Source organism: Orbicella faveolata, unplaced genomic scaffold (assembly GCF_042242905.1).
Source record: "Orbicella faveolata isolate gen_17 unplaced genomic scaffold, um_ofav_v1 contig_46, whole genome shotgun sequence".
NCBI lineage: Eukaryota > Metazoa > Cnidaria > Anthozoa > Scleractinia > Merulinidae > Orbicella > Orbicella faveolata.
The window spans coordinates 31,658,902-31,765,616 of NW_028301576.1; the positions used below are offsets into that span (position 1 = coordinate 31,658,902).

Here is a 106,715-nt window from a genome sequence, read left to right on the forward strand (position 1 = left end):
GGCCTAGTAGTGGGGCATAGTACTGCTGAGAAGTAATGACTTGAGCCACTATGTCATAAGACATGCCACGACGAGTGCAGTGAAGTGTGACTTGGCCTCTGGTTGGGATGATGGATTTTGAATAATCCAGTAGTCGAACCACTGAGGGTTTAATTTGGATAGGTGGCAGCTGATTAAGGTCATTGACATGAATTGTATTGCACGAACAACCAGAGTCAACTTGAAATCTGAAGTGCTTTGATGGAGGTGATGATGATGTGGGACCGATGTTGAGGTCAACATAGATTCCTTTGGCTGCAGATTGCACCTGATAAACCTCATGAGTGACAATGTAGTTGGCTTGCGGGTCAGCTTCTGCATCTGCAGCTGACTCTGATACAACATGTATGGACGTGGCCCGGCACACTTGTTTCCAGTGACCCCGTTTTCCACAGCCATGGCAAGTGTCATTGGAGGCAGGACAGTCACGGCGGTTGGCATGTGGTGCATGCCCACACCACAGGCAGGTCGAAGCACTGGAAGGGCCAGGAGGTCGGTCCTTTCCACGTCGATTCGGATGGTGAGGAGTCTTGGATTTGTCCACTGCTGGGTAACCTTATGTGCTGCTTCCTCGAGGTGGTGTTTTGTTATGGCAGATTCAGTTTTCAGTCCAGCCTCAAAGTCATGCGCTTTGGAAATTACCTGAACGAAGGTCAGTGTTGATAAGTTTTCTCTGGCAATGATATCGCTTCGGAAGGGCTTAAAAGTATCATTGAGGCCAATAACAAAAATATCCCTTTCTAAACGATCATCTACTGCTGTGGGAAAATTACATTTCTGATATTCCAACCTGACCAGTGTGTGCCAATCTTGTATTGACGTACCAGGTTCTTGTTTCAGAATACGTAGAAAATTGTGAGTACTTTGAATGATAGGCCTTCTCCAAGGTAGTGCTGTGAAAGCTGCGCGAGCCATCTAGCTGGATGTTGTTTGTCATCATCAGGAATTTGAGCGTCGATTGTGGTTGTGAGCACGTCCCATTCGGCTGGAGGAAAGGCTCGGCGAAGAGCGGCCATAACTTTCGGCCTTTTTGTTGCGACCCAGTAGTCGTTGCTGTCGACTGCTTTGGTGGGGTCTACATAGTCCTCCATTATGCAAAAATCTCGAAAGTTAGCCAAGAAAAACTTGAACGCTCGGCGGCGATCGTCAGAGTTAGCGTCGAAGATTGGTCGATCTTTTCCCATGGCGGTGAGCGGAGCGAGAAAGAAAACGGTCACAGACTACAGAGGCAAGAGGCCTTCAGGCGATCATGGGTTCCGACACTTCTGACACCATGTAATAAGCTCCGAAGCCGGTTAAGTTTATCAAGCTTTAATCAAGGAGTGAATCCAAGATGGCTGACTCACATGGTTAACAACTAAGATATACAGGCATCATGGGAAATTAATCAGCCTCGCAAGGCATGATGGCTAACAAGTATAATCAAAGGAAACTATGAAGTCATGGATACATTGCCTGCATACATTTACTTGATCTATAATTAGTTTGTAGTTGACAATTTTTGAAATGACTTTTTGAAAGTGTTTTTGAAAGCTCAAGTAGGACATGTGCAGTGTGACTAGACTAATAGACAAATATCGAATTACAGGCTGTTTATACAGACTGCTTATAAATTTTAAAATGGAATATATTAATTAATTTCAATTGGCATTTGAAAATAATTCTTATTATATTATCTTGTACATGCAGTGTCTATTGAATTCTACAGTCTTTTGCACAAGGAAGCTATTATGAGGGTTCATCAAACTCACTAGTCCCAAATAGACACCCAGTCAGAGTTGTTGGTTATAATATGTGTAATATTAGTGAGTCAGCAGTGCATTTTAGGTCAACATAATTTGGTTGTGGTGCTTCCTCAGTCAACATTTGAGTGTTGCATTATGAAAAGGCTGTACAGCAATGTTTATGTCAAGAATGTGAGAATGCCAAGAATATTTTGCACATTCTACTTTAATAGGACATTGATATTACGAGAGATCCGCTGCAATTGCCTAGGCTGTAGTGGTCTCCCAGCCTAATAATAAAAATTTTATGTATATAAGTATTTTAATTAGTTAGGCAAAGTTGAATAAATAAAAGATATTGCAAACGTGAACAATATGATTTTAGCTAGCTGGTAAATGGGAATAGAGAGAAAAGTATTTCTGCATATATTACAAGAATAATTTCACACAGTTTTCAGAATCCCTCCCAGAAAGGGCTACTTGAAAAAGTTTGGCTGAAAACGATACTCTGCCATATAATCCCAGCTACATCTTGTACTTGTATGAATATCAAGGTTTCATCTCTTGTGGGGTTGCACCCCTGCATCTCCCCCCTAGATCCACCTCCGAAAAACATGCATGTGATGTTTGCTTAGCTCTGAGTGGTACTTAAAAAAAGAACTTCCTTATTTTATCCATTAAGTTGTGATGACCGTTTGATCATGGGTAGGTTATTATGATTATTTAGAAGTATTCACGGCAGTGGAGGTGGCTTAAGTGTGTACATATTTTATGCATAGTAGACCTATGTGTAGGAGTGTAAACTAAATGTCTGCCAAAAAGTTGTGTTGTGATGCTATTAAACTAGTATTATGAAAGGCAAAATCCCAGTTCATCAAGTATAATAGTACAAATCCCCAAAACACAGAGGCCTTGGTGTATTTGCAAAATATCGTGAAGAAATTCCCATCCATTTTCCCAAAAAAATGGATTCCTGTAAATGAGGGTGAAGTACCCACTTGCTCAAAACTGATATTTCGGTCTTTTCTATAACAATACAGTCACTACGAACTTCTTGCCCGCCATTTTGAAACACCGCTGTGTAAAATGCCCGCAGAAATATAAAAAAAGGCAAAATAACCTCTCTATACCCCACTTGGGTTTGTTTTGTCACTGCGTTGCTAGGTGTGACAGAGTTCCGGTAGATGCGTTACACACGGCGCCTGCGTAGTGGATTGTGTTCAACATGGCATCCAGTAGCAAGAAGAAGTAGAAGGTTTGCAAAGCAAAATTGAAGAAACTTGCATCTTTTAAGGGCAAAAAATCAGCAGGAAAGCAGGGTACAGGAGCTGGTTCAAGGAAAAGTTTCAGTCTGCTAGCAAAATGGTTGGAAGAACATACCGAAACAGATGGGAAGACACGACTAAAATTTGTCAGCCCAGGTAAGTCAGAATACAGCTCAGAGAAAGCAGTGACGCAAACCTTAGCTGCAAGAAATTTGGAGGCTTGTTTTAATGCTTCTTCAGCCTCGTGTGAACACTCTGAATCAGAGGGTTCGGAATTTTTTCCTGACATGGAGCTCAGTGATACTGAAAAAGCAGGCTGTTCCAAGAGTAGTAAAGCGGAAAGCGACAACGATTCATCAGCTGAGCCTCAAACTAAGAAGTGCAAGGTGGACATAGAGCGGCGGTTTTTTGTTAGTGAATCTACACAGTTGTTGGATTTCGTTGAGCAAGTCATCAGGACCAGCTGTTTCTCAATGCCTGATTGCAGAGGTAAGATTTCCATTCCTAATTTGCTTTCACTTTGACCAGAAAATTGAGATTAATTTTGTATTTTGGCTTTTGATGGTCAGTGCAACCATTTGAGAATTTGCTAATTTTACTTGTTTTGTATGCAATGTGTTTGTCTAATGAAAGACATCATTCATAAGACCTTTCAAGACAAAAAAGATAAATATTATTCCAACAATACAGATATACACTCTTGGGTTTGTACACTGGTGGAGGACCAAATTTCAAGTAAGTTCCCAATGCAATCCTAAGAGTCTGGTGTACTTATAGTTAAATTCTGACCCTGCTTGCCATTAGCATTCCAGTGGCCCAGTGGTAAGAGTGTCCAAAATAGTACTCAGAGGGTCATGAGTTTGATTCTCAACTGGAGATCAAGAAGATTTTCTGAATGAGCGACAGGTTTTGACTCTTAGCTATTCCTTTTTTTTTAAGTGTGTATTGTCACATCAACTTGATCAAGCACAAGCCCATTCTCAATTGTTATGTATATCTATTACAGTTCAGTTTCAACAGATCCATTGGCAATGGTAGTATTTTCTTTACTTTCATTTCCAGGTATTCTCGTGGTCTCCAAAGTGGAACCTACAGGCCTGGGAGGTAGCCTTAATGTTTGGTTTATGTGTAGTGGGTGTGAAAAAGGGTCACTGATGTTTCAAGGATCTGTCTTTGTGGAGGGGTCGAAACGAATGGTGGTTGGACTTGCTTTAGCAGTAGCTTTTTTCCTGTCTGGTCATGGGTTTGCTAACTTCAATAGAACATTGAGACAGTATTTGGGGATTTCATGCATATCCAAGAAGAGATACTACGATGTTATTAAACTGGCATACCCGCACATAAAGGATATTCTTGATGAAATGTGCGAAAAAGAAAAAAAAACCTGCAAGAATTATCACAAGATAAACTGGGTAGCTGGACATGAGCTGTTGTTACTTCTGATGGAGTGTGGCACACTTGTGGACATTTTAGTAAAAATGGTTCTTTTATTGTTAAGAATTATTTAACTGGTGGATTACTCTGGTATGGGCACAGGGGAAGGATGGTGTTGTCGAGGAGGGGTTGTATGAGGGCACAGCAAAGTCGATGGAGGGTGTGCTAGCAGAAGAATTTTAGTTATTAATTATTGTTGTGATGCGCTTTTGAATATTTTATAGAAAAGGCGCAATACAAATAATAAATGTTATTGTTAAAAATGTTATTGTTAAGAATGTTATGAGCAAGCAAAGAATGAGGGGTGCAAGGTTGAGGTTGTGTGGCAGGATGGGGATTCAAGTGCAGCCAAGGCCATCAGTCTGCATCATCCTGCTGGCAAGGTATATAAATGTGGAGGACATGTGGGGAGAGCTCTTAGCAATAACTTGAAAGAGGTTGCTAAGAAGAAGGAATTTTCAGAACATATGAAATCCAAGTACAGAGCAAAATGTCCTGAAATTGAGACTGCGAAGCGCAAATGCAAACAACACAGGGCTGGTTGTGGCTGCATTTCTGATTCATTTATCAAACGTACCCATATAAACCATTTGTGTTGCTTGCAACAGTGTATTAATCCTGATGATTATGCGCAGCGTGTCAGGGTCCTCTCGAAGTACCATGTGCGGGACATTTATAACTGGGATGAAAGTGGTTCTTGTAACTTTCATCCAGCAAGAACTTGCAGTTGCAAGAAATGAGAAGAAGATCAAATTAAACGCACTGGGAGCCATACAAGACAAGAACACCACTCAAGTGTGATTTTCATTGGCTTGCGTACAGAATAGAGTGCGAAAGAAGAGCAAATGAGGCTGACAGTGTCATTCATCCTGAAATGGGTCGAGGCCATTCAAAGCTCTGTGAGGCAAGCTTCACAGTTCTTCCCCAGTTCCGGTCAAAAAGTCAGAGTCTCTGCAGTTGTGATTGCATGCTCCAACTCTTGTAGATGTTTTGTTGTCCAGTTGGCCATCTTAAAATTTGTCTGTCTCTTATAATTTGTTTTGTTCACCACCTAAATGTACTGTACATCACCCAGGATTGTGTCATGGCTTATAACTGGAAGTAAAACATGTGACAAATCAGTATATACCTTTCATTTGTATGACTTATCCATTAGTAGCCAAACTCTATGGGAACCTAAATTGACAGTAGACTGTGGTCTAAAATGTATTTGTAGAACGTGTCTGTGTTTCTTTGGATAGACTACGTGGAAATCTAGGTACACAGAGTGAAAAATGTTAGAGAAATAAAATTTATTTCAGTTTGCTGGTCTGGGCTTTTAGGACTAGAGACATTTTTTGTTAACTTTTTTTTCTTGCTATTTTCATCCAAGGTTGCACTACATGGCATCAACTAATGCTGGCCTATGTCAAGGCAACATGACATGGTGCTTTAAAGTCAGAGGCAACATAGACCTTTACCAAAGGCTGAACCTTCAGGAGGCAAGGAAAAAGTGGGTCAAACAGCAAGCAGTTAGGCACAGTTATGGAGGAGATTCAGAGGATGAAGATGCTGATGGCCAGCTAGTTTCAGAAGTGAATGCAATTCTTGGAAATGAGGATGACCTGTTAGTTGTGAGTGGAAAAAAAGTGTCGTTGTGGATCAACCCAGCACCAGGGGACATCTCATGAAGATTGCCCTTTGAACAAGAAATCTAAAAAGTGACTGTTGCTTGTCTATGAGGTCAGGTTTAGTTTCAAAGAGATCATCTCATGAAAATACATTTCAGGTAATAGTAAGCTAATATTAGACCCCAGGTGGGGGGGGGGGGGGTAATTGGTTTAAGTTTGGCTCGGTATGTGCTGCTGGGTTGTCATTATAGTGTACTCTGTGGCCAATTATTGACCCATTTTAGTCAATCTCTTTGTATCTACTTTATACTGAATGAAGACAATTTACTTTTCACCTACAGTACAAACATTCCAGTATGTTTGTTCACCATAAATAATCATGCGACCCCATCCAGCGGCAGATACCCATTAGCCTCTTATAAATAATTACCCTCCCCACTGGAGCTATTGGATGAGGCTATTTATGATCTGAAGAATGCAGTTTAAGGATAGCCAAGATGGATATCAACCTCCCAGATCTGCATAATAATATTCTTCAAGGCAAAGAGAGCCAAATCCAATTTCCCCTTCCGTGGCAAATACAAGATAAGAGGCATATGTAGTCTAGCAGAAATTTTTGGAATAGCAGTTGGCATTGCTGTTTTTGCCACGAGTTTAGGTACTCATTTGGCTTATTCGTCTCGACAAAACCTTTGAATTTTTTTCACTATTTTCTCCAGCTCTAACAAAGCACTTGTGCAACTGCACCTTCTATCATCTTTTTCTCTGAACAAGTATACATCCTTCCAAGTTTGCTGGTTATGAAGAGTTAGCGAGGTGATTTCAGCCAATCATTAATGGTAAAATATTTATCTGTAAATAGTATAATTTGGGGTTTGGCCTTTTTAACATGCTGTAAACACTTGGATTAGCACTTAGTGTACTAATTTGATTTTCTGAGAAAAGACGATGAGCCAAGTTTTGGTCTCAATAAGACACAATCATCAAATTAACTTTGATAGTCATAGTTGCAGGTTGTTTTTGCACCTGATAATAATTTTAACCACTGTTATCAGATGTTATCAAAGAGATAATTTTTTGAGTGGGGAGGGGGCACACATGAAGGGTGTACGTATGTCAAATCTCACCATTTTAAGAATTTGAAAATTGATCATTTATAAATGACATTAGAGAGATGAAACTTTTATCAATTATGTCATCCCTTGACTACATTTACTCAATTTTTAGAGTTGAAGAGTGCTTGGCTATAATATTAATAAATTTGAACAATGAAATTTTCTGACTTATGCTCAGGGTCTGCATAAGAAAGTCTTTAGTTCCAATTGCTGAAGCAGACAGTACAGGTACGACTTCCACAAGCTAATGTAATCAATATGTTGTGCTTCACATTTATTATTTGTTGTTATGTTAATTTCCTTTGTTCTTGGGTATAGTAATGTTACTATGATTTATGAGGTTGGAACAAAAAAAAAATTAAACCAAGGGTAAAATCAAGCCCCAAAATTACAGTAGCATTGCGGCCATCACAATAATTGTTATTGTTATTTTCAAACACAACAAAAATGCTCCGATGGCAGAAAATGTGTATGCACTGGCCTTGATTTCAGGATGCTCCTCTGAAAGAAGCACAGGATAACAGCAACACATGCTGGCTTTATGATATAATATTTATTTAATTCTTACAGTCTAAAAGAATACAGATAATAAATTTAATTCTTCTTATTCTTTTTTCCTTTTTGACTGCTGGCCACTTTGCGTCCACCAGGTCTTGCAATGTGACATGATATACCTAAAAAACACACAGAAGTCATCAACAATCTAACATGTTTACAGCCACAGCCTTGTAACATACATTTTCTCAAATTTTCAACGTTTGAACAGTTAGATGAAAAATGTTTCTCTTGATTGAACAGCAGTCAAACCATTAAAACATAATTTGAATGAGTTCATAAGCATAAATGAACATTGAGGGATTGGTCTTGCCTTTTCCTAGTCATTGATACCATATAAAATCAGAAGCATTAACTTAGATGAGGACCAACTGGGTCCTCGAAGTTGCGGACATCCTCTTGAACAATGGCACGCACCACTTACACATTCTGGGAATACAAAGGTCGGTTGACCCCCAGTAAATTGACCTCGGCCTATTTTACATCCATGCTGAAGAACGAAATGACAAATTCATCTAAGACAACAACATCAACAGAAACGTTTTCATTATATAAACGAAAGATTTGCATTTGCTCGAGTGATACAACTACCTAAAATGCGGAGTACAATGGATGAGAATGTGATAATTTCCCAAGAGGTTATGTTATGCAACCACTACATAAAGATAGAGAAATGTTTGGGATCTTTTTTACCATCGAGAACTTACCATTAAATTATATACAAGTCACTTACCCACATAATTCCATATAGCCGAGAGTAGATGCGATGCCACATCCTTTCAGCTGTTTCTACAGGCTTTCTCGCTGCCGTGCGAAGGAGATTTGCGAGACCTTCAGGTGTTTTACCAAATCTAAACAAATAATCGGTAGAAAACAGTGAAGAGTCTTCTGAGAAATTTTACTTTCAACAAAACTCAAAAGAGAAAGAGAAAATACCTTCCCGGTTTGTTTGAATTCGGCAGAAAAATTGAGGAAAGCAGCCTCGCAGTTCACAGAACCGTCAACCATCTTTGTTCTGGAAATCTTTGGCCGGGAAGCATGCGGGAAAGGTAAACCAGTGAACACGAGAGTCAAATGTCTATTCCGCTGGCCCCCACAGTCACATTCCATAGAAACGGAAGTCAAAATTTCTCTTTGACCTTACAGTAAATCGAGCAACTTTAGAGCAGATTTTTTCTTGAATGTGATGGTCTGACAAAAAAAAAATGGATATGCATATTACATGACCTAAACTTACTGCTGATAGATTTTGAGCTTAAGAGAAAATGTTGAAAATTTGTCGGTGCAGATACCTTAACTGTTAATTTTTTTTGGCTCAGATCATTAATGACGACGACGGACCTTTTGCCACAGCTGGCCAATTGCTATGTGCATGTAGCTTTGCAAGGAAGCCAGTTTGACAAGGAAGGTAACTAATTTGTGCATGCTACATATATGTTGCTTTAATCTAGATTCTTTGTACTCTTTGATGCTACAATACTTGCGTGAAGGCTATCAAAGTTTGCTCTTAAGTCTGTTTCAAGTGATGTATCCTTTGATCTCTGTATTGTAGCCTGTGGAAAACAGGGACGTTTTAATAGCCCAAATGACATCCAGGCGCACATCATGCATCTGACGATATCACCAGCTAGAATAGTTGTCGGAAACATTTTGACAGGTGATCAGTGCTTTCTTGCTTGTACATGTGTCTGTGTCAAATTTTTATTTGAGATAAGAGGTAATGTCAAGAGTAGTTAATTTACACTTAATAATAGCTCTCATGCATGATGATATCAATACAGCAGAAATTACCACCATATTTAGCCTTGTTTAAAGAGTGCAGATTGTAAATTTCATCGGGGAGAAATTCCCAAAGCAGGAAAGGTGAAAAGAATATCCCTGTAAAAACATTACACAATGGTTCCTGAGGTTTGAGAAGAACCTAGGTTGTGAATTTTGAGCAGGTGAAGAAATCAAATAGAAGACCTAATGGAAGTTTTATATCAAAAATTTCCTTTTGATGGAGAGGAAGACAACTTTCCTGTACAGCTAAGTGGGGCAATTGAGGATGCTCATGAGGCTGCTCAGGCTATTAGAACAAACAGGTAAGACTAGAGCCCAGTGATATTAGTTAGGTTTGCTGCATTGGATACTATATTGGCCTAACAAATGCAGAAGTAATACCTCGGTCACTTTTTATTGGAAGGAAGGTAGAGTTACTGTAATTATATTTAAATGAATTGAAGAACTTCTGTGTTTTTAAGAATTTTGAAGTTTTCTGGATCTACACTGTACCTCCCCCACTCCAATCAAATAAATACTCCACTCTCTCAAATAATTGTTGATGGAGTAGGGAACATGATTTGTTCTCTTTGCGATGTATTCTTCTTTTAACCAAAACCAATCTTAAACAGCAAAAGTCAAAAGTGTAATTATTGCTTGTGGTACATTGGTGTACTCAACAGTAATCATTCATGATTGCATAGTGTATGGGAGTTTTTTGAAATTGATTTGTTCTAGATGACGCTTTTCCAATCTAATCTGCCAAATTCAAGAAGTCTTGCAATTTCTGTTACTACAATGTTTAAACTATAATAAATATTAATACAAACTGGTAAATTATTACAGGGAACTTTTACAGCAAGACAGGGAATTGCGGTGGCAACAAGAGGAGGACATATGTATCGGTAAGTTTCAAATGAAAAGGTCACTCATGCTTAATTTATAACCAACTACTAACATCAGTAGACATTTGAGGGAAATTGACAGCTAAAAGGGAGAGAGATGAAACATGTTTTAAAGTTCTCCCTACAGTTTCTAGGGGTGAGAAGACCAAAGAAAAGAAGTAGAAGAAGACCAAGAAACTCAAGAAAATGATGAGTCAGTTGTTGATGATGACGAGGTAAGTGTATTTCTTACACTCAAACCAGGTCAAGTGTACCCCTTAAGAATACATAAATGAATTCATTATTTGATTATTGAACCCACTAATCATTTCAAGAATGCAATAATGAGTTTATTATTTGAATATTGGACTTGCTAGTCATTTCAAGAATCGATTATATCAAACTGATTTTTGCACTGTGCCCCGTGGAGGCAAGACATATTTTAAACACAAGAGATGTTTTTTAAAACTTCAAGTGGCCAAACCCTTCATGGGTTGCTAAATTAGTTTGAAAACAGATGGGAAATCCCAAAGAACAAGATGAGCCCAACGCCATAAGCGGAGAAGTCACGCATCAATTTGTGTTTTGAAAGCTTCAGGTGTAACACCTTGAAAAGCAATGTGGCTGTTAGACTTAGTTCATGAAATTGGTACTCATTGACCAGTGAAGAGAGAAACCTGCTTGTGATGTTTTTATCTTCGTCTGTCTTGAGATTCCAAACAAGCTTGTCCATTTCTTTGACTCCAGCAGGTCATCAACCAGGTCACTGAATGCCTCAGCATCACCATGTACATGAGTGTTTAACAAATCATGGAATAGTTTTATTATTTCCGATCTAATGTCAGTTCTCATGCTTTGCCCTAGCATTGATATGGGCGAGCAGGTGGCAAAGGACCAGCTTCATTCATCTGAGCTGTAACCACTTTAGGTTTGGATAAAGATGGCATGGAAACTTTATCATTGCAGTGATTCAGGATTGGCATAGAGCTATCATCAATTTCATAGTGTTCTGCATTCACTCCTTGCAAGGCATCAGAAACTGTTTTCTGGTTTTGAACAACAGAAAAGGAATATGAACCTCTAGTATAAATGAGGCATCAAAATTGACAGCGTAACATGGCTTTAGCTGTATAGATTTACCACTATTGTGGACAACAAATATTTTCTTTTGCAAAACATGAAGGTTTTTGCAAAAATCACAATCAGGCACACACTGCACCAACATACCATACATGTACGTATCTGAGGTTTTATCTTACCTCTAGCTTATCACATTTAGTTTCCAACTGGATATGACTTCTGCAACACGTGCATATCTTTCTTTTTCAACCTTTGCATTGACCATCCTCATTAACTTTGCAGAACTTCAACTCAAGGTTTGAGGCGATCCTGAGTTTGGTGCCATCCAAATGTCCCCACGTGCTGTGATGTGGGCAACAACATGAAGCGTTTCGAGGCATTCTTCAAACTAAAATCGCAGATTTCATTTCAAAAATAACAGGAACACTGACCTATATAACTTTTATAAATGTAGATAAAAACAAAACTAGAGATTGACCGAACAATTCTGATAACGATGAACTAGGAACGTCAACAATATCTCGATCCAAAATGGTGGCCGAAGCAAAGAAACTTCTTTAATTCCATTAGAGCCAGCTCCCCATTTCCCATGGTAACGAAACTCGGCATATACCAATCTGATGGTGCTGGCATCGAATTTAGCACTAAAAATAGTCCAATAATACTTTCACAGCACTTTTTTGTCCCATTTTGACTTTTCAGCCAGTCAGAAGCAAAGATATTAATTTGATTAATAATTTAGTCGACAGCTTTGGATTTCAAATGCCTACCTCTTGCGTGAATCATTACTTAATCACTATTTTTGTAAGTATGGAGTGAATGTAATAAATCCAAACATCTAAACCTAACCCTAGTCTGTAGCCTAGATTTTTCTGCATTTTATCCCGGGGGGGGGGGGGGGGTTACTCCCTTATATGGGCTATATAGGTATGTGTGGCCCCAAAGGGTATGGTTTTTCAGCCGTTTTGGTCATAAATGGGGTATTGAATTTTGGCCATTTTGGTCATAAATAGGGCTATGTTTTAGAAGCTACAATTTCATCATTAGTGATAAGGCCATCAACAAACGCCCTTCACAAATTGTGTTTAGAGCAATTTAACATTGATCTGAACTAGGGAACTAATTATAAGACAGGTCTGAACAGGGTATTGATTTAAGAATCAGGTCACAAACACGGTTTCAAATTTTTGGTCCAGTCATCAATAGGGCTGGGAAAATTGCAGATTTTGGTCATAAATAGGGTAAGGGTCTTGGGAAGACGGCTGCACAACCCCACACAATTTTTCTTGGAGTATCCCCACAGGATTTTACCTCCCTGTCTGCATGCAAACTGTGGTCTGCAGTTTACATGCATTTTACACTGACCGAATCAAAACCCAGTGTAAAATAAGCTCACTTTAATACACTGTAAAACTGTAGTCAACCCTGGAAGATGGAAGCCTACCACTATCAACAATGAAAAATAGGTATGCAATGCATACATGGTTGGACATGCAATATTATCATTAATACGTTTTGTAGTGATCCTTTGTCATTTTATTTGAAACACGAATAATGCATATATAGATATAAAACCAACTACTTAAACGGATTTATTTAGAGACAGTGAGTCTTTAAAGAACAAGTAAAGACCGTTTACTGCAAGCTTGCTCAGATGAGAACTCATTATCAGATGATACAAATATGGAATGATTTCTACTACTCTGGTTATTATGTACTGTCTTGTGAAACCTTGTCTAGCCAAATTATACATGTTTACACTGACAAGTCTGTTATGCTGAAAATGTGACTTAGGCTAGGCCAGTAAGATGTAACCATTTGAGTGTCCTACAAGCAGAATAAAAGAGGGTATGCATTATAATCTTTATAAGTTATTAACAATTCTTTTCTATCAAATGAGCTTTGACATTCCCTGCCAAACTTTCACTGGAGTGCAAGGTGAAATTAATGTTAAATACAGACACTTTCTTTGGTAATTCACAAAGAGGCAAAAATGTTTGCCAAGAGCACTTTGACAGCAAGCAGTATAAAGAATCCACTTTGTGTAAGATCTGAGCCATAGTAGCAGCACTGAAAATCAGTCTATGGTGTTGATAAACAATGTGAATTAGATAGTTTGCTACACAGTCTTCCCTGTGAGTAAGGAGCAGAAATAGTTTAACTGATATAAAAGTCAGTCACAATTGGAGCTGGCTTTCCTTCAACACAGTCAACACTGCTGCCAAGTCAAAGTCCTAATGTAGCGATATAAGCTTTATAGAAATGATTCAAAAATATCTGTGTAAGCCAGAGATGATTCATTTTTGTTATTTCAAAATAGCGAACATTTCCATACTGCTAAAAAAAATCGATATGAAGTAAAACAAAAGCAGCATAGCACACCAGAATGTTTCCTTGAAGCGTCCTCAATACTCCCTGAGAGCTAAATAAATGCTATGTATGCCAACAAGTCTGTTCGTTTTGTGTTATGGGTTTCGTGCCCAAAATTCAGTACAGAATGATCAAGGTGCTAAGACCTAATTTGAAGTTTCTCTAGGAAATAAACAAGGTAATTCTTGATTAAGGTATTATTTAGCATGTGTTGTTGCGAGATGTGTCACAAAATCCCCAGTATTGTCTAAAGGTTTAGACTTTCTGCAATGCAGGCAAGGTATTACACAGGCAGTGAGGCCTGGGTTTAAATTTCACCTCTCTCTTTCTTTTCCTTGTTCAGTCAAAAATCGCCGTCTGGTCTCTAAAGCGCTTGCATCACCTGTGCCTGCATACAGCACATGGAATTTACAGAAGTTGTGATCATGAAAAGTTACCACAGATTCCATCATTTCTAGGGTGATGAAATCACATACAGATGAACACACCATTTGCGGTGGACCAACACTAAAAGATGTTAAGCATTTTACGAATGGGTTGGTCTGCAAGCCTTACAAGAAATCAATTTATGAGCAATCATTTTGAATGAATTTATCAAGAATCATGATAGAAAGGAGCTATCAACTGAGGCTATCAACTCTTCAACTTGATAAAAAAAAAATCTTCAGAGGTGTCATCATAATTTTAGACGTGATTGTGAACCAAGTAGAATCCCAGCACGAACTCAATAACATCTGACCAACAAGAGCAAAAAGGTTAGAGAATTTGTTTACAAATGTATCTGTTTGAGTACACCTAAGTAAAACCCTCTGAGAAACTTCGTAAAGTAAATAAAGTTAAAATCTCAAACTAAATATTCTCTCGTTTTTTTCTTGTAACAGAGTTGTGTCTTTACAAGAATGAAACCCATGTAGTGAATTATTGTACATTTAAGCTGAAAGAAACTAATGTATATGTTGAACCCAGCAAAACAATTCTTTGCCTGCTGTATCACACAATCCTGATGCAATAAAAAAAATTATTTGAAAACCATTCTGTGGATGAAGTCAAGAAATTGTGATGTTATTCGAGATTAATAAAGATGACACTTCGCTAATTTTTAAGTCTGTCCATTTTCCCAAACCTCAGATATTCGTTGAAATATTTCGCAGAAATTTACAGAGCCCAGTATGGAGCCGCCATGTTCAGGTGTACCTCTGTGGTACACCAACATTGTAAACATCTGGGAAAAATGGGGAACTCCAGGCTGTAACAGTTTTGATCACCATGGCAGTTTGATGACCTGTGTTCAGGAGTCATGTGCCTTTCAGTATAGTCACAAACTGTTTTCTTGATTTGTTTACTTTTTAAGTAGCTCTTTCAACCGGTTTGTCTGGGTGTTTAAAAGCTTTGAGATGTTGAGTTTTTCTCCAAACATAACACTGAATTGCTAAAAGTTGGGTAGCTGTTTTAAGAATTTGAGAGATAAGTTGGGACAGGGCCTTTTTTAAACCACTGAAATATTTCATAAAGATAACTTTTTGTGGTTAACCATTGACTATTTTCATCCTTGCTAGGTGTGCTCACAATGGGAGGATATTGCACTGATTATTTGAGATGGCCAGTTCTCTGCAGATGAGGAACATCTTGTCGATGTTTTGGATGTTAAAGTTTGTACATACTTGTAACTTTCACACTATTTACCAGTTATCTTTTTTGATGTTCATTATTTACTAAAGCATCCAACTCGATGCCAGCAATTTTTTTAAGTGATGTTATCTTTCTCCAATTTGTGGAGTTATATAACAACTTTGTCGTTTCATCACATTGTACAGTCAAAGAGTTGAAATGTATCCCTTGTAGAAACATTCATGTTTGGTCTTTTGTCTGTTTGTTTTTATATTATATTTTAGTGGATGATTAGGATAAAAACAAGGATTGCAAGTGCAAACTGTCTACTTATAATGTACCTTTTACTAATTTTCTCTCAGTGGAGAGAATGGGGTTTCCTCCTTCTGGAAGTGTTTAGCCCAAACCTTGGAACTGGTGATTATGGCCACATTACAATTGAGCATGTTTCAATGCTTTTCTGCTATCACTGGTCATTGAATAAACTTTCAAATCAAGGTTTTGAAGCTGCTAACAAGCTTCAATGGCAACTATACACAAACACTACTTCACATGATGCATTTGACAACACCTCATCATGTAAGTTCATAGTTGTTAGATATAAGTGCCAGCCCACCAAGCTGCAACCATTTTGGTCACCATGGCCATTAGGGAACAATTTTAGTGTTACTGTATCACAGCAAAGGTGGCCAATTTGAAAACCTCCTATTTAAGAGTTATGTGCCAGGCTACTGTTGTTTTATCTGGGTCTTGTTCACGGTCTTTCTGACATTTAAGTGAGTAGATATTTACATAAAATATTATTTACACTATAGTTTCCTTTTAATTTGCCTCTTTCACCCTGATTGTCCGAGTGGCAAGACAAGGCTAGGTTGCTCAGCTATAACAAGCTTCATTAAAATAAAAGGTTAAGCAAGTTGCCCAAAGGTAAAACTTGGTCACCTGAGGCACTCGAGCCCTGCTAGACCACAGCCCTGGAAAGACCTAGATGTCATGTGCATTTTCAAATTCTATTGCAATAAGTTGGGTAGCCACTTTAATATCATTTATTATTATATGGCTGTCTCACAAGGACTGGGAAATATCAAATTCACGAATTTGATCAGCTGAAATCGATATTGAAAGCAGTCTAGATTTTCCCATCTAGACCGGCATCTAGACTGGTAATATTTTGCAGTGAAAAAGTTGCAAACTAAAATGCAAAATCATTGACTATTTTCATCTGACAATATTTATGGAAGTGTCAAAAAGCCTGGTGAGAGAAACAAATAAAGAAAACGAGCAAATTTTGGCAGAATTAAATTCAGCTCATCGCCGTTGCAAGCAAAATGTAAGTTGGTAAGAACCAGTTACATTACTAGAATTAAATTTTTCTTGTTTGCCATATAATAAAGATCTTGTTAACCAAGCTTAGTCAGTCTGTATGGGAGAATCTTGACCTCAGTTGTGTGTACAGACCTCACTGTGTTTGGTCTGTATTCACGACCTCGGTCAAGATTCTCCCATACAGACCTGCTTGGCTAATAAGAGCTAATTATTTCAACAGTTGCAGTCCCTCGTGTAATATCACACAAAGCATTGAGCAAAGGATTGGCTTGGAACTCTGAATAGTATTCATACATATGATTTGGTTTGTGGTTATGTTTTGTTAGCCTGATTGGCTATTTTTCTCACAGTGCAATAATATTTCAGAGATATTTCTCATGTTTACAACATAACATCCTTCTTTTGCCTGATTGTCCTTTCATGACCTACAGATACTGAATTTGGTAATATGCATTAAATTTTAACCACATGCAATGTAAAATCTTATTTTAACTAATCCATTTCATTTTTTAGTGGATCAGATTCTTACACACCTATACACTAAAAGCTTCTTCAGATGAGACATGCATTCAGAGAAGCCATTAATTGCATTGAATCAGGTACAAGTCAAAATTAATTTATGTTGTTTTTAAATAATAAAATGGCTACTGTAGGTTAGATTTATGTAGTATAATACACTAGGTAAGATTAAGTATATTGTTCTACTGCAAATACTTAAAATACATATTAGTACCACTGCAAGGAAATGCTTAGTTTAAATTAAATGGTTCACGCCATAATGTACCCTTGTGAATTCACTCCTTTTGCACTGACCCTACCAGAAAAAATACTGGTTTACAGCAGCCTACTATCATACTGGATTAAGCAGAAGTATATTAGCTGTGACCAAAATTAAGTGTTGTGACTGTAAAGTTTCTTATTTCTTTTTGTCTTTTCATCCATCAGGAAAACCATTTTATTACAGAGGGTGTGGGTGGAAACCTTGGAGGCCAGACTGGTCTAAAGAAGATCAAGAATGGATCAAAGGGATGGATACAATGTTCACTAGGCTTTTTGGTCCTGATTTCTGTGAGTATGAATGTACAAAACCATCAAAAGTGTCCATACTATCTCCAGGCCAGATTAATCATGATGTGACAGACATCATAGAAGTAAATGATAACACAGCCAAAGCCAGTGCATCCACTGTCAGTAGTGAAGGCAGCTGTAGCCTGACTAATGACGAAGATGATGTCTCATGCAGTGTCAGTGGTGAAGGCAGCTGTTACCAGATTGTCAGAATGGGAGATTAAACAGCCTAACCTGCAATGAGGCAACAGCATACTACTTACCTTAAGCGTCTTTTATTGCACCAGGAGATGTCTCAGTTTCCAAAAATTTTACAAAACTGTTTAACCCTTTGCTGGCCAATGGCCGTCCATCAGCAAGCACTGTACAACATGCAATGAAATTGCAGCACACCTTCCCAAATAAGGTTGTTAAGCTTGGTCATCTGGGTTGCTACAACTTAGCTTCACTAAAAGTGTTTGAGAAAATGTGTGCATTGGAGTCAAGGCAAGTAATTTGTTGGCTTTCTCAAACACCTGAGGCACAGAACACTGCTGGGATCATAGATGCACTTATTAATTCAATGCTTCGTGATGTGATTTTACAACAGGGACAGAGTATTATGGATTTATCAGACTTTTGTACCCTTGCTTGTGAACGTGATGTGAACAGTTTTGCCATTGACACAACATGCCTCACCTTTCTAAAGGAAGAGAAACAAAGTAATGTTGTGTACCTCAACATGCCACAGCAGACAACAACAGGTGTAGGAGCAGGCAGCTGTGGTATTGAGGTGATTCTCTCTGTCAGAGATATCACTAGAAGTGGAAAATGCCTTCCTCCATTCCAGTGGGACATGGGCTTTCTTTAAAAGCATTTGATGTCTCAAATTTTAGAGTGGAGAAACAATGCTAAGTGAACTGGTTGAAAATGTACTTTTGGAAATGTACTTTTAGATTCTGAAGCGACTGATTTTTTCATGCTTAAAACATAAAATTGATGTTCTTTTAGTCAAGTCATGCAAATCCCTTTAGTAGGAATTATTCACGTTTAAATATTATTGTCAATATTCTTACATATTAAGAAATTGCTTGAGTATGAGTTCTATCCAGCCTGTAATATAAATTTGTTCATGTAATTTGCCACAGTTTCAATTATCCTTTAATAGTTTAGTTTCTGTTACGGTCATTATCTTGTATTAAATTGAAAATGAGAAGAATATTGCAAATGAAAATAACAATAATCACAAATATAATAATCATTTATATTCCGATACTAACCCTTTAAGAACTAAGAGGGATCAGCATCAAACTTCCTGTAATATCAATGCTGTGACCAAAACAATTTGGGACATGAATCTACTTAATGTTAAAAACTTCATCCCACTACTTCTATAAAAAATATATAGGGGTAACAAATAAGAATTAAGTTTTGACATGAGGGTTTAAAGAGTTAATTCTCAGTAACAGAGTAAATGTTACCAAGAATTAGTACTTACTAGTTTTGTATTGTAGTAATAACTTAAGCCAAGCTTACCCATTATTATTGTTACTCTAAAAAGTGGGTACTGAAAAGTCCTTAACATATATCTGTGACACAGACCTGTATGCCTGGTGATTTTCAAAAACAACTGAAGTAACTTTGTTTGATATTGTTTGAAAGAATAATGGTCAAGAGGGTCAATTTCAACAAAAGGAATTAATTATATGAAAGGATAATTATTTACAATCTAAGCAAGATATACAGGAGAAAGATAATCCTCTGTGTATGCATTTGCATGCAGCTGCAAACTTAAACAAGTTTTGAATTGCCTGATAAAGTGTTAAGTCCTAACTACTTCCCATGTTGCTCAACCTTTGCCCAATCCAACAAGCAGCACAGACTTGAAAGAGGGTTTCTGTACTCCCTGTTTGATGAACGCTAATGATTTAACCTTGGCAATCTCCTCTTCCATGGTCAAGGCAGATTGAGAGGGTCACCCTGCGTTTTCAATATGTGTGTTTCCAGCGAACAGAGTCTCAGTTTTTAACTCCAGAAATCTTGCCTTCCTTACATGTAATCAGTGAGTTACAAAAACACTCTTTTCAGTAACATTGCATTGAAACTGTAATCGCAGGAGCGTTCCATTGCATTGAAGAATAAATCTGCTAGCATTCTATCATGAATGCTGTTCTCTGATTGGCTACGCTACTCACTATCTATTCTGTGTTAGATAGTGAGTAGCGTACAGTGAGCGCTTGTTAGGAAACTGGTGGCTTCTTCTTTTTGAAGTGTCTGTGAGGAGGTTTTATTTATGTATTTATTTATTTTTATTTTATTAATTGCTACTTACACTGCTTACAATACAATATTAATGTAGTTACTTACACTACTTATTACTTACGCCACTTACAATACTAACACTTACAGTACTTATATTACTTACAATACAATACGCATACTCACGCTACTAACGATACTAATACCCATTACACTGCTTACGATACAACATAATTAGATTAGTTGCACTTCTTACAACTCTAGCACAACAAAATCATACCAGTTTACTCCTGTCAGTAATTTAAATTCGGAATTGCAAATTAAAGAAAATATACATGGTATATATGCGCCTTGTTTCTTTTCCCTTCATTTTTATTTTCGTTTTCAGGGACTAGGGTCAAGCTGTCAAGAGATTACAAAAGAGGCAACAGAGGCTCCCACTTTTTTAAAGCGATTGTAGTTGTATTTTTTCCATTTCATAGATATGTTTCAAATACAGTAAGAAATCGTTTAGTTTTGGAGAACATTTTTTCTGTCTACGTAGCCAAATATAATATTTAACATTTAAGCAGCAGAAGTTAATTTGGATTTTATGTTTAGAGCTATCTGGCCTTAGACTCAGTGCTGTATCAGGCTCAAAGGGTGTCTCTTTGGCAATTACTTGGCAAGACTGTAGCCATACTTTAAAATTGGTCCAAAAATACTGAGTTTTTGGGCAAGCCCAAAATAAATGTGCCAGTTTCTCTGTTTCTCTTTAGCAGAAAGTGCATTTCTCGCTATCAACGAGACCAATTTTTTTTTTCAAGAAGTTGTTTGATGATATTCTTCTATGAAGAAATTTCTCTGCAAGATTGCTCCATCTTGTTCCTGCAGATACAGGTGCAGCCTCTCAGGGTTGAAGATCTTGTAAGACACCCTCCGCGTTATACTGCTGTATGAGGATTGAGCTTTATAGAGTTTGCTTGAACTTGCAGCTTGAAGAGGAAATGCTCAAAGTGGGATGCTGGTACTTTGCGAGTCAATTTTGACCCACCTACCTAATGTATTAAAAAGAAGCAAAAATCTTAAAATTTGTAAATTACAGAAAAAAATTCTCTAAGGATTATCCTATGATTTTGTTTTTTAAATCTGTTGTGTTTGCTTGGTTGGTCACGATTTTCAGGGCGTTTAAAGAAAAAAACATAATTTCACAGCAGCATAAAATTTTCATGTGGTTAAACGCGTGAGGAAGCAAAAGGCCATGTGCGTTTTGAACGCACTCATGCGATTTATAAAATGATAGCCTAAACATACTCAAATGACCTAAGGTTGGCTTTACTTATCCAGTCCACTTGAATAGAATTTTAACTTGGTGACTTATATGATCAGGATAACATTGAGAACAAGGACACTGAATACTGGAGCCCTTAATATGCAAATAGGCCTCGAAGATTGCCAGTACCCTTACACTGATATAAATTTGATAACATACATTAGCTTCTGTATCAACAGCATACCTATTTTTTCATTTTACCTGGCAAATGGGGATGGAGCGTGGCATTGACTCTTTTAACCAAACCTGCCACCCACAATTTGTAGCTGGTCTGGTCAATTGGGTCAAGTTGTTGCCTCAGCTGTGGAAGTAAGACAATGTTCCCAGAAGCGTCTTTAAACACCAGAATTACAAGAGAATTGTCTTCGTGTTGATCCCATCTATGTTTCTCAAGTGAGTAAAGAGATTTAAAACTTTGCTTACACGACAGACAATCTGTTTGCATGGTCAACATTTTGAAATTACCTCTCAAAGCACACGTGTTCTGATGCCAGGCCACATTGATACAAAGCAGAAGTGCAAACATTTCCAAAGGTGGCAAAAATAAGCTCTATATGATCTAACTGCTAACAACAGGTGTTTGTAGTCTTGTAAAATTTTTTATCCCTTTGGAAGTTTGGGTATAACATTCGATGCTCATGCCTCTGCTCAGACATTGCAGGAGCAAGGCTGGTGCTTGGTTAAAGTTCAGAATACCTGGTTCTTAGAAGCGTTCCCACACAAGAATGTGGGAAGACTTATGAAAGTTGTTAATGATCTCAATGTTGTGTTAACGGAAGTTCCAATTATCACTTGCGGGAAAACAAGTATGTTGATAGGAAAGCATATTTTGCTGCACTCGGAATAAAATGTCATGAATCAGGGAGACAAACACACGATGACGTGTGAGTAATACTTTTCCAGGGATTTCCCTTGGTTTCTGATGGACGGTCCTGCACTGTGTTGTCAACATTTCCTTTGTCAATTCAGATGACCATCATGTGAGTTTCTAAGGCTTGCGGGTCATCATGAACAGTGAAAAACTAACAAGGTCTAGAACAGCAACAGAGAATGTTTTTCATATCAGTTTTCCAGAATTTTTTTCAGACGCGAATACTCAGACCCCGAAACACTAACAAGGTTTAGAACAGCAGCCAACACTTTTTCAAAACAGACCTTTTTTATCCAATCGTAGGCAGCAAAAAATGTGTTTTCTGAAACATAACCAATTGAGTGCACTCTGCTTTTTGACATTATGTGCCTTGCATTCAGTCCTGCACGCAACCCACAGAAATCAACAAAATTCAGAAGAAAAAAAGAGTACATAGAGATAACCATGTTTGCATTCCAACTCATAACAGGAATAGGGAATATTTCTTACAGGAAACAGTAAGTTTCAAACCAAACACCTCCATTTTATTTTTAAAATGACACCTGCTGTGCCATTGACATGACAACAGCTGTGCCACTGGTCCTGTTTTAATTAAGACTAAAATTCCCAGATTTTATCTTAAACAAGGATCATCCACTCCCAACAATCTAATGAGGAAGTTAAGACAATATAGGAATCATGTGTGTTCCAAGCAAGACCCTCTGTCCCACTTTAAAAGGTTTCAAATGGGGATTTTTGGTTTTTCACAGAGACTGCAGCCAAGAGTGTTGCCATGGCAACAACATAGTTGGTGTCATTCTGTTTCTTGTGATGTGCATTTCTGGTGCCAAGTTTGAAGAATGCTGCTCCAATATTTCTGGAGATATTCTTGATTCAGTATTTTACTGTTTAAGTGGAACCACCTATGATGTCATCACTTTCCTTATTTGCATAATAAAAAAATGTTGATATCTCTAAAACGAAAAAAGATATTCCAAAAGGGAAAATGTCGTTCTCCTTTACTTTGAAATGCCTTTCAAAGAAGCAGCAATTATTTTTTACTTCAAATTTGTCGTTGTCAGAAAACGATCATTTGGTGTTGTCTGGAAAGCTAAACATCGTGATGAAGAGATGGATACCATTGTTATAAAAAAGCTGTCCAAGGAAAGTGGTTAAGACCGGAAGGAGTTGTGAAAGAGGCCACGATGCTTTAACATCAACCACGACAACGTTGTGAAGTTAAAAGCATTTTTCCAAAACCCATATGCCATTATGTTAGAGTATGTTTATTTTGATTTCTCAGTATTTGGTGACGAGTGTGACAAGATGGTTCATAGCCTTTGGGAATTTTTGGCCCTTGTGGATAAATAGCAGATGTTAGAAGACTTGAATGAACGTGGCATCATAACCAAGATTGCCAAAGATGTGGCCAATGGATTGTGCTACCTCCATAACTGCCAATGCTCTTGTAAGCAATCAACATTACAGCAACATGGCCAGCGAACAAGACGTTGCAGAAGCATTCCAGAGAGCCCCAATCTTGTGTAAAGTCACCAATTTTGCAAAAAGCAGGTCATGCCTGGTACAGACAGTGTTGGTTCTTCATTCCTGCACTCAACAACTGAATCAAGGCACACCTGTTTTCCTGGCACCGGAAGCTTTCCATTCAAAACTAGAAACAGGCATTACATATGCAATGAATGACATGAAGAAAGTGGATGTGTGGGCCTACAGAATGATCGTGTATAACTCGATTTGAGGCACCCACTCCAGAGAGAGTTTGAAATGTCAGCTGCTGTAATTACTCCAATGGCAAAACTAAAGAAACTACTTAGTGAGGAAAAGAAACCATGCTTTTCAGCGAAATACAAACACTTACAAGCAACCGCAGAAAGGAACGGCACATGGTCACAGAAACAGTGCGCAGTCTTCTCAGCAAATATCAGCGGGGATGAAATATAGTAAAACACCTCTGAAAGTAAGGCAGAACTTGTCTTTCCTTATCAATGTTGCAAAACTCGAGAATTGCGAAGACATAAAAAGTGACATGAATGGTGTTTTTTACGACACATGCATTTGTACGTGGACGGTAGAGGTTAGCAAGGAAAATGATGTGGATACCCTGGAGAAAAAGAAGATTGACTTGGCGAGCAAGAAATCATATCATGTTTACATCAATTCAATGCGTAATAAAGCAGGGTTGTGTCATTCTATATTTTTTGCTATGAGGTAGAGAAGGAGAGATTCACAATTCAGTTTGTTTGCTGCAGTACACGATTGCAAGAGAAGGTTGCAACAAAGTTGTATATGAAGTACCTTCTCATGGAAACAGGAAGAGAAAGGGAAAGCCATTATATCCCAGCAAGAAAAGTACACTGCAAGCCATTAAAGATCACAATAGAACGGCTCTTGCCAAACACCATGTTCAGAAAGAGACAGCAGGGAAGAAAGGGGGCAAGAACAATTACACGTATCGACCAACAAGGGGTATGGCACAACCAAGCTCAAGTGATTCCATGGAAACAGCCAGCACCCCATTGTACTCGGAGATTTACCACAATGAAAATTTGTTTGAACTGATGTTCCTCTTGGAAGGTGCAACGAGGTGCAAATCGTGACATCTGGACTTTTGCCACCGGAAGGTCATTCCTTCGGATGTAATCTTCTCCCACAAAGAATGATGAATGTATCCATTCAAGGGAGATTGGCCTGATTGAAAGCCTTCCCTGCAGGAGACCGCAGGTATTATCATGCCTCAAAGAAATACCAGACTAGTCGTTTTCCGTACTTCTCGTTACAATTAATTCACATCCCAAGTGACGTAAACGAAAGCCTTCGCAATTCACACAAAGCATATCTTGCGAATGAGTTTGGGCTGACCTTTGATTAACTTTTTACTTCATCCATGACCCGTCCCTGAAGCTCCACTTTCCAACCTTAAATGTAAGGGATTCAAAGACAGGCAAGCGAAGAGAGATTCCCAGTTAATTTGTTTGTACATTCTCACAATGCTCACCATCATTAAAAGCTAACCACCAAGCAAGATTGCTAGTTGCCAACATTTGCATGATGAAAATCGCAGCTTTGCTATTTACCTATTTGGTAAACACCCATACACTACCTATAGTGAACATTTACTGGGTAATCCATTACCTCTTTGCACAATTGGCATTAGTTATTGTTTTACCAAGCTTGTCCGTCATTACTGGTCTTGTAAATTGACTTTTAACGTAACTGACTGCAATTTTTGCTCTTGTTTGGATTTGAGTATGCCATGCATATGGAAGTCTCTTTGACTCTAAGTTCAGCCCCCAAATAATACGGGCATATTTCAGAGTTCACTTACCTGGTATCTTTGAAATGGAGGAAGTGACATCATTATTTGGATGCCTTATCTAGATGCTCTGCTTCATTTTGAAACTGTCAGATGAGGATGCTCAAACTTGGCAGCTTACAATTAAAAATAAGTCACTTTTTTTGTAAAGGAAGTTTTTATCCGTGCTGTTGCCATGACTGCATGATTACAAATCCTTTAATACTAGCATAGTGTTGACACGTGATTGAATTACTTCCTCCTGCAGGTAGTGAATAATAACCACCAGTTCGTGGTTAATATGTAGAGAAGTTTTGAAGCCAGTTTCCGAGGCATAAACACTAGAATGTAAAAAAACTGAATTTTAATCTTCACATTTCATTGGATTTACGTTTTTACGTGATAGGCATTTTCTTTGTTTCTGTTGTCAAATATCAATGGAATTATTCAATACATACCATGAAATGAAAGGAAATGAAATTGATCTCTATATATTGCATAGTTTTTCGAGTTATTTGCTTATCTTTCAATTGTTTTTCACTGAATTTGTTCCAGTTCAAATTTGCGTTTTATGAATCATATATACGCAAAATATTCTAGGTCATGCCCTATTTTTACAAACAAGCATGCCTGCATTTCAATACAAATGCATTAAAAGGGATAGAAACTGAGTCAGATAATTATTTCATTTAATTCGTGTCCAATTTGATCTTTGTTAACGTTATTCAGCCATTAATATGAAGATTAACCGTTTGTAAATTCTATTGGGAATTGCAGAAATTCTCTCTGTTTGTACGTTTTCCTCCAATAGCAAATAAAACACTATTTGATTTTCTTTATTTGAAATTGGGGGCGGCCGATGGTTTTGCGTTCATATCGTCCCCGAAGGTGTGCAAGTTTACTTTATTTTATCCTATTTTTTATTGTTTTCAAAGTACTGTTAAGAAGTGGGGTCTACAGGGGATTAGCTGATAAAAACTGTCAACATCATACAAGAACTTATTTTGTGTCAGTTGACATCTAACAAAGTGTTGAAGCAAAGGTCTTCATTTTGCAGTTTGAGCCGGTCTTATCTACAAAACGAAGACCCCATTAATTGATTTTGTGTCGGCTCACAATGAACAAGGGTCTTTATTTTGTAGTTTAAGCTGGCCTTAGCTGTTCAGGCCTGAACCCGCAGAGGAAGAGTCATATGAGCTCCTAAGAGACTGGACATATAACTTAGCCACCCCTCCCCAGACATTATTGAGTTATTGTTGTAATATTATATTATGTTATGTCTTGTTCGTCAAAAAACACGTGTGATCGCAAGTCAAAGATTTTGATTGTAGGCTATTTCGAGCGGTCCACTGAAAGTAAGCAAGTGAATCTTTCATTGATACGAGGAAACAAAGACAATACATGTTGAACTGAACATTAGCTACAAAACGAAGACCCCATTAATTTTGCGTCAGTTGGTGTCTGAAGAAAAAGTGTTGACCAGGTTTGACGGTCTTGGTTTAATAGGCCTGTAAAAAATCTTTGTTTTTGGGTCTTAGGTCTTCGTTTTGTAAACACCCGACAAAATAGTGTTCAATATGTCTCAGTGTTTGTTATTTATCCACAGGCAGCACAAACTCAACATCTGAATGTTTACTCATGCATTTAATAGACTTTCTATGGGAAATTCCCTTTACTGGTCCTTAATATACTAAAATCAAGCATAAAAATAAACTTCCATACATTCTGGGCACAAATTGTGTCAATTTTTGATGGGTTTGTGGTTTTATTTATTTTGTCCAATTTGTTGTTGTTGTGTTTTTTCAATTTTCTTAGTCTTCGTTCTCCTCTTAACTGATTCATAAAACAAAGCAAGGACAGTGACTCTAAGTGACGTCCCACAAATCGCTTTTTCTTCACAAAGCACAGAATCGCCATTAGACTAGGAGTATTTGATTCCCTCTTTCGCTTAGTTGAACATGACCGTAAGTAAACCCCGAGGAAAAAATGCTCGCATGAAAATTTTTCCTCGAGGTTTCCTTAGGAGTGACGCACGATGGACTAAGCGAAAGAGGGACCACTCGTAGTGTTAATCGCCATAAAAACACAACTGCCATAAGGACAGATAAATTAACCATTGCATCAACTCATCATAACAACCGTACTACGGTGAGAATTTCAAATGCTATTCGGTTTTCTGTGACGGATCTTTTCATGCGCTAGGCTTTTTTGGCATGATTGCAGTCACACTCCAACAGCCATTTGGAATTACATTTTGTACACCAAGAGTAGAAAATGCACATGTTATGCGTGACATTTCCTTACAAGTGAAGTTTATTTCTACATTTTAAAATAGCTTTACTTAAGCATACTTAGGACTAAAGGGAGTTTCCCTTGCAAAATCTATAGCACATCAGCAGTCAAATACCACCAAGTTTGCATGGCCTGTGGATAACAAACACTCCGATATATAATTGAACTGAACCAAAAAATATGTGAGTCAAAAGTAAATGCAAACAATAGAATAAAAAAAAATACTCAGTCTGCATAGTCTCCATTCTGCATGGTCTGCATTTTGGGGTGACCGATTCTTTTGTCTCTATGTAAGCTTAGTTCGAAGACTAAGACCCCAGTTACATGGTCTCGGGTACCCAAGACAACCCTCCCCCTCAAGACATCTTTATGAAGCGTTAATGTGAATATTTGTGACTTGTAGAAAGTCTTCCCTCCTCTTGAGACAGTGAGGGACCAGGTTACATATTTGACAAAATGGCGGACCGCAGGAAAGTAGCTATCAACATTACGTTTCTACTTTCAAGTCTGACCACAGCATTGTCCATGGTTGTTGATATTTTCACAGCACTACTTTTGCAATTAAAGACCCAACAGGACATGCTGATAGCTCAAACTACGGTGGCCTGGAAGGGACATTGACTTTTTTTTTATCGCAAATTTTTTTTACCTGCAACTTCTTTTTTTAATCTGCGAATTCTTTTTTTAATCTGCGACTTCTTTTTTTAAGCTGACTTTTTTTATCCACGACTTCTTTTTTCCATCCGCAACTTCTTTTTTAATCCGCGACTTTTGTTTTTTATCTGCGACTACTTTTTTTCGTACACAACTCTTTTTTTATCTGCGACTTCATTTTTTGTCGCTTGTGTTAATACTGCGGGTTCATGTACACTGTAACAGAGCACGCAGCAATATTGCAGAAGCAATGGCAGGCAATGCTACCGAAGAGGAGGAAGAGGGCACCATCAGAAAGGTAAATATGTTATCGTATCACTTCACAGGAATGAAGATATCGAAAAATCTCATGAGTAACCAGCTCGAAAGGTATACATATACAGTCAAACCTGTATATAATGGTCACCCTTGGAAAATCGCTGGGTGACCACTGTATACAGATCAAATTTACAGTAGATAGAATGGCACGATTTTAATTCATGAAGTCGTTTGGTGACCGCTGTCATTTGTGTCAAGTGAGGATTTTGAAGAACCCCTCACACCCTCACATCTTCTGTGTGGAAGACGACTGATGAGCCTACCAGACAACAGTTCAGACACCGAGCAAAGTGACACAGATGTTCAGCCTAAGGATCTGAACAAACGAATGCATCGGTTGAAGAATGTAATTAACCATGGAAGAGATGGAGGAGCAAGTATTTGCTGGAGTTACGGAACTCCCATCGTAATGCTACCCAGAGAACCACAGACTGAGTTGTGTCCATTGGAGATGTGGTTATCGTTCATGATGAAAATCAGCCAAGAGGAAAGTGGAGGATTGGAAAGGTTGAAAGTCTTGTCACAGGATCTGATGGCTGTGTCAGAGGAGCTGTTGTTCAAGTTAAAAGCAAGAGAGGAAGAACCTCTACGCTCAGACGTCCAGTGCAGCGCCTTTACCCCTTGGAGGTCCCGTGCAAGGATGATGAGCCGGAACCTGCAGTGAGTTCCAGAAGGACAGATCCTGTCCCCACCGCCGGTGGTGTTCGAGCTGAGCAACCTCTTGAGCCAACATGTGACCGCCCAAGAAGGCAGCTGCTGTAGAAGCGGACCAGAGGAGAAAAACATGGCTGGAGAATCTAAATTAAGGAGTACTTAAGTGACATTGAACTGAGAACACTTTACTGTTGTTGTTTGCCTTTGTTAAAATGATGTAAGGGAATGTGTTGACCAGATTAGTCTACCTAGGTTTTTATTTCTGGTCAACAGGGGGGAGTGTCATGGATATCGTGACATCGTGTCACGCTTTAAGATCGCAATGCATTATGGAACTGTAAGTTTCACGAGCACGCCTTCACAAGATGGTGGCATGTTGATGTTCTCGTCATTAAAGTTGTTTGCAATCCATCAAGAGTGAGCCAATTCCTAAGTCGAACTGCGGAAACAGGAACCTTCTGAGCCTACTCCAACTTGCAATAGTATTGGATATCCAACACTTGGATTTATGTTTCTCAATTTTAATTTTGTTTGTCAAAATTGCTAAGAAGGCATCGAAATATAACTCTTCTTTTCTTGAGGCTGTGTATAAATAATATTTAGCTATAATCATGCAGAGGTTTAAGCCAAGATAACGAGCAAAGTTATGTCATGCCATATATTATTTCATTTTTATTGAGGTGATCGTATCTCCATTTTTGGAGTTCAACCAATTATTAAAGAGAGACCAAAAAAGCCGAGCTTCAGATGGGTAATGTTTGTCTTTCTCCATGGAGGTGGCATTTATCATGTTCTTTGATTGAATCTAAAAAGTGTCAAATTTGTGGATAACGTGATGAATTATTTTGTATTGGAAAATGGCGAGTCTAGTGTCTTTGGTGACATTAAATGGAAGGTTATAAATGAGTTGTATTGTATGTTTTTTTAGACTGGCTTCTTTCATCCTTCGTTCAGCTGTAGGCGTAACAAATTTACTCTTAAAAAAGAATTTAGTTGAATTTAGAGAGTTTATCTTGAAAATTTGACATTTAAAAATCGGTCAGGAAGGAGAAGTACGAATTATTGACGCTTTGCTGATACTCCCTATCAAAGCTTGTGCGGCAACCACCAAAGCAACCCACTCTTCTAAGCTCACTGTATCTTACCTTGGTCATGTTACAAATGTCTTGAAATTAATTTCATCAGGTAAGAAAAGATACGTCTAAAGGAAGAATGCTTTTTATATGAGGAGGAAGTTGACAACTGTCTGCTAGAGTATGATAAAGGCACTCTTTTCGTACTCAGTAGTGAGTGGACTTCACTTCCAACAGTCCAAACAGGCACAGCTGGTTAAAGCTCTGAGGCCAACAATGTGAAAAATGAGCCGGAAAGAAGCCCCCAAGAGCATGCCGCCAACCTTTAAGATGAACAGATCAGAGCCAAAACAAAGGACCCTTCCAATATGATGTCACTGAAAACAAGACGTCAGTTGCTCCACCGCCAATCCTGGAGATAACGTGGTGAACGAACAGAACGAGGCAAAGGAACCTGGTTTGACCTGCCAATGTGATGTCACTGAAAATGAGTCTTATTGCATCAAATCGTGGACAAAATTTTCATCTCGTCGTCTTGTCACTTCAACTTGTCATCTCATCGTGTCAACTCACCATATCGTCGTCTCAACTCGTCTTCTCATCACGTCAACTTGTCGTCTTGTCATGTTGTGTTTTCAACTCGTCGTCTCGTCGTGTCAACTTGTCATCTCATCGTGTCAACTCGCCGCATTGTCGTCGTGTCGTGTTTTCAACTCGTCAATGCTTTTCAGAGGAGGCCTGGGTGTTAAAGTCTTTCAACATTCAAAGATGGCTGCTGTGGAGGAGCTAAAGGAATGCTTGTGAATGAGCATTGAAAATGTATTAGACCGGCTAAATGATAGGCTCCACGAGGACATGGATGGGATTGATTATCTTTGCGTTCAGGTGGACAGAATTCAGAACCTAGCCCAGAGAGCCTCGCCCTGTATAATATTCCCATGGTAATGGTGGACATCTTAAGAGGGGCACATGATTCCCTGAAGTCCTTGGCTACTGGAAACAAAGATATTTCCTTATTTACATCAACAGGTTGTCGTGGAAGATCAGCTGTTCATATTCCTGAACATCTGCTTCAGTTATATTTAGACTACCAGTTTCCCTTGGCAAAAATAGGGGAAATACTTGGCATGTCAAGCAAGACTATTCAAAGACGAATAGCAGAGTATGACTTGAGGAAGGTCAACTTTGTACATTTGATGGACGAGCTCGACGATCAGATGTGAGTATTAATATTTCTAAACTTCCTTTTTTGAGAACTATTTCAAAATTAACCCCTTCCTGAACATCATTTGGGTCAGTTCCCCTTTAAGCTTATGTATCTTTGGTAGCCCAGTTTCATATTTTTATCAGTTCTGCTCACTTCTGACCAATAAGGATATTTTATGAAAAACAGTTCAGTAATTGTTTTATCATTCAAACAGTAAGTTTGTGTTTTCAATTAATAACTCAAAACTGCTGCATCCAAGATCATGGAGATCATGGAAATCAAGTTGGCATTCTATAGGACTTGCAAAGGGTTGTACACTGTTATTTGCACATCATATAATGGGCTCAACATCAATTGAATAGGTCAGCAAAGTAAATTTAATGATAATTGGTTTTATCAGTTCTCATGCTAGGGTGATTTATTGATCGTTGTTGCATGAGGTGACTGCATTTGTTTGACGAAGGGGACTACAGGATGCAATGTAATTGAAATTTGAGAAGAGTTCTCTTTTCTAATTTTTTTTTTAGCTTTGATATTTTGAGAATGTTTCCCAATTGTGGTTACCAAAAGATGCGTGGCTTTTTGAGAGCAAGAGGACTGCATATTCATTGGAGTCGGATTCAAGACAGCATGAGACGTGTGTCCAGAAGGAATTCTCATGCGTGCCCTTCAACTTACTGCTGTGGAAAGATGAATTTATAATGTCAGATCACCATTATCCCTGTGGCACATCGATGGGAATCATAAGCTCATAAGGTTTGTTACTACTCAGTGTATAATAGAAATTTATATTTACCAAAAGTTGCTAAAAAATGAATCTGTTTGAACCCATTAACATTAAACCCATTTGAGGATGAAAACAAAAACTGTGTAAAGTTTATGTGTAAAGCTGCTCTGGATGTACTGTGATCATCCATATGAGAATAGTCTGAAAAGTACTCCTTAGCACAGACTGACTGCAGTTTCTACAACATATTGAAATTGACTGATTCATGTACATTAAGTAAACTTGATTGTGATTTTGCAGATGGGGCTTTGTTGTCCATGGTGGCATCGATGGATATCCATGCCAGATTACTTTCCTTGAATGTGATTGCAACAACAGAGCTCAGACAGTACTCAAACTATTTCTTGGTGCAGTAGAGGTTTTTGGATTGCCATCCAGAGTTCGTGGTGACAAAGGTGTTGAAAATGTGGATGTTGCATGGTACATGTTCACCCATCATCTGCCTGGTCCTGATAGAGGAAGTTTCATTGCTGGAAGGAGTTGCCACAATCAACGTATAGAAAGACTGTGGAAAGATGTGTTTAGTGGTTGTCTGTATATATTTCACAGCCTCTTTAACTACATGGAAAGTGAGGGTATATTAGACATAGGAAATGATGTTCATTTGTTTGCCCTAAGATATGTTTTCAAAGAGAGGATCAACAGTAGTCTGAAGGCTTTTACTGAGGGATGGAATCATCATCCACCATCAACCGAGGGCAATATGTTTCCTGCTCAACTCTGGGTGTGGGGTCTTCGACATGAGCTACTGGATGTCCATCTGGAACAGGTAAGAAATGATCTTGCAGGATGAACCCTAATTGGTATTCTTGTAAGTTCCATAGGGGGATTTTGTTCATTAAATGTGGCTAACTTAAGTACTTATTTATTTCTCCAGCATGAAATTGATCACTTTGGCATTGACTATGATGGGCCATTGCCCAACCAAGCATGGAGCAGAGATTCCGTGGTTGGAGATGCATTAGAAGTTCCGGATGTTCACCTTTCAATTCCTTCAAATCAGATTCATCATCACCTGATGCAGTTCAACCCTTTGGCTGACAGCCAAAGTTTTGGAATTGACATATATTTACAAGTTGTTGACTGCTTGTGTAGCCTTCTACCATAGTACTGAAAATGAAAACAGGGATGCCTAAATGTAATTTATGTTGTATAAACAATAGCATCTGTTTGGTGTGAAAATATACTCAAATAATATTTGTCCATTGACATTATCTGTGTCAAGAAGCAACCATTTTTCCAATAGCAAAGCACGAGGAAGACTGAGCTTTGCAGAACAGATAATGTCCAAGGACAAATATGTAATGGGTGCTATTGTGTTTATTATCCTTCAAATATTTTCTGTCATGTAAGATCTTATGAAAAATGGAAAATACTATTTGGATATTCTCCAGTTTTAGCTGGATTGCATTCAGTCACATGACAAATAAAGACCAATCACTTGCAAGGAAAAATATTTAATGGATTATGATATAACATGTGTATGTGCAATCAGGCTAAAGATTTCCTTGGTTTGTCAAGTAAATAAATCAGTACAAAACTTCATACATCAAGTGACAACTTTGGAACCTAATTCGGAGGTCAAGAAATGTTAATGTAAATTATGCAGTTTATTTATTTATTGACAAACCTATACGAGTAAGGTGGACTTGACAGCTACCTGTCAGTACACATGTCCACAGATCATTACCACCTTTCAAAAAACAACTGTCTGTTGATGTTGATACTTACTGATACCAAACATGTTCTTCTGTAATTACAATCTGAAGCTTGAATAGTAACCCAACAAGAAAACTTCCTTTCATTAAAAGTTTGGATGTTAAGAAGGAAAGGGAACAACATGTGAGGGTTAATTAAAATCTTCCATATCCAACTCCACCATAACATACAGAGGTGGTGAGAGACTTTTTAAAATCTTCATATGTTGGATGGGTAACTGGTATATACACTTTGTTGAAACAGGAGTCAGCTTCCATCAGCTTTTTTGATGGGTTGTTCATAAATCCAACATCAATGTTGGTCTCTGGATATAAGGTTGGCTGCCCTGTTATAAATAACACCAGTTTCTTCAAGAATGGTTCTCCAGACTGTGAAATTTAAAAATGGAAGGTGCTGAGGATTACAGCATAAAAAAATGACCGGGCTGCTAAATGTAGATTGTGTCTGTTTGGCAATATTGTTTTTCACCTTTATTCCAATTATCACCTACATGTATGACCTTATTTGGGAAAGCCTGTCCTGAGTTGATGTCTGGACTTTAAATTACAGAAGGTTTGTTAGAAAATATTCAATTATTTTTAACCTGAAGACTGAACTATGAAAATGGTATAAGGAGAAATATTAGAATGAAGTTAGGGATACGCCCCTTGGATGATCCAGTCACATGGTATGGAATTAATTAGGCTGGGATGCAAGTTACACAGTGGGACTTCCCAAACAAAGAAACTTGTACCAGTCCAGCCCGACTTTCCTTTGGTTTGGAAGTCCCACTGTGCAACTTGCGTCCCAGCATAATTAATTCTGTACCAGGTGACCGGATCGTGCAAAGGGCCTATTAGTAAGAGAATGTTGTGTAGGCCATGACAACTAATCATCAACTTGGCTTTGATTGTTTATAACATTTACCTCAAATGCCTAGACTCAAACATAATTTCTCCCACAGGTAGTATCATAAAAACTTCATGAAGAATCGGGGGACAAAGAGGGTACCAGTAATGCAATTTTTGCCATCAGCACCCGCCATTTTCTCCTACTTGCCTTTTTGGTTTCCTGATTCCTCAACAAACCTCTGGAACCATTTCCATACCTGCTCTTCCGGTTCATTGTTCTTCACTTCCTCATCAGCTAAAGTAACCTTGTGTAGAAATATATCAGCACTGACTACTGCATCTTGGACAGATGGAAAAATCTTGCTAACTGCACTGGGGTACTTGCGTAACAGTTCTCTGAGACCTAATACATTTATTCCTTTCAAAGGTGCATCCAGTGGGAGGGTCCTCATTACAATCACCTCAGCCACTAGGAGGTCTTTTACTACTAAATCAATGTTCAGGGCAGTAAGTGGCACGTGTGTGGTCAACCCACGACGCACAAGCAACTCTTCCAGTTTATCTTTCTCCTCAGGAGTTAACTTCTCAAACCCGTCTGTTCCATAGACGTAAAACATGGGTCCATATGTTAGACTTCTTGATTCTGTAACTTTTTAATGGTGCAATGAAGGAATCCCAGGATTCCCATGTGCATGCATGCAGAAAATTACCACATTCCTAGGGTGGCTGTCCCAATAGTGTAATTAGTAATCACACGCTTCCTGTATTCAGAGGAATGTGGATTCAAATTCCAAAAACTACAATATTTTATTTCTCTTACAATTGAACAGTAATTCTATATCACTGGTTAAAAAGGAATCAAACAAAGTTGCATACTCAAATGTTTGGAAAATGAAAACTTGATAATATACTTGTGTCCAGGCACAAAAAAGTAATATTTTAATTTCATGGCTACATAGATTATACCTTTTCTTCAATGAGCATGCGCAAGTCAACATCTGCAAGGTCAGCAGAAGTAACAAGCTTTGAAGCCTCTTCAAGAGAGCCAGTTGATAGATACTCGACAATAGCTGGAGCCAGACCGTCCATACCCCCTCCGCCTTGGAGCACACTGTGTGCAAGTAATTTTCTTGCCATCTCAAAACAACCACTTGAATGAACATCTGGACCATGCAAGGGAACTAGGTGGCCATGCTCACCGGTGAATAACTGGAAATTGTATATAGCATCTACCTTGTTCAATGATGCTAAGGCAGTGTGAAAAAATTCTTTTGTTGGACCTCCTACATCTGCACCACACTCCCCAACAAAATGGACATCTGGATTCTTTTTCAACTCAATTCCTGGTCATTTATAAATACACATCAGTTGTCCCAGTGTGGACATTTTGGTTCTGTCAAAGTCTATAAATTCAGTTCCTCTGACAATCTGTGTCCTGTACTGGCTTAGTACTTCAGTTGCAGTAAGGTATTCTCCAAAGGATGCTGTTTCTGATTCAAAATATATACATGTACATCAGAAATACAGATTGTCAAACAGACATAAGACTGTTAAACTTGCCATAATTTAGATAGGGATGTTGAAGTTGTCAAAAAACAGAATCAGTAACTGAAAAGAAGAAAATGTGGTGTACCTTCATTTGGAAATGTTTCTTCATGTAACAAGGCTGAATTGCTTTTATCATCTTCTGGTATCTCTGCAACCCAAGAATAGAATGCTATCAACTGCATCACTGTATCTTTATGTTTATCTTTTAACCTGCTTAAGCTTTTAGCTGAACAAGCCACCTCTAGTTACATGTCAAGTTACATGTAACTGAACTAACGCATCATTATTGTCTTTGGCAATATATGTGAAGTACATTAAACCTTCTCTTATTGCATGCTCTAGTTCTAACTTCTTTCCACTGGTGAGCAGTTGGTGGTTTGTTTCCATGACACCACAGGGGCACTTACTAGAGACTGGACATTAAATGTAGAAAATATGGTAGGTGCACTGTATCAACTAAAAAGCACTCCTCACTATTATCATTTAACAGGAACTCCACTGCTCTGTTAGTATCTCCATTAGCCACTTTCAGTGCATGCTGAGCAGCAGCTAAAGGAAGATCTGGAAATACTTGTTGGATGATACCTATGGTTGCTGATACACTACTTTCAAAGGAGGCTTCCACAGTTAATTTGCTGGAAATAGAGATAAAACCTGTATTGAATATATATTTCAACTAAAAGGACGGGCTCCCAAATAGTAATACAAAACTTGCCTCAACCAGCAGGATTGGCTATTAACATACCTCTTTTTACAAAAAAAAAAATATAAAAATATTGCTACTTTAATTATTTTGAGGGCTATAGTGAATTTTACCAATCATTCCTTATTTTTTTACATGCCTTAGAACTGTTTCAGCTCAGTAATTTTAGAGTAAGACTTTCTTTAGTTTCACTAGTGTTTCCAGTGTGTGATATACTGAAACATTGTGATTCTCAGTAGTACAAAAGACCTGCAACTAACTGACTGGCCATTTTAAATTTCAAAAATATCCAACGAAAATATCATGCCAACTTATCCTTAAAGTGTTCCCGCCGAGCTCAAGGTTTCTGTCTGGGTTTTAGTTTTCTGTGAGAAAGTCAGTTGCGGAACTTGAATTTCCACCATTACACAAATCTGCATGCTCTTTGATTCCAACCAACAGTACACTTTCATGGCAATTTACACACTGAGTGTATGCTTTCTCACCATCTTCGTTCTGGACAACTATCATATCCAGGTCACTCTGGATTGGTCTAACATAAATTACAGTACTGCCAGGGACAACTTCTTTCAGCTGCTTTATTGTGTACCCAGTGCTGGACATGTGAATGTTAATAAGAGGACGTGAATTTCCACCTTTGTCTGCTCTTAGTAGCTCAAAAGCACCATTCTGGGACTTTAATTTGGGGAAATGCTCCTCCAGAGTGCTTTTCAAGTGATCAAAGTTTCCATTTTTGTCTTTAAACACAACTTTCTTTTTACCCAGTCCTGCTGCTTGTAAAACTTGCAGACATTCAGCCCGTGGCATTTTGTCATCTCTAGGAGATGACAAAACCAAGAATTCTTTCATCCAGGTGTCTTTCACAAAAAATGGCACATACTTTGCCTCCTTTTTGGGCCTTGTAGCCTGGCTTCTACCATCTAAAGGCTGGGAAAGTGGACATGCACGTCTAACATAAAGATGTGGGAAGGCTGTCCTGTCAGATTAGAAATTAAGTTCAGTTAATATCATTATGCATGATTATGTGTATTATAGAATACAATCATATCAACTCTGGAGGAATTTCACACTGCCGATTTCTATGAATTAATTGATAAAGAGAAATAAAATTAAACTGCAGTCTTGCCACTAGACTTTCAGCTTTGATTCCAACATTGACTGACATACAGTAGCTACATTATTCAATTATTTCCTACAGAATTAATTCACTAAGTCAGTCACGTTACGCATCGACTGATCTGTATTAGTCTGTGATTAAGTAACCATAAATCCTCGAATTTAGCATCCGGGGTGCTTGTTTCAAATATAGTAGAAAATGGGGAGTGCTTAGTCCAAGGGGCATAATTCTAGGATTAACGGTGTTGTAGTATGAGAATCGATTCCCGTTCGAAACACTTCCTCGCCTTGTACTTCTACATGTGGTTACTTTCAGTATTTCAACCTCCCCTCCATGCAAGATGTATTTGCAACGTAACATTCAGAAATTGAGACGGCCAGTTTGTTCAGGGTCCTGTACACGAAAACAATTTAGCTTCATCAGTTTCAGGTAACTTACCTAAAGTTACTTTGCGCTCTAGCCAGGAAACCAGCATTTGTATTGTTTGAAGAAGGAGGCAGTTCGTGTTCTTCATTTGATTGAGGATTCTGGCTCTGTGAATTCTGCAGAGGGATTTGATCTATACGCGAAAGCGCGTCTCTGAGAATGTCTTTCACTGCATTTAGCTCGTCCATCTTGCAGAATCGCAGTGGAATCGCACGTGGGTACTTGAGCTTGTGCAGTTTGTTTTTCCTGTCCCACGGTCTTCTCAGTATTAAAAAAAAGGCAGCTGACGAGATGATGAGATGACGAGTTGACACGACGAGATGACAAGTCGAAGTGACGCGGTGGCGAGTTGGCATGATGAGACAAGTTGACGTGACGAGAAGACGAGTTGAGACGATACGGCGAGTTGACGTGACGAGATGACAAGTTGACACAGCGAGACAACAAGTTGAAGTGACAAGATGACAAGTTGAGACGACGAGATGACAAGTTGAGATGATGAGACAACAAGTTGAAATGACAAGACGACAAGTTGAAATGACGAGACGACAAAATGAAAATTTTGTCCACGATTTGACGCTATAGAGTCTGACTTAAAACAATAGCATGTCAATTCCTCTGCTGCGACCCTGAAGTTCATGCAGTGAACGAACAGAAGGACGCAGAGGAACCTTGAAGCTGCCAATGTGATGTCACGGAGAACGAGAACGACTTAAAACAAGAGGATGTAATTCCTCTACCGCAGAAACAAATAAGTATACCATTGATGAGATCTGGAAATCTTTGATCAACTTTCGATTTTAGAGTAGCTTTCTTGGCCGGTTCAAAGGAAAGGGAAGAAGTGGAAAAATTACTCAAAAGTGCTCAGGTACACAAAACGAAAAGGGATTTCAATTGATAGGGTGGCCTTTTTTCTTGCTTACCTATCTTGAATTATTGTTAAAAAATAAGTGTGATAAGCCAGGGATTAGACTACAAGATGTTACCATGCATTTTTTGTCCAACAAATCGCTAAATCAACTTCCCTCGCATTTTTTTGGAGGCAGAAATGTGTATCTCAGTGCTCTGTTTTGTTGACAACCTTACAGAGGATCGGAGTAACAATTTAATCCTAGCAAAGACTGTATGGATAAGCACTAAAATTTATATTGAAATTTTTGTTTTAGCAGATATACGATCTGATGTCAAGAAAAATAGATCTGTAAATGATGTGCTAATGCAGGTTCCATATAATCACGCCAAGGCGAAAAATATGAAAACATTTTCCCCAGAGGAGGTCAATTCTGCCTCTGGATTGGAAAAGAAACGCCAAGAGTTCTGGAATGAAAAGGCGGAGCAACTGGCCCAAACCAGATTGAGTGAAGATTAAGTGACAGTAATGGAACTGCAAGTTGGAGTCATATCCCTCTCTCCTATCTACAACCAGTCGGTGGTCTGTTTTTTGTGCAATGTAATTTTGACTTAAAGCTACTTAAAAAGTTGATATACCGATTGATTTTTACAAAGAAGCTCTGTACACTTGGCAAACAATTAATTGCAGTACTCCTAATGCCAAAAAGCAGATATTACATGAAATTGTTTGGAACAACCATCACATTAAGATAGAAGGATATTCCATTTATTACGAAAAATGGCACAATGCTGGATTAACTAAAATTGAAGACTTTTTTCAAGGTAACAGATTCCTAACTTTTGAGGAATTCTGCAGCAAGTTCAAAATTAAAACAAACTTCTTAAACTACTAGGGTCTAGCCACGCAGTCCCTCAAAAATGGATCAATGTTCTCAAAGGAAATATCACTGAACCTTTGGAAAAACGTTCTGAGAAGGATAAGACATCTTTATAGATTTTTTAAAAACGTGTGCAGTTTATCTGCACTTAGGGCCATTCCATTTTTTATCCTCACCCCCCTATTGTTCTTCGGCTGTAACAGATGCTTCCTGCCTATAAAGGCATCATTGCTGCCCTCAATACAAATTGTTCAGTTCCAGAATTAACCAATATGGTTAGGAAATGTCCCACGTTTTCTGAGAAGGTTATCCCAAGAGTTGTGAAGGAGAAGATAAAAGTCTTTGAGAAGAGTGATGCAAACTTTGTAAGAAGTGCTAATTTTCTATAAAGGGGAGGATTGCTAGTAAACAAAAATACATTTCAATCAGGTTATCCCTCTCAATGTGTGTGAATAAAACTGGCATGGGGAGAAAGCACATAGAGTTTATGAAGAGGATTCCAGTTCTTAGATTGCTTACTTATCAGAAATTAATGGAGAGAATCAACCAAATTGACATTGGTGAATTACATGTGTGAGAAATTCTGTGTCATGGGCTTGGTGAAGAAGACAAGGTAGATGGAAAGTTTAGGAACCTTCTTCGACTTTTGCTAAAAATGGCTAGGGTTTATCTCAATGCAAACAAAGACAGAGTAGATAAGCTAGAGTTGTTTGGGGAGGGTGGAGGCTCATTCAAAGTTGCTATCAGGGGAGATGAAGCCCCATTTGGTAAGGATGATCAAGCTGTAGGTTGGCTTGTCAGTTTTCTTAATTGTAAGAAGTGTGTTTGTAGCCCTGCAGAAAATGCTTTGTTGTTTGGGGCAAATTGCTCAGAAGACTGTGCACCTGTTCATAGATATGTAATTCTCTTGACAAAGGCCATGACTGCCATTGAGGGGACTTCATACCCTTTAGAAGTAGATGGTAAACAGGTAAGTGTTTCCTTTCAGTTTGAACTACTTCCCAATGATATGAAATACTTAACATTTCTTGGGGGTGAACTTACCATCTTTGCATCTTGTTTTTCTCCCTTTGCAGATGTCTGTAAGAGTGAGATCAACTGTCTCCAAGGAACTTTTGGTCTGACACCTGACAAGAAATGGAAACCATGGAAATACCGTGATCGTTTGAAAGTAGCCAATGTAGTGGCAAAAAAGAAAGAGCAATTAGTTAATTCAGCATAAGGCCCAGCACAAAACGAGGTAAGATCACCTCTCTCATTTCCCAGAAAAAATCCAGGCAAGAATTCCCCCCTCTTGTTGGTAAGTTCATTGACAAATCCAAAGTAGAGCGACTCCACCTGAAAAATGTGTGGCAACACTGGAATTTATCTGTGTTGAGGTATGCACGTAGTAACCTTGGCAGTTGTCAGTCAATTCTGACGTTCCTACCAACAGTTGCTTTGGCAATGTTAATAAGTACTACTCAACATACGATTCATTAAAATATTGCTTGTGTTCTGATATTGTTATGCATCTATCTTTTTTTCCTAAATTCTTCCATTTGCAACCCCATAGCCACCTACCTCAACTAAATTTTACTGTTCTTCATTGAAAGTACAGCATCGTGACGCTTTACATGTATGTATTGTCCAAAATTAGTCATACATTCAAACCAAATCACGCTTTGAATGTGGCTTCTAGTGTAGGTTACATCATTTCCCATACGTCCTGGCCCTTCTGCAAAGTTTTGTGTTCTTGCACTGGTACACAAAATCCCAACAATATTCATATGAGACGATTCCCTAGAGTTAATTTCACATCACTTGCCTTGGACAAACTTCAGAACTCAATTTACTTGGTTATGTAAACAAAATCGCGACTGAATCTATCAGGCCACTGTGGGAGATGATGCTGACGTTTTTTTAGTTCTAAAATCCTCAGGTTAAATGTGCAACCTGTGTTGTCAAAATGAGACCTCCATAATTAATAGGCTTTTTAATGATGTATGCAGTTTTCTCGTACCTGCAAAACTGTGTGAGATATTTGCCTTCAAAATTTGATAAAAAGTTACAAGACTTTTTTTGCTTTTTTGTACATTTTTGTCAAGTTGAAGGAGTCACAACTCTGAAAATATTTTGTCAATATTAAAGATTTTCCCCTTGCCTGTTCTATAATTAATAGGCTTTTTAATGATGCATGCAGTTTTCTCTTAGCTATTAAAACTACATTAGATTTTTGTCTTCAAAGTTCGAAAAAAAGTTGTGAGACAACATCCGCATGTTACCTTCCAGTGACTTGCTCAGTTGTACATAAAATTATGTGTGGCAAATCTTTTCTTGACATAACAAATGTCTCAAATTCTTGGAAGCCTGCAACCTGCGACTTGTGGTTGTGGGCTAACAAAGGAAATGAAGTAGTATGTCCCACAAGGTTATGAAACTTCCCTTCTTTAAGGGATGTTGGTAGAATCATGTGTAGCAAGAGAAAACAGTCTCATATATCATAAATATTTACATGATGAAGTCTTTTTCATTTTTGGAAGCCAGCAACCTGCACCCTACAGTTGCAGGCTAAAAAGCAAAATGAAGTTAGATACATTTGCTTTCCACCTTAAGGTTACCTAACTGCTAAGATGCAACTTTTGGCAGAGTTTAAAAAAATTCTGTTGGTAGGTTTCAGGGCCACGTTAAATTTTGGAATATTTAAAAGAAATTTCACTGTACCCCCACAACACGTCCTTGGTTGTTTTCTAATCTTGTTTTTACTTTTGTGAGGACGTAATTTGCCCCCACCTAATTTTTCCTGAGTTGAAATGTCATGGTGATTTATAATTTCGTTATAACAGTGTGCTATTTTAATCACAACTTGTTAGTGATTTTTGTCAATTAAATGCCACTTAAGTGGCCATTAAAATCCAGCACGATCTCTGTATTTACTGACAGTAAACGAAGACCGTCACACACACACAAAATTGCTACAACGTATAATTAACCTTTTGAAAGGGCGTCCTAATGTAAAAATATTTTTAAGTCTAGAGTTTAAAAATTTTTTAGTGATTTTTAAGTATTTAGTATTTTTTCTTTTTTCATATCTCAATGGATTCTTCAAATTTACTATTTTTTTGTGTATTTATATTAGTTCATAGATGATCTCTTTTTATATGGGGTTTAGAACTTCTTTACAGATTATCCTTTGGCCTTTTAACCATAGATTGTAATAAATAAAATTAATAAATAAATAAGGCAAAAGATGTCACTGATGAAAGGACTGTGTTGATTCATGATACGATTTCAAAGAATACCTTGCCATTGTTCAAGCGCCAGCAGCTGAAGCAAATCTCCAAAGCGTCCTTAAAGTTGACAGTGGTAACAAGTGACCATTACCACTTGAAGAGTACCAAACGAATTGGCGTTGTTTGGGATGAAGAAGTTACCCGTGAGAAGAGAGGGAAAAGCATGAGACAAAAGGTGGCTGGGCATGTCAAGTTACCTCAGAACTGGAAGGCGTTTCTTGAACATTTTTCTACCAAGAAGGAACTGTTCAACTTCTTAATGAATCAAGTTGAAACAGCTTCCTTTCCAGCTGACAAAGTTGTCTACATAACTTCAGGTAAGATGCTAACCAATTTTTGAGTAGGTCTTTTATATAGACACCGTTCAAACTTCTTTTTTATATCCATCAAGTCTTATGAACCATTATACTAACAGTATAATTTTTTTAATTTAGGTGAAAACATCATCTCCAGTTGCCCAGGAACCAAATATGTAGCTGCAACCGTGAAGAAGCAGACACACAGAGTCTCCTACACATTAAAGATGCTTTGGATAAGGGGGAAGAAGTGTCTTAGTTTGCACTGTTGACACAGATGTTGTTATTCTAATTGCGCAGTTCCACATGTTGTCTTCAACTTGGCCTGGATTGAGCTTTTGGGTCGGCTTTGGGATGGGTGTTGATTTCAGTGTTATTTCTGTTGACCACATGGTAATGCCTTACATAGAGAGAGTATCGATTGTTTGTGTTATCACACCATATCATGGTCTATAGATCCAAATCCGTTTTATTTATCCACATTTGTTTGAACCTGATTAGGTCTATCATGTTTGTTGGATTTATCGCATGCTAAAATTTTTGACAATGTTGAAAACATGAAAACATTCCTAAGGATTAGAATAACTCTCAAGAGTATTAAATTAACCTTTTAATGTGTGTAACAATTTTAAACATAATGTCAATAATATTGTGTATTACTTGCACCTAATTGATGATTTTGGCTTTTTTCTATTTTAACTACGGTTTTGGAATGAACAAACAAACAGAACATGAAGAGAAAGGTATGTCAACTTGGTAGTCAATTAAATCTATATATAATTTACTGCCAGCTGGGACCTCCCTTAAAAGAAAGCCTTCAAAAGTCCTGATGTCATTGGTTGATGTGTTAACAGTAGAGTCCAGCAGGCAATCGTAACTACTAATTTCATTTTTTGGACCTTGCGAGTGACCTCCCATTCGAGGTGAAAGCTTTTTGAGGTTTCGTGCTTAATGGAATAAATAATCGATGGCATCTCACATTACAACAATTTCATTGTAAGTAGAGAAATATGATCACTTCTGGGTAGATGTGACCATTTTATTCTCTGTTTATCCAGACAATGAGCTTGACTCAGTGAGCCCAGCAACATCTGAACCCTCCACCAGCAATGAAAAAGTGCAACTGCAGGATCCAGACGATTCTGACAGAAGTGCACCATCTCAACCCTCCACCAGTAGTGAAAAAGTGCAGCTGGAAAATCCAGACAACACTGGGAGACATGCACCATCTCCACCCTCCACCCACAGTGAAAAAGGGAAGCTGCAGAATCCAGACAACACTGAGAGACAGGCACCATCTCAACCCTCCACCCATTTAGTGGGCTCTTAGAATAAATACGTCAGTGACATGTTTTCGCAATATAAAGACTAAAATACAAATCATCAAAGGCACCACAACAATGTTTAAGGTCTTAACAGTAACTTTGAACTAGACAGTAAGCTCGACATAAATAAATCTTGAGCTCATGTCTTATACCAAGGTCTACAAAGAGTTAAAAGTCAGAAAGACAGAGAGAAAGACTGTTATCAAACATGTTACACTACTATGCTATGGTAAAATCAGGGCTGTTGCCAGAGTAATATGACTGAGGCAATTTACAAGCTTTAATTCTCTTCCTAAGCATTTAGGGTGTTTATGATGACTACAAACAAACAGAAAAAAACATACATAACTTGCTAGACAGTTGCACCCCCAATTTTCATGCTGTTGAAGAAAGAGGGACTGTTCTTAGTCAAATCCTATGCCCAACAGTTGGATACAACATAACGTTCAATGCTGTATTGAAAAGATTGAAATCTCACCATTTTAAATTTGTGCACTCACTCCTTATTAGGTGACATGTGATTGGTTAAAACATTCTGCTTGCTGTGTGATTCAATGTGAAACTTCAGCATGATCCATCATATTTGGTACTCCTCCCTCCTTGCCATCCTCTGAATGACCTTGCAATACATATAGGGTTTTGGCTAGGGTATTGCTCAACCCAGCCATGTTATTTAACTTGGTACATTTTCCCTGAGGTACAATTGGTTATGCGGGAAAAAGCCAGTTTCCCCAGGGTAACTTTATCAAGTCAAATAGCCTGGTATACCCATGGCTTTGGTATAGAAAGGTAGAGTTGCAGACAAGTCATGTTTTTTAACACTCACCTAGTGATAGGTGGATGACAAGTACACATGAAACAACACTTTATTTCTTGGTTATAATTTATTTTTTCAACATTGTGTTTTTCATTAGCCAACAGTATTACCTGACATGGCATTACATGTTGATGCAACAGGGTATTTTGTCAAAGTTTGCATCAAAGAAGCTATGGATGGTTCCTTCCAAGGATCAATACCTCCCTGCATATTTCAAGCATCTTTGTGATAACTATGTTTATTCAGGAGATCCTCGAAGGGTGTTCCCTGTGGAGGTGATTGATAGTCATATTGATGCAGACTTTTAGAAAGATACACTAAGCACTCTTTATTTTATGCATTGTTCATACAGAGGCTAAAACAACAGTAAAAGATTTTCAACTATGACTATGAGATGGTGTATGGCTTTAATTTTGCCATTTATGCTTTCTAATGTTACTTCACACACAGTACGGAGAATGTTTTACGACCATTTAATGACTGTTTGTGTTCTTTTAATGTTGCCTTGTTTCATTTAATTGTGTGATTTTAAATTGCCCTTTTTTGGCTAGCAGCACAAAGAGCTGTTTAATTCAGCTTCCTTTACCTCTTAGGGGTAAAGAACCTGACAGAATTAACCTGACAGGGAACGTGTTACTGGAACGCAAATGGAATGTGAAATAGAATGCTGTGGGAACACCAAAGAAACGCCAAAACTTCTGGTGAAAGGGAACAGTTTGGAACAAGAATGCATTCCATTGAGAATGCATTCCACTAAGAACATCTTCCTAACATAGAATGCATTCTTGCAACCAACAGAATGCATTCCTCTCATGAATATAAGCACAAGTAGTAAAGTACATTAAACCTCTCCATGTCTCTCGAGTTTATAATTGCCTATTAATATCGTTTCCATTCAGTCTGTTTACACGGCAAAATCTCAAGTTCAGACAGATCAGTTCATAAAAAGCTGTCAAAACACCACAACACCAGTCAGCCAGCCTGAAGAATGTAGTATAACCGTACATACATGGAATTTCGTGCAAATGTGCCCCATAAGCCCACAAAAACTGTTGGTTCAATTGCAAAAAGACTGCAAAAAAAGTGTCTATCGGCCAAACCTTGTGCGCTTTGAAAACAAGAACCAAAGAGCACAAAAGAGGCATGATTACAGGTGATAAGAACTCTTTGTTGGCACAACATTGTGCACAAAACTGTCACGAATTTGATCTCAATGATGCACAGATAGTGCACTGCTGTTCGCAGTGGTTGTGAAGATTGTTTCTAGAAGCACGGCATTTGATGTGTGACCACAATTCTATTAATGAGCACATCCAGATTTCAGTCATGTACACTATTTTAGCTAATCCCTAGTGGGACTCTGGCTCATTTTTAAATGCCTCATTTACATCTTGACGCTGCTTTAAGGCATAATTGTTTTATGCTGAAGCAGACTGTGGGGCGAGAGGGGCTGGTAGGGCTATATAGCCCAACCACTTTTACTGCTGGGATTTATTTTCTAGGGCTCCAGTTGACATGGATAAAATATTGATTTTACTAATAACTTGAAAGTAATAAAACACATCTACTCTTGCAGATTTGCCTCACATCAAAGGCTTGCTAAAGCTGTGTGGCAGCAGTTAATTTGCAGGCACTCCTACCATATGACACACAGATGAGCGGAACTAGGGCGATTTGCCGCATGATACCAGTTTCGCCCCATGGCAAATTTGCCCCACCAAGTTTGCCCCCACCTTAATTGGGTTCACCCCCAACTTTTGGAGTTCGCCCCAAAATTTTGTGTTTGACCAAAAACACTTGCTATAGTCTTTACTAAGTACTAGTTGAGTTAACTTGTGAATGGTGGCCATTTGAAATTTAATATGCGATGCACAAACGAGATTTGGGCCGACCGGAAACAATAAGACAAGGTCATGTGAAAGCATGAGAGACCTTGTGTCAGCAGGATAGAAACCCAGCCCTTATTCCCCTCGTGTTTAACCAAAGAAACTACAAAACACAGACTGATGTGCTGTTGATCACGACTTTCATAGATTTGTGGCTCCTAAAAAAGCCCTTTTGTTTTATTTGACTGAGTACAAAGGCTACAAGGTCTGAGGCTTGCGTATTGTTTGTCAATCATTGTGAGGACCATACAAATGTGAACACGCTCGCAGTAGTTGTTTGACGGACTGCTCTCCGTTTTCGTAACAGTCCCACAAGTTGACGATTTTGGATTCCAGTTGTCGGTACGTCTTTTGCGGGACACGGCAAAGCTTTCTTCCGGGGAAACCAATCTGATCCGGAGAGATGTTAGTCAGCTCTCCTCGCGCAGCAGCATGATCAGCATGTACAGGGACAGCTGACTCTTCCCTTGGGCACATCTGTTGAGGCCACTGTGCCAACCTTCTACTTCGTTGTTTGTGCAGACGGCTTGAAGGTAAATGCTCCAGGATGCAGGGGGTCAGGTGGTGCTAGTGATCCAGGTCTTGTCAATGTACTTTGCCAACTCCTCTAAGGGTCTAGTAGCTGCCTTACATTTCACCTTTCTGAAAGCGGATGAAATCTGGTCCTCTGGAAGGAACGGTAGGGTATAATCTTTCAGATCCAGGTATGTGTGCCCTGGTCACTGATGTAAGAGGTCTGAAGGCCAAGTTCTTGAACCTCAAATACAAGAGAAAAGAGGGGAGGGGGCATTGTTGTATGAAGTGTTGTAATGCAGGTTGTCTTCATCCGGAAAAAGACACAGTGCTTTTATTCCAACAGAAGTGCGAAGATATAATTTACTATTTATAATCAATTATCCACTTTTATTTATGCACAACAACTGTTAGATGAACTGCTGGAGAGTATATTTAAACAATTTTCCATGAGAGAAATTGTAACGTCCCTTTCCCACGTCTCCAAGCAATGGAGAAGGATTTCAGGCAGCAACTGTTTGTGGACTATTCTTCATTTCAATCAACGGAACATCCAGTATAAAGTGTTCAAGGTTTATTCATTTTTCTTTAAGATATATCAAAATAGTGAATGTAAATGTCCAATTAATTGCCATTTTACACAAGAGCATAGCTTGCTCAAGTAAACTTGAATATTTAGATCTAATTGGGCAGCCCATAACAAACCAATAACCTTGTTGCTGTTATAATGCAGCTAAACAAAATAGAAACTTCATCTCTGAATAGAGTTGACATATCAGCTAAAGAAGCAGCAGCTAATGCTTGTTTCCAGCCTTGGCTGTTCATGTTGGGTTTGGTCAGAATCAAATTCTCACTAAGTGATGTAAGATACATGCTTGAGAACAATTGTCCGTTCTTCTTAGAAATGTCATGTTTTTCAATCGATGAATGTATTTTGCGTTCATTAGGGTCAGAGTTTGATACCAGCATTGCTTTTCTATGATGTCATTTTGCTTTGAAATAGCTACAGCGGGTAGTCACCTAAGTCGATCACCAGTCTTCCTTATATTAAATAATTCTTGCTAATACTGTATTTTAACTCTGCCATGGCCGGTCCCAAGCCCAGGTGAGAAAGGAGGAGGGTTGGGCGTGAGGCTAGCAACCTCACCCTGTAAAACATTCGCTTGCTACAGAAACACATACAAGAATGACCCAAGTTACCTCAGCTCTTGGGAGAGAAAGGATGACGCATTGTGATGAAAGCCGGATGAATCTGGAAGCTGCTAGGCCGAACACCCTTCTCAGAAAAAGAGCTATCAGGATGGGAACTTGGAACGTAATACTGTATTTTAAAAAGTTGAATGTTGTGCGGAATAAACCTTGATTCCAAAGTCATCTAGCATGAGCAGGAAATTTGAATTACCAAGAATTGAATCATGTTTGTTTGTATTCCTAGCATATTTAAGAAACATATCATGACATCAAATGAGTAGACAATAACTGCTGCGAATTTAAAAGTTGGTGTCCTACTCGATAATAATCTCTGCAGGGGCTAGGAGGATATATTGTTCTCCAGTTTTAATACATGGCTAGAAATTTCGGACATTTGAACCTGCGTGGGTGTCGGCAGTTTATTACCAAAAAATGAAGAAAAACACAAGGAAAGATGGCAGATCGAAGTCGTCGAACGTGTGGTAGGGTGGACTACAGACAGTTGAATTCAGTCTCTCTTGTGGTTCTGTACAATAGTGCACCTAGCGCAAATAGAAGAAAAAAAGGAAAGCTATACGAGGTGAAAAGGATAATCAGCAGAAGGAAGGTTCGTTGGGTGAGTATCTGTTTCCTGCAGTGAAGAATTTTAGTTGTACCACGTGTCTTGTCAGAACCCATTAAGCTTGTGAAGTCATAACAACTGCTGCCTTTCCCATCAGCATTTTTCTTTTCCCGTACATTAAAGGACACACCATGATTGCTAGTAGCAGCTTTGAGTGAATCCAAGTGTTTGGTTGTTCTCTGGCTAGGGGGCTTGTTTAAATTTTCCTTTTTGTCCCGGCTGAGGGCTTCTCTAATTAAGTTGTTAGTCAAAACATCTGTAGATACAAGTAAAATATAACTCGTAAGTAACCTCTCCAAGTTCCCAAGAGTTATTTTTGCCTCATCAAGAAGGCAAATATTTTCCTTCTATTCCCCTAACATTTCAAACAATGTCAGTAGGATGAGTTCATTATGTTGCATAAGAACAAAACAGACCAAAAGAGTTTGACAAAACAGACTACATGTACCTGTAACTCTCAGCATCAAAATGTAGCTCATCAAGTATAACATTTTGTAACGGAATTTCAAGCAAGGGCTGATGGGCACAGGAAAACTTCTGATTCTTCGCAGAGTCCTTCGTGGTTTGAAGAGTTCTCACAAGATGTTCTTGCCTGTAATAATCTCTGGCTTTAGACATGTCATGTCTATATTTTGAATACAAACAAAATAAATGCAAAAAATATTGAGTTTATTTCATAACCTAACAATTGAAGGGGTGAGTGGAATAAAGCCTTAAGTGACTTCTGATAAACTGTTGGATTCTCGTTCCAGTTTGTCTTGTATATGCTCATGTAACAAAGGGAGAATTTGGCTTCAGATCAGGAGTCACTTAGGGCCTTATTCCAAATAATGTTTCAAATAAGGCCCTAAGTGACTCCTGATCTAGCCAAATTCTCCCTTTGTTTCATGAGCATATACAATACAAACTGGAAGGAGAATCTAGCAGTTGATCAGAAGTCAGTTATTATTCATGCAGGCAGACTGCTGGAAGGTGAAGGATATTTACCTGTCTCTCTTGTGAATAGTACACCAAAGGCATGAATAATCTGAGGTTGCACCCTTCATACCTAGTATGAGTAGAAGAAACTGCAAAACAAACCAGGGTGATAAGGACAACAAAATCAAGTCTTTTTTGCCATTGTACTTGCTGGGATTTTGAAATGGTCCATACTTAATTAGTTATACACACATAAAATTTACATGCAGTATATACTTTACCTTATAGTCTCTACCCAGAAACATTTCAATTGGTATCTCCTTTTGATCAACTGTTACCTTGCCTTGCCTCACAATCTTGTTAATGGCATTAAACAGAATGATCTTTACATGAGGCCTTCAGAAGATCATAGCTTTCTTGACCCTTTATTACTGCAACTGTATTATTCCCTAATAAAGAGAAGTATTAAATAAATGAAAGAGATAAAAGGAACTTCACAGGGAACGATAAATTGCCACTCACTGCATGATGTGTTACCTTTTGATGACATGACATCATCATTATCCACAACTGAGTATGACATAATGACAAAGTTTGCAAGCCTGGACATTCTTGCGCCATGACCACTGATCTTAACGTTAAGTTTTGCATCTGGTTCATCTTGGATTTTCTGCAGATCATGATCATGATCACTCTTATTAACATGATCATTACCATCATTATTACTATTATAATTATAGTCATTAATTATTATTATTATTATCATTATTATTATTATTGTTATTATTATCATCATCATTACTGTTATTATTATTGTTATTGTTATTATTATTATTCTTATTATTATTATTATTATTCCAGGTGTACCAGTTTAATTACTGCAACTGGTTGAGAACACTAAACTGAATTACTTACCAGTTTCCTTATTGTGTTCTGAAGTTCACTCTCAAAGTCAAGTTGAGCTCATTCTGCTGTACCAGGGGTTCTTCGTATGTGGACCAGCTCATTTAGCTGGTTCTTGCTTTGCCTCACCAGGTAAGACCTAGGTAGACTCTCCCCTCCACACCCTAATGTGAGCTCACGATAAGCTGCTTCCCCTATGCAAAATTTGTCTGTTAAGTAAACAATCTCTTTAATTTTATCTTGGTCTTCTTTGGACAACTCTTTGAATGATTTAGCTCCTTGGCCTTGGTAATTGATGTTGTGAGTCTTACCACTGTGATCTAGAAATTCCAAAGAGCTTAACCTAAGGCCAAAAGTCTCTGCGAACCATAGAGCTCTTTCAGCCTTAGTTTTTAACTCTCCTAGTTTCCTCTGCTGTTGTTTTTCATGGACTTCAGTAAATTTCTTGCCTGTGTTTTCTAGTTTCTCAATTTTCTCCAATTTTTCTACATACTGAGACAAATGGGCATTCTCCTTGTTCACCAATTTTAAATCAGCCTACAGCTCCTCTATTCTCTCTTAAGTCTTCCCAAAGTTGATCCATTAGCTCATGTAGATCTTTTTCGAGTAGAAAATCTTCAGTTTTCTCTTGCAGTATTTTGTTTTGTTTCTTCTGTTCTTTCAACTCCTCCTTGACTTCAGAAATGCTTTGCACTTCCCCCTTACGTATGGCTATCTTTATGTTACATCGTTTTTGCTGGACTTTCCAACAAACTGGCTCTTCACTGTGGACGTGGGCCTCCTAAAGTGATTTTCAATTCTTTTGCAGTCTCTTCTTATCAATATCCCAAACCTTTCACCAATCGATGCATTTGCGATGTCAATGAACTTCACATCTGGAAACGCTTTTTGCTCCTTAAACTCGTACCAGCTTTTTAAACATTTGTTAGTTACGTTTACTGTTAGAAGAATCTGATCACTGTTGACACATTGCTTTGCTATATATTGTAAACTGTGATTTGAATCAATGTCGATGCAGTTGAAATACTGCTGCCCGTCATAATAACTCAGTACGTCAGACATTGAGAATTTGTAGTTTCTAAAGAAACTGTTTCTACGATTCTTTTAAATAACAGCGAAAAAAATTTACTTGCAGTGGTCCGAGAAATAGTAAACATGAAAATTAAATTCTCGCGCGCATTTCCTGCGAGATGCTTTTGCGCAGATGCTTGATACTGCTATACAAAACGATTGCAGGCTTAACTTTAAACTGCTGTACAAGAAAACTGCAGGCCAAGAAAGCCTGGCTCTTTCTGAAAATTTTGATACCAAACATGCAGGGTTTTCGGGCAAGAACAAGGCACAAAGACCGAGAATTATTCGCCTTCTTTGCAATGGAACGGAACAGGAACTGCATGACATGTCAGCCTTTCTTCTCAGGACTTATTTCATTGTGTACGGTTTTTAACAGCCAAAGTGAAAGGTAATTTCATAAGCCAAAGATAGGATTTTTTATTTTCCAGATAGGTCTTAAACTGTATGTTATGCATCGATTTTGGCAAATTATGTAGTGTCATTAGATTTTTTGTTATTTCCTGTACAATATGCAATCTTTGATTGTTTTGTCAGTGATATGCAAGAGTTTGCAAGGCTTTCACTGGATCTGAAGTTGCTAAACGATATCGTTCCGAGTGAAAGGTATGGAATTCATTTTTGTAAATTTTTTAACTAAAATAGCGCTGAAATGTCTCTGAATGATACTCAATTTTGGCAAACTGAAAAACAGCATTAGTTGTTGTTGTATTTTCCGTAAGTCAATCGCGTCTCACATAATGTTTTGTAATTTCACACACCATTTTTATCATCGATTGGGAAAAGCCGCTACTGCCATGCGGGCTCTAATGTCTGAAATTTTCAGCCATGACAACCTTCATTTGAGGGTTTATTTGGGATAAGTGAAAACTGGCGTCATGTCAGTCATACAATTTTCTTTCAGTCTTTGTGTGGGATTTCCCCACACTTTGTCAGGACCGGCGATATTTCTTTCTTTATTTATTTGTATACAAGAGCCAAGTGTTTGTCACGTGGTCTCTATTAGGAAGAGAGAGGACTCTGTAAATGAGTGTTTGTGTGTGGCGGCCATTACTCTTCTCAGCTGTTGTCATTTGGCGAATTTCCACTTGTTTTCTCAGTGCGATTAATTTACAAGGTAAGGAGAAGTCGTCTCCTAATGTTTTTTTGATTGTATTAAGTGAGTTGTGCCAGCTATATCGCAAGGAGTCATTGTACTCTTGTATATAGAAGCCAATATTTGTTTTCTTTAATTGATTTCTGCGGGTTGCACGATAAAGTCTCAAACTTAAAGAAACTGTTACTTTGCACTGTACTTGAACTTAAAACATAGTTTCCAGTGCTTTTTGACTCAATCAGAGGAAAATATGGGGATCTCCATTCAACTATTTCGTTGAATGGATAATATTTTGACCATTGGAAATAATCTATATGTTTCTATAAGATATTCTGCACAGGCAAATTATTATTTGCCGTTAACTGATGTTCCCTATCTTGTTTCACTGTACAACAAAGTGAATACATTACAATACAGTGAGTCATTAAACTGAAAGTTTGTTCATGACATCAAATAATGGCGTACACATCTCTCTTGTGTGAAGGTGAATTAATCAACATGACACGAGTGTGGGACAAAGAAAAATTCTGAGTCCCCAACATCTCTCTTGTATTTCAAAATTCTAGACTAAACTGCAACTGTTGTTTGTTAACTGGTGGCATCAATACATTTGCGAAGTTTAAAAATTCTGAACAAAGCTTTAAGATTTTTGACTCATTCAAAAGATTTTTATGGCATGCCCCATTCATTTGGGAAATGTACTTTGCTGAGCATTGAAGGCCTTGAAAACCTTGTATCATATTTGCAAATGTCTTGCTCAGAAGTAGGGGTTGTTCCTTTTGAAATCAAAGGTGTTTTAATCAGTGATTGTCAACCTAATTCGGAAAGTGTTCCAATGTAGTGTTGTTACAGTATAGACAAGTTTTAGAACTTAAAATTGTCCATTTCAACCTTGCGATGAAAAGAACGTCATTTCACTTACGTTGCTTCTTCAGTTAAACTAAATAAATTCTCTTTCACTGACCTTATTAGCAATAAGGAGGGGGTATCATAAGCTTGTTGAAGGATGGGTCGTACCTGATACATTTTAAAGCGAAATGTAAGTGCTAAAGATAAATATTACGTCCAGTGACCACAGCGCGGTTAAGTTTAATAACTCTCAACACTAAATAAATAATCTTAATTTGCACAGGAAGAAAGCTACTACAAAACCACGAACAAAATGTGATATTCGGGGACTTGCACAAATTGCATTTAAATCACAACCATCCTGAAATACTCCAGGATACAAAAAAAAACAATCAACAAACAAGCATATCAATGAAGTGAGCAAACAACCACATGCATGACTTCCATGTAATCTAAGATTTCGAACAAGTGTCACTTCGACGACAGAGAGATATGAGATTCAGCATGTCTGACGTAAACTTGAATTACAGCAAAAGTTTTAATTTTTGCAAATGGCTTTTGCAGTGCATTCTTCACATCATGACATTAGAATGATGCTCCCAAAACTAACATGAAATTATTCCGAATACGTTACCAACTCCTGAGAAGCTTTATATATTAGTGAGTACCTGTTTTGTGTTAGCACAAAAGCCATTTCACTTATCTGGCAAGCTTTCTTTTTGTTGATGTTGTTGCCCACATTCGCTTGCTCTGTAATTACATGTCTTTACTTCTTTGTTTCGTGCTGCCACATTGATCTAAATTGGATTATTCATGCCAGTCAAAACACTGGTGTTAGCCAATCTCTGGCTACAGATCAATGCAACTTTTGATCATCCACAAAACATTGTCTTTGTTCATTTGCTGGAAATTACCTCAGTACACAGAAGTGGATCATTTGAGTCACGGTTCAGTGCACCGTCGTGTAACTTACAATTTCAGTCACGCACCTTGCTTAGGACACGCCAAATTTAGCACTAGAGCTCTTTTCAAGTTTTTTTGTTTTTTTGGCTTTCTGGGCATCGAAAAGGATTGTGCCCTTTGAAGCAGGAACATGTCAAGACTCAGCCTCCAGGTTATTCAACAGTCTGCCAGATAAGATCAAGCTTGAGTCTAATGCTACAACATTTGCCAGGAGAGCTTACAAGTTTTTGAAAACTAAGGCCAGACTCAGATTAGATTGTTGTGAATCTACATAATTAATTAATTTTTTACATACTCGTGTTTTCCACAAGTCTTTAACTTTTAGTTAGCATATGATGAATGTAGGACTACTCTGTAGAAAAGTCATCATAAAACCATTATTATCATTATCATTATCATCATCATCATTATCATGATTAAAATCATGTTGCATTTGTTGGCCTTGAAATGGTGGTTTTGGTTGTCTATAGACTATAGAAACGGAAGTCACAGACTCTATTAGGAGGACCCCAAAGAGGTCAATGGCACAAAAATAAAGTTCACAGGAGTAGAATTTTACATAATGGGCTGCAAGATATTTGACTGCCAGCATGGGAACATACCCATCAACAGCCAACAAGTAAACAGCCTACCCATCAGCAGCCAGCAGGTAAACACCCTACCCATACCTTAAAGACACAACGACTTTATAAACCTTATTGAAAGCACAAAGGTTAAAACCCGCACATTCCCTGTATCGACGGACGTCACAGGTCTCTACACAAATACACCACAAAACGAGGGTATTGACACAGTATGCAAAGCATATGATAATCTTTGCAAAGACAGCCCTCCCGTACCGACACACTACCTCCAAGAAATGCTTAGACTAGTTCTAAAAGAAAATTCTTTCCAATTCAATGGAAAGCAATATCTTCAAATTCATGGGACAGCTATGGGAATGAAAATGGCTGTTTCCGTTGCCAACATATTCATGGTAAATCCTGAGCAAAACCATCTTTTAACCTACGGTTTGGAAACGCTACATTGACGACATCTTTTCATTGTGGGACATAAGTTAAACCAACATTGAAACTTTCATTGAACAAGCAAATTCACATCACCCAACTATCAAATTCACAGCTGATATCTCTGACACCGAGACTGTGTTCCTAGACACGGTTGTATACAAAGGGAACAGATTCAAGGAACAATCGATCTTTGATATAAAAACATTTTAAGCCAACGGAAACCTTTCAGTACACACATTTCACGTCTTGCCACCCACCAAGTGTTAAAAATGGATTCATGAAGGGCGACTGCTTAAGAATCCTCAGAACAAACTCCTTAAAAACTACCTTTGAAGAGAACATTTCAAACTTCAAGAAACACTTGCTAGAACGAGGCTACCCTCACAATCTAATAGACAAAATCCTATCAGGAATAAAATTCACAGGAAGAACTACAGTGCTTAAACAGAACAAAGAAAGGAAAGAAATCTTGCCTGTTGAAACACAATATCAACCATCAATATCCAATTTAAAAGAAGCTTTACTCAAAAAATGGCATCTCGTACAAAATCAACTGGTACTTTGCCAGATATTCAAACAACCACCTATCCTTCCATATAAGAAAGGGAAATCCTTAAAAGATCTGCTCGTTAGAGCCAAAATACAAAAGGTTGCAAAATATGTTTCATGTCCGTAGGGATTGTGCGGCCTGGGGTGCACTCAGCATCCTTGCTCCTTTATCATTGAAACAGAGAAGGGCACACTACAAGGTAACAGATCCACTCTTGTCAAAGCTGAGTTGCAGTCCCCTTCAAAGGTAGACAAGCAAACCACTTTCACCAGTTCTGCATGTGATCATACTGTTCAGGACACAGACGAAATGACTGGTCCATTTAAGCTCCTGTGTGCTACCACCAAAGCTCCAATGCAGCCTGTCCCCAGTCAAACGGCTTCATTACAAACACATTCAGGGAGAATTGTTAAGCCGCCTGATTGATTAAACCTCTAGACTAATATGTCTGACTCTACCAGTGCAGTTTAGGAGACAGTTATTACATTTATGCCCTTCAGAGATTGTGTTATGCACTATCAAGTCTTGTGAATATCTGGCAGTCAGACTTTAAGTAATGGTGTGTTTGGCATCAAATCCAGGTTTAAGGATGGAACAATGTTTGTAGACATGCAATTTCCTTTATCTTCATTAGTTCACTTGATTGTAGTAGGAAGGGAGGTGTATGGTTACACCCATATATGTACTTTTTATGCATCTTCTTTGCTTGCAATGCATGCTGGGACCTTGTCCTTTCCGGTCGCCATGTTGATTAAAGACATGTGTTGAATTGTCATGAGTTCACTCTACAGATTCTACAATGGCCTCTGAGAAACCCACTCCTAATATACGTACATGTTTTAGTGCAGTAAGCAAACGCTGCATGATATCTATGCTCAATGCATTTGCTGCACTTCATGAATTTGTCAAAAAAACAGAACATTGAGGCTTGCGACACACTACATCAAGGTTCTAATGGAAAGTCTTGAGGAGAGTGAGCAGGAACCAAGTCCCTGTAACTTTGACCCAGATTTATGTGGGGAAGGAAACACTGAGAGCATCGTAAGTTTAATCACAGGTCATTGATTAATTATGAACATTATGATTAATTGTGAAACTTTACATCTACTGTATTACCTACTACCTTTGTAATATTTGGTCTTTTTTATATTTCGACAGCCAGCAGATTCAGAACCAAAGCTGAGACAACAGAGTACAAAATGGCCCCAGCATATCTGGGAAAGAAAACTAAGGGAGTGTAAGCAAAGTTGTTTTACTCTTTTTGTACCATAAAAGTTATTGGAATTTAGTTACAAATACAGTGGAACCCTTGGGAGGCGCAGTGGCCTCATGGTTAGTGTGCTCGTCTCTGAATTGAGCGGTCCAGGTTTGAGCCCTGGCCGGGGACATTGCGTTGTGTTCTTGGGCAAGACACTTTACTCTCACAGTGCCTCTCTCCACCCAGGTGTATAAATGGGTACCGGCGAACTTAATGCTGGGGGTAACCCTGCGATGGACTAGCATCCCATCCAGGGGGGAGTAGAAATACTCCTAGTCACTTCATGCTACAGAAACCGGGATAAGCTCCGGCCTGATGGGCCACTTGGCTCGCATGCAGACTTTACCTACAGTCGAACCCTACCATATGCCCAACGGAAGTCTAGTCATTTTCTTATCTTTCAACCTTGCTAATCCAACAACCCTGTCATTATGACTGAATACTTTAATAGTGGCAATTACAAGGCAACAAGGAGAAAAATCATACTAAAATACCAGTATAAAATAGAGGGTCTGTCGCATGGTGAAGGCATTTGGCCTTTCCTCTGAATGATACAGAGTCTGCCATCAGGCATGGTAAAGAGAAGAACATCCAATTGCACACGCAACATTACCATAGTTTTCTTGGTATATGATGGCCATGTTGTTATCTTTGTTGATTCAAGTAGATGTTAGCTCAAATCAAGTTAATTTTGATAAGTGATATTTAGCTTGCCTCTTTGATGTACAGGCAAACAACAAAACATTATCTGTAAAAGTTTCACCCAAGTTAGATCATGAGGAGGAGGATCCACTGCCATACACATCTGGGCTGGAAGTGTAGGTGTGCAACTGCAATTGCTCGGGAAATGTGATTGTTGATGCATCCACCTGTCAGTCTAGCACTGATTCAATTGTTTTTTTATTGTATTTCCAAGTTGGGAAATCTCCAGTCAGAGTAAGTTGGAACTTGTTGAGATAGTCATATAACTGTGGGCAAAATGCCAAGATGTGGTTTAATGCCTGCCTGTAGTGATGCTTGCTATGTAGTGGCTGCTGAAAGACATCTATAAGCAGTGTTATATCAAGGGTGGCTAACTCATCTCTTTCAGCATCCCAGCATATACGTTATATATTAAAATTCAACAAGAGTTTGTACTGGCTTTGAATCCTTTACAGTTTTTGAACTTGAATTATCTATAGAAATTTTATAAAGACTCGTCAAAGTGGTGTAGAAAAATTCAAAAATAGTTATCAATCCAGAGTTCATTAAATTAAAGCATTTATTACTGATTCAAAGAAAGTTCAGATTCAAGGTCCTGGGACACACAAATTTAAAAATGTGTTACATTGCAGCAACGCAAACCATTTGATGACTTTATGTCTTGCTGAATTCTTAAAGTACACTGCATTTTATAGATTACCTTAGTTCCTTAAAACTTTACTCAACATTTGACCAGTTGAACTCTTTGAATTGCTGAGGGAGATGTTGAAGGAAGCTTTGGTGGTAATACTTTCCACTTTGAACAGATACAAAACCAAGGAGGTGCTGAATGTCAATACCCCCTCGACAAGGCCAGATTGAGCCATCCTCCATGGTCACTTGAACATTGCTGTGATTCTTAGTGATATCATCTCCCAAATCAACTGCTGCCATTTTGTCATGTACATCCACAACTGCAGTGCACATATGCCAAGTGGTACTCATTACAGAACTTGTGGGATGGTGCTTGGCATGTGTGAAATGAATGTCGTCCTCTATGAAGAGCATGAACTTTCTATTCTGGAAATTGTAGGTGAAACATTGTACATTTCTTCTCTCAGAGTATACAGTAACAGTGAAACTTCTATCATAACTTGTATTGGTATTACCTTGTTATAATGCAAAGTGGACTCATCTACTGTCTACAATCATTGATTGAACAATAAAATTATGCTATGATCCATCACACATTGTTCTGTTTTCTAAATTGGGTACAAAGTGGAAATACAAAAAAATTGCTGCTTAGATTAACGTCATTCAATTTAATTCAAGTTAATAACCTCACTTTTATAGCTTCCTTTATTTGCTTTTGTACTTCTGTCTTGTTAGCTTCTGCCAAGGTCTTTTCATAGTTAAGTATTGTCTGTGGGAAGCAGCTGAACCCAAGAACCATTCCAGACATCAAGGAGCTGTAACTGGCTCCTTTCATTTTCAGATTTAAACCATTTGCCTTCTGGATCAGACAGTTTTTCTACCACACACGAAAAAAAAAATGTTTTGCAAGTTCGTTTAGCATAACAGTCTTCCTCCACTGAAACATCTGTGATAAAATACTAAGTAACCATTTTGTCTGAACTAGTGTAGACATTTTGCAACTGATGCTTTCAATTTTACTCTTCATTAAGGCGAGGGATTGAACTTTTATCAGTGCAAGGATGAATTAAAACAGGAAAAGGTGACAACAGCATTGGAGTTTTCCATAGGAACAAAAAGCACATAATTTTATATACATGACTTGTACCTGATTGCAAAAGAAATTGAGATTGTGTAATATTGATGCAACTCTTTTTTTTTTTTTTGCATTTCCAGGTGCTTTTCAGAAGGTGTCTCCTTTTCGTCATTTACAATGCTTTTGTAGAGTTGTCCAAATAGTCCAGGAGCATGCTGATCATAGAAAGCTTCCATTTCAGCTGGATCATAGAGTTGTTTACCACCCTGTGAATAGTGCTTAGTCAGGACTCTATGAAACTGGTGAACATGTTTGCTGAATGCTGGTTCTCTTACAAATGTTCAGAGCATTTTAATGTATATTAAACTGTATCAATCGAGTACAATGTTATCTTGATACCTTCATTAAAAATGGGTTAGCACTTCAGCCCTGTTTTTGTTTATTGGCACATTTGTTTATTGTTTATTGCATGCTCAAATATAGTTAAAATCTGTTATGAGCCCAGAGTGATGCTTCACTCAAAACAGGAAGGTAAGGTTTACATCCCATGTTTAAACTGCAGCTTTTATTGGATTCCGCAAAAAGTGACTTGTTTGTGTGTTTTCTATTTAACTAAGAGATTAGTTTCACATGTTCTGTCACACGATCGGAATGGATGGAGTCAAGAATCTGGACTCTGGTGATGCACAACTTGCCAGTTGAAACGAGGTGTTAGTTATCTTGTGTTTTCTCCAGTAGCTTTGCGTTGACTTGTTGAAGCTCCTGAACTCTGCTTTCATGTTGTAATCTGGCTACATTTAAGTTAGCATTCTGCTTCATGATATCTGTATGTGGTATTAAAAAGGTCTAATGTAATTATTTTGAGGCTCTCATTCTCTTCCTTGAGCTTCTGAATTTGTTGAAATTCACTCTGCTCATGTTGTTTTTCTGGAGGGCATTTTTCACATGCATCTTCTTTGTTGACTGAGGCTCCTCGCTCTCAAGTTAAGTGTACAATTCAAATCCTACTAAAGCTCAAGTAAATTAAGGCACGGGCCTTATTAAAAAATGCATTTTTACCATAAATTTGCACTGTTTAAAGAGATTGCAATGGAATCGAATGAAATTTGGACAGATCAGTCTAATAACTGTTACATGTCTGGTGTTCAAATATCATGTGACCTTGTCATGTCACTATGGATTAAGGGCTGTGAATAACAAGGAAAAAATAGGTGATTTTACTTGGGAAATGGGAACACTTTTTTTCCATTCCTTAAAAAACTAATTGCACATTTGAAAAGTAGCATAGTTGAACTGTTAATCTGCACTTGGCAATCCATGAAAATGGTCTGTTCTATTCGAGCAGTTTCTAGGTAAAATACAACATTATTGAAAGCGGTCAAAAGTCCCTCAATTGAATTTCAATTATTGCAACTTTGCCATATTTCCAACCATAGAAATGAAGAAGATAACTTCTTTGGCAAGTTCTTGGCATCTGAAACTGGCTGTGGTAGATCTAAAGTGTTCCCATGTAGCAAGTTCCAAGTATCTTCCCACGAAACAGTTGTCCACCATTTTGAATTTTTTAGACCGACCGGGCAGTTGTTTGAGCAGTAAGGTTTGGAAACCAACTATTCTGTTGCCAACGAGATGAACTGACCAATAGAATAAATGAATTAATGAAAGGCTTGGCTCCAATGAAAAAAATGGCGGACAAAGAATCAAACTTTTTGGTGATCGATACACTTTTCACGAAAGTTTCAAAGGATTTTTGATCGTTATTTTGACAAAAAAAGATACACTGGAAAGAATTACCTCTGCTAAGAACAGAATCTAGTCAAAAAGAGACATTTTCATTCTCTTAGATGTTAAAAGGTGAGGAATAAATGCCTTATCGATGAAAATAATTTTGTTTTCATTGTGTTTGCTTTTAGACAAAATCGCCTTCCGAACCATATTGCAAGTTTTAGTCATAATTTATGCCGGTTTGTGATAGGCACCTTGTTTTGGCGCTAAAATAAAAATAAATTAAAACCAGTTCTTATGCTAATACTTCAAACAACGGCTCGTCTGCTGCATAATTGTATGCGCTTTGTAGAGAGATTGTAATTTTCTGAGGGTTTGCAAGAGGTTAATATTTCCAGTTGAGAGTAAGCTCCAGGAATATTAATCAGTTCAGTGTTTACGTGAGCACGCATTAACTCAAACAGCACTTGACACAAAAACAAGTCCACGATTCGGCGCCAAAAAATTGCCTACTACTTCGGATGTGGTTTTGCTTGAATTGCAGCTAAATTAAGTTATCTGAATGCCAACAGCAAGGTTGAGTATGATCAGAAAAAGAGATGGAAATGGTACTCGGAGATTTTTCAAGAACACAAAATCGCTTTGAAGCAGACAAATATTTGTTTAATAAGCGGTCCAAGAGTCTTGTACTTCATTTTAAAAAATGGAAGACAGCCAAGCGAGGAAAATATACAGAGCACTTCAGTCCAAACAACTGGCAAAAGCTCACAGAACATGAAAAAAGGCATGCTGTTCACAATGCAAGGCCTGTGATGTTCATCATTTCTCCTTCCAATCTTTACTTCCCCTGTGGGGTAATAAATCAAACTCTGTTACAAATCAAGATATTTACAAAAAAGTCCACAGTTGAGTCCTTAAAGAATCATCTGCTGGAAACGTAAAGGTCACAAAAAGGCTCTTAAAGCTGCCACGAAGGAAGTGTATGAAAAAATTAATACTTCATTCAAAAAGACATTTGGGGTAACTTTTGCTATTGCACAAACCAGTGTTCCTGAGCTAAATGTCCAAGTGAAAAAGTCCCATGCTGACTTGAAACGAGAAAAGAGAAATAAATCCAGAGCTGACAAGAAACATATCCAGGAGCAATGGGCAACGATGGACTGTGACACCATGCTTGCCACTAGGCAGACGTACAGCCAACGGCAGCAACAGCAGTTGTTACTTTCCTTTGAAACCAGAGAAGATGCTGGAAACAGAGCAAACAAAAGAGCACTTCTGGAAGAACAAGGCCAGCATAAGAAGAAAAGGCACTCCCCAAAGCCAGGTAGTCTTGATTTTGACAAGGATGGGCTCCTAGAAGAAGTAAATGCAATGAAAGATGGAGAAAGCATATGCAAGTTACTTCAGATACAGTATTCCCTCAAATAATGTGGCCATCTTTCAAATGTCACATAATTATTCCTCAGATCATGTGTACTTAAGGCATCCATGGTCGAGTGTCTATCTGTAACCTCCAATGACCCTGGATCAACAATCCATTGACACTCTATCAACACTCTATCAACACCTTGGTTGACACACAATCATCACTCCATCAACATCTCAGTCAACAGTCGGTTGACCATCGACTAATTTTTGACCGATGCAAGTGAGTCTGTCAATTAACACTCAACTGTCTGTCGACCAACTGTTGATCAAGTGTCGATTGACTGTCGACCAAGTATCGATCTGGATGTTGATCAGGTATTGATTGAAATGTCGATTGAGGGTAATGATCAACAATCAAACGCAGATGCCTTTAGTACACATGATTCTATTCTTCTTAAATAACGATTCCCTAACCCCTCAACATAAATTCTCCACAAATAAATAAATGAATTCATACAATAATGAAATTAACACATAGATTAGCTTCTGAATGTGTACCATTCTTAGAAAACATGAACTTACTGCTTCCATGTTATTGTTTTCTAAAAGCAAAAGTTCTGGAAAAAATAGTCATTTGCAGCCCTAATGTGGATTAAAATTTCCTTTTATAGATCAATTTCTCTAGCCTTGCTCGTAAATATGGCCTCATTGAAAAAACAAAACTGGAAATATGGTTGTCAAAGAGTTTCTTAAAGATAAAGGAGTGCAGTTATCCAGATTTGATAACTTCAGAAACGGAAAGCCAGCTGCCGGACGAGGATTAAGACGATTGCAGGGTGGAGAGATTACAGTCCCAAACCAACAGATGAACAAAGAGATCAGGGAAACCTTAATGGTAAGTTGGGCAATAAACTCAAACAAAAGGAACTATTCAAACAGCTGATATAGTTGTAGAAGGGAGAGGTCTTGGTGTTCAAAATGGCGTTGGGATGTTGCCATTTAAACTTGACACTGCTCTCAAAATGTACAGGTCAACCAAACATACAGTGTATGTACAAATGAAATAAAATGTAATGAAATAAAACTTATAATAATTAATATATACATTGGTTCTTCCTTGTGTGTAGATAGCCATATGATTATTAGTATTAACCATGGCATGAATTTCAACCAGTATGCTGGAAACTATGCTACATCTATTGATTGATATGTGCTACATTTAATTTTTCTAGAGCAAAATTGATAGTGGCGAGTACATTCTTGGTGAAATGATTGTACCCCAAACATTCAAGAAAGTGACATTGACAAAAGAGGGGACAATTAAGACAGAAACATTTACAGTATCTGGCTGGAAGATTCCTCTTCTTGATATCAGAAAGAGTATGCTGAAACAACATGAGTCAATGGGTTTGATGCGAATTCGAAGTGACAGTAGCTGACTTGATGACAGAAGGTGAAATTAGTTCCAGGCTCAAGCAGTTGGGCAAGGACAAAGGAGAAGAAAGCATTTCAAAGAGGAAAGAAAAGCTGAACAAAATAGAACTCAAAAGGCCCCTTACGGTCTGGCGTGACAACTCCACTCTTGTAAATCATGGCCACCTTTTATTGACGGTCAATGCAGTATACGATGAGGCACTGTACTACACAAACAACGAAATGAAGGACAGGGGTCAGGAGAACATTGATGTGCAATCTCTAGTTGAAAGACTTCATGTGTGCACATTGGGAGGTGTGGGTCATCTGAGGTCGAGCAGCTTGCATGTATCAACACCAGAAAGGCTTGTCTGCAAACCCCAGATGTAACAGTAACCACCTTGAATGGCATACAGATCACTGATGTGATGAGGCTTTTCCATGGTGATGGCCCACAACAAGAATTTGAGGCTGGAGAACAGAAAGGTGGAAATGCTGGATGTGCCAGTTGCAGTGGTGATGCCAGACTGTACAAAAATCTTGCAGTTTCTCTCAGCAGACCACACTTGAGCCTCCCAGAATGCCTAAAGAAAGTTCTGCAAGGACATGTTGGCCGACAAAAGAGAAATGGTGGCATAAAACCCTTTAAAGACCTTCGTGTAGAAGAGCTGAGGAGGGAGTGTGCTGCTCATGGGCTACCATGTGACGGTCAGAAGAAAGATCTGCAACAAATTCTGAAGGAGGAGCTTGGTGGGATACAAGTGCCTGCCATGATGTTCTTTGACCAAGCAAAGAAAATGGCACACCTTGGTTTGGGTGGGAATAATACCTATTATTATGTACCAGATTACTATTCAATTTTATGTGTGTACATGTGCATACAGACATACATGCCTCACGCAATAAAATACCCAAGGTTCTGGTCAAAACTGAGAACAAACCTATGTGAAGAAGTGACAGACAGAAAAGTCTGCATTTCGAAGAAGGTGGTAAAAACTGAAACTAGCAGTTATAGTAAGCAAAAACCAGATAGGGCAGCCACGCATAATCTTATCCATATATTTTAAACAGGAAATTATGAAGTCCTAACAACAGAGCCCCTCCATGACATTAAAGAACATATAGCCAATGTCCTGACCAAGTTGCCTTCTAACCTTGAAAAAGAAGAAAATGGATTTGACGAGATCCTAGAATGTACGTTAGGTAGAAAGGAGAAACTCAGAGGTTGTGATTACAGACTTGCAGCTGTTATAGTTGCTCAGTATTTAAGAGGTAAGAACTGTGTGCACACACATGAAATAATTAATTTTACTTTCTTAATATAAATTAACATATGACTGCATGTTTTACACAATGTTCCTTATTAAGTATGAAACAACTGTTGACTGAATTTAATGGTGTCTACACGTACATTAATAGTAAGTTAGAGTGTGATAATGATACTGTACTAAAAATCATATAATAAAGTATTTCAGTCTTGCAATGCTGTTAAGCTATTTAAAATGCACTGATGTGAACCTGCATCTATTTTGTAGGAGAAGTGAGACCCAAGATTCAGACTTTACTGGATTCCCTGACAGAGCTGAGTAAACTTCTCTACTTGCCAGCTAATTCCCGCTGTCGAAAATTAGTTTATTCGAACAACATGCGATGATAAAATTGTTTTAGTCGGTGCCTTTTACTGGTACGTAACCTCAGAAATAAGCGTACCTTTCTCCCATAAGTCTCTGTAAATGGTGGTTACCTTCATATTTTCTTAAGCTCTTGATGCAAAGATCGTCGTACCGACACATTTCCCCAGCATTGCATTCGAAAGATAAGATGAAAAGCTCGCCAATTAAGATATCTTCTCCCATATAAACAGCAGCTAAGGCAGTGCCATTTCAAGATAAAAAGTGCTATTTTCTGTAAATGTCATCAACGAAGTGAGAGCCATTACACTGAGGCAAGAATGGCCGTTGCTCCTGTCTGTTTTCGTTCTCTTCGACAGCCATTTTGTTTTTCCTCGTTTCCTTGGTCAGTGGTGTTCCCTCTTGCAATAGGAAAGCTGCTGAACATGAGAACCGGCAGGATTTAGAAAAAAGCGGGAAGATTGCGGGAAAATCTTGGGAAAATAAAATATTTATAAATGCCATGTCTGAACTACCACCAAATAAATCATTTCAACCTTGGAAAATCGATATTGTAGATAAATCTTTGCAATATGCAAGAAACATAGCAACAAGAAAGGTAGCCTTAACAATTTCTTTGGCATATTCAACCATTAAAGAGTGGTATTATCTTGTGAGGGAGCAAGAAAAGTTTCAAGCAGCGGGTCAAGATGCTAATTCCTCTCATCAAGAAGGTGAGTAATTTTGTCCTGATATTTACAACCTTGTAAACTTTTTGGTATATTTTCTTAACCTTCTCTGGTGATTCCTTGATAAGAAGGTAGGGGTGGTAGAGAGTGACAGGGGAAGGGAATATCCATAAGATGAAAGATACAAAGTAACATAACATAAAAATATATATATATAATCATCACCAACATTTCAGCTGCATAAAATGTACTTCACGAGACCTTAACATGACCCTGATGAAGGCCAGTCTATCCAGCTAAAAAAAGGTGATGTGAGAGCAAAATACATCATTTTTGTCCTCATTATTTTGTGATCTACCATACACTTTATTATCAACAGGATCTCCTTTTTTCAGTGGATACTTTTTTTGTGGGTTCAAATCTCACTCACCTTTAATTTTCTTTTAAATATATATTCAGTAAATATGATTATTTACAGTGTATAAAGCCAGGATTCTCTTCTATACTGTCCATTGATTGATTGATTTATGCCTGAGAGTATGTTTGTTTTTATTGATTATTTTTTTAAATTTTCTTTTAGAAACTACAAACAACTCTGAGAATATCAACTTCCTCTGGAACTATAGAGGCCTCCAGGGAATTCTATATACCAAAAGCAATGGGAAGGCCAAGTTTTACTATGTCAATGATGGAAGAAAGCTAATGTTTCCAGATTTAATTGATATGTGTACACCAGCACATGCATTTGTAATCAAAGATGACATGGGTACACGCCAAAATGTCCATGAGCAGTTTGCAAAAAGAGCAGCAAATGTTCTATCACTGTATCGCACAAATAAAGGTAAGAGAAACTGGGAGCAATTGGATGAGAAAACATTGAAATTTCATTTACATGAAGACCAATTAGCTTCTTTTCAAGAGGTTGAAGATGAGGTAGTTTCTCTACAAAATAATCTACAAGAATGGAAAGCAGCACATGCAAACCTGGAGGCAGAAAAAAAAACCTTTTTGATGAAATGAAGGACACTATCAACAGAATGGGTAAGGAACTATGTCAACTTCAAAATACCAACAATCAACTTCAAGAGTATATCAAATGCCTTGAGAAAGATGAAGGGTTTTCCTACAATGGAAAAAAAATTCCTGAGACTAAGAACAGACAGCGCACATTGAAGGCTTTCCTGACTAGAGCTGAAACAGCTTTGTGGTTTTCACAAGCATTTGGCCTTCATGTTGAATCACTTAGAGTTAAAGAGGCAGACACGGAAAACATACGAAGTAAATGTTGAAACCAAAGCACAAAAATCAGGCGAATGTTCAAATCCTGTTACTAACATAAACGATTCCGACATGGAAAAAGTTGAACAAATTCTTTATCTTCTTGATAAATTCTGTGTCAGTGATGAATTTTACCACGAATTTAGCATGATTGAAAATGGTCTTCCAAGATCTTATCTGATTAAACAATGCAGAAATGATCTGGACAAACTTTGTCATGTGACACCTATTCCTGGAACAAATGAAGGTGCACAAGTATCATTTGAATCACTTCTCTTGCAGCAAATTTCAGCTTTTAAAAAGGAAAATCCAGAGTTTGATTTTGGCAATGAAACACTAAAAATAAAAATCAGTGGGGATGGAGCTAAAATGACACAGAAATCTAATTACATTCTTCTCTCTTGTGCACTACTCCAGAAACAAGACGAAGTTATGTCTGCCAAAGGAAATCATACCATTGCAGTAGTCAATGGTAGTGAAAAGTATGAAACACTACAGGTATCTTTCAAGACTACATTTTCAGAAATAAATTCTCTGATTGACAAAGGCACTATTAGTGTTGATGGTCAAGAAGTTAAGCTTGAGTTTTTCCTAGGAGGGGACTATAAATTTCTACTGACAGTCATGGGACTTAAGGGGGCTACATCTTTATATGCCTGCCTATGGTGTAAAATCCATAAAGACAAAAGGTGGGAAACAGACAAGCATTTCCATCACTTTAATTCACCACCAATGATGAGAACACTATTGAAAATTAAGGAGCTGGTGAAGAAAGGAAAAGGTGATTACTGCTGTGTGAAGGAACCACTTTTGAACATAGACCTTGACCATGTCATTGTAGATGAGTTACACCTGCTAGTATGTGTAATGGATGTGATGCTAGACAACATTATCACTGAAGTCATTGACTGGGATAAGATTGAAGATTTCGAAAAATCATCCAAAGAGCCTCAAGGCATCCATTTGAAAAAGCTCGTGAGTGAGATCAGATCCTATGGTGTGGGTTTTGATGTTTGGGAACTCCGAAATCCAGCTGACAATAAAGGCACTGGAAAGTATGAATTTACAAGTCTGTTTGGAAACGACAAGAAGAAAATTCTCTCCTTGCTACCAGAAAATCTCTGTAAAGTGCTGCAGCCAAATACCTGCACTGAAATATCCAAGGTGTGGAGTGATTTCAGAAGTTTGTATGAAGACATAAATTCCTGGTCCTCAGACAAATCTGTTGACACTTTTTGGCACAAGGCACAAAACTGGTTGGAGACCTTTATTTCTCTCAGAGGAAAGAGAATTGGCTATGAAAGAAAGAGAATTACTCCATATATGCATGTACTTTTTGCTCATGTCCCTTATTTCCTCCATACACATAAATCTCTAAAAGTATTCACTGGTCAAGGAGTTGAGAAAAACAATGACTCAGCAAGGAATGTAGTGCTTCGAAAATCAAACCACTTTGACTCAGTTGGAGATATTCTTAGACTTGAAAACAGACAATGGCTTCTAAGAGAAAGAGAAAGAGCAAGCAGAAAGTACACAAAACACAATTCTCAATACTGGGAGCAAGAAATCAGTGTCAAGCGTGTGGGTAAAAAGAGACAACCTGAAGCAAACATACCCAACATGGAAAGCAACAACTCACCAGACACATCTACATCACAAGTTCAGAATGAACAACCCCAAGCAAGAAATGGCACAGATCATGAAAGGCCGGGAAATAAAAGAAAAAGGCATATAGACGATGGGGGAAAAGGAAACAGAAAAGGGAAAGGAAAGGGTAAACAAACAAAACAGAAAAAAAAAAGAGTCTAGCCTGAGCAGCTACAAAGCATGCACATAAACAGAGGAATCTTCAAAATATAAACAAATATAAACAACAATTTCAAAGCCTTTATGTAACTTTCTGACTTGACATAACAACATAATTTCTTAGAAGCAGGGTTATTAATGCGCTTAATAAGCAGGGTATTAGCTTGTACCTAAACCCATCTAAAAGCATGCATTCACATTCTCAGTTTCAATCACAATACTGCAATTGAGCGCTTGTTAAAACTTAAACTTACTTTTTCGAGATGGTATCTGGGCTTAGGTACAAGCTTCCCCTCCACAAGTTTATGTGTCTGTGGTCCCAAGCTCACAAAAGGTTTTGCTCTAATTGGAAATATGACTTGTGTGCCATCTCCAAGGTTGTCTATGTAAGAGTCCCAGTCGGGACATTCTTTTAAAAAAGAACAGCGGTTAAAGTCAGTCTTCTCTAACAAAGTACAACCAGATTTTGTGCTGGGTCTTCCTCGTCCTCTAAAAATATAATTAAAGACATCATGTCTAATTTCTACTACAGTTGCAAATTAATAATTTCTTTGTTGAACTGAATCATAACTCTTAACAGTGTTTCTGAGACAATTCAACCTTTTGGAGGAAACATAGATTGCATCATGTAAACACTTAATGTACTGTCTTGCTTAATGCCAACTCCATGATTCAGAAGTTAAATAAATCTGCTTTTTTCATAGTGTACCTGTCCCATTAAAGGTGTTGTGAAAAGAGGTGTGGTTGTAGACACAGTTGCAATGTGGGTACCATCACTAATGCCTAATTACCAGGTGTTTGATTAAAAGGCATGGGAAATTAGAAGCCCACGCCATGCAAACCTCGGCTTTGAGGGAAACAGAAGGCTATATAGCATCCAAGAACAATAGAAGGGGTGTGTGAAGGCCCCTTCATGAAGTAACAAAGGACATAAAATTAAACCAAATTAATTCATTAATGAAAGTGACCTCATCATTAAGGCATTTAAAAACACCTCATAATTTTCAGTTTGTTTAAAGACCTAGATGCTGTCCTGATACCTTCAGACACGTTTTTATGGTAATGAAGCATGTAAAGGACATTTTGTTAATTGAACTTAGATAGAAATGGAAGGACTACGTTGCTATAAGTGCCTCCTTTGCCCGAGCTCTTTCTTGAACTATAAGCATTTGCATCATCATGTGTCTTATGGGCATCACAGTCCAAGAAAAACTGCATACTATGGGGCGTGCAATAAGACGTTCAAGTCATTGCCATCCCTAATCGTACATACTCTGTACTACTGCGAGCCAAGACCTGAGTGTCTCACGTATTTGATTGATGAGCTGTTCTGAAAGATACACTGAGTTTAGATTTCATTTATATTAACTTTTATGTTGGTGCCAGTGTTAAAATATTTTACTCTTTTAAATTTTCCAGGAATAACCCTAAAGGCAGTCAGGCCTGATTTGATAATCCCAATGATAATGATTAATTGCATTACAGTGACTCATTTTCCAGTTATGGGGGATGTTAAACTATGAATGCTATGAGGGATCTAATCCCAATGAAGCCCCTTTTAACGATAAATAAACATCAGCAACTCTCTGAGCTTGTCCTGGAGTAATATGAAATATATCTTATGATCGATATTCGCAGCTTGAAACATGTCTAAATAATGGATCTCCTGCTTTTCATAAATTTTGGATACGGGCGCTTCTTTGCAGGAAAATATAATAAAGCGTACAAGGCAACGGCAGCATAATAGTCCCAGTGGAGTTTAATATCAAATTGGCTTTTTACATTTTGCTCAGCCATTTTGTGCTCCCAGAGGTTGAATTTGTCTTTGTATGTAAAACAGGTACAGGGAACTAAATCAGAAAAATTTACAAAAGAAAGGAATGATCTTGTAAACTAAACAATAACAAACTGAGTGAGAATCAGTCAAACAAACTTTAATGACCATCAATTCCATAAGTTTAGCAGTGCAGATGGCAATTCTACAAGAAAAAAAGAAAGAAAATAATGAAAAATAATTTACAAGTGTTTAAATGAAATATTTGTTTACAAATAAAATTTTTATGTCCTTACCTGAAAAGGATTGTTAATAAATTAATTAATAACTTTTACTCATGTATGGGTAATAATCAATTCAGGACAGGGTGAGTGGTCAGGGGCAATTTTTTGTACCCCTAGTAGAGCACATTGCTGATCATGTCGGGATGTAGAGTTATGTGTCATTCTTCATTGTGAAAGAACATGGAAAATTTGCTTTGAGCAAGGTAATAATTTTTCTTGTCTTTTCTTTGCTATAATGTCTTCCAATTTGCCCCAGGTTCTGGTTTGGGGTCACGTTCTAAAGGCTTCATGCTGATTTAGAGTGGGGTTTAAAGCTACAGCCTTGCAGCGATTTTGATCTGAAAAGCTGTGCACATGTTAGCTTGTTTGGTCATGGCACCCGTACTGTCCTTAAGCTTTGGTCTTACAATCTTCATGTTGTTTCTTGCTCACCCCCGCATATAGTTATCCTAGAAATTGGTACCAATGACCTTTCTACTGAGGAGCCCTCGCTTGTAGCAGCTTCCATCCAAGTTTTGGCTTGTTTTCTACACAATCTCTTTTTGGTAAAGGTGATGTGTGTCTGCCATGTCATCCCGTGTTGTTTGCCACGTGTCTTCAACGACAAGGTTGCCACCTGCAATGAGTTAGTTTGTTCCCTTTTGGAGCTCCTTCCTTACCTTTTTTGTTGGTTTCACAAGGGGCGTTTCTATCATAAGGCTGGAAAATTATTGTTAGCTGATGGGGTTTACGCTAATCATGTAGGACAGTATTGTTTGTATCGTAGTTCTCATGGCACCATTTTGAAGGCTTTGAATTTACTTTGACCTTCTAATAAGCTATTACCTTTCCTATTTTATTTAAGTGCGTGTTTATTCCATTGTTTTAAGTTATTTTATATAGGTCATGCTTCTGCGGCCATGATATCATGTGCCATGCTCGACTCCCTTTATTGTTTCGAACCCCTTTTGTTTTTAAGTGCTTGGGCTTCAATCGAAGTTTATTGTTCGAGGGTTTATGTTCCATTGAAGGATTCTATCCTAGTTTATGTTATGGCAAGGGGTTCGATCCTCACTCATAATGTTGGATTGAAGCCCAAGAATTAACAAGTGAGGATCGAAGTCCTCAAATAAAATTATCTTGGATCAAAGCCCAAGAATTAACAACAAGCGAGGATCAAAGTCCTCAGATAAAATTATCTTGGATCAAAGCCCAAGAAATATAAGTGAAAAGTGAGGATCTAAGTTCTTAGAATAAAATAATCTTGGATCTACAAGCCTGAAACAGAACGACCAAGGAATTTCGGCATTGACTGGAAAGAAACGCGAAGAAAATGCGACCTCTGGTTCACTGCAATCAATTGGCCCGATTCCTGTAGTTCAAGCCGAAAATGTACCTTCAACCTTGGATTCTGGAAATGACCAAAATCTTCAAGTGCCTGGAACCTTAATGTCACCTGGAATGCAATTGCCACATGGTCTGTCGTACAATCAAGCTGGAAATACGCAAGAACCGGGGAGTCCAGGTACAGCTTTTCAATTGCCTACTAACTTAAACACAAATGCCACAGCCTTTCAGCCTAAGGCTAAGTTACCTAAGCTTGTTCTACCGAAATTCAGGAGATATTATGCAATGGCAGAGCTTTTGGGATAGCTTTAGCAGCACAATCCACACTAACCCACAATTGAGCCAAATAGATAAATTCAACCACTTGCATTCATTGTTGAAGGGTCAAGCTGCACATGCTATACAACGGTTGACTCGAACAGATGCGAACTACAACTTGGCAACTGAATTGTTGCAAAATTGTTTTGGCAAGACCCAGAACATTATCTCAACGCGCATGGATGAGCTGCTTAAAATTCCTGTGTGTTCAGGAGATAAGGCTTCACAACTCCGGTTCGTATACAACAAGATTAGCATTAACATACGAGAGTAAGCATCACGGGGAGTGAATTCTACTAAGTATGGAAGCTTATTGATTCCAGTAATCATGTCCAAATTACCACAAGAAGTGCAAATTCAAGTTGCGAAAACACCGCTCAAGAGGTATGGGAAATTTCAGAGTTATTGGATGTCATCCGACAGGAAGTTGAGGCTCAAGAGATTAGCGCAGGTGTCAAAACAAATGTGAACACTATGGAGAAACCAAAACAATCACAGTTGAAATTAGCCCCGTCGTCTGTAGCTCTAGTCGCTGAAGGAGGTACGCAACCTCCATCAATGTCAGGAAATTGAATCAGATGCGTTTATTGTCGTGGTGATCATTATTCGGCTTCTTGTGAATGTGTGACTGACCCGCAAGCTCATTTCGAAATTCTTCAGAGGGATCGCAGATGTTTTGTTTGCTTAAGATCCGGTCATCGTGGTAATTCGTGTAACAAGAGCTGCCAACATTGCCAAGGGAACCATTATCAGTCCATCTGCCACCAAATTCTGTCATCGAAGGATTCGTCATCTGCCCCAAATGAGAATTTGCTTGCACGTGACATGCAAACACGACCCTTACAAGCCAAGCACCAGAGAGTCCATTACACCCGAGCACTGCAACGACTGCTAGCTCTGAAGTAAAGGGAACTGTTTTACTGCAAACCGCAACAGCAATGGCAACTAACGAAGATGGGTCTAAGTCCACAAGGGTGAAAATATTATTCGATAGCGGAAGCCAGAGATCTTATGTTACCGATAGTCTGAAGTCCGTGAAATCAGAATTGCTTCATCTCAACACAACTGGCAAGAAAAACTTTCAAAAAACAAAAATGCGATGTAAACTTGAAGCTTGAAGACCACAACAACGAGGCAGGTCACATCTACATACTTGATGAATGCATTAAATGCTGAATACTCGCAATCAGGGTCCACAAAGAAAGTACAAGAAACAGCTGTAATGGCTCATTTCAATCAATATGTTGAAGAAACAGAAGACAGTTGTGAGTAACTTATTATCTCAAATCGGCCAGTTAATGCAAAAATTGCAATTTCAAAATGAGTGTATATTCCTTAATAGCGATTTTAATCTGAACAGCAATTCTTCCAAGAGTGGTGCTTAGACTATCTCCAAATCTTTAGGATGCCAAAGTGAGTCAGGGTTTCCTATAAAAGTTTACTTTTGGAGAAAATAATAAATGTTAGCGATTTTTTTTTTAAAGAAAATACCATATATGGGGATATGCTGCCAGGACATGGCCATCATTCTCCAAGAGCTAACAGCTAATACTCCCCCAAAAAAGGCCAGGGATCTCATGTGTACCATTTGCAGATTGTTACCACTGAGGGTTCTTTAACCCGAAATGACTGCTGCTAGTGCTGTCCTGGTACCTTTTAGGAGCCTTTAAGTTTATGGATGTAAAAAATGAAAGTAACTGTAAAGGTTTTTTGTCTTGCAAATAGCTTTTGTTTCTGAATTATTCCCCTTTAAACAGTAATCCCAGTGTTTTTTTTAATTTGTGCCTCTTAGGAGGCAACACCTACTAAATGAGAGTCTGGTACCTCTGAGGTGAAATGAAGTTGCTGTTGTTGTTTTTGTTGTTTTAGGGGTGTTTTTAAAATTTTCAACAACCACACCTGCAATTTTTATAGGGGGTAACGTCCCTCTCCCGGAGTTAGTATATCTCATTTTGTGTTTCACTCATAATCTAAAGAGTGAAAAGAGACCTATCATAAACCAGTACTGATAGATTTGTGGCTAATTGTTAGTATAAACTAGTACTGATAGCTTTTTATATTTTGTCTTATTGTACAGGGGACAATGAGTCTACCAACAGCCCTGTGAGTGTTAAAGATATTTTCCACTTTCTTACTGGGAAAACCACAAGGCCAATTTTACCCTCAGAGAAGAACAGTTTTGGCATAACAGTAAAATTCATTCATTGCAGCACTAACCACCAAATTTGTTTCCCAACAGTTTCTACTTGCACCCTTTGGGTACAGTTACCGGTGGCTCACATGACCACGTACAGTGATTTTAAATTTAATATGGACACTACAATAACACACGAAAAGACCTTTGGCAGAGTTTAGATGACCTTTTATTGTCTCCAAGTGTTGGCCAAAGCCATTTCCGACAGAATGTTCAAGTGTTAATTAGTAATATGGTGTCAACAAATTTGTTAAAATTCTGTAACTTGCAAGCAGCCTGTTGTTTGGATTACATGCATTTGTCATTGAAGATGGGTTGTTCAAAATTCTCAGTGTATCTCAGACATAGATGCAGGAATGAAACATAGTAAATGAACATGCAAATTTGTTTGCATTACACTAGGAAGGTGAAACGGTACCCATATCCCATTGAAGAGGATGCCCCTCACCATTTTATGGTGAGAAATGATTGTGTTGTTCCAGATAATATCCATACTCCTCCCGCAGAGGTTTATTGTTGGTTTGACCCCAGCCTTCCAGATATTCCAGTTTTGGTTCAAACTTTTTTCTTTGAAGATTTTGGATTTGGAAAGTCCCCTCCCCTATGACTTTCCAAGGCCTTAAGGTGAGTAGGAATATTTTCTGGTACCCCACAATATGTTATTTGGCTGGTAGCAGTGCACAAACTATTATGTTCTTGCCTCCTTCCTCTCTCAAAGGAGTCCTTAGCAAAGTGTTTTCCCTGGTCACAGAACATGAGAAATTTAGGGTTCACCTGTTGCGAACTTGATTAGCTTCTCAAAAAGAATTCCTGCTTCCAGAATGCTTGTGGAGTGGGATAAGCTATTTTTTTCCATGACGTATTGAAAATACTCGCAGAAAACTGGGTTGGTTTCATCATCTTCATTATCGAATCCTTCAAACCTATTTTCCATTTCTGTAATCTTGGTGGGGATACTAGAACTTAGCAGTCGCTGTGTCCAAAATCCTCGGGCAGGAAGCACATCATGTCGGGAACACCGGAAACAGTGGCATGCTTTGACTTCCTGATCTGGTCACTGTTGCAATATTCCTTTACCTTATCCAGATCAGTCTGGAGCAGATCAGCAAAACAAAACCAAGTAGCCTCTTTATGCAAGTCACTGGTCAGATTGAGAATATCTGATTCATGAAGGTCTTGAAAGAAGTCGATCCACCAACTTGAATGTTGTTTCCTGTAATGTGACCATTGACATTCAATATGCTGATTTCTAGTGCTCGATACATACTTGTGAGACTTGGATCCTGCATATTCATCCAATCCTTGAGCCCTCAAATAGCACTGTATTCCAGCAACCAGACCGTTTTCAGTGTTGGGGTCAGTATAGACGCGTATTGGGCATCCGTGTGCTGCTTTGACATGCTTGATGAAATAGCTTGCTACACACTTTGGATTTTTGTTCGATCGTTGGACCTCGAGCCAAATAATTCTTTGGCTAAAGCCGTTGACACAGCCGTGAATGGAAAAGCCAACCGGCTTTAGTTTATCATGCTCGTCCATGTGCCAGCAGAAGTTGGATCCAGGTGACACATACATCCTGCGCTGAAGGCAACGGCTCCTGTGTTCCACTTCCCTAGGATTGACCTCCCTTAATAATGACTCGACTAATTGCCGAGGAACATTAATCCGGTGTTTGAGATGCAAGACATGCCACATAGTCCTGTAGCCATTAAGGCTATCAGGACCAGTGCATATTTCTTGTAAAATGAGATTCCGGACGCATTCCTTGAGCTCCTCGTCTACTTTTCACGTCTCTTAAATGCGGGGGCTTGGTATTAATAGGGCTCCCCCGGACCAATTAAATTTAGACAAGAAATTTCTAATATGGCGGCCGTTGTGCCGTTGGAAGGCGAGAATCAACTTTGCTCATATCCTTCGCCAAATATGATATTTATCCATTAATAATAAAAGCTAACTTCAAAACTGAGTGGTTGTCTTTTATTCATGGTTTACATACAGAACATTTGGCGTATTTGACCATAAGACTTCAAGAAGATTACCTTTGATTGCGTGCCATTTGTTTGAAAATCCCCTCTTCAGTTCCCAGGCTTTTCCTTTGTACAAACTTGCTATGTTCTTTTGCTTCTTACTATTGGATAGTTTAGTATTTTATAGATATAAGAAGCTCTGTGATTGGTACTTTTAGTGGCGCAAAATTCCCGGAAAGTTTGAATAAATTTGGAGGGATTTTGCTTGTAAACAAAACCGTTCGCGATCTAAGAAGATGTTGGGTTTTGGTGAGCCTTGTGCGAAGAAAGCCAAGTGTGATCAGCAGAAAGTATATAATGAGAGACAAAAGGAAAAACCTCGAAAGCCTCAATTTAGTTTAAATTTTCAGTTCCGGATCTGCGAAGAGGACGAGATGAGAGCCACAAATGAAAGATTCGTGCAGCTACGCAATATGGCGAATTTGCGATCTGGGCAGACAAATGCTGATTTCCTGATAGCTCTTATGGATCGGTATGAGGGATTAACGGGGGAAACTGCAAAGGAAATGCACTCGGTTGAAGTGCAGGCAAATTCTACAGTCTGTTTTTGAGCTTTATACTCAACGAGAAGTGAAAACAATCGACTTCCAGTGCCAGTGGCCGTGTGGGGAAGCACCTCTTTATAAGCAGATTCTGTCTCCAGCTCGCGAGGCAGAAAGTTTTTTATCTGTGGGCAGGATAGCCTCACTCTGTTGCTCCAGGAAACTGCTGCAGGATGTACCTGTGGATCGCAATACGTGTGATGGCAGTGCAAGTATAAATATGGATGGTCATGTCTTGAGGGTGGAGTTGCGTTGTAAGAACGGGCACAAGGTGAAGTGGGCCAGCTCGTCTATACTTGGCAACAAGTACACTGCTAACTGCAGGTAAGACAAATCATATTTTAATGCTTCAGTCGTAGTCTTTCAATAGTTACGTATCGTACAATATTTAGATTTAGTAATTATTATTCCCTTCTTGAGGTAGCCATTGTTTTTGGTCAGATATGCATTTATCATCAGGCATGGTGTTTGTTTTACACCTGTGAGTCACAAAACTACACATAAACCTGACAAAATGTCTTCTGTGCATCAGGTGGTGCACGTATGTATACTGTATTGTTGCCATTTTTCCATCCCCATATTCTAGAGTGGTTCATGGTTTTACAAGCTCTGGCATGCTGGAAAGCCAGTATCAAGGCTTCGCAGAGGCTGCAAAGCTTGGCAGTGTTGGTGATAAGTATATCGATTATGGTGAGCTCATGAAGTAGCAGTTCATTCTTGCTTGCTTCATATTATCTAGAGCAAAACATATCACACCTTTGTAAATGAGTGCCCCTTTATCTATGTTGAATTGAACCTTCCAAAATGCATGCACATTCAAGGCAGGAGATCTACCATACCCCCATGTTTTACGTTTCCAGAGTTAACTATAATTATTTCTTAGTGAATTATCTTTGCTCAGATGTGGCACTTAGACATTTTTTCCTCTGTCTTTTTTGTCACCTTTCTTTGCCTCTGACAAAATCATGGAATGTTTATTTTGTAGTGTATGACACCATGGGCTATACACAGACTGTGAACAATACTGCTAATGCATCGACGTTGGATAGGATACGAGAAGTCGAGAACACCAATTCATATCAGCAAAGGAATGGAGTGGTAACTCTGTGTAGCAAATAGAACAATATAACTGATTCATTATAATTATGTACTTGCAATTGTATACGTCCATATGCAGACACTTTTACTACAATAATTATTGCAAGTAATGATATCTTTGGTGTTTGCTTATTCAATAGACTGTCATAACTGACTGCCGACATGACTCGACAGCTAATGCCTACCATTCAAGAATGGCAATGATATCTTATGAGTAAGTGCAGGCAGATCAAATTTTCCAGACATATCACTAACACTTTTTGGCATCGTTTTTATGTATAAATCTTAGCATGTTTTGTTTTTCCTTTTTTTGGGACAGGACCCAACATGTGGTAGCTGTCCAGACTGTTACCAAAGCAGAGTTCCGCAGCTTCCAAACACATGAGTTTGAGGCAATGCAGAAAATTATCCCTGCCATTCAAGCAAAAGGTTATTCAACTGTACCAGTTATATGGATCCAGATGTTCTCTAGGTTAACAATTCTCCCAGTTGTAAATTATGTTATTAATTTTACATCTTTTAGGACTCACTGTGATAGAGGTGGCACATGATTTTGTACCAAAAATAAAGAATTGGCTGGCGACACAGAACATCCAGAATTCTTTTGATACTGGGCATGGTAAGGAATCACCTAAATAATGTCACTGTATGATGGCATGTACTTATTTTAAACACCGATAATCTGTACTCTCTACCAGCAAAAAATTATTTTCTCTACTTTTGTTGTTGCCTCATAGGAACTAAGGGAGTGGCAAAGGCAAGACAAGCATATGTATACGTGTAATCCATTATTCCTTTCTGGAAAATTAATCCAGCTGTCTGTTAGAGAAAAAATTATACAAGGCAGGTTCTATGCCAGTGATTTTCATTTATTCTCTTAGGCACAGTTGCTCTGCAGCAGTATAAACTTATTTTTTGTCAAATTAATACCATTTCAATTTGCAGAGGCCAGTGTTAAACGCCACTTCTATTATTCAATGAAAAACTGTACCAGTGCAGATGACCTAAGGGGGAGGCTGCTGACAATAGTTGATAACTATCAGGTATTAAACCAGTCATCTCAATATGACTGAGGTTCAATGATTGCTATTAACTTGAGTGTAAATAAGGATGGCTATGAAATATCTAAATTTTCAACCTAACTACTAGTTAATGCTGATATAAAATTTAAATGTGGAAAACTGAACCATAAATCTTTCACAATTGCAGGGCAATCATGGTGGCTGTGATCCAGAATCTAAATGTAAGCAACCTGGGTACCAGTGCAGCAAAGTGAAAATCTCTAATCAAGGAGCAGTAGCCACCCTACGGAGATTCATTTTGGACTCTAAGGTGTACAAGCTGGCTGAGGACTACTACTTGGTAAATTAGCATTCAGTGGGTATTATTCTTGGTTTGTTCACCATCACCTCACTTCAAAGAAACTTCTCATTATTTAGGGGAAATAACACTAATGGATATCAATAACCCAGAAGCAACTGTTTATATGATTATTATATTTTTCAAATTGTAGTGCTGCGAAACCTACTGGGTGGAATCATTTAATAATTGCATCCTTATCTACTGCCCAAAGAGAATTCACTTTGCTGACCGTACTTTTAACATGCACATTGTACTAGCAGTAATGGACTGGGTAAGCAAAAGACAGTATTTTCCCTCTCTGACAGGATTACCATATGCAAATGTCAGTTAATTTAATGTAAACTTTATGGTCTTTTTCCCTTATATACTGATGTGGATATGTCATTGCAGAATGAAAACGTCGACAGAGAAGCGACATCAGTGAGTTTGTTTCAAGATGTGCGCTGGCCAACCCGCAGAACGGGCCACAGAAATCTCCGTCCAAAAACCTTCATCAGGGAGGCTGTCTGGGCCACCTTTTTCCAGTTGAACTACTGAGTGAATCCCTTTGGTGGATCAGGGTAGATCACAAAACCAACGGCTCCTTTCGGAGCCAACAAATTTAATAAAAGTCATCACCAACAGTCTGCCCCTAAAACTGAACTCCTTGAACTTGAACCTAATACTATTTGAGTGCCATGATTTATCCTGTTTATTGACTTTTGTATTGTGGCTTTGCAACACTTGGTGTTCACTAAAAATTTCAGTATTTGGCTCTATACTGCTGTAGAGCCCCTTATTTGCATGTTGTAGGGAACAGCAAATAAACATTGATGTTAGTGGAGCAAACTTCAAGTGAGCCTGGATTGAATGTATCTTTTTTCCACAAATGCCACTCACAATTGAAATGTACTGGTTAGCTACACAAAAAGATATATGAAAGACTGGTGTCAACAATTCTATACAGATAAGAAACTTTCCAAACCCACCAAATTAAAGGTATCAAAAGACCAGAAATATAACAATGCATCAACGTCATGAGCATCCAAAGTTATTCTTTTGCTTGTGGCTTGCCATGGTAACATGAGATCAGAACTGCAGTAGAGGAGACTTTTCAGTAGTCCGAAGGATAGGGATTTGTGTTCCAGAGCCCAGATATCAAGACAGGTTTGTATTGAGTTTGAACTGATATACACAAATTGAAAAATAAAATAAATCATGAGAATAAAAGTCAAAATATTGTTACCTGGGTTGGTTCTCACCTGCTTTCTAAACCATAGTTTGATACACTGAGCCTTGGTATATTATACAAGATAAATAAGAGGTAAACCAACTTCTTTCTGAGGGGATTAAAGGGGTGATTAATTATGAATGTGAAAGACTGACTCAATCGAAACTTAGACTTTAAGCAAACCAAATAAAGTAAATTCTTTTATCAACACAGCTAAAAGAAAAACAACTGAGAGAATCACTTCCTTCCCTTCAGAAACCGACTGGTTCACCTCTTATGCCCTTTTATGCCCCATATATGGCACACCTGGTGGGTTTGGATACTACTTTCGTGTGTCTTCCAGGACACACTGGGGCATTAACTCTCACAGTTCGACTTCACTGAGGCCAGCTGAGGTCTTTCGATGGATATATAACTCGTGTTGCCACAAACCCCTATCGTTCAAACTTTTCCAAAACTTTCTATAATTTTTTAGACGCTTGACATGATTTGTTATGTCAGGAGCACAGGATCCCTGTATCCTAGTCACCTCACTGGCAGTGATACAGGGCCCCATTAGGCAATGTTGACAAGGTGGATGGTCTTCTAAACCACCCAGCACACTGTCAGCCCATGTATCCCCATGGCCAGCTGCTCCTGATGCAATTGGAGGAGCTAGTGTTTCTTGTACTGGGTGTCCAGGTAAACCCATGCTTTCATCTTGTCTTGCAGGCACAGTTCCTAATCAAGAGAGTCAAGATCATTTCAAGAAAAATAAAATCGAGCACTTTTTTACATGTTTGAAACAACTTTGAAAACATACATAAATAACATCAGGAAATCAGTCCATTATCCTATCCCATAAGACTACTGTTTATAGCCAAAATGCTCAATTGTAACAGTGTTATAGTTCCAGTCTAGAAATATATATCTCTCACTAAACGAGTTTTTTTCGCTCTACCTAGTTACGGTACTACGTAACTCACTATTGCACTATTATGTGTATTCAAGTTTTACAAGTAAATTTGTTCGATTGAATGCACGAACTTTCTGGAACGACACTTGCATAATGTCAATAACGAAACCCTGGAAAATATAGTTCAGCTTATTTACAAAACAACATTTCTGAGGGCATACTGTACAGTAAATAAGAGTTGCTATAAATTTACAATGACAATAATTTAATATACAGCAGTACTCACTTGAATGCGACGGTCGCGAAACGCGTCTGTGGCTAACATATCGCCATTCTTGTGGTAATTGCGCTGACATTACGGCTTCCACTCTCCCCACTTCGTTCTCGGGTACTTCGACCAAAACCTTGCATTGCAGGTACCACAGTTTAACCTAGACGACTGACAGCAAGTTAAGAAACAACAAGCAGCAGTTGTACTTACTTGAACACAGATCATTTTCAGTCGGTGAAGATATGCAGGGAAGACTTGAGGAAGAATATAAATTCACTGATCGACGAACACGATGCTCGCTACGAAAACAAGTGTGCTACACCCAATCTTTTGCCTTTGGTTAGCCATTACTTCATCAAAGACCAATAGAAACAGTTTTTTTAAATGTATTCTTTATTTTGACCAATAGTCAAGTACAATATATCGTCCTATCCCAATTTGTTCTTGCGACGTGCGGAATAATTCAAAATCTGGTCCACCATGTTTCTAGCTTAATAGTCAACTAATGAAAATCTTCCTAAGGAAGATTTCCTTACAGTGACTCCCCACGTTTAAGTCCTTAGTCTTTCAACCTTCGCTTAAGAGTTCGCTGATTCCTTGTAATATTATGTTGCTTCTCCAACATCAGAGTAATATGCCTATACGTAAGACCTCTGTAAAAGTAATGCGTAATAACATCTCTTTCTGACCCACAAGGTAAATCGCCGTGTCGAGTTGTTTCAGCTGATTCGTTTTTGCTGGAGCTGCTCGAGTTTCCGCTGGACGCCATATTTATTTAAAAGGGTGCGAATCTTAGAGCTTACTACTAGGTCTCAGGCCTTCTCGTTGAAATGCATGCGCATAGTTTATTTCCCTTTCATTTGTGGCGTGCGGTTAACTTTTGTTTGCAGTGATCATTTTGCTTTCATTTGCAGTGTGCGTTCAGTTTTTTTGCTCTGAGATTTTTTTTTTACTTTATTTGGGGATTGATTTTGCTTTCATTTGCAGTCTGCAATCCACTTTCATTTGCAGTGTGCGTTTAATTTTTTGGCAGTGTGCATGCGTTAATTATAGGAGTGCATTTGATCTTTCATTGGCAGTGCTGGTTTGACTTCATTCGCAGTATCTTTGATTTAGTTTGCAGTGATATTTTTTGTTATTTTGTGTCTTTTAAGTTGTCGCTAATGGACCACTGTATACTTAGACTTAGAACAGCTATTCTTCCTGGTAGTTTTCCTAGACTATACTTAGACTTAGAAAAGCTATTCTTCCTAGTAGTTTTCCATTAACTTGCACCTTTTGCCCGTGCTCTCGCATTTGACTCAAGGCCATCATATACCAAGAAAACTATTGTAATGTTGGGTGTGTAATTAGATGTTCCTCTCTTTGCTATGCCTGATGGCAGACTCTGTATTATTCAGAGGAAGGGCCAAATGCCTTCACCATGTGACAGACCCTGTATTTTATAACTTTCCTCCTTGTTGCCATGTAATTGCCACTATTAAAGTATTCGGTCGTAATGACAGAGTGTTTGAATTAGCAACGTTGAAAAATAAGAAAATAACTGGACTTCTGTTGGGTATATGGCAGGGCTCCACTGTATTTTTAACTATATTCCAGTTACTTTGTTGTCTCAGCTTTCGTGCTGAATCTGATGGCTGATGAAATATAAAAAAAGACCAAATGTTACAAAGGTAGTATGTGATGCGGTAGATGTCAAGTTTCACAAACGTTCATAATTAATCAATGACCTGTGATTAAACTTACAATGTTTTCAGTGTTTCCTTCCCCACATAAAGCTGGGTCAAAGTTACGGGGACTTGTTTCCTGATCACTCTCCTTAAGACTTACCATTAGAACCTTGATGTAATGTGTGGTGAGCCTCAATGTGCTGATTTTTGACAAATTCGTAAAGTGCAGCAAATGCATTGAGCATAGATATTGTGGAGCGTTTGCTTACTGTACCTGAACATGTACGTATCTTAGGAGTGGTTTTCTCAGAGGCCATCTTACTGGGTTAAGTTGAATTGAGCTATTTTATTTCATCATGTTCATCACACCTTGAACTGGTAATTGGTCAAAAGGGAGTTGGTTGTTATCCCATGCCCAGCCAACGGCCTTGGGTCACATACAATGAAATGCGCATTTCATTGCTGCTTGTTTTGAGAACATACATTAGTAGACATGCAGAGCAACCGGTTTCCAAGAATGTGCAGGCCTGTCATCATTTGAAAGGCCGCGTGCAAGAACGTCCTGTAGATTTTTCGGCCATTTTTGAAAGTGCTTAAAACTAGCTGAATTTTGGCATGTGGGCTTCGTTTCACCTGAGAAACATTGCTCTGAAGTTTTTTTCACTGGGTTGCTTTTCGTTCTCGAGAAATAACGTATGCAAAAAAGGCACACAGGTTGGAAAAACCGAGTGGTTTATTGCATACGCAATATCTCGAGAAGGAAGCGAACTTTAGCGCGAAAACTACGGGACATTGCTTATCATACCTGAACGAAACTGCATGCGAAATTTGGAGTGTTTTCGACAAAGTTAACCTTTGATTAAAATACCTGACGCCCTTTTCCCGCCGAGTCCCTCAAATAAACGAAGCCGCGCCTTTGTTATGATAAACAGAGCCGATCCTTTGTTATAATAGCCAAGCCAAGCCTTTTTTATAAGTCAAAGTCTTGCCTCGGTTTATTATAACAAAGGATCGGCCCGCCGCGACCGCAAGGACTTTGATTTTACTTAGAAACCAGCAAAATATCAATTTCACGCAGCTTATATAAGCTCAAATTTGTTGATTTCAGGTCAAAAGTGCTTAAAATGTTGACTCATGTTAACGCGCGGCGGCAAGGATGTTGATTTCTCTTAGAAAGCAGCAAAATGTCAATTTTACGCAACGTAAAAGCTCAAAAATGTTGATTTTAGGTCATAAAAGGTTTAAATGTTGATTTCATGTTAACCCGTGACGGTAGGGATGTTGATTTCACTTAGAAAACAGCAAAATGTTAATTTTACGCAGCGTATCAACTCAAAAATGTTGATTTCAGGTCTAAATAGGTAAAAATGCTGATTTCACGTTAACGCGTCACGGCAAGGATGTTGATTTCACTTAGAAAACAGCAAAATGTTAATTTCACGCAACGTATAAGCTCAAAAATGTTAATTTCAGGTCTAAATAGGTAAAAATGCTGATTTTACGTTAACACATGATGGCAAGGATGTTGATTTCACTTAGAAAACAGCAAAATGTTGATTTCACGCTGCATATAAGCTCAAAAATGTTGATTTCAGGTCTAAATAGGTAAAAATGCTGATTTTACGTTAGCGCGTGACGGCAAGGATGTTGATTTCACTTAGAAAACAGCAAAATGTTGATTTCACTCAGTGTATAAGCTCAAAAATGTTGATTTCAGGTCTAAATAGGTAAAAATGCTGATTTCACGTTAACACGTGACAGCAAGGATGTTCATTTCACTTAGAAAACAGCAAAATGTTCATGTCACGCAACTTATAAGCTAAAAATTGTCGATCTCAGGTCTAAATAGGTAAAAATGTTGATTTCATGTTAACGCGTGACGGCAAGGATGTTGATTTCACTTAGAGAACAGCAAAATGTTCATTTCATGCAACTTATAAGCTAAAAATTGTTAATTTCAGGTCTAAATAGGTAAAAATGCTGATTTGATGTTAACACGTGACGGCAAGGATGTTGATTTCACTTAGGAAACAGCAAAATGTTGATTTCACGCTGCGTATAAGCTCAAAAATGTTGATTTCAGGTCTAAATAGGTAAAAATGCTGATTTCACGTTAACGCGTGACGGCAAGGATGTTGATTTCACTTAGAAAACAGCAAAATGTTGATTTCACGCAACTTATAAACTAAAAATTGTTAATTTCAGGTCTAAACAGGTAAAAATGTTGATTTCACGTAATGTGTGACGGAAAGGATGTTGATTTCACTTAGAAAACAGCAAAATGGTAATTTCACGCAACGTATAAGCTCAAAAATGTTGATTTCAGGTTTAAATAGGTAAAATATGGCAGCCGGAAAATAGTGTTAACATCTGGAACTTACTTTGGTTATCTGGGACAATGATTATCTGCACTGAACAAATAAACATGAAATAAGCACTTTTCTAAATACAGCAACGTCTTAAATGGCTAAAAATCACGAGATAAATACATATTTTTCGACAAACGCAATCGTAGCTTTATGTCACGCACCGCCTAACAGAGTAACAAATTAACCCGTCTGCGCAAAGTACGGGTCTCCATACATCTGCATGTCCGCTGATCCCAGAAGTTCAAAACACTACAAATCATGCCAATATGAAATAAAATCAACGCAACCTGGATCACAGATCTATGTTACAATCGATCGCTACTTGTTGGCCATCATTACCTTTAAATGCAAAAAGCCGAAACAATCTAGTTACCAGTTCGAGGAAACGCGAGCAGAACCTGATCGCAATGCATGCCGGGAAGGGTCTTTACACCTCGTGCGTGGGAAAACATGGCGGTTGATACAAGAGAAATTTTATAAGTCAAAAACCAGTTCTCCCTTTCCAAACTTTGACACTAGCAACGCTTGGCAAATGGGCCACAACTCACGAGAGGGTATTTTTCTTGGGCAAGAACTGCTCTTGGACTTTGCTGCCTGGCTCGATCTGACTTCGAACGCCGATAACACGATTACGGTATATCAGCTACCTTCGAAGTTTCAGAACACATTTTGATTCTTTAAAATGCGCTGATGACTTACGGGTTTATCGAGGCTTTATGATGCCTCTCAACCACCAGGCAGGCACACAAGGTACTTTAATACTATGCTTAAGATATTAGTTGACAGAGTTCTAATGCGGCACATCTCTTTTTCGTTCGATGGTATTTTGTTTGCCGCTCGATCGATTCACGTGTTGTGTTTACGTCACAATAACTGATGTAAACAATCTGTTCCCAGATTTCCGCTCTATATACTATTTTCCTTTGACTTTAAGACAGCTAAGATTCAGTGGAATACACTATAAACAGTCTGCCTGTTTGCTATTCAACAAAATAATAAGGTTTCTTTTGTTTTTTGTTCAACAAAAGATCTCCAAAAGATGCCGCTTGGAAAACTGAGCTTTTTGCATACGTTATTTCTCGAGAACGAAGAGCGCCCCAGCCAAAAAAATTCCAGAGCAATGTTTCTGAGGTACAACGAAGCCTACATGCCAAAATTCAGCTATTTTTGAACACTTTCAAAATGGCCGAAAAATCTAGGGGACGTTCTTGCACGCGGCCTTTCATATCTCCTCAGAGCTTTATTATCTAGCTCTCTGCATGCACTGCAGGCCTATGATGCTCCCTCATCATAGGCCTGCAGTGCGTGCAGAGAGCTAGATAATAAAGCTCTGAGGAGATAATTATTGAGCTATTAGTTTAAACTTTGTTCTACTTACTGCTTTTTATTGATCCGAAACATAAAACTTGAAAAATAGATACTTGTTTTGAGGCAGTGAAACGTGACATTTCAGTCAATCATTTTTGCCATTACAGGTGTAAATGTTCACACTGTTCGATAGAAGCTGTAACTAAAGCAGAAGAATGCATTTGCTGCAAAGAAATCGATCGTGTTGGGGAGGCTATGAGCCAAGTGGATCTAGAGGATCAGTGTATAACCCTCCATTCTGGCTTTCATGATGTTTGTCTCAATCGATGGGTTCTACAAATAGCATCATTGAACCAGAAAACAAAAGCTAGAAAAAGCTACAGGACTCTTTTAGCCAAGGTCTCAGGAGTGAACAAGAGTGACTTGTTTGTTGTAACAATGTTATTACATGATATCCCTTGTTTATTGCTGAATATATATATTTTTTGCAGTATTAAACTGGCAGGCTGGACAGATGAAGGTTGGATGGCTGTTGAAGCTGTGCAAAATGTACTTTTGAGGGGAGTGGGGTGGGGTAATTGTGATAAAAAAATCATCCAAGCTACTTTTAGACCAAAAAATACACACATATAACAGGAAAAGAAAATCGTAAAGGGCTGAGAATGATATATCTTGAGCATTCAGGGTCCAAAAATCAACAAAATTCATGCTCAACCTAAATCACCCACCCATCCCCCATCAACCCCTGAAAGTTCAAAGGTCACTCCTAAGAATATGGCGTAGCTGTTTACGAGCAATTTCCTTTCGGGTAATTGTTTACGAGCAAGTTCTTTTCGTGTTGCATCGCTATTTACCAGCAAGTTCTTTTCATGTGGCCTAGCTGTTTACCAGTAAATTCTTTGAGTGTGGCATGGCTGTTTCCCAACAAGTTCTTTGCATGATGCGTGGCTGTTTACCAGCAAGTTCTTTGTGTGTGGCATAGCTGTTTACCAGAACATAACGTGAGCATTTCTTCTTCTTTTTAATTTGACTACAACATTCAAACACATTGCATCAGAGAAGGGAATGATAGTCGAGCAGCACCTTAGGCCCGGTTCGACCCAAATAATTAAATTCAGCAGTTGATTCAAACATCGAACCTAATTTAGTCAAACATAATTGCAAAACTGAGACACTATTGCAAATGGCAGTTAATGCTGACCAAAATGGCAGAAAAAATGTGGAAAAGACAAAATGTGGAAATGAAGAGCTTCCTTTTCTTGCAAGTGCAATCAGGGAGGCCAGAACAAGTCTAAGAAGGTGACTCCAGATCCAGTTAGCATTTAACAACTGAAGACAATTTTTGAATTTGGTTTACCTTCTGTTACCGCTTATTTCCGAAGACACATCACAGTTCAACTGTGACAAGGCTCATCCGTTCGTTCCTGTCACCTGTTTCTTCAAGATTCATTAATTTTGTCATTTTCTCTCAAAAACATGACACCCAGTATGCCACCAAACTCCCTGCTTTACAACCTGCTACACTCTCATCATTTTCAAATACGGAACAGCGCATACAGAAGTGGTTTATGCACATCAAGCAAGTATATTTCATGCTCTCAAAGCAAGAACAAGACATATTTTCCCACCATTTTGTTCCAAAAACTCCAATCAAGTTGTGTATGCATGACAAAAATAGGAAACATGCAGAACTCTGGGTAACATTATAAATTTTATTTGCCACCAAATAAAAACGTTTATGGCTTCTACCCACACTCTGGCACCACTTTAAACACAGTGTTAATTTTCAACCAGGAGTTTAAGATAATGAGGAAAGGCTGGGAGTACTGAAGGGTCAAACTAAATGGGGACAGGGTCACCAAGTACAAACTTGATCGAGCAATAATCACAAGATGATCGCAAGACAGTCTTATGACGTCAACGACAACAGCGAATTCTTTGGTAATAGTCATGAGTTTCACTGGAAAATAACTTAGCCTCGCTTTCAGCGACTGGTATAAGATGTGCCATTTTTCTCGAGTTCGTCCTCTTTGTCTCCAGACCTGACTCACTCCGCAAGTTTGACTGGTCTTATCCTCTGTTATTCAGTTGAGTACTTGTGCAGTTCTTGTTTTCTTCCAGTCGTGTCTCCTACACCCCAGTTCTTATTATGGGTCACTCCTTTGTCCATTGTTTTCACTCGTTCCTTGCCCAGGGTTCGGACCGAAGGGTTAGACTTGACCTGAATCTATCCAGGTTGGCACATGTAAATTATCATGGTGTTGGAGGTCGTACAGTAGATAAACTGAGTAGATTCGTCCTCTCAGTAGTGGGCCGCCTAAAACCTGAAATAGTCATTCTAGAGCTAGGTGTGAATGACCTAAGCCCTAACGGGGCCAGTCCCGAATGCGTAGGCTCTGAGATGGAGTCCCTTGTGCAGCTCCTGCATGCCCAATATCGCATGAAATTCATTGTGGTATGTCAAACCATAAACCGTGTTCTCTGTTCAAGGGGTAACCCATATCACAATGATCGCGTTGCACTTCTCAATTGGTACCTTAGCATAGTCTTAGAGACGCTACCTTTTGCTATTTTTAGGTGCCACAAAGGGCTTTGTAAGCCTCATGTTCCCATACTTTGTAGGGATGGAATCCACCTTAATCATAAGGGTCAATATGCTCTCTATAGGAGTTACAGGGGTGCCATTTTATGCGCTCTGAGATCTATTTCACTGTCATTGCTTTCATTGTCATCCAGGGTGGATCAGTTGACCATGCCCCCAGCTTATTTTAGGTCGCTGTTACTCCCACTTTCCTCGGTTTAAGCACATGCATAAATATGTATGGAACTTCTGTTTCCACGTTTTGCGTTATTATAGCACGTTCCTAGCGGTGGCTTTGCATTGGTGAGCCTGCCAAACATGTTACCATTTTTAATAGTTTATGGACTTTCACCTTTTGTTCCTGTGCCTAACCACTTTGGGAGTGTGCTTACCTGCTTGGTTTCTTGGATGCCCCTCCGGATCCGAGGCCTATTTTGTTTTTGCTTTCGTCTTTTTGTCACATAACCATCCCCTGTCAGCTACATTCTGTTTTTTTCTCTGTTCCTTCGCTTTGATAGACAATATGATGACCAGTAGAAATTCGAGAGTTCATGTAGCCTTTTCTGCATCATCTGCGTCGGGCACACACCCCCAGAAACGCCCTGGGAAGTCTTCAAAAGTTAATAAAGGAACGGGTTCCTCTGACGGGTTCCTCTGACCAGTGCACAGTCTCTCAAACAGTCTCCACTGTTACAGGATGTAGCAGCCATCATCTGAGGTGCTGTGATTGAGGGTTTAAAAGTGGCAGGGATTTTCCCGGATGTTCTACCAGATTCCAGCAACGAGGACTCTAATCATGCTGCTTCTATTCAGGGGTCAGTAGCAGCTGTGATTCAGGACATCACGGGTGAGCACAATCCACCTTTAGTTAATCAGAACAATAGCAATATTACCGCTCATAATGTCTCTGTTGCATCCATTCCCCTGGTTGAGACTGTTGACCGGCCCGAGCTCATGCATAAACAGATGGCTGTTCCGCTGGCCTCTTGAATCTCTGACAAAATTCAGTCAAAAATTTGGGCAAACGAATACAGTAATAGCCCACGTATAAGAACCTGGGTTTTAAGAACCTGTTGGGCTAAAATTTTCATTTTAAGCCCCCTCCACATAAGAACCTATTAAGGCTAACATTTTAAGTTAGGTTCTTATCAGTGGGGTTGCTGTAAAAGTGTATAGGTAGAAACTACTGAATTAAGATCATCATCTATTTTAAAGTAACTTCACATAACTTTTTTTCTTTCAAGCTTAAGTACCATGTTGTATGTCTATTGTGTTTGCCATCCAAATAATTCCCCAAGTATTTGCAAGTACTGTACTCTACTACAGTATCAAAGAAAGCTTTCTGACCATCTCCAACTCTGTGAGAATCACAAAATATTAAATGTAAAATATCAAAATATATCCCAATGAAATAAAAAACTGCAAAATATCAAAACAACGTAAGCTCCCAATGGGCAATGCCTCAGCTTCTCAACATGAATTTCTTTGTTATGTTTTGTCAAGGACATATACTGTACCTGCACTGAACTGTCTATAGGCATTGCTCTATGGTACAAATAAATGATTTATACTGTATTATGAAATGATATTTCTAATATATATAGTGTATTCAGATGAAATTCATATGAAAATATAAGAACCTATTTTAAGAACCTTGGTAGCCTAAATATGCTTTAAGTACCATTTATATAAGAACCTATTTTAGGCTAAACTGATTCTGATCAGCCCTTCCCATTACAATTTGCTTGGGATTTGCTGGCATGATAAATTTTATGTTGATTGAAACCTTGCCATGTTGATTGAAGCCTCTGCCCTTGAATGGATGGCTTACTCCAAACTACATATAGTGGGGATTCTTCACCTTGTAGACAATTTTCTTATCGTCAGCAAATCTCTTTCATCTTGTGCTAATAATTCAAGAGCATTCCTTCAGACATGTGATGACATAGGTGTCCCCATGGCTCCTGAAAAAAACAGTAGGTCCCAGCTTTGTTTTATCTTTTGCGGGCATCGAATTAGACACACTTAAAATGGAAGCCTGGCTTCCGGAGGATAAGCTTGCAAAATGTCGTTCGCTTATTCGGGACTTTCTCCCAAGAAAGTAGGTTAAGTTGACTAAATTACAATCTTTCATTGGGCTCCTTAATTTTACTTGCTCAGTAATTGTACCCGGTAGAACCTTTTTACGCCATCTAATTAATTTAACTGTATGGGTCAAGCGTCCACGTCACTTTATCCGTCTTAATCATGAAACAAAAGAACATCTTCACTTACGGCTTACTTTCTTAGAATCATACAATGGTAAATCTATCTTTTCGGATTATATTTAGCTTTTGTCCACTAAACTCCACCTTTATACCGATGCAGCAGACTCGCTAGGCTATGGCATCGTCTTTGGTGCACATTGGTTTTTTGGTCCCTGGCCTCATAGCTGGCTAGGGAGGAATATTATAGTTCTAGAAATGTTTCCCATTGTTATTAGTGTTTCTATATGGGTTTCAGATCTAGCAAATAAGTGCATTTTGTTTCATACAGTCAAGGTCTAGTAGAGGTAATCAGTAGAAAAACAACCAAAGATCGGCAGCTCTTTGTTCTTTTGCGTGAGCTCATCTTGCAATGTTTGAAACATAATATTTTGTTTCGGGCGGTTTGTGTGCCTGAAGTGCATAATGTCAAAGCTGATGCTTTATCGTGCTTACAGTTCACGAGATTCAAGTCCCTCGGCCAGGGTATGGATCATGCACAAACGCTCAATTTCTCTTCTGAGACAAAAATCATTTTGAGAAAACAACATTTTTGAGAACATTAAAATCATTTCGAGCACACAACAAAATTTTCCAGAACACTTAAATCTTTTTGAGAACACAATGAAATTTTCTAATACACAAAAATCTTTTTCAAAACACAATAAAATGGTCTGATACACAAATGCAAACTAAAACACAAGAAAATTAAGCGAAACACAACAAAATTTCAAAGTACTGGTAACTAACCCGACCCTGAAAGCAACCACAACCTAGGACTAGCTCTGGTCACATGGGCCTCCTGATCTTTGTGCTTGTCCTGTTGCCCACCATGTTTTGTCACAATTGTGGTGGTTGGAGAAGAGCAGATCACAAGTTTTGCCCAAAGTGCAGTATAAGTTTATGTTCATCTTCAGCTAATCAAGTGTCCAAGTGTCTTTTTATCCCAAAAGCCAAAGAGAGACAAAGCACCTTCCCGGGTGGAAGCGAAGTGATCACTCTTCCTGGAACAAAAGAGCCATTTACATTGAAAAGTATAAGGAAGACCTAAGGAAGACTTACATGTGCATTATGTTGTTCTTATGCCCATTACAAAATGCTTCAAACACAGAACTCGAGCGGACTTGCACATCAGAATTAAAGCTTAAGTGATGAATGGTTGAATGACATAGATCTGTAATGATAACAGGGATATATTCCCAGCATTTGACACTTTGCAGCGCTCTCCTGTCACTGTGTCCAGTGGATCTTTTACTTCTACAACTTTGAGTGGAGTCCAGTGCAGTTTTTTGGGTATGTCTTCCTAAGTTTTGAACTTGTCCATATCATGTTTTCATTTCAGTTTATAGATTTGTCACCTCTTTGGTGTACAAGCTTTATGGTTATTTTATCGAATTGCATGCATTTTTATGACACTTGCATATTCATGCACCCTTTGATTAGAAATAACTGCAATGTCGAGCTCTGTATTCATTTCTGCATTTGAAATAATGTGTGGTGGAGTTTATTTAATACTTCATTTTGCAAGTGAATATATGAAAGATCGCATATTTGAACTGCAGAGAAAGATATGAAGACATGCTTGATCATTGCAGCTATATTAACAACTGAAGCAGTTGTGAAATTAAAGCCTGAAAAAAATTCAGGCCTGAACAGGATTCGAACCCATGACCTCTGCGATACCAATCCAGTGCTCTACCAACTGAGCTATCAAGCCAACTGGGAGCTGATCATGTTGTGAGCTCGTTATATACCCGTAGACAGTGAAGAATGCAAGTGAATAGATGAAAGAATAGATTTTTGAATGGCAGAGAAAGATATTAAGACATGATTCATCATTGCAGTTATATAAGGTCATGGGTTCAAATCCTGTTCAGGCCTGAATTTTTCTCAGGCTTTAATTTCACAACTGCTTAAGCTGTTTATATAACTGCCATGTCATATCTTCATATCTTTCTCTGCAGTTCAAATCGAAAACATTTTACCCTAATTTTTTCCAATGATCATTTACTCGCCAGTTTAAGTGAAATTGGTGATTTGAGTTGTATCACCTCCTGCCTGGTTCTGCCTGGTTTTCTCATGGACACACTCTTAACTTGATACTTTTGTTCTCCTCACAAGGGTGTGTAACATAAAACCCTTGTTTTCTCAAAAACTTTAGAGATAAATGGAAGAAAGTAAATATCTTATGAGGAAATGGAAGAAAGTTAAATATCACGAGGAAAGGGAAGAACAATTTTGTTTCATTCAAAATTGAGATTTTCTTTTCACCAATAAACAAGAAGTAATTTAATTATCAAATTGCCATGGAATACCACATCCACATTCTTATTCAGTTGCCACCTCAGTGATATCGCTTAACACAACTGAGAAGCATTAGCGTTTCGAGAAGTGTTGAAGGCCACCGCCACTCAGCTGACCATGAGTCCCCTCAAAGATGGATTAAATTAATTTGGGCTTTCATTACATGCCATGAAGTCTACAGCAACATTTGAACACTTGCCTGGTTTTTTTGTCACAGATTTACAATTCGACAAGTTTTAATGCCACTAAATCGGGAAAGTTTGGCTACATATGAACTTTACAGTATCTTTCACATACACAATTGAAAGAGGAACAAATAAGTCGTTAAGGAAAAGCGAAAGGTTTCTATTCTTAATTTGAACCCTTGCAAACACGCTAGTTTAGTTTGATGATAGCAAACAATATTTGTTGAACTGAGCTACAGTACTTTCAGTAAGACCTGGCCCCAACAGAGCTCTGATGGGTACTCTCTTGTGAATTGCCAGCTGTATTCCTGCATTAATGTTCTTATGGAGTCAAATCAAAATGCTCTGTGAGCAAACTCCTGAATTGAACAGATGAATTAAAATATTTTTGGGGTTATGTTTAATATTATCTGGTTTAGGGAATATTGTGGTTGATTTTCATGTTTAGAGTACGAGCAGTAGTTCAGTGTTCACTAATAAGGTACCAAAGAAACAAAGGAACATAACTAACATTTGGATAAGAAGGCATTACAATTGAAACTATCATGCTTTTACATTTGACAAGGGTGGACGACGTCATGTGTTTTAAACATTTTTCATTTTTGTTTCTGGTTCACCAAGAAATAGTTGGCAGTAAATGTGGGTGAAAATTGAACACTGGAAATATTGAAAAATCAAGGCAATACTGTCTTAATGAAAGCATTAATCATTCTCTCTTTATCAAATGAGATAAACAGAAACGCGTTTTAAGTTTGTTGCAAAACAGCATTTTAAGGTTCTGTTTATACAGATGTACAAGGATACGTTCATGACATTTTCGATGGAAGTTTCTGATATGTAAAGATTCTGTGAAATGCAAAGTTTAAGATAACCCAGGTTAAGTGACAATTTTGATTTTAGTCTTGTAACTTTTCAGTGAGGTTTTCACGATATTGTTTGGCCTTCTGTTTTGAGTTTTAATAATCACCATATGTACAAAACAAAGCAGCAAAAAACATTTCTATAGAAGACAAAGTTATAATTCAGTTAACTTTCAATCCTGGGTTAGCATTAACCCACTTCCGAATAATCCTGCCCTGTTTTCAACAGGTTAACCTGACATGAGCACGCAATCCAATTGAAAACCAGCACTTGGTTAGCGGTCAACTTCAAAAAACAAGTGACCTTGATGAGCTGTAAACTTGAACCTGCCATATGATTCCGTGATACTGGTCAGCGGATGCCTTGTTTTGACAGGTGTCAATTGATCATAACATGGATGCTATTAAACAAACATTTAAGTTTACACCTTACTGCCTTGCGGCCTTACTGGACATCGGCCCCCAAACCATCCCACTCTGCACTAAAAACAGAAGAAATGGAAGGAACAGAAGGAGAAAGCATTCAAAGGAAAAGGAAGAAGGGCAAGAACACTACAGCAAAGAGGAGAAAAGCAAAACTTGTTAAAATCGATAAATCAGATTCTACTGTCAAGACAGTAAAATACAGTTAATGGAGCGTGACATACATTCTTAATGAGCTGTTCATGGCCGCATCACTTTCTATAGAGGTATTAAGTAGTTGTATTCCAAAGGTCAGCAAACTGTAAGCCTTATTGTAGCTAAACCTAAAACATTGTACCCGTGTTACCTTCAGAACGTTATAACGAACCAAAGCATTGGTGCAAAGCATTAAAGCACTATTCATGCTTAAGATGTTACACATGCTACGGTAAGCTGTTTGGTTGTACACCCTTTTCTACTGGCTTACAAGCAGACGATCGTCTCCATATAAAACTCGGACAACTGTTTAGAGGCCACTTTGAGTTCGTCTAAGCAACATGGCTATTACTTATTGTAAATCTTCCATGGCTCACCCTCGCTGCTCGTCGAACACTGCCTGGGTTTCTACCAGAAGTGACGACCTATCGAAGCTATCCAGCAAAGTCCTAAAACTCCATCTTCAATCGCTGAATGGGCTCCAAAGTGCAACTCCTCTCCCAGCTCAAGCAAGCATCGAAAGGACAGGCCAGTCAATCCAAACCAAGACCTGTTCGGCCTCAAAGCACTTGTCCTACAGCGAACAAAACATCTACGTAACAGCTGTCCACTGCAGCTAGTGGACTCGACGCCACACAAGGCCGGAATCTCCAGAGGACAACACCCCCTCTGGCCGTGCCTCACTGTCTTCTATTGAGGACATGCTGCAGTCAGATGCAGAGGAAGATCTCTTCCATACCAATCAGTCTACTGATCAAAGAGATGCCCTCAGTCCAGCACAGCATTCTGCCATCGAGGACAGTGTATCTCAGTCTGTGGACAGCGCTCTGCACACCGTTTGTGCAAACAGCGCCTTCAGCCCAACACCCTCCAGCCAAACTCTCGCAGCTTTGGGTATGGCATCTCCTTTAGGTCTTTCGAGGCCAGTGGACAAAATATGGAGGACAAAATAGTCCGGGGTGAGTACATTGATCTTGCCTTACTCTTAACCACCAACTTGCATCAGTCCCAGGCCCCTGAAATTAAGCTCTGCGTAGACGACTTGTCCTCAGGTCCCCTGGGTTCCCCGGTCACCATGGTTAGGAAAAGAAAACACATTATAGACTCATTTCAGAAGTGGCTGGAGGCCTAAATGGTGTACACATTGGTCATTGTAACTGCCTATCCAAGATGGGCCCTTGAGCTTATTAAGTACCAGCAGATAATTAGTCACGCGGTAACCAAGTTCAAAGGTCTTGCTTGGCTTTCATACAACCAGCAATTTCGTCGCTGTGCCTCTTCCAATTTGTCCCTTCAGTGGGACAAAGTAGACCTGGAGTTAAAGACGGTGACCTTCTCAGGCCTAGCTAAGCCCCATTATGGTATCTCCTCGAGTCCCTATCACTTTTAAGATGTCTGTCCTTCCGCTGACCCCTACAGAAAACAGCATCATTCTCAGACAGTGTGCTTCCAGGACTTATGACTTGCTGACATCCTTGAAGAAATGCCACTCCGTGCACCTGGTTGAGTTACAATCACTCATTGGTACTCTCCAGTTTCCATGTAAAGTGGTAGTCCCCAGCAGGACCTTCCATCAACGTGCGATTAATTTGACTGAGGGTATCCCTAGTTGTTTTCATCACATCAGGCTCAAAAAGGAGTTCCATAGGGACCTCGATATGTGGAAAGTTTTCCTCTCCAAATGGAAGGGGTGCTCCCTTATTCTTGAGTCCACCACTACCTCTACTCCAGACCTAGAGCTCCACACTGATGCAGCGGGCTCCGTGGGGTTCGGTGGTTATTTTCAGGAAAACTGGTTTCAAGGGCATTTGCCTCCCCATATGCTTTGAACTGAGAGCGCGGTGTAAGCATTGAGCGGCAAGAACTCTTCCTCATTGTTGTTCCCTGCTCTAATGGCACCCACTTTTCAAGGGAAAATGTTTGCAGTTTTGGTGTGAAAATGAGTCAGTGGTATCTATCATAAGTTTGGGAATACATACTCTCGAAGATGCATATGCTACCACCAAGCGCGATGTTGAAGATCTTAAAGAAAGTTTAAACGCAAACGAAACAGATAAAAAGACGACAGCCGAGAGAATACAAAAGCTTGAAGACAACGCAAAATTGAGCAGCCCTACAGAAAGAGAATGATGAGCTCTGTGCCAATTTTAAACTGATCGAGGATAAGAAGTTATATTTGGAAGCATATTCTAGGAGTGAAAACATTAAGTTTCAAAACATTCCAGAACAAGAAACGAACAAAGAGGACACAGAGATGGTGCTGCGCTCCTTCCTGGAAACGAAATTGGGTTTTGGTGATGCTGCCAATGTCGAAGTTCAGCGAGTCCATTGTTTAGGAAAAAAGGAAGGAGAAAGCCCCAGACCCATACTTGCTACAACCATGGACAAATTGTGTTGGAAAATGCCAAAAACAAACTCATAACTGCAATAGCTACAGAATAAGTGCCAGCACTCCCATTCCCCCTTTTAATGTTGGAAAATAGTAAACTGAAAACTTGTGTTAAATGGAAGTGTTTTGTCAACATTGCACAGGGAAGGGGAGGGGCAAAATGCGTATAAAATGAATTTTTCCAACCCTTGCGACCAAGGTTGTCTGAGAGCGCATAACTCTGTCAATGCCTTTTCACTTGACCAATCACGGAGATATTTGGCTTCTGTAACAGCCTGAAGCTAAATATGAATTAGGGTTAAATGGAGATCATGTGATCAACGGGTGACATCACAATGATGTCAGTCAATTTCATGGAGAAGCATTGGTGTGACATATAAGATATGCTGGCTTTTTGAAATTAATTGCCATCTTTTTTAACACAATTCTCACCAGAACACAACAAGTACATGTTGATCCTTGTTTTCTTCTCAACATCCGATGAGCAGCACAAATTTGCACTCTTCTACTGACGCGTTACAATATTACGTGACAGTTTTTAAAGGGATTACCATTTAAAAGGACATCATAATGACGTCACAGCCCAGTTTGTGAATCATTTTGATGGCGGCATTCAACTAAGCACACAAAATAACATACAATTACAGACTCTTGCTGATTGTAACATAAATTGAACAGGTTACAACGGTTTACGCCTGCATCATAACCACTTGTAACTCATTGGTAAACTGTTGGAAAACCAATGTAAACCGTGCCTTCTGACCCCAAAAGGAGTGTCTGGAATGACAATAGCCTATAGGAACACCCTTTCAAAGATATTAAAGTACTTTTCACCTACGTACAACATTTTGGAGAAAAAATGGGCCTTTCTTGAGATATTTTTAGCTGAGATATATTTTATTGCTTGTTACATGAGGTAGAAACGCTAAAAACCTCAATTACGAAAGCAGCAAATCAAGTTAGGGAATTAGGCCATAACCAGATATTAGTAGTCATTTTATTGAGCAAGTGATAGATAGTGCATGTGCCAGTTTGGTTCGAATTTGTAAATTTCAGTGTAAGTTATAGGCATTTACAATATATGAAAATTCAGACAACCATGGACAAATTGTGTTGGAAAATGCCAAAAACAAACTCATAACTGCAATAGCTGCAATAAGTGCCAGCACCCCCATTCTCCCTTTCAATGTTGGAAAATAGTAAAATGAAAACTTGTGTTAAATGGTAGTGTTTGGTCAACATTGCACAGGGGAGGGAGGGCCAAATATGTATAAAATGAATTTTTCCAATCCTTGTGACCAAGGTTGTAGATTCCTACGATATAAGGACTGTGGAAAGCTTTTTTCACTGGGACATCGTCTATGGGGAACAAACTACAAAATGTACCATGATCTTCCGTTTGAGATCGTTGAATGTAGGAGAGCACAGATGGCCTTCAGCAAAGCCCAGCCTGACTAACTGTACAAAGGGGAAAATTATGGCCTTTTGGAATGCCATTAGAACTGTGAGTTTAATAACACAAGTCTTAAATATTTAAGTTTTAGCTTTTCAGTAGTATTTTCTGTTCAACAACTGATGTCCGTTATTTCACCTGAAGTACTTTTTTGTGTGTGCTCCAAATTATGGTAGGTGGACAGGAAGGAAAACACGCTTCTGTTGGAATACATCTCTTCTCTTAAACCTTGCTTGCTTTTTCTACTCTCGAAACTAAGCAAGCTAGATTTCCACACAAATGTCGCGCTCAGTCAGTGATCTTTTCTATTTCTTTTGGTGTGTTCATTTACATGTATGTTTTCTTACTTTTTTGTCAGGGAAAAGTGTCCTACAGCTATGTAATTAGTTCCCTTGAAAAATCTTCTAATCTTGATTCTACGAAACTTTGTCCAAAAATGTTTGTTTATGGAAATTAACCCAAACAGTTTCGCATTCGAAATACCACTTCTGCCCAAAAGATGCAAATCAAACAAGTAACACTTCATCTCTGCTGGTTCACTGTTCAAAACAATACCCTGCAATTAACTGTAGTAATGGCTGAACTAAAAATTGCATCTCTGAATGTCAGGGGAATAGGAACCAACAACAAGAGAAGAGAGACATTTAACTGGCTCAGAAACAAACAACAATCATCTTTTTGCAAGTACACTGTACAGAAGCAACTATTGACATGTAGAGATCTGAATGGCACTACAAAGCTCTCTTTAGTTGCTTTTCAGGCAACTCAGCAGATGTTTGCATTCTCTTTAACAATTTTAAATTTGATATTTTGAAAACCTTTTCGGACCCCTCTGCACGTCATATTGTATGCGATACGAAAAACTGTTCACCCTTGCAAACATTTACGCTACTAATGAAGATGACCCAACCTTTTTTAAGCAAGTTTTTGATCACTTACATGACTTTGCGTGCGAAGAAATAATCTTGGGAGGTGATTTCAATCTTGTTTTGGATGTTAAGGAGGATAAGAAGGGCGGCCTTCCCAGAACCTACCAAAATGCTTTGATAATAATCAATCAAAATTGCAAAGAACTTAACTTAAATGATATATGGAGAATGCTGAATGCTGATAAAGACAGATACACATGTTGCCGAAAGAAGCCAGAAACTCAATGCAGACTTGATTTAATCTGCAATATCAAGCTCACAGACATTTTTCCCAGGTACAAAACCGATCATTCAATGATATTGTTTAAAATAGCCCTGCACTAAAACCCAAGAGGAAGAGGCTTTTGGAAGCTAAACACCTCGCTCTTGAAAGAGGAGGAATATTCGAACTTAATCAAAACAACTATTTACCAAACAAAAAGCGAACACCAGTCTGACAACTCGGTTAATCCGGGCCTGCTCTGGGATATGATCAAAATGAAAGTAAGAGAAAAATCGATTGTATATGCAGCAGCTGAAAACTACAAAACTAAGTCCTGTGAGGATATCCTTTACAAAGAATTATCAGGTTTGGAAAGAGAATTGGAGAAGAACACTGCACTCAGAGACACAAAAATCACTGCTACAGTCAAAACTTGATAATCTTAGAAGTGAGATGGAAGAAATTATTGAGTATCGTACAAAGGGTGCCAATGGCATAATGAAGGAGAAAAAAACACAAAATACTTTCTAAATCTAGAAAAACGAAATTACAGACAGGGAACAATTAGTTGCTTAAAGAAAAGTGAAAACGACTTTGCAACCACAGACAAGGAAATCCTTTATGAATGCAAGTCTTTCTTCAAGGATCTTTATTCTTCTAAGATGAAAACTGACTCGATCCTTCCAGAAACTGACTTTTTTTTCTCAGAGAACGACACCGCTTTAAGCAATGAGGAATGCAATTCCATTGAAGGTTTGTTAACTGAATTGGGATGTCTCAATGCTTTGAAAGATATGGAACCAGACAAAAGCCCCGGAACAGATGGCTTGCCCTCTGAATTTTACCAAATATTTTGGAGTGAAGTTTCCAAACCTCTGCTAGAAGCTTTAAATTGTGGTTTTGAGATCAGCCAGCTGTCTATATCTCAAAAACGGGTATAAAACTTAGTCCTGAGAAGAGTGAAGAACTTAACTACATCAAAAACTGGAGGCCACTTACACTCTTAAACTATGATTACAAGATAGCTACAAAAGCGATTGCAAACCACCTGAAGACCCATCTCCACAAACTGATAAACAATGACCAGACTGGTTTTTTGAAAGGACGGTTTATAGGAGAGAACATTCATCTAGTTGACAGCGTTATTAATTACACCGCTGCAAAAAAAATTCCCGGACTTCTACTTTTCCTTGACTTTGAGAACTCGTTTGACACATTGGAATGGTCTTTCATACAAGAAACACTTATTTGTTTCGGATTTGGCCCCTCTATTGTCCAATGGTTTAAATCCTTTTATAACAACACTGAAAGCTGTATTATGAACGGCTGGGCAAGCAACTTCTTTTCAGTCCACAGGGGTGTCCGTCGAGGCTGTCCTCTCTCCCCTTACCTTTTTATTCTTTCAGCCAAAATTCTGGCCAAAGCAATCTGGAAAAATGCAGACATAAAAGGTTTATTAGTTAGGAACACCGTGATTAAATTAAGCCAATATGCTAACAATGCAACTGTAATTCTTGACGGTTCACAAAAGTCACTCTCTGAAGCCCTGAGGATCTTAGAAAGCTTTGAGAAAGTTTCAGGTCTCAGACTAAACAGTAAAAAGACTGAGGCTCTTTGGATATGCTCTTGTACTGGCCAAAGTGAAAAACTGCACCCAGAAAAAGACTTCAACTGGCAAAACACAAAGGTTAAAGCAGTTCTGCTTTTTCACGCCTTCCAACCACACGTTCTAAATAAACACTCTATTGTCCTCGTGTCAGTGAAACGAATGGAGAAGGCACGTAACAGACTCTCAATTCATTCCACGAGTTGAGATATCAGAAGCTATCAGAACTGACTGGAGTACGTTTATGAAGATGTTTCTTGCTTTAAAGGTGGTGTGTTGCTTATCATGGTGTCACTCTGTCAGTATTACTACGGCAAATGCAGCAAATAAGCGAAATCGCCAGATGTCACCTGTGGATGATGCCGTTTATGACATGCTCGTCCAACTTACAAAAAAGCGAATTTGATGTGCCAGTCAAGAAAAGGTCTGCTCAACAAAAAGCGTCTTACGTTAAATTTTGCAGAAACAAATCAAAGTTTAGCATCCAGAGTGTAAATGGAGAGGAAAAGCTGTTTTTTGACAGGAAAGCGGTCAGGAAAAAGTCCGAGCTGTGAGATGTTGTCAGAAAGGAATTTAAACATTGCAAGGGCATTGGAGCAAGGAAACTAAAGCACCAACTAAAGAAGAGGTTTAAAGGTGTTAGCGAGCCGCAGCTCCAACAAGTTTTATCAAGAAGGAAGGCTAATCAAAAGGTGAATGCACATTTTACCAACAAGGCCATTTCACGATCAATCTGTGCTCAAGCAGTGCAGGTAAGATTGCATTTTGTTATGTAAAACAAGTAATACCAGACTGAAAACTAGTAGCTTTCCTTGATAGTAAAAGTAAAATTTTCAGACCCAGTTAAGTGGGTTATATTAATTTATTTTAGGTGGAATTGAGAACGTTGACAGGGTTTCTTTGCTTTTTTGTCGAGTGTCACATCAAGGAAAAAGCAGCAAAATCATTGCAGAATTAAAACAAAAAAAAGTGATCTTAAAATAATACAACTCGACGTTGTTCATGACATTTATCAGAGAGATTAAGCATGACGTTCCACTTCTGCCATCTGCCATTTGGCGTTTGTACGCCGAAATGAGTAGATTTGTGTTTTCGTGAATGTGTGATTATTTTCTCTTTTTTTTTGCCAGATTTATTTCAGAATTCGATAAAAAGGCTGAACAAAGTGAAATGCAAGGTCGCGTTTGCCGTTTGCTGTAGAACATCATGCTTAATCTCTGTAATAGTTCCACTGACCTGGTAACCTGT

The 106,715-nt window shown here is 38.5% G+C and overlaps 2 protein-coding genes, 1 long non-coding RNA gene and 5 pseudogenes across 3 annotated transcripts; 5 read left to right on the forward strand and 3 right to left on the reverse strand.

Moving 5' to 3' along the window:
- Positions 1 to 31,100: 31,100 nt before the first annotated feature.
- On the forward strand, positions 31,101 to 33,424 carry LOC149099748 (uncharacterized; annotated as a pseudogene).
- A 2,586-nt stretch (positions 33,425 to 36,010) lies between these two features.
- Positions 36,011 to 39,068, reverse strand: LOC110059725 (uncharacterized). Its single transcript, XM_089276904.1, has 5 exons — positions 38,893 to 39,068; positions 37,699 to 38,322; positions 37,109 to 37,269; positions 36,720 to 36,782; positions 36,011 to 36,429 (listed from the first exon to the last, which is right to left on the reverse strand). The coding sequence occupies exons 1-5, from the start codon at positions 39,066 to 39,068 to the stop codon at positions 36,047 to 36,049; spliced, it is 1,407 nt and encodes a 468-aa protein (XP_089133030.1). The 3' UTR covers positions 36,011 to 36,046.
- A 1,745-nt stretch (positions 39,069 to 40,813) lies between these two features.
- Positions 40,814 to 45,508, forward strand: LOC149099749 (uncharacterized; annotated as a pseudogene).
- A 2,926-nt stretch (positions 45,509 to 48,434) lies between these two features.
- On the reverse strand, positions 48,435 to 48,996 carry LOC149099750 (uncharacterized; annotated as a pseudogene).
- A 19,718-nt stretch (positions 48,997 to 68,714) lies between these two features.
- On the forward strand, positions 68,715 to 71,872 carry LOC149099751 (uncharacterized; annotated as a pseudogene).
- A 2,189-nt stretch (positions 71,873 to 74,061) lies between these two features.
- LOC149099752 (uncharacterized) lies at positions 74,062 to 76,269 on the forward strand (annotated as a pseudogene).
- A 2-nt stretch (positions 76,270 to 76,271) lies between these two features.
- LOC149099753 (uncharacterized) lies at positions 76,272 to 77,654 on the forward strand. Its single transcript, XR_016203994.1, has 2 exons — positions 76,272 to 76,416; positions 76,636 to 77,654. It is a non-coding gene; the product is annotated as an uncharacterized LOC149099753 (long non-coding RNA).
- A 638-nt stretch (positions 77,655 to 78,292) lies between these two features.
- On the reverse strand, positions 78,293 to 78,935 carry LOC110058065 (uncharacterized). Its single transcript, XM_089278757.1, has one exon. It carries the CDS (start codon positions 78,918 to 78,920, stop codon positions 78,309 to 78,311), a length of 612 nt encoding a protein of 203 aa, XP_089134883.1. The 5' UTR covers positions 78,921 to 78,935; the 3' UTR covers positions 78,293 to 78,308.
- Between the last annotated feature and the right edge of the window lie 27,780 nt (positions 78,936 to 106,715).

What these genes read in the sequence shown, in the direction of transcription:
- LOC110059725 (XM_089276904.1), bottom strand. Translation starts at nt 39,068, where the DNA reads ATGGACGAGCTAAATGCAGTGAAAGACATTCTCAGAGACGCGCTTTCG. An exon ending in ACTGACTTTCTCACAGAAAA is followed by an intron (nt 37,270 to 37,698) that starts CTAAAACCCAGA and finishes CTCTATTTCCAG; the next exon opens with CAAATTAACTGTGGAAGCCT. An exon ending in AGAAACATTTCCAAATGAAG is followed by an intron (nt 36,430 to 36,719) that starts GTACACCACATT and finishes ATAAATGACCAG; the next exon opens with GAATTGAGTTGAAAAAGAAT.
- LOC110058065 (XM_089278757.1), bottom strand. Translation starts at nt 78,920, where the DNA reads ATGTATGTGTCACCTGGATCCAACTTCTGCTGGCACATGGACGAGCAT.